General features: G+C 55.6%; 3 protein-coding genes and 2 long non-coding RNA genes across 20 annotated transcripts in view; 1 reads left to right on the top strand and 4 right to left on the bottom strand.

The window, feature by feature from the left end:
• Positions 1-28,146: 28,146 nt before the first annotated feature.
• MBNL1 (muscleblind like splicing regulator 1) lies at positions 28,147-114,812 on the bottom strand. Of its 16 annotated transcripts, none has more exons than XM_082056254.1 (11): positions 114,648-114,782; positions 87,806-88,738; positions 55,932-56,102; positions 51,265-51,465; positions 43,968-44,225; positions 43,086-43,139; positions 42,095-42,248; positions 36,612-36,647; positions 35,828-35,922; positions 32,671-32,745; positions 28,147-31,516 (listed from the first exon to the last, which is right to left on the bottom strand). In XM_082056254.1, exons 2-10 carry the CDS (start codon positions 87,977-87,979, stop codon positions 32,689-32,691), a joined length of 1,200 nt encoding a protein of 399 aa, XP_081912380.1. In that variant the 5' UTR covers positions 87,980-88,738; positions 114,648-114,782; the 3' UTR covers positions 28,147-31,516; positions 32,671-32,688. The 16 variants fall into 16 exon arrangements, with proteins under 16 accessions (XP_081912380.1, XP_081912388.1, XP_081912389.1 ...); XM_082056262.1 differs by lacking the exon at positions 114,648-114,782 and adding an exon at positions 108,183-108,350; XM_082056263.1 differs by lacking the exon at positions 114,648-114,782 and adding an exon at positions 107,936-108,077.
• LOC309441155 lies at positions 94,631-95,306 on the bottom strand. Its single transcript, XR_014184320.1, has 2 exons — positions 95,250-95,306; positions 94,631-95,054 (listed from the first exon to the last, which is right to left on the bottom strand). It is a non-coding gene; the product is annotated as an uncharacterized lncRNA (long non-coding RNA).
• Positions 111,992-114,800, top strand: LOC309441519. The gene is made up of 3 exons (XR_014184402.1): positions 111,992-114,064; positions 114,196-114,270; positions 114,666-114,800. It is a non-coding gene; the product is annotated as an uncharacterized lncRNA (long non-coding RNA).
• Positions 114,813-133,595: 18,783 nt separating the features above from the next.
• Positions 133,596-137,959, bottom strand: SUCNR1 (succinate receptor 1). The gene is made up of 2 exons (XM_082055443.1): positions 137,506-137,959; positions 133,596-135,611 (listed from the first exon to the last, which is right to left on the bottom strand). Exons 1-2 carry the CDS (start codon positions 137,623-137,625, stop codon positions 134,661-134,663), a joined length of 1,071 nt encoding a protein of 356 aa, XP_081911569.1. The 5' UTR covers positions 137,626-137,959; the 3' UTR covers positions 133,596-134,660.
• A 198-nt stretch (positions 137,960-138,157) lies between these two features.
• AADAC (arylacetamide deacetylase) overlaps positions 138,158-142,165 on the bottom strand; it is a 7,615-nt gene continuing 3,607 nt past the window's right edge. Inside the window, exons 2-5 of the mRNA XM_082056164.1 lie at positions 141,485-141,707; positions 141,207-141,276; positions 140,682-140,853; positions 138,158-139,565 (exon numbers count right to left, since the gene is read on the bottom strand). Coding sequence (XP_081912290.1) covers positions 138,957-139,565; positions 140,682-140,853; positions 141,207-141,276; positions 141,485-141,707 — 1,074 coding nt within the window. The 3' untranslated portion in view covers positions 138,158-138,956. The remainder of the gene's footprint in view (positions 139,566-140,681; positions 140,854-141,206; positions 141,277-141,484; positions 141,708-142,165) is intronic.

The raw sequence follows: 142,165 nt of genomic DNA, 5'->3' as shown, positions 1-142,165 counted from the left end.
AGCTTAATTGGGAAATCAGCTGCATATTGTACCCCTGTAGGAATATGCAAGTGGATGCAGATGGAGTTGCCAGCCTGGCATCTCTTTTGGGGCAAGTTACAGAGCCTACAACTTCGAAGCCGCAGCTTAAATTTTGTCAATGTCAGACCTTTTCTCCTTGTGTATTAGCTTGTCTTTCTTTGTGTACTTGTCCACTACCTACAAATTTACTACTTCGAAGATTCTTTTAATTCAAATTGCATGTGAAGAGAAAGGAAAGCGAAATTTGAGAAAAGAACACCTGTAAAATCTGTGTTGTATAGCAAGGCCAGTTTAAAAACTGTTCAGTGGTGCCCTCTAGGATTTTGAAGTGCTAGAAAAAATGATTCCTTAGCCGCTCCGTTCCCACAAGAGAAAACATCCAACCCACAAGCCAGACGTGCGGTGGATACAGTATGATAATATCAAGCCCACCATACTGGTTTATGAAAAAGCCGTCTTGCTTGCCGGAGAATCAGCTGCATGGCCCAAAAGCAGAGTTCCTTTTAATACGGGACTTGGATTATTGTGTAAAAAAAATAATTAAAAAACCCCGTGATGCTATTAGCATTTGAAAAGACTTTAGTTTATCTTTCCCTTTAAAATTGTTATTTCATGAGTGATTTTCTCAGTCCCATTGCTAACACGTAGCTTCTCTTGGCAGCGTCCCTTTCTTGAGCAAATCTTGAGTCATACCGAAGCAGCGTTAGATAGCATCAGTAAATATGCACCATGAACTACCGCCTGTTTTCCTCGGTTACCTAAGCAGTGCCATAAATCCAAACGGTGGAGACAAAAGGTTGGAGCAGTAATTCCAGGAGCCTGGGGCAGGAGACATTGCTCAGGCTCCGTGTGCAGGCAGCGGGGCAGGCAGAGGGTCCAGTGCAGGGACAGCTTTGGAATGGGGCTGCGGTTCAGCCATACGGGACACAGGGAAGCACGAGATCCCCAGCGCAAGTGCAGGCAGGAGCCGGCAGCTGCCTGCGCCAGGTTTGCCCAGCAGCCGTGCAGCGTTCGCACGCAGCGCAGGCTCCGTGCTGATGTGACGCTGGCAGGGACAGGCATCCAGCAGGACCCAGTGTGACACCGTGGCTGCACGGGGAGGTGACACCTCACCTGGCGTCACGTTCTTGTGGGACCCATGTGCATACTCAAGCTTGAGTAGAAATGTACCATCATCCCAAGGCAGAATTGGATCTGCACCGCTCCCTGCTTGCCATCCTGCAGCTGCAGCACTGTTGATGTCTTACTGAAGTTTCCAAGCTCAGATTTATAACCTGGTCTTAGAGGCTTCAATTTATTTAGTCTCCTGTGCCAGGGCAGGATTTTCCAAGATACCTGACTCATGCCTGTAACATTTTTCTGAGTCTCCTCTGATTTTTCAGTGGCTTTTGGGGAGGGTGGGCACCCACAGCAGACACGGCTGTGACAGTGTTGCTGCCATTGATAGGAGCACCGCGCTGCCACCTGCCCCAGCAGTTTGCAATGGGAACATCGCACTTTCACATCGTCTCCCGGCTTCTCCTGGGGACGAACCTCCACTGCCAAGTGCTGCCAACAGCAGCATCGCTCCAGAACCACACGCACCTTTCCTCACAAGAGCGGAAAATAGTGTTTCCCTTTTTATGCCCATTTTCTAAATCACTGGTATTCTTGCCTCCTTCTTCCTCCTGCCTCACAAACCTAATTTTGTCCAGGTGTCCCTTTTCCTTTTTTATACCCCAATTACTGTGACTACAGTGCTTTGTCTGCTAGAGGTCCAAACACGTATATTGATAAAGAACGAGGCATATTTTTTAGCAGCCGCACTGTTTCATGCCTTCATACACAGCCGGCACATTAGTGTCTTTCTGCTTGTATCACTGATCTCTTCTTATTTTGGACCACAACCATAAAGCATGTTGCATTAGCACCTTTTCTTCCCTAGCTCTAGCATATGCCTTGTAGCTGAATAGGTTTCTGCCTGGTAGAGCTGAAACTGAATCTGTTCCAGCTTTGCCTCTTAATGCACTTTCTGCAAAATCTGGGATTTTATACCACTGATTTCCATTAAACTGAATGTTTTGTTCTGTTAACAGCTGATTTAACTCAAATGGATGATATATCCCTAACGAGAAAAGAAAGCATGCTCGAGAGCAAATGGAAATTCCCAGTCAGTCCAATTAGTGCTGAACTATCGCAGTGTGTGGGTGTGCAAAGGGAACGGGCTGGACAGACATCCAGCTGTTCCTACCTGTTGGGTGTAGGTACGAGAAGTAGATGCAGGCTTCAGTATTTCAAAGTGTGCTGATACGAACAACGGGCAGACAGAGGGGCTGGTAGACAGGACCCCCATAAACAATCATTGCAATGCCGCCTCATAGGGAGGGTAAATATATATATACATATACACACACACACACACGTATATAAGGCCCTTTGTGTCTTGCTCGGGAGTGCTGCGGGAAGGCGTGTGTGAGCTGCTCTCGACTCCCCGCTGCAGGACATCATGTCTCCTGCAAAACTGCCTGTTCCACATTTCACCTGAATTGGCTTGTGACCTTCCTGTTGGCTTCTGAGCTTCCTTCCCCTCTTCATCAGGAAACTCCTTAGGCCAAAGGATGCTTCATCACGCTCTGTTTTCTTTCTCCAGTCTCTGCAGTTTCACAACTTCCTTTTTCATTTGTCACGGAAGATGGTATCTCTTCCCAACACCCCTTAGATGGTGTACAGACTTGCCATGGTAAGCCTGAAGTATGGATTTGTTTTACAGTACTTCTGCCTGCAGTATTTAAAAGACTGCACCTTCGAAGCCCTAAGAGGTGTCTCAGCTGGACTTCAACAGCACCTGCATGCAGGTGAGAACGGAGGTAATTCTGGTTTGAAGGATTCAAGCAAACATCTATGCAAAAAAAGCAAAGCCTGTCCTTGTCCACCTAAAAATACTTACAAATACATAGTAGACAGACTGTTAGCAATGGCTATTTACCCTGGTTTTGTTTCCTTCCAGCCTTAGCTTCACATGCTTGACATGTGAATTCAGCTATGTGGGAAATTTGGGGTTGAGCAGCCAGGTACGTGGAAAGTTGCTTTTGTGCAATAAGCAATTTCTGTCGCCGTCCTGCAAGAAGTTGTGGCCCTTAGCAACTGAGACGAAGGCTGAACACTGGCAAGGAAAGGATGTGCAAGGCAGAAGATGTCTGTAGTGATAAAGAAAACCAGGAAGACATAAAATCTCCCACAGGAGATGCCCGGTATTGCCTTTTCCCCCTTAGGATGGGCTGACAGGGTGAGTTTCTGGTCTGCGGTCCTGCATCGGCCCCAGGGATGTCCCTGGGAAGGGCGGGGGGACAGCGGCAGGGACCCCGCGTGCGGCACAGCGCCGCACCGGCCCGCGCAGCGCGGGGCCCACGCCCTGCCGCGGGACACACACCCGGGGAAGGGCCGTCCCAGAGCTCATAAGAACGATGAGACGTGTCTGTGGCAGCTCCGACATGCGCTGCTGGGTGAGAGCAAGTCTGGGCCGAGCTGCCAGGCTGCTCAGGATCGCTGCCAGCAGAACCCTGCCCGGCACGCTGCGGTGCTGCTGCCGCAGCGCCCCGCTCAGCACCGCCCGCCCGCCGCTGCTGTCCCCAGAGCCGCTCCTGCCGTACTGCGGGTCTTGGAGATCATCCACCTGCTGTTCAGGAGGCAGCAAAGTCCTGCTGCGTGACGTGCTGGAGACACCGCTGCTGCTGCTCGGGCACCCGGAGCCGCTCTCCCGCCCGGCGCGAGCGCCTGTGCGCGCTGGGAATGTCTGAGCTGACATTTTGCTGTCTTGAAAACAAAAGCTGTTCGTGGGCTAATTAAATAGATCTGCACGCAGCAGAACATGAGCCCCAAGGAGCGACAGAGTCCCAACAGGGTGCGAACTTTGGGAGACAGGATGACACAGCATTGTGCCTGCAAAAGATTATAATTTTAGAATCAAGAGTGGGTAATGTGGTGAATAGATAGCACAAGAACTCAGAGCACTTGGTCCATAAGGCCCTGGTATATATCCGATATGACTGTCATGTGCTCCCACAGAGATGAATACTGTCTTTCCTTCTCCTTCTTTGCCTTTATTAATATTATAAACCAATGAAAATAACAGAAGTGTTTCAGAATGCCTTCTGTATTCCAGAATATGCAAATGGTTTCTGATCAGCACTGCTGCTATGATGCCCCTGTGATTCCAGCACAGCGAGAGAGCTAATGGAGGTGACTTATTAATCCTAGTAGAGCAACTACACTTCCAGAGTCTAAAGATAACCCAGAATACTGGAAAACTTGTTCTAATTACAGCAGGGAGCATCTTGCCTACTTCCTATGTTGCCATTTTAAATTGAAATTACTATTCTCAGTAGAAAAGATCTTTTGTTCAGCTACCAGCCAAGAAAGACAATTCTACTGAGAAGGTTTAATAGTGCACTAATACTCATATTACACAGTTTCCTCAAATGGCCAAGAAGACAAACAGGCAGGAAACACTGAAGGTCGTGTACCAAGGGAGAAAAAATGGAGTATTTCAATGAAGTGCGTGGTACCTGCTGCATGGCGGGAGGTGCAGACCGCGCTCCCTCGAGGCTGCTGTGCCCACAGCGTCCCCCAGCGCGTCTCGGTGGCAGGGGCAGACGCTCCTGCTTGCAGGGTCGTGTCTCCACGTGGCCGCCCTGCTGGCAGGGAAGCCGGGGGGGCTGGGGGCCCCGCGGGTGCCTGGTGCCTCTTTCCAGCCCTGCTGGCCTCCTCCTGCTCCCCCAAAGCCTCCTGCACCCCAGTCCCCTGCTGCTGCTGCAGCACAGCTGGGTTTCCCTGACCAGTCGAGCCCGCAACAGCAGCACCATGTCTCACCCTAATCCCGTTTCAACACCCAACTCTGACTTTTCACTGGAGCTTGCACGCAGATGTCCAGTTGTGTGCATGTGGGTGATGGTTTGGCTGTGGTCTTTTTCAGGCCTCTCTGTCTTTTTCTCTGTTACGTGGAGCAAAGGCAGCAGCAGGAAGGCAGCTGGGTGCTCCCAGCCCAGCGGGGGCGGCGAGGATGCGGCCGTGGATGGAGCGGAGGGACCCTGCGCTCGGGGAGCTGCACAGCCCCGCTCGTACACAGGTTTGTTACCTCTGCACTCCATGTTAGCGATCCCAGTGATGATCTTGTTCGAGGTGATGGAAATGGGTGTGAGAGCCATGTTTCCTGAGACCAGCTCTTCACGAGTCCTGTGGGTGCCCCCGCTCCATGCCTCCGGGCGCCTCTCGGCTCTGTCTTCCCTCCTGCAGGTACGGGCAAAGCGGGGAAATTACTGGAAAGCCCAAGCTCAGCGGGTGCCGAGAGCACAGCCCCGGCCCAGCAGACACAGCCCGGGCAGTGTCTGGCTCTGGAACACAGAAATTCACATAGTATTTAGTAAATACCTGCAATTGCATCACCAGCAAATCATATCAACAAACATCATCTGCTTGCGTTCAGCAAGCATTAGAAAATATGGTAAGATTGGAAAATGTGGCAAGATTGAACCATCAAATCTACATTTTGATACTTCTTTATAAACATATATAAATGTAGGCAACATTTTTTCTTGACATTTTATTATAGTATTTGATCAGGTCAGCTATTTGGTTAAAACAAATTTTGTCAACACTAAAGATACAGGACAGCTACAATTAGTATTTTCAGGTGCTGAACTTTCCTACTGTGTATTGATCACCGGAAAGAAGATGTTAAAACTGATCTGGAACAGTTTTTTTAAAACTCAAGATGAAGGAATCAGAGAACAGTAATGTAATAAGAGGTGAGAGGCTGGCATATTGCCTTTCTCTCAATGGAAGGCAGCAACAAGCACAATTTAAAATTTGTGGAGGTAACCTCTGGTGGCTGTTGGCAAAAACCACTTACTGGTGCCCTTCTGAGCTTTTCTCCTTTGCTTTGCTTTATTCTGCACCCACGTTTCCTTTCCCGATCAGTTCTACAGGAGCCGAGCTCCAGCCCAGGCTGCTGCTCCGGGAGCCGCAGCTCCTGCCTGGCTCTGCGTGGAACTGCTGCCCCGGGTTCACTGGAAGGTACAGAACTTGCGAATTCTGACAGATGTTTCTTCCTACATGGATAAAGCCCAATATCCATGTGCCCTTTTGCTTTGCTGTACAGCAGTTACATGCTTCTGCACACAAACATGGAAATACTGCATATCTAACCCTAGGACTGCATTTCAAAGGCCATTACTTTAACTCAGTGTTATTCACCAGGTCCTGCTGACGGCACAGGCTCGGTTTACCGCCTGTTACAGCCTCGCTAAGTTTTATCAGTTCTGGAATTCAAGGGTCCAAAGGTACCAGTAACGACCAGTGAGCGGTTTTTCTAATGGCCCATAAGGATCTACCTTGGCCCTGGTTTTACCAGAACAAGCAAGGTGCAGCCCTTGTGCACGTCCCGCTGTTGGTAACAAAACCCCAGCGGCCTTGGGGAGCGGTGCTGCCCCTGCCCTGCCTGCCCCCGCCTCCCGGCACTGCGCCGTTTGCAAACCGCTCTCCTTCACGTTCCTCCCCGAAGGGCTGAATTTGGGGAATGAATGGCCTCGAAAATACCAGGAACTGAAACAGAAACTAAATTATTCAGTTTAGTGCCGCCACATAATGAATCCTGGATTTTCAGTGGTCCTGATGCCAGCACTCTATTCTGTTTTATTTTGGGAATATCTGATAACATGGTTATTACAAGGAGGTGATAGGCATTCCAAATAAGTATCAGAAGTCTCTTTTTTTGGGACTCTCTTCTGAGGGGTTTGCAGCTGATTTGGGTTGGAGCTCCCTGAGCAACCTCTGCAGCCAGAGGTTCATTGTTCCTCCAGCCCGTGCTCCCGTCCTCGCTGTCCCCGCTCTGCCCCGTCGCTCCCGCTGCGGCGTGGTCGCGGTCCCGGCTGCCCGCGGTGCTCCCGGCTGCTCCCCGCCCGCCCTGGGCTCACACCCAGCGCCCTGAGCGTCTCAGGGCACCGCGGCACCCGCGGCTCCTCTGTAACTCCGTGCAACTCCAACACGCATCTGACAATTAAGGTAGAATTGGACAGCTCCCATTGAGAATTAGGAAGGAAGTGATGCTGAGGAATAAACAAAGAGATACATCAGTACCTGAAATAAAAAAGCTTAATCAAACCTAATCATGTAGTACAAAGAAATACCAGCTCAGCTCTTACTGGAAACAAATACCCCGGTGATCATTACTGAGGCCATTTCTAATTTAATGTGCAGTTGCTGAAGCAACAGCTTCAGTTTAAGCTGCAGCAGCTGAAGCGCTGAGTGCTGCTCGGAAGCGGCACTGCTGCAGGGACCTTCCTCTCCCCACGTCCCTTATTGAAATTCCAAATACAAACAGACTCTCCTGGTTTGTATCCGAGTATTATAAAACAAATCTGGTAGGGTAGGCATGATGACTGAAGAAAAACCATAAAAGCATCACTATAAATCTGTCCTGTGATGCTGTAAAGCCGAGTGAGCCCACGGCTCAGGCGAGGCGTGTACGTGGCCGGGGGACAGAGGCTCTGGAGGAGCCGGCCATGGCGCAGGGCGATGGGAAGTCCTGGCCGAACCTGACAAGGTTCCACGTGCCCTCAGGAAACCGAGTCCCAGTTCCAGAGCAGCTGTTAGCAGCTGCACCGATCCCTGCAGCGTGATGGGACAGAGCCCATCATGTTCAGTGGAACACACCAGGATCGGGTCTCTCATACATCTGATTTATCTGAGCTTCCATACCTTATGTACCTGATTTTATCTCCTGTTTCATACCAAACCGGTCACTTTTCTGCTGCGGGCACATCTTTCCCTCCCTGCTTGCCCCGCACCAGTGCTATCCCTCCCCTTAATTACTGGTTATTGAGCTTTTAGGGGATTAACTTTTGGCTTTGAAAATTGGAGCCTCAGGAGCTTACTTCAGGAGCCTAATCTAAAAATGTACTGGGAAAAAAAGTAGTCACTGACATATATCATCTTTTTCATAATCTCTAGTTATTTATCTAAAATAACCCACTGTTAAGGAAAAAATACCTCCGTTAATGTTCAAACATAACTATGTTTGTTGCTGTACAAACCTTTTAAAGCTATTAATGATTGATTTTAATGCCTTGTGTTTAATGGAGGGGCAAGATCAGCACTGACTTAAAACCATAATGAACTTGTGTGAAGAAAAGCAAAAAGTCCCCTGTGAGTTTCTATTTGTCACTCTAATATAAGTAAAATCAAGAGCAAAAATGAGGTAGGTAGAAAAGCTGTACTCCCAGAACTGCAGAGATCTCTCAGATAAGGATCGATACAAAAACATATCGGTATTTAATCCGGGGTTTCTGAAGAGAAATGTGTCCTTCGTGGGCAGGACCAGCACCACCATGCAGAGGTTGCTGGGGAGTGCTGGTGTTGCAGCTGCGGTGGATCCCATGCAGCGGATCCCATGGAATCAACTGGCACCTGGCAAAAGCTGGTTCTTAAAGGTTCCTTTAAGAGTTCCTTCAAGATCCTTTTTGTAAAGCACTGAGATAGCCGGTGTGACGTCCAGCCGAACCGCCTGAACCCGTTCCTGGGGTTGCACCAACACAGGATTTGCCACTGAGCGTGTAACAGCACAAAGATAAATCACGCTGCTGCGGAGCCCCAACCCGAGTGTCTGGAGCCGCCTCTGCAGCCTCCTGGAGCCGTTCAGCTCATTCTTCAAATAATTAAACATAACTCTTTTTTAAGACGTACCTTGTTAAATGGTTTTCAGTTGTTCTTACAGTGTCTCTGGGATTTTTTCCATGTTGATAGTTATTTTACTGCAATCTACCTTTATTTTTCTCCTTTCTGTGCCCCTGACCTTTAAGAAAGGCCATAACCACACATAACAGTAAATGGTAAAAATCCCGATTTGACACAGTTGCAAACGTTAAGGAAGGGAAGGGAAGGAGGTCTGTCCCACGGCTCCGCACAGTTTGCAGGAAGCAAGGGAGATGTGACCATGGGCAGTAAACACCGGGTGCCCTTTATGTGTGATCCTATTGCTACTGTACGAGCACAGAGAGCACGATTTGCTGAATTCCCAGTGTCTGGAAGAGCAAACCCCAGTGAGAGACGTCCTGTGATCATTCCCTTCCTCTGAGCCAGCTGGGTGTTGCTACTGCCCGGTTTTCCCCTTATCTCTACACGAGGAGAGACAAGGGCAGCAAGAGGGAAAACATTCCTTCAGCCTGAGTCACTGCAGAAGAAAAAGCTACAGCAGGAGACCGAGGGACTAACCCAGCCGTGTTTGTAAGTAGATTTCTGTAGTCCTGGTGCAAAGACTCGGAACCAAGTAGTGACTTGTCCCACCAAAGCTGCCGCCCTGCCCGAGCCACGTCCAGGCAGGGCCCCGCGCAGCCCGACCCTCACCCGCCTTTCCCCGCGCTGCTGCCTCCTGCCCGACAGCCCCGCTGCCAAATGCAGACCGAGGTTCTTCTCCCCCTGTGCTGGCTGCAAAACTGATGGGACGGGTTGTACAGGAATTAAGCTCTAACTGGGCAAAAAAACTGGGCACGGGCAGGAGGAACAGGGACCAACACCGCCTCTGCAGCAGCACCCCGGGGAACAGCTTCCTAAAGAGCCCCGAAGCTGTAAATTCATTGCTGTGAGCCCCGGCAGCCTGCCTGTGGGGATGGCCGAGCCCCTGTCCCTGCCTGCACCCTGCCCGCATCCTGCCTGCACCCTGCCTGCACCCTGCCCGCATCCTGCCTGCACCCTGCCTGCATCTCCCTGGGGTTCAGCGTCCCCGCCCTGACCCGTCCCAGCGCAGGGCGCTGCTCTGGCCAGTGGGATCTGTTTGGGTGTAGAAGAAAGGCAAAGCCTGTGCCTTCTTTCTCCAGCATATTAAAAACTGCACCTGGAGACCCATGGGGCTTGTGTTTGCTGGTGGCAGGATCCCCCCGCACCCCTCTGGGCATGACCCCAGAGCAGAGCTCCATTCCCAGCCTGTCTCTGTCCCTGGCCCACCCATGCTGTGTGATGCAGTGTCTGTGCACCCAGCTCAGAGCAAAGCCCCCCCTGCGCCCCCCAGCCCTTTTGCAGGGACGGGGTGTGCTGAGCATCCCAGGGATGCTGGCAGGTCCCCCAGCCCCGTCCCCGGTACCGCAGCCACCCCGTGTCCCTGCTCACCGGGGCACCCATGGGTGCCAGCGCTGGCCAAGGGGAGAGCAGAGCCGCAGACAAGATGGTTTGTGGCTCCATCTGGTTTTGGCAGACAAGTTAAATAGATGCTAAGTGATGAGGAGCTCTCGAGGAAAGGAGAGCCGGACTTTCATCTCCTGCTGTGTTTGTGCCTTGCCCAGCAGGAAGGCACCTTCAACGCTGTCTTAATGGCAATAAAAACCTCCCTGGTACTGGTGCTAATGAGGCTACATCCGTTTGGCGCAGGCAGCGCCGCAGGAACCCTGCCAAACCCCCCGGGTCCCGGCTGCAGCAGAGCAAACAGCAGCCAGGGCGAAGGTTCAGTACTTCTGAGACGTAATGAGAGAAGAGGGATCATCCTGCCAAGCTCACTGGCCGAGTAATGAGATTTAATCTCTGAAGTCACAATTTTGTCATTAAGTGAGCAGGTGTCCAGCAGCCGCTGCAGAGCCGGGGTGGTTTGTGGGTCCTGCAGCACCCACAGTCCCGACCCCCTTTGCCCAGTGGTTGCCATGGTCTCACTGGGGTACGGCAAGGGGGGGGTCACACACAAACGTCCGGGGTGACGGGACTCCCCTGCAGACACATCTGCAGCCGAAGGCCACATGAGGAACTTCTCAAGCACTTTGCAGGAGAACGTTCAACTGCTGAGTGTCCCTCATACAGCCCCATCAGCCCTGAGCAGCTCGCGGTCCCTGTCTCACTGGGCAGAAGTCAGTCATTGCTTACAGGGTGCAGCCCGATAACTCTCAGTGTGCTCCCCAAAATACTGCCCTGCTGTAGCCACTGCACCCTGGGAGACAGCGGGAGGACGAGGGGGGACAAACCCATCCTTTCGTGGATGCTGCAAAGGCAAGAAGCCGCACTGTTGCTGGGGGAGCTGCTTCCTGTCTGAGTTATCTGGGTCAGTTATTTTAAGGCCCCAACATTTTCCTCTCCCTGCATGAAGGTAAGGCTCGGCAGGGCTGCGCACAGCTTGTGTCACCCCTCACACCACTGTCCCACAGCCTGGGGATGCAGGGGCAGAGGTACCAACCCTGGGGATGCAGGAACAGAGGTACCAACCCTGGGGATGCAGGAACAGAGGTACCAACCCTGGGGATGCAGGGGCAGAGGTACCAACCCTGGGGATGCAGGAACAGAGGTACCAACCCTGGGGATGCAGGGGCAGAGGTACCAACCCTGGGGATGCAGGAACAGAGGTACCAACCCTGGGGATGCAGGAACAGAGGTACCAACCCTGGGGATGCAGGGGCAGAGGTACCAACCCTGGGGATGCAGGGGCAGAGGTACCAACCCTGGGGATGCAGGAACAGAGGTACCAACCCTGGGGATGCAGGAACAGAGGTACCAACCCTGGGGATGCAGGAACAGAGGTACCGACCCTGGGGATGCAGGAACAGAGGTACCGACCCCGGGGATGCAGGAACAGAGGTACCAACCCTGGGGATGCAGGAACAGAGGTACCAACCCTGGGGATGCAGGAACAGAGGTACCGACCCCGGGGATGCAGGAACAGAGGTACCGACCCCGGGGATGCAGGAACAGAGGTACCAACCCTGGAGATGCCAGAGCAGAGGTACCAACCCTGGAGATGCCAGAGCAGAGGTATCAGCCCCCATCCCTGCTCCCTTCACTCCCTGCTGTGGTGCAGAAACACCGTCTGCAGCCCCAGCTGAAAGAGTTCATGTGTCAGTGACACAAATACCAAACGACCCAATTTTGAAAACAGGAGTTTCTCTTTCATGAGAAAATAGTGTGTCTGGTAAACATTGATAAGCGGGGAGAAAGGAAAAAGGCCAAATACAGAGACTTCCTTCTCATCTCCCAGGAAACGCATAGAAACCATAAAACCCACTTTGTACAGTGCTCGCGCAGGCAGCAGCTCCCTGCGGAGCCCTGTGCCATCGGGGACACACGGAGCAGCCCCAGCTCACACCACTCACCGACTGCGAACCCTCCCTTTTATTTCCAGACGGGATTCGCATTCACTGTGTACTTGACCCAGACGGGCACACGCAAGGCAGGCACGGCCACCCACCCCTGCACCCCTGCACCGAGTCACAGAACCGGGTCACGGTTTGCGTGGAAAAGACCTGTGAGCTGCACGTGGGTCTTTCCCAGCTCTCCTGGAGCTCTGTCCCGAATGCACACATGCAAACTTCACCTCCTTTCTGTGCGTTTCTCTAGTGGATAAAAATGGATTCTTAAAATTAGTTTTTCTTGGCACTGATGAATATTAAAGTGCGTCTCCTTCGGGGTTGTTTAAAAAAAGGCAGAGCCTTTGAAGGGGGTGAACACTGAACAGCACCAAACCACACGATTTAATTTATATTATCTTGTTTAAATTAATGCTGGGTTTTAAAAGGCTGTTTAAAATCAGGACAAAGAAATCCCTGGCAGTGTTAACTGTGCCACTTAGACTAAATAGGCTTTTGCAGAGAAATGTAAAAATAAATATGCTGTTCTTCTAGCGGCCCCAGTGATCATTTTATAATGAAAGCAGGCAGGCAGATAGATTTCCTTTCAGTGAAAACACACAGAAAAAATGACAGGCTCATGGTTATTTACTTTAGGTTTTGAAATGAAATTACGGCAATTATTTTGCTCTTCAGAACACGAAGTGCAGAATTAATAGAATTCACAGAAGATGAATATTCAATTATCTGGGTTTAGGGTTTTTTCGGCTGTTGCCGAAGCAATAAACAAACATTCCGTTGGAGCTGCGGCCGCGGGGCCGCGCGCTGGGGCAGCCCCAGGGATCCCACGCTCGGGGCGGGCTCGGGCTCCTCGTTATTTCATTGTTCATGGCTGCCCCGTGTGATGCTTCTCCCCGGAGCCACAGCCAAGCGCCCCACTCCAGGGGCTCCTTTCTCTCACACGTGTTTGTGTTCCACAGACTGAGGCTCGGAATCACAGAAACATTTTGGTTGGAAGAGACCCTCAAGACTGAGTCCAACCGTTACCCTACCCCCATCACTGCCCCATGTCCTGAGAACATCATCTAAACGCCTTTCCAACCCCTCCAGGGCTGGTGACTCCAGCACTGCCCTGGGCAGCCTGTTCCAAAGCCCCACCGCCCTTTGGGGAAGAAATTGTTCCCCAGATCCAACCTCAACCTCCCCTGGCGCAACTTGAGGCCGTTTCCTCTGCTCCTGGCGCTTGTTCCTGGGGAGCAGAGCCCGACCCCCCTGGCTCCAAGCTCCTTTCAGGCAGTTCAGAGATCAGAAGGTCTCCCCTCAGCTCCTGTTCTCCAGCTGAACCCCCCAGGTCCCTCAGCCGCTCCATCACACTTGTGCTCCAGCCCCTCACCAGCTCCGTTGCCCCCTTCAGAAATCACGGCTTAAACAGCAGAAAGAGTTACAATTACAATCTACTTCTCAAAGCCAACCCACGCTGGTGGCTTCGCCTCAGGTTCCCATAGGCCCACGTGCAGTGGGGACGGCCGCCCAGCCCCACACACGAGGACCAGATCAGCATCCCTGGTGCTGGTGCTGTTAACAGCTGATGAGCCCCACATCTGGCTTTGGCTGTCATCTGGATCTAATGCTGGACAGTGCTGCCCATGGGGTCCTGTGCTTGACCTTGACCCTGCACAGGGTCGGTGGCTTTGCCCCAGACGCCGGCACGGGAGCAGCGGGGGCTGTCCTGCCCCACGGGGGCCCCGGCCGCAGCACCTCCCTTCAGGGAGCACTGGGGGCAAGACTTATTTTCCCAGCTCACAACCAGACATTAGAAAACACACAGGTGAAGATCTTTGAAAGTATTTTTCTGCTCACAATGGCAAGGTCATTTTTAGTTTGTTTTTCAAAGCAACAAACTACCATATGGCAGTTATTAAAATAAATGGACCGGGAAAGAAATAACTTTGAAACAGTGAAATGCATCGCAACTGGCTTGTTCTACTGCTTGCAAGAATGCAGGTCCTTCTGCAGCGCTGGCCTCGAGCAGCCTGCCTGCGTTTTGCCCTGGGGACCACAGGGGCCCTCAACACATCTGCATGTGCCCAGATGTTGCCCAAGGCAAGCACGGAGCCAGGCAGACCCGCTGGCTGCGGCTTCCCAGCCTGCCTGGCACCAGAGCCACGACAACCCCTTTCCTGCAGACCCAAACCTCTGGAAGCACGTTTCCACCCCGCAGCTCTGCCCGTGGGTGTCAGACAGCGCAGCCCCCTGGGGCACTGTCTCCTCACCCCACTGTGTCGCTCCTCTCCTGGCCCCATGTCCCATTGCTCCTGCATGAGCTGTGTCTCTGCAGGGAGGTTCAATCTCCCTGAGGAGACAAGGTAAACCCCTAACGCCACCCACCAGCCCCTCCAGGGCCCTGCTGGCACCACCCCGAGCCACCCCCAGTCCCGTGGGGACCTGCTCGGGGACTGGTTCCACCAGTTCCCCAGTTTGGAGCATTACAGAAGATTTCCTTCTCTTTTACAGGGTAATTCTCTGAAGTTCATGCAGCCTTACAGAAGGAGGTATCAGAACAGCACAAGCTAACATGTTTACAGCTTCACGTTTAAATTTGAAAATGTGCTTTCTACACTGACGGCTGTATATTTCAGACCTTTCCAAAGTGCTTGTTTTTCTTTGTATAGCTTCTGCTTCATTATTCTAATTTAATAAAACCATAGCTAAGGCAGAGAGCCGACTCTTTCTGGCTAATGACAGACTTTGATTTGTTTGTACTTCTTGTTATAGACTTTTCCTAATTACAAACATTTTTCAGAGGCAGTTGAAAAAATAAATGAGCAGCTGGTTTGAATGTGCAACCTATTATTGCATTTCCTAGAGCTGTGGAAAAAGTATTGCTTTCCCAGTGGGATGGCTTTCACCAGAGCAGGGCAGAGAGGGCGGATTGCAGCTGGGAGCCCATCAGCCCCGTCCCCCTCCCCAGTGTTACGGGCAGGGAAAAGCTGGTTTTCCAGCCCTCTCTGGTACCTGTGAGGAGCAGCAGCGCAGACCCCGCCCGGCCAGGGGCGCAGGATCAGCCCCCAGAGCAGACGCCTTGCAGAGAGTCTCAGAGCTCAGTGCAGCATGACCCAATTCAACACAACCATTTCCCATCAAACACCCGTGGGAATGTCTCCCGGGGTATAGACAGACTTTTTTTTCCAAACAGATGTTGTTATTTACTGCACAAACATACCCATTTTAAAGCCACATGTAAGCCCTTGCAATAGCAAGCGTGTTTCTGGCTGCGGGCAGGACGGGGCCCGACACCGCAGCTGAGCTGCCTCACCAAACACCATCCTGCTGCTGCCACTTGTAGGTTTGGCCACTTCTTGTCATGCAGTTCGTTATAAATCACGCACATGTTATAAAACTGGATTGCTAAACGCCTGGTTAACTCATCCAAGTCAAAGTCCCTGCATGTTTGGTTCACCCTCTGAACAAAGACTGATTTTCCTATGAAAACAAACCACTACATGCTTCTCTTCGCCCCTTAGGCAGGAGGATTTCTGGAGGTGTGGTGGGTTTTGTTTGGTTGGTTTTTTTCCTCCTTAACATAGTCACCCATAGATTCTGAGCAGAACTCCCACATGTCTATTCTCCCAACACCCATAGATTCTAAGCAGAGCGCCCACCTGTCCATCCTCCCAACACCTATAGATTCTGAGCAGAATGCCTGCCTGTCCATCCTCCCAACACCTATAGATTCTGAGCAGAATGCCTGCCTGTCCATCCTCCCAACACCTATAGATTCTGAGCAGAACGCCCACCTGTCCATCCTCCCAACACCTATAGATTCTGAGCAGAACACCCATCCATCCCCCCACCACCTATGGATCCTGAGCAGAGTGCCCACCTGTCCATCCTCCCAACACCTATAGATTCTGAGCAGAACACCCGTCCATCCTCCCAGCACCTATGGATCCTGAGCAGAACTCCCACCCGTCCATCCTCGCAGCACCTATGGATCCTGAGCCGAGGGGTCTCTCGGGAGGAGGGCAGTTCATTACTCCGGGTTCTGCGCGCTGCAGGAAGCCGGGCTGATCTCGGGTTCCTCACTGGGTTCCAAGCCTCCTGCAGGCAACACTTCTTCCAAAAAATACTCCTTCTGCTCCCGAGCCATGAATTTTGTAGTGTGATTCATTTAAAAGAAGAATTAAATCCAGCGTGGCTGACCACACAGAGCTTTTCTAATAGCAAAGGGGATGCAGGAGGCTGCTCCAGGGGAGCCTGGAGTTTCCTCAGGCTGGGACCTGCTCTGACAGAACAAGTCCTGTCACTTGCCCCAGCTTCAGTTTCTCGGTAGTAAATGAGAATAATCAGAATTAACCATACTGGTAAAACACTCAGAAATCTAGACATGCTGTAAAAAAGCTAAATCTATTGTAGAGGGATGCTAGAACTTTAACGTGCAATAGTTGTTATTGGTTACCCAAGAGCTGCAGACAGACTGGGCTTTGGGGGGGGTCGCAGCCACGGCCCGTGCAGTGTTGGGGGGTGGGCTGTCGGGCCACAGGGCATGAGCAGAGGGCGATGCTCACCGCTCCCCAAACCGGAGCCTACGGACGAGGCAAACAGAAGCAGCCGCTGCCTCTCACATCTGTTTTCTGTTCAAGCTGGCACCAAACAAAACCCCCCTTGGGAAAAACTCCCCAAAATCATTATAGTGGAGACCTTCAACACAGGAGCAAAATAAGTCCTTGGCAGCGCGTTACAGCGGTAAGCAGCACGAACCCAAGTGCGCAGTTGCTGGACTGTGCCTGTGACAGCAGGATCCAGCTCGGCTGAAGCAGCGCAGAGCCTGAGCCGGCACACGAGCGCCGCGGCACCCAGCCCGCTGCAAATGGGCTTTCCACAGCGCTAATTAGACCCCAGCCACCCCACCTCCCCCCAAATGCCAGAGCCTGATGCTTTCAGCCCAGTTTGTGCCCAGCAGGAGCAGCGGAGCAGCGCAGCCCAGGGCCCCCGTGGCCCAGGGGTCTGCTCCAGCACCACCGGGTTAACCTGGCTAACGAGCTCATTTGCAGCTACCAGTGCAGCGTTCAAACAGCCCGGACTCGCTGCTCAGGCCACCCCAGGGTCCCTCCTGCATCGCCCTCGCATCACCCCAGGGTCCCGACCACTTGTCTGCCAAACATGCCAGTTCTGACAATGCATAATTAACGCTGGAAACTGCATTGCATTAGGCATATGAGCTCAATCTGACCTGTAATTACAGCCAGTGGAGAAACCACCAGTTCTTGCTGCAGAAGAGACGGGTCCCTCCCAGCAACCTGAAGTCAGCGCCAAGCAAAACCAGAGCCTTTGTGCTTCTCTGCTCTTTGATCTCCATATTATCCCAGGTGAAGGATTCTAATGGCATCCGTTTCAGGTTGTGGTTTGCTTTTGTTTTTATAAGCACATAGTTTTTATTATTTATTATTTGAACAATAATTAAAACAAAAACGCTTTCACTCTTCACACAACTGACAGCCACACCTGCAAAGGCCCGTCCTCGCAGTGCTGTGGGAACGGCACTCGAACTGTATGATGTGCGGTTCCCACAGCCCGGGAGCACGTTGCTGACTCCCTTCACGCCACAGCCCTTTCGTTTTCCCTCTAGAAGCTGCTGTTGTGCTGTGGGCCGGGGCTCCCTGTGCCGGGGGGGCTGAGCGGGGCCGCGCGGACCCCAGCGCATGGCTGCCGCCCCCCACTCGTCCAGCAGAGCCGGGGGGAACACGGCGTGTCCACTGCACCGGGAGCAGGGACACGGGCGAGGGTCGGAGCGGGGACGCCGGGGCACAGGAAGGTCTCCCATGGCCACAGGCAGCTTTTCCATTCCCTGCAGCCCTCTCCTCCCGCCAGCCTGCGCCTCTGCCAGATAACATGGGGCTTAATTGCTGCATTAGGAGCAAAGAACTGAAGAGCGCAGGCTTTCCCAGGAAAGCTAATTTGGCACGAGCTATTAGGGGTTTAAGTGCTGGCAGCTGGTAACAGGAGCAGAGGACGCAGGGAGCAGCTGCTGCTCCCCCTGCCCGGGATGGGGCCTGGGGGTGGTGGCCGGGCACTGATCCTGCCCGGGGGCTGGGGGGACAGGACCAGCGCCCCGCTCCCAGGCAGCTCCTGGTCCCCGCTGCAGGGCAGGGGTTTGGTCCCCCCAGAGGGCAGAGCCGGGGCCGGTGGGCTCCAGGGCTGGGGTCGCCCCGGGGCTTCCCCAGGGGTCCAACACTCTCACTGCTGGGAAACGCCCGTTGGTTCTCCAGAGCGTCTGCAAAGGCTGCGCTGGCAGCTGAACCGCTGGCTATTCCCGCCAGAGCCTTTCCTGACATTTGATGCCTTTTTTAATGTATACATTTTCTTCACACAGATGTTCCGCAAACAGAGTTATCTCTTCGGTTGAGTTATCTCACTGACCCCAGATACACGCCTGCTCAGTCATTAATTACTTTTAAAAAATTACTGGAACACTGCACAGATTCCTCTGGTGCACTGGAGGAAAGCGGAGCCGCGACTGGCGTTTGAACGAGGCGATGGAGCAGCGAGGCGGGAGGACCTCCCCGAGCGCTCCCGCTAGCGGGGCAGCACCCCAGCACCTCATGCCTTTGGAGTGTTTAAAGTTTGCCACTTCCACAGGTCTGGGGACAGTTTTCCACCATGGAAAACCCACGGGCTGTTTAAATCAGCCACCAGTTCTCAGAGACGCCAAAAGATGCGGTTTCCCAGCGGCGGCTCCCGTGGAGGCAGCCAGCGTCCCGTGCCTGACGATGGCCACACAGCTACTGAAAAGCCGAACACCGAAAGCGAGATGCACCTGACGCTGCTTCCTCACGCAGCAAAATGAAGGTGTTTTTGCCCTGGGCAAAGGTTTGACGCGTCCACGGGCACTGCCCTGCAAAACCGTTCGCCGGTTCTGCTTCAGAGACCCATCGCAGTTCATTGGCAAGATTAGAACCAGTCCCAAAACCAAATAAATCAGTATTTCTGTTCCCTGGGAAGTTTTGACATATTTTGAAATGAGCTGCGAATTTTTAACATCCATAGCTGCTATTCAGTATTTTGAGTCAAAATATTAATTTTTTCACATTGAATAGTGTTAAAACAAAAAAATGCTAGAGCATGGCAGAACTTCAAGCTGCTAACAACATTTTACTCTGAAATGTTCCCATAAATAGCAAAGACTAGATAAAATACACCATGTGATTTCATAAAACTAACATAAACTCAAGAACAAAACCAACAGGAAATGAAGCTGCCCCTCACCAAAGCTTAATTGCACACTTTAAGTCTCACGTCCAAAGGTTCCCCTGGTTAACCCCATTTTCAGAAGATCATTGAACATTTTCAAGTTTAATTTCCTTTTTAAAAAAACTAGCTGTGCAGTTTTGCAGAGAGAGTTACAAGGAGTTTTTTCCCGTCTCGTTGCACTTACTCCCCTGCCAGTTGCAATCCCTGGCAAGTAATGGAAAACCCGGGACTAAGTCTGGGTGTGGGAAAAACCAGCCAGTAAGTCCGAGCCCAGGCAGGAGCTGCCAGGCTGCTGTCCCAGTGGAGGGACCGTCCTTGAGCTCGAGTCAAAACCTCCACTAAGCAGCAAAGCGCAAGCTGACTGCTCTGGCACGGTGGCCGGGGTGCTCCCTTGTCCCTGCCGACAAACGTGTTGCATATTTTGGTGTTATCGCAGTAATTTCCGCATCGTTTTTATGCCAAATGCTGCAGGACTGTGGCTCTCAGCAGCACGTGGTACCCATTGTGCAGCTCTGGGAGCATCGCTGCCCCGTACCCGCCACTCCGGGTGCTGGCCCGTCACCTGTGGGGACAGGGGGACCGTCCTGCCCCAGGGTCCCCTGGACACAGGAGGGCACAAGAGCGGTGAGGCTGGTTGGTCTGGTATTTTCCTGATGTGAACTTCGTTTGCCCACAGCTGCAGTACATGAAGCTCCTGCACCCACAAAACCCCAGCCACGGATGTGTCTGTCCCAGCCATGGATGCGTCTGTCCCCCCGTGTCCTGAGCCACTGCCGCCTCCTCAGGCCTGGGAAGCTGCTCGGCTAACGAGGAGGGAGACTCGGCTCCCACAGCCCCACTAAGCCAGCGAGTGTCTGACAAGGCCACGCTTAATTAAAACAAATCCCCGCATGGTTTGAAAACAGTGGTGTGTTCTGTTTGCTTTCTTTAATTACAGTGCATTGCCCGTCAGAATAATATTTGTAATGAACTGTACAATACCATGGGCACCCCGGGGGAATCCATCTCGTTCCCTGCATAACCCTGCACGTGTGTGAAGGACCAGAACCTGCCCAGAAAAACAAGCAGCACCCACACACTGCGGTGATGCCTGTGGAGGGTTCAGGTGTCGTGGGGCTGGCAGCACCCGTGGGACCTGGTCTGGCAGCGTGTGTCCCCGCTGTGGCCAGGGGACTGAGGACACAGCTCCACCAGGGGGTCTGGGCAGGGATCCCTGGCTCCATCCCAGCCCCAGCGCTGCAGCCAAATTCCTGCTGCTGCAACTATGTACGGAAGATAAAACCAGCAGCTTCCCCATGGCCGGGGAGCCCTGTGGGGTCACCGTTCTGCATTTCACACGTGAGCTGCGCCCACAGCAGAGCTGGGGCTGCCGGCAGCCCCGGGCACGGCCCCAGGCGCTGGGTGGGGTTGGGAGCAGGACACGCTCCCCTCGGCACAACACCTCCACCCACCCGTGGACGCAAGCCTGGGAAGGGGCGCCTGAAGCCAACACGCCTCAACTGCGGCAAGTCCATAGCACAAAATACAAGCTCCATCACGGTTTTAATGCTCATTTCCTCCCTAGAGAGAAGGTGTGAACGCAGCCATATTTTAGCCCTAATTAAGCCAATCCAGCATATGCAGCAACAATGGTGACCTGGGGGACGGGGCGGTGGGCGCCGGCACACGCTGTTCCGCAGGAACAATGACATTCAGGATGGAGTGGGAAGCACCGCGCTCGCGCGGGGGCTGGAACCGCGCGGCACAGACGCTCCACGCCTGGCGGGGAGACAGCTGGGCCTCCCCCGGCTCCAGCACCGCGGGATGACTCAGCCGCCCCCGCGCAGAGCGGCGGCAGCGGCACGGGGGGCGAACCCTGCGGCGGGGAGGGGGCCGTGTCCCCGTCACACACCCCGCTGCTCGGCCGGGGAGGAGCGCTGGCCCTGGGGCTCCCGCAGCGCCCGGGGCGCAGGGACGCGCTTGGCAGGCGGTGCCACCAGGCGCCGCCGCTTGGCAGGGGACGCCGCTTCCCCGGCAAGAAGAGACACGACGTTGTTGACACATTTCTTCCTGTTCCCATTCAAAACTACATCGCAAGTGGTGCTGCGAGAAAGTCACGTGCTGGATTTAACAGATTTCTTCCCAGAATGAGTCTTCAGCCCAGAAGGGTAAGACATGAGGGATTAAAAAATTAGTACAAAATTCTGCGAGGACTGTTGCAGCATGCTCGAAATAGGGTGCCAAACTCTTCTCTGATTTCTGCCCTGTAGTGCTCTGAACTGATGCCACTCGGAAAGCAAACAGCTTAAGTAGCAGTTTTTGTTCATATAATTATTAATATCCACTCTATTGGGAAAGAATTTACAAATAAAGTACCAGAAAATGTTGCCCATCCATGGCAAGCGAGCTCCTTCCCACCACAGCATCACAAACCATCACCCAGGGCTGGAGGGGGAAGATGAAAAAAGGAGGATAAAAAAAGAGGGGGGAGCAGGACGGGAGGTGCGTCCCTGCCCCGCTGTCCGTCCGTCTGTCCGGCAGCAGGCTGGGGGCACCAGCTGCCGGCAGAGAGGGGTGCGGGGCTGGGGCAGCGCGGAGGGGAGCGCTGCCAGCCACCAAACCCGGGGAAACGCAGAATGCCAGAAAACAAACCGGGAAGCAGCGAGGCCCACAGTTTAGCGCTGAATGCGAAATGACACGGGAGAGACGTGACAGAGCCGGGTTCTGGCAGGTGCTGGGGCTGCCCGTGGGACATCACCTGCGCCTGTACATTGGGGCATCTCGGGGCACAGGGCCAGTCCTGTCCCGGCCCATCCTGCCCTGCCCTGTCCCATCTCGTCCCATCCCATCCTGCCCTGTGCTGTGCCATCCCTGTGGCAGCCCCAGCTCATGGGGAGCGGTTGCGGGGGGGCAGGAGCCCGGACGCAGCCCAGGTTGCAGGACAGGACCCCAGGGTCCGCGGGGTGGGCAGGGGGACACCAGCCACCAGGCACAGCCCCGTGTCCCTTCTTGCGAGCAACGAGGCTTTTGCCTGCGCCTGCGGAGCCGGGAGAGACGCGTGTGGGAACCAGCAGCCGGGCTCGGTTCTGCTGCCCTGAGAGCAAAGCCAAGGATGAATTCCTGAGAAAACAGATGGGGAAACAGCAGATTGCCCAATTTACCTGCTGGTGAGTCAGAGCAGCAGAGCTGGCAGGTCTGCTCCGGGCAGCCAGCACTGCGCGTGGCTGGGGAGCCCGAGAGCAGCCGGGAGTGACCGGGGGACACAAAGCCCTCGCTTTGCGGGCAGCGCTGGCCATCGATGAGACGCTGCTCTCTGACCAGCTTGCACAGCAAGGCGGGTTGTGGCCGCGGTGCTGCCGGCTTCAAAGTACACAGCGGTCTCCTGGTCATTTTGTGTTACAGACAACCACAGAATCACAGGCTGGTTTGGGTTGAAGGGACCTTAAAGCTTCCCCAGTGCCCCCCCTGCCATGACAGGGACATCTTCACCAGCCCAGGGTGCTCAGAGCCCCGTCCAGCCTGGCCTGGGGTGTCTCAGGGATGGTTCATCCACCACCTCTCTGGGAACCTGGGCCAGGCTCTCACCACCCTCAGGGCAACAATTCCTTCCTCATATCTAATCTCAACCCACCTTCTTTCAGTTTAAAGCCATCACCCCTTGTCCTGTTGCTACGCACCCTTGTAAAAAGGCATAATAAATAAAAATTAAACACAAAAAAGGCAAAACAGGCCCAAGACTTGTACCACACCACGTAGGTGCATGTTCTCCAGACAGCATGGAGTTGTTTTAGAGAAAGAACACAGTTAAAGCGACTATGAAACCTGCTATTAGGAGACATCAATAGAGCAAAGCAGCAGTAAGGAGGTCAGGAAGGAACGCGGAGGGACGCTCAGATACTCCAGAGCAAGTTAGATTCTTGTTAATTCACTCAAACTCTCTTCCTTAAGTTGCTCCTTTTCACTCCGTATCTGTGTGTCTATTTTGGGATGAAATTTTCAGTTCGGCACAGATGTTCAGAACTGGATTGCAAGCAGTAACAACCTTCGCACATCATTTCCCGTTTTGCACCAGAAATGATGAGCAGGGGCCGGATCCGGAGCCGGCAGCAGCTGTGGGAGGGTTGAACCGGGTTCAACCACACACTGGGGACGTTTCCCCGGGCTGCCTGTGCCACGGCAGCGCAGCCACAGACCCTTCGCCATCCCGTGTCGGCACATCCTTTGTCCCCTACCCCGAACCCCGTGGTGGGGCACGGCACGGCATGGCAAGGCAGGCACTGCAAGGGATGCACACATGTATGTAATAGTTATGAAGGTGGTGTGTTAAATACAGGTGTAATTTCGCCAGCGGCTCAGTTCTGCTGCAGGACACGGGTACGGTCGTGGCAGCCCCATGAGGAGCCGTGACCAGCCCTGTGCGTGGCAGCAGGACATGAGGTGCCTGGTGACAGAAATACCGCGCGGAACCAGAACCAGCGTGTCTGACAGACCCGGAGCACAGCGGCTCTGGGTGCCTCGTGCTGCTCTTATCCCCTGCTGAGGAACACTCAAGGACCAAGGCAGCTCCGGGCTGCTCTTCGTGCTGCTTGGTCAGGATTGCAGCTGTTCGGCTCCCGCCGCAGCGGGTCCACACACACGGTCCAGGAGAGCCCGGGGTGTGAGAGCGCTCAGCACCCAACGCACCAGCGCCAAACACGCCCCTGCCAAACAGCGGCGAGCGGCAGAGCAGCTCTGCCCAGCAGAGCCACGGGCACAGCCCGCTCAGAGCCGGCCGGGTCTGTGCCCGACACTGCAGGACGGGACAATCCCGGGCAGATCCACCTGGATTTGCCAAACGCAAACACCAAGACAGACTCCACGGTCAAATGAGCACCAGGAGAAGCTTTTCTTCTGCACGGTGACGGCCAGATGCGGTGTCTGGCCCGCGGTGAGCACGCTATCAGCAGGACACACATGTCTGTTTTCAGCCTCACCAAGACAAGCAGCTGGGCTGAGACTTGACAATTCAGCAGAGGTCACTTTGTCACCACAGGAGTTTCCCCCATGGCACTGCACCCTACTAATGCCAGCAATAAGACACACAGTTCACTTTGTGTCAGGGGTGGTTTAGGGCTTTGAAACCCAGCAGTATTTGAGAGGAAGGTAGAAAACAGCACCTTCCACTGCTTGAGCTTTCCTGGACAAGAGGCATACGCTTAGGAGAGAAAAATGAGACACGGGTGGAAAAGACAATTAGCAACGCTGCTGTACAGAAGGGCTGGTTCTGCTGTCCCGGCAGAGCGTTCTGCCGTGTCCCCGCAGCCACAGCCACCGTCCAGCCCGGCCCTGGGCGTCACCGTGTGCTCCCCAAACACTGTGCTCCACGCACGGCTGGGGCTGGAGCTCCAGCACGTCCAGGCAGGTACGGCTTGGGATTAACAACAGCACCAAAGGAGGAGCAGAGAAAAACCATTTCCTTTGTAACTGGATGTTATCTATGTCAGCTGGAGATGCTGTTCTCCAGTGTGATCGTCCCACCTCCCTCCTGGCCAAACCCATCTGGGTGTCTCACCAGCACCGCACAGCTCAGGCGCTCGCACTCAGCCCTGCGATGTCATTCCTGTTGCCCCAGCCTGGGCAACTGGTGGGCTCATTGTCCCGAGCACTCGGATACACCCCCCAACATTGGGAAGTGCCACAAGCACCTCCCACCGCTGCAGGAACTTGGAGATGAGGGCACAACAAAACAGCCCCAGTGGTTTGTCCTCTGCCGCCTGGAAGCCGAGGGTGTCACCGTCCCCCCCCCGCCCAGGAAGGGACCCCACTCCTGTCACCCCCAGGGACACTGAACACACAGCCCTGGGCCACGTGCTGTTTGCTCACAGAGCAGCATAACCTGTCTTTGCCCATCCCATAACTGTCACACTTCTCTTGCCGTTATTTAAATGAATGTTTCCCTGCTGGTGCCAGGTAATTGCCAATATGTGCCACAACAAGCTTGCTGAATTCCTGTGACGGGTAACAGACTCCAAACTGGCTGTTCTTAGACACCGACAACATCTATGTGATGAGTGCTGTTCGGCTGAACCCTCCATGTGCTTTTGGGGTGCTAAGAATTAACTGCACTTTTATTTCAAGTGCATTCCTGCGATATCACCGCGATTTGTTTCCTCCTGTGGTTTATTAGCACAGGGATAACGCAACTTTCGTAACAACATTTTCACCAACTCGCATGAAAAACACAGCATAGCCACTTCTTACACGCCTTCCGTTTGTTCCCTGAGCCTGGATCTACAAGGGACTTTCCCAGCTCCGTGGCAGCCCAGCCCCGGGGCGCCCGGCGCAGGGCACCCGCTGCGAACCCCCGCCCTCGGCCCTGCCCGGCGCAGCGCGCAGCCCCCTCACCCACCGCGCTTTTGCAGAAGCCCCCCCAGGCAGGACGGGGCACCGCTGCTCTCCCCAGCCGTGCCGCCCCGCGCTCCCCCGCACCCCCAGCCGGCACCACCAACACCAGTGGAACAGCTGCACGGGAGCTGCTTTGGGGCTTGGGAGCTGCACCTTTCGGCCCCGGCAGCTCCGCCGGGCACGGAGCCGGGCGGCGCTGTGCGAGGGGTGCAGCCCCCCCGCGGGCAGCTCAGCTGCGGGAGCTCCAGCGCCCCCGCACTCCTTGGAGCGGCGCCAGGGCCCGTCACATCCCGCACTTCAGTCGCTCTCAGAGCCGCAACCCGGGAGCCCCGCGGCACCGCAGCCCCAGCACCGCTCCGCACCGTCGGCCAGAACCTGCCCAGGACACCCCGGCCAGCGCCAGCGGCACCGGGCAAAGCCCCCCCCCCCAAAACTCCTCCAGGGCTGCAGCACCTCCCCTGGAGCCCCAGCCCACCCCGCCCAGCAGCGCGCAGCTCCTACCTGCACAGCCACAGACCGCAGCTGTCCCTCCTGCGGGCCCGGCCCCTCGCCCCCAGCTGATCGCCATTCGCCCCCCGCCCCGCTCAGCACCACCGCAGCACCTGTGCGATTCTCCAGGCCCTTTCCGGGAGCTCGGGCGCTGCAGGAGCCGCTGCTGCTGCAGGTTCTGTGTCCCCCGCGCCGCGGGGGCTCGGGTGGCCGTGTCGCTGTCCCCGGCCCCGCGTGTCGCTGCGTGTCCCGGTGCTACCGAGGGCAGAGCCGAGCCCGACGCGGGACCATCCGCAGCACAGGGCACCGAGGTGCTGTGCGGTGCTGCTGCCGGCACCGCAGAAACTGTGTGATCGGCTCGGTTTGGGCAAGCAACAGGTTTTTTTAATTACACCTAATAAATGTGTGCACAAAGACCCTCAGAATTATTGTTTCTCTCCTCCCGATGCCGTTCCCTGCTCTCATCACAAATCGAAGGCAATTAAAACTCCCTCTCAGGTTTCTGCTCCTCCTTCCTTTCCAAAGGCTGCGGATCCTCTCGTTTCAGAAAGCGCCTCAGCTGCAGACAAACGTGGGTCCCTCTGAACAAAGTTCTTTTATTTTGGCTTTAACAGCCGCCACAGTTGTCACTGTTCCCACAGCTGTCACTGCTCCCGAGGTTGTCTTGTCACTGCTCCCGCGGCTGTCACACCCAGCGCGGCCGGCGAGGTGTCCCCGCCTTCCCGCTTGGCAGCGGCTCCTTCTCGTGGTTCCCGCAGCACCGGAGGGTTCGATGCTCTCAGCTCCCGGCGGGAGCCGCGGGGCCGGCGGAGCCGCAGCTCCGCACCCGAGCTCCGCACCGCCCGGCCCGGCCCGGCCCGGCCCGACCCGACCCGACCCGACCCGCTGCGGCGGAGGGGCCGGGGACACCGACCTCCCGTGGGGACACGGACCATGGCGGGACACGGACCTGTGGGGACACGGACCTCCCGTGGGGACACCGACTTGCGGGGACACGGAACTCCCGTGGGGACACGGACCTGCGGGGACACCGACCTGTGGGGTCACGGACCTCCCGTGGGGACACCGACCTCCCGCGGGGACACTGACCTCCCTTGAGGACACGGACCTGTGGGGACACGGACCTCCTGTGGGGACACCGACCTGCGGGGACACGGACCTGCAGGGACACCGACCTCCCATGGGGACACGGACCTGCAGGGACACCGACCTCCCGTAGGACCCCCAGTGCCAGCAGCAGCCTCTGCCCGGCTCGGAGCAGCTGTGAGAGCTCTGCTCAACTGCAGAACCTCCACGGCCTTCTTCACAGGCCAGAGAGGAAGATAAAGTCATGTTATTTTTGCTAATTTAGAACATTTGTGCTGCTTGACACTCTTTTCCTGCACTTAGCAGCTAACGTGACGGTGAATTAAAACGCCGGTGCCGTTGCGAGCACTGATGCAGGCGTGGTGCAAACGAGCTGGGCGCTGGGCGGGCAGGACGGGGCGTCCCGACGGGCTGACAAAGGGGGGGAACCCAACAAAAGCGGCCTCTGAACCGCAGCTCTTGGGCTCTCGGGCTGCGCTAACGAGCGCGGGACACCCCGAGTCCTGCTGGCAAACGCCTTTGCATGGTCCCTTTTCCACACCCGGCCTGAGATGCGCTGGGCAGTAACCGCGATTATGGGAGCGACGCGGCCGGGCGCTCCCGTTCCCAGGGGTGCTGGAGCTGCTGCCACAGCCGCTCTGTGGTTTGTATTTATCCTCCCGGTTTAACAATAACATCATATCCACGTAGCATGCTCAGAATACATCCTGTATATTTAACATACCACGCACTGTTGAAGAAAAAACCCCAATACCAGGGTTTTTTCCGCAAACAAATGATGTCCCTTCAGTCAAACAAACACGCAGATAAAATGAAAAATGTGTATAAAAGCGGTGCCATTTTTATCCTGAAACAGAAAAAACGTAACTAAGAGAATTTTTATTAGGGCATTTTCACTTTATTTTTTCCATACAGCAAGGTCAACTATAGCAGTAATAATAAAATAAGCATAAAAACAAATGGCAGCCCAGGACAGAGTACATAATTTGGAGCAACTACAAGCAAAAGTAAGTCTGTGATTACATAAGAGTAAACCCAAGCACGTCTGTCCTTTGAGCAGATGAAAGTCGCGGTTGCGCCGAGCGCAGCGTCGCCGGAGCTCGGTGCGGGCGCTGGGGACGGGTCACGCCGGGGTCCCCACGGCCTCCCGCGCCGCCGGTCGCTTCGGCATCGACCGCAACAGGGGTTCTCCAACTTGCCATTGACATGGTAAAACGAGCCAGGTTTTCTGGTTTTCACCTGCTAAAAGAACAGGCCCACTACGGCGGTAAAAAGAACCACAACACGAGCACAGCGACGGTGTGCCGTCTGTTTGCCTGTCCATGATTCAACTCTCTTGTGAAAGTCAGCATTGGTTTTGAAGAATCTTTTTTGTGAACAATAAACCACTGAAATGGTCAGAAACTGGTTTGAATAGCATATATCTTTAATATATTTTTGATACTTTAAACATGCAGTAGTTTTTGAGTAATGTAGGAATACCTGACCATGGTTTCACCTCCATGCTCTGAAGTACCTGCGAGGATTTTTCCTTGTTTTTGTCTCTTTGTCCTTTTTGGATGGTTCCAGGCAGACCGAGCGGTGCAGCTCCTGTCGGCCACGCGCTCTCGGAGGACGGTGCCTCTTCGGCTGAGGGATCCTGGCAAACTACAAGCTGTCCACGGAAAGCAAAGCAACCTCTGGAGGGGATGGAGTGCTAACTCTGTGCCACTTTTGCAAGCAATTTTGTTCAGCCTGTCATTTATTAGCCTTAACAAAACTCCTTGTAATTATAGACATTTTTATTCAAAATAAGATCTTACTATTATACAGGTTTCTCTCTTTTTTGACTATATACAGAAGTGCAAAAAGTCAACCTTCTCTCTATACGTTCCCACATGCTCAACTGCAGCATAATCAACCCCCAAGAGTTTGCACACACACACTACAATTCTGGTTACGTAAACTTTGAGTATTTGGATTATCAACAAAAAGTCCCTTGATCTATTGATTATGCAGCTTATTTATAACAAGGCCTGATATTCAGGGATCTCAAAAAATATTTAAACAATATTTTAACATTTGAAATGGATACAGTAGAAAATAAATTTTATTCTAATATCTAGGAACTAGATTTTCTCATAATAACTAATTACAAACAAAATAAATCATCAAAATATTACTCAATTGTCTGCCAGGATTGTTGCGATAGCAACAACTTAACTTCTTACTTAGCAATGATTATATAATTATAAGATATCCATATAAAAGATCTTTGTTCTTTGAATGAAAACTAGACAAGAACTAACAATGACTGACATTCTTACATTGTCATATTAAATCAGTAAAATAGAAATCATTTCGGTAACAATAATACGAATATTCATACGACACTACATGTAAATTCAAAACTGAGTATGTTATGAAGAAAACTACTCTTTTGATTTTGAAAAAGTCATCAGTAAACTCTAATAAACAAAGTTCTATGAACCGAAATGGTGTTCATCCGGTAACAGAAAACGAACACGAGCTAATAAATGTACGAAAGAAAAGCTACACTTTTAAAAAGAAAAAGTAAGTAATATCCTATAATGTTAAGTAACTACGATAACATGTGAAGTCACCTATACTTTCTTAACACGATTGAAATTACATTGGTGTGGGTTTTAACCCGTAATGTAATAATCTAAGGCTTCACTAGATGTACAGTACAATCAGTAAGACCCCACGGCCCCCTGGCAGCCGGTCCGGCGCGGCGGCGCAGGGAGGGGGAGCGCGGCGGGGCCAACACCCCCCGAGCCGCCCGCCCCCACCTCAATGCACATCTATTGTCTGGTTTAGTTTGTAAAGGCTTTCTAAGGCTATAAGCAGTTAATCTGAACAAAAAAAATCACATATAAAACTCACCCAAGTATTTAACCCACCCGATTTCTATGCTAATTAACATCTCCGTTTTTCACGTTTTGGTTTGTCATGCATCTGGTGTCAGTGCTTCGTTCGTCTTTGTTTAGAGTCACCACGTAACGCGGGACTGATGAAGTAAAAGCGAAACCCATCTCTGCTAAACATTTATAGTCCTTTTGACTTTGACAGAGGCCATAAATAGAAGCAAAAGAAGTTCCTCAAACATTAGTTACTGTGTCTCAGAAATGGCTTTTCCCTTTCGTCTATCGCGTTATACAGTAAAATATGCATAAATATTACACTACAATGCCTTAAGACAGCGGATCGCCAGGCGCGGGCCGGGGGGCCCGTCCTGCGCCGGGGGGCCCGTCCTGCGCCGGGGGGCCCGTCCTGCGCCGGGGGGCCCATCCTGCGCCGGAGGGCCCGTCCTGCGCCGGGGGGCCCGTCCTGCGCCGGGGGGCCCGTCTTGCGCCGGGGGGCCCATCCTGCGCCGGGGGGCCCGTCCTGCGCCGCGGGGCCCGTCCTGCGCCGGAGGGCCCGTCCTGCGCCGCGGGGCCGCCCGAGCCGCGGCCATTTCTGAGACAGCTTTGGTTTGGAACAGAACGGTGCCCTTTGACTGCTCGGTACTACTAAAGCAAGTGAAAACGTGGTTCTGAAAGTAACACTGCAGAAATAATACTCTAACGGGATGTACAGTCTATGGCACTTCATGAGAATCCTTAACAACGTGGTACTTAAAGCCATTGATGTGCTTTAAAATATACACAGTTGTGGTTTTGCTTGGCACATTCATCTCTGTCAGATACCTCTCTTACCACTTCTTACAATCTAGTACATTAAAAATATTACTTTTAAACAAAAATTACTGTGCATGCACGCTCTCATCTATAATGGCAATTTTAAATACAAGGTGCACCTTTGTTATTTGTAAACCTTGAAAGAAATAAACTTACTTTAAAAAATTATATCTTGGTCTACAGACGTACCAATACATAATAGATTTATGGTTACATCATCGTCTGTCTTTCCAACGTGACATACATGATTATGTAGCAAACACACTACATATGCATATTCGAATCCATATGCATACTGCTGTGCTAGAAAAGATAGACCATGGTGTAGGTTTTAGACGATAAGATCACCTCAGCACAAATATCAATTAAATGTACAAAGTATATAGGCAACAGTGTGCAGTGGATTTCCGAGTTCTCGTTTCGTCTCGTTAACATGCAATGTGTGACGTCTTACTGCTGAGGGAGTTCCGAGTGTTGCGGGACGATATATACATTATGGCTAATGAGCTTGTCCTCTTCTCCAGCCAAACACACTGTCCTGTTCTCGTTAGTTATGATCTGGAAAGGAAAGGAGAGAAAGCATTTCCAACACAGCCATAACCTCCGGTCAGCGCCACGTCAGCCCCAAGTTCGCGCCGTGCAGGGGGGAGGGGGCAGCTGCACCCACCCCGCGGGGTTTCCCCCCGGGACGTCCCCAAAGCACAGCACACCGGCACCCTGGCTCAGGCTCTGGGGACCCCGCGCGCTGTGAGCGCCGCCCTGGGCCCCGCGCTCTGCCCGAAACCCTGGGAGCCCGACCCAGACCCGAGGGGCTCCTGCACATCCCTGGAAACCCGGCACCCGCGTCCCGAGGCCACTTTCCTCCCGAACTGCCCACCTAGCGCAGCTGTTTCTCTGGTCCCTATCGCCTGTCACAGCTCTAGAGAGCGATTCCTCCCCCCCGCTCGGGTGTCCCCAGCTCGGGGACAGCCCTGTCCCTGCACCCTGCGCAGTGTCACCGCAGCCGTGTCACCGCAGCCGTGTCACCGCAGCCGTGTCACCGCAGCCGCATCCAAGTGTCTGTCATCACAAACCCACAGCGGCACACCAGCTAATCCTGGCCCTAAGCACTAGTTCATTACGGCCCGGGCGCTCCATACAAAACACAGCCCAAGCGCAGGCGGGAGCGAGCGGGACACCAGTGACACTGTCCCAGGGCACTGATGTGGCCTTAACCACAGCAGGCACAGCGCGGGCGGGACCTCTCCCGGCCCCGTCACCCGCGCCAGGAAAACACATCACACATCGGAACGTGCCAGCCTGTGCTCCACAGAATCAGGCTGAACCTGTGTTTTCAGAGATGCTGGCTTTGCAAACGTGGGGCTTTAAAAGGAGTTCTTTCTAAAGACAGTTCTTTGTAAAACCACCCCCCGGTGGAGCGGGCTCACATCAGTGCTGGGGCCATCACCCTTCACAAACAAAACCTAAAACTCTACTGTGAGCCTCTCTGACTTTGCTCTCCAGCAGTTTATCCGTACGTGTAATACGTTCCTTCTGTCTGTACGAACTAACAGGCCCCTGGTCCAACAGGTGGGCTGCGGGATCCCTGGCCAGGGGGTCGGACCCCCCCAGCTCATCGGTTTGCTTAGAAAATAACATTCAGTCCCCGCCAAAGACAAATCTGCACACATACAGGTAAGAAAGCCGCAAGCAACAACACGTTGGGAACTTACTGTTTGATGACAAAATGTCTACATCTGTGTAACATACTTGTGGCTAGTCAGATGTTCGGCAGATATTATGGGTATCTATAGGTAAGAAATGTAAACAATGAATAACATGTGCAATGAGCCGACCCAGAGACACAGCATTTTGCTACAGAACACCAGTTTGGAAAAGGGAGGATCAGCTGTGAGTTGGTGGATTTTATATTGTAACTATAAGTTAAAGTCAACTGAAGTGCTACAATAGCAATTTAAAAATGGGAAACATTGAGTTAAGTACTACCCGACAAATATAAATAAGTATTATTGGTTGTTTAGGAAGTAAGAGAAGTTAAAATCTACAAAAGTCATGCAGTGCAGTAATTGAAAATAGCCCTTTTTGTTGGCCTACACAAAATTCTGTGCTTTCAGCATATCATTTGAAATGCTACAGCTCTAGGGTGGCCTTGTTTCAGTGTGCTGCGGTGGAGCGTTCGCTGCTCTCGCTGCCCTGCTTTTAAATGCCAAACCTAAGGTGCCCTGAGCTCGGCTTGCAGGGCTGGTGAAACCTGCGGTGGAGCTGCGCTGAGCCGAGCTGAGCCGAGCCAGGCTTAGCCGAGCCGAGCTGAGCCAGGTTTAGCCAAGCTGAGCAGAGCCTCCTGCTCTCTCCCCGGCCCCTGCGGGCATCGCGCTCGTCACTTCACAGCTCAGGCTCCCCAGGGCAGTGGAACAGCGGAACAGTCCTCAAATGTTCACCTGCCCAAACAGGATTTCCTCCGGGGTTCTCTCAGTGTGCCCCATCAACTCCATTTCCCATTGGAAAAAGACTAAAAGCAGAGTATCTGAGCAGCAGCACAAGTGACAAAGTGCTGCCCTTCCCCAGCGTGGCTGGGTCTGCCCTCGAGGGACAGCGCTGGGGACAGCGCTGGGGACAGCAGGTGTTGGGGGAACCACGAGGGACCTTGTGCTACAGACAGGACCACAAGTCCAGCTGGAGGGAGCAAAGAGATGCGCCCACGTACAGGGACACCCGACACAAAGCCGATTTGTTCCACCACGAATGGGGTTGCGCTTGCAAAGCCTGGTGCTCCTGGCAGGTCCTGAGGCTGAGCTGCCCTGGCGGTGTGCGGAGAGGGGACGGGGACGGTTCTTCTGAACTAAGTCCCTCACAGGTGCTGGTGTCGGTTCCTCCACCCTCGTGCCCTCTCCTCCCCGGCAGCTCCGCACAGCCACAGCATCGCCAGCCGGCACAGAAAGGGGCTCCAAGCAGAACGAAGCTCTCGTCCCATGTTGTTCTGCAGGACAGGCTGCTGCACCCGCCGCGGGGACGCGCCAGGGACCTTCAGCACCAGCCAGTGAGGATGAAGGGCCAGACCTCCAGACTTGGGGCATGCACGCACATCGCATCATGCGGCATTGAATACTTCCAGCATTGCTCACATACTATATACATATATTTGTAATATATGTATATATTAAGGTTTGGCTGCAGTACTTCACTGCGTTATGAGGCTCCAGGGAGGATATGCATGAAATGATCAGATTCTACAACAGAAAGTTTCCCTGTAAACTATTTGGGAAAGTGCAAGGTTATTTAGACAGAGACGACTTTAAAGAATAATGATGCTTCCTGTGGCTTGTTCTCACAACTCTCTGCACTTATAGAGGATACAGAGACAGTACAATTAACTGTATGGTGCAATAAATGACAATATTAAGACAGTTTGGGCACAGAGCTTGTTGCTGGCTTAGGTGACACATATGCAGAGGCAGTCCTAGCTTTCCAAAAGACAAAGGAGTTCTCACACTTGTTTAAATCTGCGAGTGACATGGTCATTAGGCAAACACCAAGAGCAGAAAGCACTACTTGCTAAGTACACTAACCTGCCTATTTTTTGGAATGGTAAAATATCCAGGTCACTTTTGAGACCCAGGATGCGCACACCTGTCTATCACTGCAATGGTGTCATTTTTGGGATACTGTTGAGAGAAGGGTGAGCAGACAGGTTAACTGCGAAGGCACGGCCGGGCGCAGCACAACAGGCAGAGGGGCGCGGGCTGGGAGCTGGAGCCCCAGGAGCGGCACCGCGGCACCACGGGCGCTGGCTCCAGCGCCGCCTGCCTGCACCCCCGGCGCTGAGCAGGGCCTCGGAAACGGCTTCGGGAGCCGCTCTAGCGCCTTCGGGAGCTGACTGTGTCCGGCCAGCCTCAACACTGACGTTCATCCCCAGAACGTGTCTGGTTCTCTGCTCTAAAAGGCACGTGTGCTTCCCACTGAGCTGAGAGTAACACCTGTGTCTCGCACCAGGACCGGCAGTTTCACGACTCAGGCAATTTTAACTTCCTAGGAAATCTAATTGTTTAATTTTCTCTTTTTAATAAGAACAAGAGGGTATTTAGGAAGTTTTTGTTTGTTGCATTTTCAACCAGACACACTATGGAAATCGGCGTTTTTGACAACCCACAGGATGAAAAGGCCGCGTCCTGGGGCGCGCTCCAGCTGTGCTGCAGCTCTGCGGGCGCTGGGCTGCACAGCACCCTCTCGCCTTTTCTGGGGGGGCTTTTTCATCATTTACTAGCAAAGCATTACCCTTTTCTTCTTGTAATACATCCAAAGGTGGCAACAATGAGGGCAGCTATTTAGAAACAGGGTCTAACGGACATTTTCTTAAGTCTGTCAACGGCGGCAAGTAACGAGCCCTTTCCTAGCGAAGCACAACCTGAAACAAAGCTTTACAAGAATTTCAGAGTGGCTGTTTTTCGTTTTGCTCTTGGAAGAGGAGTCGGAACATGTTCAGACTGTTAAATTCTGCTCCTGCAGCCCCTCCGCACAAGGTTTTTCTGCCTTTCACCGCAGTTCTGCACTAAAAGAACTGTCGGCTTCACAGGAATAGAAATAAAAAATGGGCTCTGTGTATTATCCCTTTCTCTGTACATCTCTGAGAGCAGAAATAAGCAGCGTGGCCCATAAATGCTAAGACTGAATCAGAAACGCTATTACTAGCTATTTTTAGCACCAGAAATGGAACTGCAGCACCTTTCGAGCACGGATAAAGGCTTATTAAGCTGTGCTGCCGGTCCTGGAGAGAATGTGTAGGCCAACAAGAGGTAAAATCAAAACCCCCATGCTCATTAAAAGCACCGATTTCAAGTTGTCTGTAAGGAACAAAGCTGTAAATTAGCAAACCTGGTTGGCTGTGGCTGTTGCAGCGAAGGGAACACTTGTGGCAGATGTTGTTGCTGCAGACACAGTGGCTGGCGTAGCACCGTGCACCATGGGAACTTTCGGAAGGAAAATCATATAAGCAAACACACGGAAGAGTGGAGCAGAATGGGAACCAGAGCGAGACGTGGCGGGATCACCGAGCATGGGATTGACCGCAGCAAGAAGCCCGAGACACATTGCCAGCGCGTGACATGCAACCACAGTGCAAAGCGGGACAACATTCCGGGAGAAAGGGGGGACGGAGGAGAAAAAAAGAGGAAAATGCTTGTTACCATCAATCAAGAAAATCAACACAAACAAGCTTAACCATTTCAATACAAAAACCAACAGAAGAATCTTTAAATGCCCTTATATTTACAAAGTTTTGCCTTTAAAAAATTCAACCCAAATATTTACTGCAAACAGAAATTAACGTTGTTGAAGGACACTATACGTCTACGTGGCTATAGTAAGATACAGTCTTTATTTAACACAAGATAGTTTCTACACACTGGAACTCATAGTCCAATCAAAATCCACCAAGGAGCAATGTGCAATTCAAACGACTGCTATACAAAATTAACGACGTCTACGTGTCCTTGTCAATTAAATCAAACGGCTGCATTTAATTGACAGGTGTTAGTGCAGGAGGCTGAGGGAGATGGATTGGCACGAGAGCTATACGTTAAAGTCTAGCAGTGGATTTTGAGGGTCCGTGAGCTGCACCACAGGTTTAAGATAATCAAGAAACAAAGCTGGCACCTACCAACACTTGTAGCGGGTGTCATGCACAATATTGAGCCTGCCCATCATGCATTGCAACAGGAAGGTGGATTTGGAGAGGGAAAAGAATTAAAACAACCCATCACACGTGTCATTAGAAATTTCATTTGAACAAAGAAGAAAAATAGTTATTACGGGAACAGTGGCATGTAACTGTCAGCACAATCAAACCACACAATAGCACAGTGATCCATGAGAACCAGTGGGAGTGCGGGGGAAGCGCTGAGAGCGGTGTGCTGCGCCACGGGTGCGCTGTGTGCGCCAGGAAAGCCTCCTGAGCTCTGCTTCCCAACTCCCTGCCTTTTGACACGAGCTTTGTCACGGTCCTGACCCTGGATTGGAGCTGCACCTGCCTGCAGGTACCTGAGGCCCAGCCCTGCTCTGACACGGGGACACAGGGCACAGCAGAGGGACCGGCACACGGGGACAGGGGATGACAAGGGACCAGCCGGGCTCTCCCTCCAGCCAGAGCTGCCTCCTCGTCCGGGGCTTCCCCGACGGCCCGATGGACGCTGGTTCATTGGCCGCATCTGGCTGCTCCGATGTGTAGGTAACACACAGGCAACCCCCGGTGAATTTGGCGTGTGGTTCTTTTGTCATATCTGCAACCCCTGTGAGCTATTGGTGAAGTGACGGTGACCTGCCTGTGCCTGGTGAGGTGACAGTGACCTGCCTGTCCCTGGTGAGGTGGTGGTGACCTGCCTGTCTCTGGTGAAGTGACAGTGACCTGCCTGTGCCTGCTGAGGTGACGGTGACCTGCCTGTCCCTGGTGAGGTGGTGGTGACCTGCCTGTCACCGGTGAGGTGACGGTGACCTGCCTGTGCCTGCTGAGGTGACGGTGACCTGCCTGTCCCTGGTGAGGTGACGGTGACCTGCCTGTGCCTGCTGAGGTGACGGTGACCTGCCTGTCCCTGGTGAGGTGACGGTGACCTGCCTGTGCCTGCTGACGTGACGGTGACCTGCCTGTCCCTGGTGAGGTGACGGTGACCTGCCTGTCGCCGGTGAGGTGACAGTGACCTGCCTGTCCCCGGTGAGGTGGTGGTGACCTGCCTGTCCCCGGTGAGGTGACAATGACCTGCCTGTCCCTGGTGAGGTGACGGTGACCTGCCTGTCCCTGCTGAGGTGACGGTGACCTGCCTGTCCCTGGTGAGGTGGTGGTGACCTGCCTGTCCCCGGTGAGGTGACGGTGACCTGCCTGTCCCTGGTGAGGTGACGGTGACCTGCCTGTCCCTGCTGAGGTGGTGGTGACCTGCCTGTGCCTGCTGAGGTGACGGTGACCTGCCTGTCCCTGGTGAGGTGACGGTGACCTGCCTGTGCCTGCTGAGGTGACAGTGACCTGCCTGTCCTCTGGGCTGTTTGCTGAACGCGCATGTCAGGGAGTGACTGAGCAGCTCAGGGCAGCACCCAGCACCACTGCTCAGCATGTTCCTCCATTATGGGATGTACTTTAAGCCGCTGGTGTCTGGCCTCACTACCTGCAACTCTCTTTAGGCTGCACAAGAACAACTGAAGCAGCAGCTGGTGGGTCCTGCCCTGCAGCTGGCGAGCCCGCAGCAGCCGCGTGTTCTCAGAACATTTCAGTGTCATTTTCTCAATATCACTAAGCTGGTAGCTCTATTTACTTTACATAGCAAAATGCCTTCCACCAGACTGAACTCAGGATCTTCCGCTTTTGCTTCCCATATGATGAAGACACACTGATATTTCAGAATATCCACTTTAAATAAACAATTTACTTTTTAATTTAACAAGTGACATTTATCAATGCCGCTAATTATGCCTGACACAGCAGAAACAAAACTGAACTCGAGTGTGGGGACAGACTGCGGTGGGAATGGAAAGGTTCGGCGGGCGGGCGCTGTGGCCGCGGCGATGCCGGTGCCACCACCGCACCGGGGCGGGAACGGCCCCCGCTGCCCCGCGCCCGGCGCCGTCCCACTGCGCTTCAGTAAGCAGGGAAAACGTCAGCCGGTATAATTACTGCTGGGGACAAGGTTATTCTCTGTCATCTCTGTATCTGTAAGGCTACAAAGGAAAGGGCATAATCATGTTTCCTAATTACTCTTCTATTTCTGTGCTGTGGAAGAGACTGAAAACATTCACCAAGAAAGGTTAACAGAAGGGTGGCTGTTCCGACTTCCCCACGCGCAAATCGATGGGACCACTTGCAAGACTAAAAAATGGAGCAAAATTTGGCTATGAAGTGCAAACATCAGTAAAACTGCTTTCTCGGTTCCTCTCGGGACATCTCTGTGGTGCTAATGAGGTTACAGAGAAGGACCTTTGAGTTCTGTCTGTGCAGAAGGGCCCTATTTGTAAGGCTACAGACACTTCATTAGATCTGGAATATTACGTCATTCCATGCATAAATAGGTCTACATGCTAAAGACCAGTTACATCTTCATAATGACTCTGAAATGTCACTGTAAAGCTTTTCAGCTCAAAATCTGAGTCTGAGTTATCATCGTCAACATTAGACGCAGCACACACAGCTTTGAAAGGGAATCGAAGCAAATGAACATAAGGCAGAAATGAAAACACTAGCTAGGGTGCAATCACTTGCAAACATGAAGACGTAATGCTGTATGACCCTCTTCCCAGTCATAAAAATCATTTTTGCTATGACCTTAATATGCATCTTGACTTAGAAGCTCTGGCTGACTAATGGGAACGCATGAATAATGAACGTTCCATTCCAAACGTTCCCTAGCTTTCGGCACGAGGCAGAATTGCAATTCAAGGATGTGCTCGGTTAACTGATCATAACTTCACAACCAGGTGGAATAAAGTGGAATAAAGCTATTTTTATTAATGTTCTAAGTTTACTGGTGTTCTAAGCATTTGTTTCTCTTCTCTCCCTTGTATTATTCCACTCAATCTATTTGATCTGTCCAGTCCACTAATCCTAATCAGAAACAGACGCAGAGAGCACAAGCGCCCTGTGGAGCTGAGCGGGTGCGCCTGATCTCTCCTCCCTCCCGTCCGGAGGCAGCGATGCGCGGCGCCCGCCGCAGGGAGGAGGGTGCTCGCGCAGAGGGTGCGGGGGGGGATCTGCACCCACCGCGTCCAGCGCCAGCAGGAGCTCCCCGGCGTCCCTGCGCCCCGCGGCTGCCGCAGCACAGCAGCTCCTGGCAGGGTCCTACACCTGAGCCTGTGTTCCGCAGGACTGCGCTTCTCCAAGAGCGCCCGGTGCCCCGGCTGACACACGGAACACAACAGCTGTTCCGGCACGGCCGCGGGCCGGCGAGCTGAGGCACGGGACGGGAACGAGCACCAGGGCAGGAATTGCACCTGGCTGGACAGACAAACCCCGCCGGGCAGCTCACGGCTCCTGGGGACAGGAGGCTGAGAGAAGGGGGAGCGGCAGGAGCTGCTGCTCCGCCAGCCCACAGCCCCACGCTCGCCCCGTGTCTGCCCAGCCAGGACCAGAGCCCCAACTCGCTGGAACAGCCGCCAGGACCTGCAGAGCCCCCTCGGTCGCAGACTAACTCCACCTGTTCCAAGCAGCCAACAGCACAGGTGTTCCCAGCTCTCCCTTGTGGCGCCTCGGACCCCCCGTGGGTCTGGGGACAGCTGCCAGCCCCGAGGGGTGCGGGAGAGCTCGCGAGAGGAGCTGTGCACACAGGGAGCTCTGTTTGAGTGCTGAGCTGAGTCTCTAACTGCAATTCATCGCTCCATGTGCGCTGAGTGCCAGTGTCCATCCCCTGCTGTGGACCATCACTTTATGTGTTTCCATGTGCCCTGGCAGACAGGCAACCACAATAAAGCCTTATGGTTTAGAAGAGGTATCTGGGTGTGTCAGGAACAGGAGTGGAAAACTCCAGGGCGAAGCTCCCTGCAGAGGAGGGTCCTGCCGAGATCCTCCACCTGGAGCTGTGGGTTCTGCAGGTGCCCTGCCCTCCTGACCTGCTGCACTGTCACCAATGCGAGTGTCTGGACCTGACAAGTGTCACTGTAATTCAGACCCACTGAATGAATGTGCCTCTGCTCGCGGCGCTGGCGCTGAGGGCACCCGGGCTCTGCGCTCTCCCATCACTTCTTGGGACTGACAGATAAACTCTATTTACAGATGACTGTGCACACAGGACTGGTGCTGGTTCATTTGAAGTGGGGAACTAAGAAAGGCACGGTGGCAAATAACATTTTCAAACTTTTGGAAACGTACTGGATTACTGGAAAGCCCAAACTGCTGCTATCTGAAAAATACAAAAAGATAACTTATAGTAGCTCATGCTAAAAAATCCTTTACTCTTCTTGTTTAAAATATACTAAACCTCACTGCTCCAGATCAAAGGGAGCATCAAGAACCTCCACCCAGGCTCCTGTGGGTCTCGCTATGGATGTGCCAGAGGAGCAGAGGGGGCTGAGTGGAGGCGCCGATGCGAAGGATGCGCTCAGGGATGCGCTCAGGGATGCGCTCAGGGATGCGCTCAGGGATGCGCTCAGGGATGCGCTCAGGGATGCACAACACCCTTGCTGATTAATGGATTTAACTGTGTGCTTTACTAACTACATTAGTTATACTTTGCCAAAACTAATCTGTGAAGCTGTTTAATATCTACAGGAAGGACTGAGATTGCACAAGCATTTTTAAATGAATTTTAGCATGTAGACTAAGCTTACTCAATCAGAGTCTTTCTGTTGACTCCAACAAACTTTTCAACAAGATTTTACTAATATATTTTTAGTGGTTGCAGTGCATTTTTTGGAACCTAAATCAGTTATTACAACGTACTACATCAAGCAACTGATTTTTGTGCCACTTAAATGACGTATGTTGGTTGCAAGCCAGATTGTATTATGTAAATAGCACAGGCATCAACTCTTCTGCAATTCCGCTAGGGTAAGTGTAGCTTTGGTCACTTGCGAATAAAAGCAAGTGCACCTCAGTTCTGCTTAGACCAAAATCAGCTCTGAGGCTTTAGTGGTGGAGGCCGAACGCTGCTTTCTTATTCATGATTAGCCTGCCTGTGCCTTTATGATCACTGCACCCTAATTAAAATCAAAACCTTCAGGTGTGTGACTCGGAACAACCCTCACTAAGCACACAAAGGCAAAGGGTCTTACAGCACAGAGAGACAAATACAAGAGCTGAAGAGATGTGTAACGAAGAGAAGCTCATTGAGGGAAAGAGGAACGAGACAGAGGATTGCGATTTCTGATTTGGGATGACAGGGCATGACGCTGGTTTTTATGTTAGGCTGGAAAACACCCACCCAGCTTCCAGGAGCAGCAGAGGGAAGGCAGCGCTCCCGCAGCAGCACGGCTGTGCCGCAGCCGGCACCGCAGCGTCCCTGGCACACACCGCGGGCACCACGGTGTCCCCGGCACACACCGCGGGCACCACAGCATCCCCGGCACACACCGCGGGCACCGGGCAGCAGGAACCAAGGGCTGAACGCAGCGCAGCTCTGCTGTGGTTCCCCCTGCTCCCTCCCATGACAAAGGCGAATGAGCAGCACTTACCTGGTGGGAGAAAGGCTGTATGCTGCTGTAACTGCATGTTGGCAAGAGCCTGCTGGTACTGGAAAATACCAGTGTTAAAGACTGCGGTGGCACCATTGGTTTTTTCAAGCGCAGGCCTCTTTGGTAAAGGGGGAAGTACAGCTTGAGGAATTCCCTGAATGGTGGGTGGGCATAAAAATAAAGTCCAGTAAAAAAAAGAAAAAACAAAACAAAACAAAACAAATAAAAAAAAGGGGGTGGGGGGTGGAGGGGAATGGGAGGTGGGGGGAGGGAGAAGAAAAAGAGAGAGAAAGGAAAAAAAGAAAAATCAGTAGAAGGCAAACCAACCAGGCAGCACCATGTTTATCCATGAGCAAGCAAGCAGCGTAGCAGACTTAACTACCAAATAAAAGGCGAGGTCAAAGCTTTACAGGGGAGCGCTACTTTAGCCTACCATTACAGCGCACAGGGCACGCGTGGAGCCGTACGTTATGGGGACCGGCGTCAACGTTACGCTACGGTAAAGCTGGAGGGTTTGGATCAGGAGCGAGGCCCTCGGGGCGGGGAAGCAGCACTGCTGGCTCCACGAGGACCAACACGCAGCAGCGGTGTTAACAGTCACCGTCCGGAGCGCATGGCGGGGCCGCTGGCGCCAACCCTCTCCCCGGCCCCAGCGCTGCCCGGCATGCAGAGCGCGCCCATGCCGGCACCCCGGCCGCTCCGCGCCACAAGCCATGCCAACGCACCCTGCGCCGCGGCCGCCCTGCGCCGCGCTCCCGGGGAGGGACGGGACGGGGTCAGGGGGAGGGATGGGACGGGACAGGACGGGACGGGACAGGATGGGCCGGGGCCGGCAGGGCCCTGCTCTGAGCCCTGCTCTGAGCCTGGCCCAGCCACCCCACGCCGGGGGATGAGCTGCGGGAACCGGGATATTCCATCGCTCCACATTAACCCCAAACTCGACTCTACCATACAGCTACATGCCAAGCTAAAAGGTGAAAGGTCATAGTACCAGGTCAAAGGTTGCCTCGAGGGGTCGCTTCAGTGATTTGACAGCCGACTGAGTCTTAATTAGCAGGCAGCGAGCACATGATGGCAATGGCCAGTGGGGTCAAGCGCATTAACATAAACAGCAAGCAGAGGTGCATCATGGGGGCAGCAGTGCATTGGGTAGGTGAGAAAAAACAAATAAAAACAAATCACCGGATGCCGTGTACAACGGTAACAAGACTGTGCATGCACGGGGGCCGGCGGGCAGGGCAGACGCGGGTGCGGGAGTGGGAACGGGGCTCCCGCCACCTGCCGCTGGCCACCAGCTCCCCGCCCGCGCCGGCCCCGCGCCGGCCGCCCCGCTGGCCTGGCCCCGCTGGCCTGGCCCCGCGGCTCCTCCGCCCACAGCCCCCGGGTCAGGCCAGCGTGGCAGCGCGCCCCCGGCGGGCCGCCCTCCCCTGGCCGCACAGCCGCGGGTTGCTCAGCGCCCGGCCAGGGCTGCGCCGGCCTCGCTGGGCACGGGCTGCGAGCAGCGTCACAGCCAGATCGACTTCAACTGAGTGTCTACAAACATGGACTTACGGGAACTGAATACAGGTTTATCTATCTGTGAAACTAGATAGATACACATCTACCCACACACAAACGTACAATAAACTATTTATACATATATGCACACACACACACACATATACGTACACATAGATACTCTGTACCTCAGCAAGCAAAATCAGTGAAACACCTTAACGGTCTGAAACTACTTAAGAGCAGATCTGGCACCACATGCTGAGAGAGCTCATGTAGTGACCGGGATCCCTGAGCACACCCTCCCCCAGCAACAACAGTTAACACACCCGTTATTTCCTCAACACACTTGTGTTCCAGAGGTGGCTTCCCAACTCACCATGGCAGCTGCAGTCGCTGCTGCCTGGGCAGCTGCAGCTTGGTTAACCTGGTACTGGGCAGCCTTGATCTTGGCTTGCAGGTGTGCAGGAGGGTGAAAATATTTGCACTTTTCCCGTGAGCATCTCCCTTTGATGTAATCCATGCAGACGGTGACCGTGTTGTCGTTGGTGTCGATCATGGCGCTGTCGGCGGGGTGAGCGAACCGGCAGTCGTTCTCTCCCCTGTTGCAGTTGCCACGCTGGTACTCTCGACATACCTGTGACACCAGGAGAAGAGAATCGCTCAGTTTGGGGGACGGGTGCTGCAGACACGGCTCAGAACAGTCGGGATTTCTGCGGCACTGCAGGACGGGCGCCCGGCCCAGGAGGAGCAGAGCGGCGGTGGGAGGGTGGCTGCACCCCCCGGCAGCGGGGACCTGGCTCCTCTATGGCCACTGCTGATGTCAAAGAGCATCAAACCCCAGCAGCATCAGGAGCCAAGAGCACAGCAGGTTTCATTCTGGCTCCTGCTCAGCCACCCACAAGGCTTTTTCTGCCTTCTGAACAAAGTTGCTGTGGCTGGCTCTCCGAGACCACCCCGAGCACCGCGGGGCCTGGACACACTCGTGCCACGCTGTGACCCGGCTGCCCAGCCAGCCCCGCCGGCTGCGCCGAGCGGCACGACGGCCTGAGCAGCCCCGCTGGCCGGCGCTCTGCGCCTGCGCCAGGGAGCGCGCTGCACCCGGGGGCCGTGCCGCTGCACCCGTGGGCCGTGCCACTGCACCCGGGGGCCGTGCCGCTGCACCCGGGGGCCGTGCCGCTGCACCCGGGGGCCGTGCCGCTGCACCCGGGGGCCGTGCCGCTGCACCCGGGGGCCGGGCCGCTGCACCCGGGGGCCGGGCCGCTGCACCTGGGGGCTGGGCCGTGCTGCACCCGGGGGCTGGGCCGTGCTGCACCCGGGGGCCGGGCCGTGCTGCACCCGGGGGCCGGGCCGCTGCACCCGTGGGCCGTGCCGCGCTGCACCCGTGGGCTGTGCTGCGCTGCACCCGTGGGCCGGGCCGCTGCACCCGTGGGCAGTGCCACGCTGCACCCGTGGGCTGGGCCACTGCACCCGTGGGCCGGGCCGTGCTGCACCCGTGGGCCGGGCCGCTGCACTGGCTGCCACAATCCAGGCTCTGCCACGAGAGGGCAATCCACGACCCGCAGCGGCGGCACCTCCTTCCCGGGCTGCCTCGGGTGAGGGGACCTGCAGCCAGAGCTGGCACCGGTCCCACTGTCATGCCACCACACAACATCACCAGTCCCACTGCGACATCACCGGTCCCATCACCGCCACACAATGTCACCGGTCCCACTGCCACACCACTGCCACACAACGGCAGCCGAAGGAAGCTGGAGGAATGAGAAGCCGCCGGCACGGTCCCCGCAGCACCCCCGCACACCCCCGCAGCCGGGGCGCAGCCCCCACCCGGCACAGCCCACGGACGGCACCGACACCAGCAGCAGCGCCGCAGCACCGGCTCCCTCCTCACACACCTCAAACCCCACCTGTAAAACTGACACGCGTTCTTTTCACAGGCAGCTCTTCAGAATCCGCAAACAAAAATGCATTCTGTCATTTTAGTTTTCCAAAGGCTACGGGAACCAGAAAGGGACAAAAGCAATCAAGTTTGTACAAAAATAAAACCACTTTAGTAGCCAGAATTTCCTTTTAAAGGTGGGTGCCGGTGTGCTTGGATCATCAGTGCTTCCTCAAGGACCTTGGCTCTGGTCCCTGCAACAAACCAAATTAGGCTGTTGTTTGGTTCCACCCATGCTGGTGCTCTGGCTGCCTTTTAACCCCTGTGCTGCTCCAAGCACCAGCTGCTCATCATCTAAGACCTAAGGAGTGTCATGTCGAAGGACGAGAGCAAGGCAGGAAACGTCCATTTGTCCAGCATGATCTGATTTAGAGTCTTTTCCAGGTGGGGACAAAGACTCCGGAGGTACGTTTGCAGCGACGAGCGAGCCGCTGCTCTGCTCACAGTGCGGAGCCCGCAGAACGGCTCCTGCAGCACAGGTGAACGGACCGGGCAAACCCCTCAGCCGGAAAACACCCACTGGCCATGCGGGTAATCCCCGCCGCTGGGCCATCCCCGCACAGCGACAGGCTCCCAAACAGGCAGAAGCGGGTCATTGCCTTTGATGACTTGTCTGCAGTCTAGAAGTGAACCGCATTCTTCTGCTCTGAATATAAAGAAAAGGATGCGACTACTGTCAGCTGTCTGTGCTCCTGTCTTGTGTTGATGCTCCACAAAGCCATTCCACATGTAAGCGAGAACTACTCTATTAGTAACATAAAGATGAGATACACAAATCCCTGTATAAGTGTGTATATACACTAAAGTATCTGTAAACACAGAGAAAGAAAAAGCATCCACAGATAAGCTAATTTTGTCACAGTTAAAATCCAGAAGAGAATGACCTTCCTTATGAAGAAAGGCTGAGGGAGCTGGGTCTCTTTAGTTTGGAGAAGAGGAGACTAAGGGGGGACCTTTTAATGTTTATAAATATATAAAGGGTGAGTGCCATGGGGATGGAGCCAGGCTCTTCTCGGTGACAAACAATGACAGGACAAGGGGTAATGGGATCAAGCTGGAACACAAGAGGTTCCACTTAAATTTGAGAAAAAACTTCTTCTCAGTGAGGGTGGCAGAGCCTGGCCCAGGCTGCCCAGGGGGTTGTGGAGTCTCCTTCTGTGCAGACATTCCAACCCGCCTGGACATGTTCCTGTGCGACCTCACCCGGGCGTTCCTGCTCCATGGGCGGATTGGACTGGATGAGCTTTTGAGGTCCCTTCCAATCCCAAACATACTGTGATACTGTGATACTGTGACTGGGAAACGGACACAGCTGGGCAGAGAGAGAGAACGTCTGGCATGGCCAGGAAGTCCCAGGGCCGTGGCGCAGCGGCTGCGATGAGGCACGGCGGCTCCCGGTCCCTCCCAGGCCTCCGAACAACGGTCACCGCGGGCGAACCGTCACCGTGCCAGTCCGCCCAACAGCACCACCAGCCACGGCTTCCCAGCCACCGCCGCGCAGCCGAGAGCGCTTCCAACCCTCGTTTATTTAACAACAAGCACTGAAAATGGCAGTAACATACCACTCACCTGCCTGAGTAAAGAGAGACACAGAAGCATGATACATTGCCTGGTCTTTCCAATCTGGAGACCTTTTATTTAGTTATTTATTACTAGCCCTGTGATTAGTATCATAATTGTCAGCTCAGTGTGTAAGAACCATAAACGCAAGAGGCACCTGTCCACCTGTCCCTTTCTGCCTGGGTGCAGAAATGCCGAGTTAGTGCTGCGATGTTACTGATTCGCTGTCATCCATTAACTTGTCCTGACTCTGGGCCGGGCTCATTGCGACTGCCCGGCCGGGGACACGGGCAGCGCAGCCAGGTCCCCGTCCACAGGTCCGCGTCCACCCCGCGTCCTCCACGCACAGACCTGATCCAAGCGGGCACTGTGCTACCAGGACATTCTGAGCATTCGAACAGCACTGCCAGCTCACAGTTCCTCATTACCCAACACCTCAAAATCTCCAAAACCTTCTAAGCTGCTTCTTTCTGGCAAAAAGGGTCTATATGAAGCAAGCAGGAAACAGCCGCTTGGTTGAGGTCATTCTTGATTCTTGAATACTTCGAATAGAAAATGATGGCATTCAAACGGAAACACACGCGTTTTAAATAAAACAGTTGGGCAATTCCTTTCTCTCTCACTTCCCTGCCTGTCTCTCTTGTAGTTCACTCAACAGCCACACTTTTGTTCGAGATATTTCTGGCAGGAGAGGAGCCTGAAAGAACCTGCTGAAAAGCCTCAACCTGTGAAATTTCCAGCCCGAGATGCAGATTCCCTGTGGGAGCGGCCGAGGCAGACACCCAAACACCTGCACGCTATCCGTACGGGTGACACGCTCCAGATGTGGAGAGAATCCATCCCACTGCTGGTTACCGTCACCAACCTGCCGTTCTGAGGATCCATCTGAATTCGGGAGCCCGGGCACACAGCCCGGCGGGCCGCGGGCCCTGCCCGCTCCCCTGGACACCCCAGGTAGATGTGCTGAGAGCTTTCAGCTGTGGAACCGTCTGATGCAGGAGCCCAGAACACGAGTCCTAACTTAATCAACGCCAGAGCACAGCATTCCTGAAATAAGTATTTAAAATTCTAAGTAGAACAAATCATATCCCAAGATTAGATGCTAACATCATAGCAGTTATTTTTCCCAAGGACAGTTCATTCCAAGGGAGAGTGAGCTCAGCCATATAAAGCTCTCGAATCATGTCCTAACAAATGACAATACCGACAGCAATTAGCTCGCTTAAAGAGCAGGCAGATGCATGGCAGCTTCTCCGAGAGGTAACAACCAGACCGTGCGAAACCCTTCCAATCAGTTCTGCATTGCTGTAGTCTATAAAGTACATTAAAATGTTTTGCTGTTCATACGCTTATTTGGAATTTGCATACTAAATTTGGATACTGCAGATTAAATGACCAATACACTGGGAAACACTGGCAGATTTTCTTCTCACCTACTTATTTCACTATTTAAACTGCATTTGCTGAAGGGAAAAAGGAGGAGGAAAAGACACCCCCCACCAGACAGTAATTTTGTAAGACAGCAGAGTGGGCAGGTCAACCTGGATGTGCTCCGGACCCCAGAGAGCTCAGAGAGCGCAAAGGGCGGCAGCAGCTGGATGCGTTCCAGCGGTGCCCGCGGTGCCACGGCCGGAGCGGAGCCGGGAAGGCCTGGGGGACATGGACACGTCGGAGCGCGGGGCCCGGGGGCAGCACAGGGACCGCTCACGGACACGTCGGAGCGCGGGGCCCGGGGGCAGTGCAGGGACCGCTCACGGACACGTCGGAGCGCGGGGCCCGGGGGCAGCGCAGGGACCGCTCACGGACACGTTGGAGCGCGGGGCCCGGGGGCAGCGCAGGGACCGCTCACGGACACGTCGGAGCGCGGGGCCCGGGGGCAGCGCAGGGACCGCTCACGGACACGTCGGAGCGTGGGGCCTGGGGGGAGCGCAGGGACCGCTCACGGACACGTCGGAGCACGGGGCCCGGGGGCAGCGCAGGGACCGCTGCTGAGACACCAGCCACTGGGACAGCAGCCGCTGGGACAGCAGCCGCCGGGGACTTGGCTCCTGCTCCCGGAGGATCCCGCGCGGAGCCCCCGCCCCAGAACAGGGCCAGCAGAGCCGCTCCTCTGAGCCTCCGCACTCATTTCCAGGAGTTCCCAACTTGGCCACCATCTCCCTTTCCACTCCAGTATGACACTAAACCACTTGGCCTTTTTAAAACATTTTACTGATTTCGGATGTTCTTTTCTGGCTTTTCCTGATTGACAAAAATGTTTTTTACTGCAGAGTGTGCCCCTGGGTGTTTTGTGAGATTAACACTCTCGCAACTCCCCTCTTGTGCGGAGGAGTCTGGCTCAGCAGCGTAGCACTTCTCTAAATAGCTTTATAAAGAGAACACAAGCGTCCAGAGGACCAAATCCTGCACGCTGCCGTCCCATATTCCACCTGCTCCCGTGCGCTTTGCTCCCAGCCCTCTGGCCAGCAGCAGCTCAGCGCCAGAGGCTCCGCACGCAGAGGTGCCCCCGCAGCCCCCTCGCGCTCCCCCAGCCACAGGCAGAGCTGGAACTTGGGGACCCCAGGTACATCCTCCTCCTGCCCTGAGCAGCAGCCTCTGAGCCCTCATGTCCCCAGTGCCACTGAGCAGCGCCGGTGGAAGCACCATCAACACAGCAACCGACCTGGCGCTGCGACCCAAAGGGCTCCCCGCCATCCGCATCCTCCTCTCAGTACTCATTTCCGAATCTAACATGATTTATTTATGAATTTATCTAATTGCATTTTGCCTTTACTCCACATCTGGCAGGTTTCCACCATGAAACAGAGTCCTCAAAGCAAAAACACCCCTTGGCCATTCCGCACAGCCGCCCGTGCGCCAGCGCTCAGCTCGGCTGCCTCCTGTAACCTGAGCGTGCCGGGGGAGCGCTCTCCTCGGAGAAAACATCTCTAAAAAGGGAAACGATGTGATCCTGCAGAAGGGGAACCTGTGGTGACGCCAGCTCTGAGAATAGTGACAGCGGCAGCGGGAAACACTCGCGCCAGCTGACCCTGCGCGCTCCTCGCCTCGCAGTGTGCTGAGCGGCAGCTCCGCGGGCAGAGGCGCAACCAAGAGAAAGGAACTAATGCTCCTTGTCAGGAGAGTTAATCCCTGTTAATGCAGATGCACGGAAAGAAAAGCGTTACAATTACAACTGGCTGCATTTTAAGAGAGAGATCCTTCTTTCTCCTCCCATTGTGCCCCCTGACTTCAGGGACTGTATTTGCAGCCCTGAGCCCCCCACACCAAGGGGACACTGCAGGACCACGATCCGCGCGACCTGCGGCTGCGCTGAGCCTGCACACAGCGGGCTGGGGCTGCAGGGACAGTGACGGCACAGCTCGCTGTCCCCAGGCCGCTCCCGGCTGCCGCCGGCTGCTGCGCGGTGCCGGGGAGCACAACAGCCGTGCTGCAGGGAGAGCCGGTTGTGCCCTAACGCTGCCACACACAATCGGAGTGACAGCGGGTCGCTCATCCTCTCCCATCGCCGCCTTTTGATCAGCAGGCGTGAGCGGGGCTGCGAGCGCCTGCACGCAGGCTGTGCTCCCCGGCTGTGCTCCCCGGCCCAGCGCCGCCGGCGCACGTCGCTGGCTCAGCGCCTGTGCTGCTGCCGCGCCGATAAGGTGCCGAAAACACTGTCAGGCCTTTCAGATAAGAAAGATTCAAGGCAAGTCAGAGGCGCAGCTAGAGAGCAGCAACACTTGTCAGGGCTGTAGCGGGGATGATAAGGGCGCGGGAGGCCGGCGGGGGAGTGCCAGCAGCAGCTGGGACAGGGAAAGGACGAGAGCGGCGGAGCCAGTGACAGCCAGGGTGCTGGAGCTGCCCCGACAGCCGTCCCTGGTGCCTGGTACCCGTGCCTGTGCCACCCGCATGCCAGCACCTTCTGGGCACACACGGTCCAGCTCTAGGGTGCTCTGGTGTTGCCACCGTCATTCCTAAAGGGCTCAATATTTCCATCACCTTCTGTAACGGAGGGTCAGAAGCAGAACCACAGCATGAACTCACTGTGTGATCGCTCAGTCACTCCCCATCCTTACCTGTCACCATCACACAACACGATCAGCTGAAGCGAAACCTGCATTATTTTCTTTCACAAAAAGATTACTTTCTATCTAGGAGAGATAACAAATAAGAGCGAGTTGCACATATTGGCTCCTACCTCCAGCCTGTCCGTCCTCATGAGCTTCTGGGCAGCGGCGGCGGCGGCGGCAGGAACGGGGACGCCGGGGTTCCCCGTCACCAGCATGGGGGCGGTGGGCAGGATCTCCGCCGGGACCAGGCCGGGGGACACGGGCCCCAGGTAGGGGTTGAAGGCGGCCGAGGCGTTGGTGGCCAAGCTCGGTGCGACGGAGAACATCGGCTGCAACCACACAAGAGAACAGGAACAACACTTCAAATAGGTATACTCGCCACGCCGCCAGCGTCATGACTGTTTGGCTATCATCTGGAGCACGATGTCAGGGAATTTCTGTTACTAACGGGAAAAGGCATCTGGCATGTTGGTTTTTCGTTTGTTTGCTTGCTTGTTCCAAAGCAAGAGGCAGATGCCCTTGTAGGCTCCACATGTGGTGGAGATAATTTGATCTGGAAGACCAAACAACACTGTGAGACCAAATGCGAAGCTGCTACACTGCAATAAGGATTCAATAACTCTCCTGCCCCCCTGAATGCCAAGGCACCGTGGTACCCATGTAATTGCCAAATAAAATCAGTCTGGAGTGCTTCTCTTTAGCATCTAAATAAAGTAGCTACTCAAGCCATTTCGATTTTTCTTCCAAACTAAATTTTAGAGTGAAAAACAAGCAGAGTTAAGGCAACACTTTTGCTCTGCTCCATATCTGGTGAAGCCAGCCAGCGTCTAACAGCACATGTTTCTGTATTTCTGAGGAAATGGCTGCAGAGCCTGGCAGCAGGAGCGACGCATCTGAAACGCTGGGCAACACACGCAGGGGACGCTGCAAAAATGACTTCAAGTGGTGTAAATGGGAATAACTTCTTCAGCGTCTCTGGTTGTTCATGCATGTGAATGAAAAACAAACAGGCAAATTTTACAGGAAATAAAGTATTACTTCTAACTGCACTATTAATTAACTGCACTTTTTGTTACTGGGTGATTAGCTATGTACTAATGAACACCGAAAATAAAACTATGACCCAGTCTGTTAATGTGTAACTGAAGAGATACCAATGTTTGATTTCTGCCCAGTATACTCACTATACAGTAAATAAAAGACTGTCCCATTTATTTTCTACCGAGATTGCTTAATACTGACCACAGAACCCCAGAGTGTCAGGGGTTGAAGGGCCCTGGAAAGCTCATCCAGCGCAATCCCCCCATGGAGCAGGAACACCCAGATGAGGTTACACAGGAATATTGGTATTTAGAATATAAATATCCTGTGGACTTCAGACCACTGCGAAATACCAGCAGATCTGAGCAGAGCTACTGCACGTTACCCCGAGAGCGGCAGGAGCTGTGCGATGCACAGTGCCATGCGGTGCCCCGGGCTGGGCAGCCCGGCGCTGGCCCCGCTCTGCCGCAGCGTGCAAACAGTGAACAACCAAAAGAGCACAGAGCAGCTCGGGGGGGTCTGCAGGGAGAACGGAGCGGAAGGAGGACACAGGTTGGGCTCGTCCAACGCAGCTTTAACAGCCACGCAGCGAGCACCGGCCACGCCAAGGACCGCGCAGGCAGGTACCACGCACGCCAAGAGAAACACCCGCACGGGCGGCTCCTGCCAACAACAGACACCCAGGAAGGGCTGGGACCCGCAGACGAGACCCCAGCCCGGGCTGCTCCGCTCCTCTGCTCCCACAGCCGCGCCGGCCTCTGTGGGGCTGCGGTTTCACTCCAAACACACCCCCCGCATGGGGAAGGCAGATGCAGAGCCTGACAGTGCTGCTGCAGAGCCGCACCGCACCGCCGCCGCTGCTCTGGGACCCAGCGACGCGCTGGTACCAACCCACGCTGTGTACCGATCCACACTGTGTACCGATCCACGCTGTGTACCGATCCACGCTGTGTACCGATCCACGCTGTGTACCGATCCACGCTGTGTACCAATCCATACTGTGTACCGATCCACGCTGTGTACCGATCCATACTGTGTACCGATCCACGCTGTGTACCGATCCACGCTGTGTACCGATCCATACTGTGCTACCAATCCATACTGTGTACCGATCCACGCTGTGTACCGATCCACGCTGTGTACCGATCCATACTGTGCTACCAATCCATACTGTGTACCGATCCACGCTGTGTACCGATCCATACTGTGCTACCAATCCATACTCTGTACCAATCCATACTGTGGACCAATCCATACTGTGGACCAATCCATACTGTGCTACCAATCCATACTGTGTACCGATCCATACTGTGTACTGATGCATACTGTGTACCAATCCATACTGTGTACCAATCCATACTGTGGACCAATCCATACTGTGCTACCAATCCATACTGTGTACCGATCCATACTGTGCTACCGATCCATACTGTGCTACCAATGCATACTGTGCTACCAATGCATACTGTGTACCAATCCATACTGTGGTACCAATCCATACTGTGGACCAATCCATACTGTGGTACCAATCCATACTGTGGACCAATCCATACTGTGCTACCAATCCATACTGTGGACCAATCCATACTGTGGTACCAATCCATACTGTGTACCAATCCATACTCTGGTACCAACCCATACTGTGTACCAATCCCTACTGTGGTACCAATCCATACTGTGGTACCAATCCATACTGTGTACCAATCCCTACTGTGGTACCAATCCATACTGTGGTACCAATCCATACTGTGTACCAATCCCTACTGTGGTACCAATCCATACTGGGTACCAACCCATACTGTGGTAGCAAAGCCCGGCTCTGGCTGAGCCCAGCTCCGCTAAGCCAGCCCCAGCCGCAGAGCCCTCCCCGCTGGCGGGGCGCAGCCAGCAGCACGCACCACCCGCGCCCCCGCCCCAAATCCCCCCACAACACAGATAAAGGAGTGAACTGAAAAAGAAGGATGGGGAACATCCACAGACACTACGTGCAACTAAGAAAATTAAACCATTTATCAAACAGAAATATGCGTGGAAGGACCCTATTGCTTTGCTTACCAAATTAGAGTTTCTCATTAAGTTAGTTCACTTACTTTTATTAAAGCATATGGTATTGATTTCTGTACACCAAAACAAGCTGTCTGAAGCATGTTAGATAGGATGATATAAATCACTTCCTACAACACTCTAACTAATATCTGCTTCAACTGTGCTGAAAAAATAAAGTAATTTTAAGGCCAAATTACGAGGATGGCATCCGTTTGCAAACTCTGTTACTGGGACAGCCACTGGGACAGCTATGAATCCTTGTATTGAACGAGACTAAATTCTGAACATTCTAGCTCCACAACGTCTGAACTGGGGCGACGTGCAGAGAAATCACCAGGAGCGGGTGGAGGTTTGTGCTGCACTTTGAAATCCACTGACTCGGATTTTGCTTGTAAGGCACATTTGAGCAGAGCACAAAGGAAACTTAAACACCATTTAATGTTATCCTCACACTAGTGCGTCTTTATATTAAACCCGAACATTAATCCAACGGACTGCATTAATATTGTTTTAATGTTTACCCAAATGTTGATGCGTGCCTACACACTGCTCTGCATAAACCCCACAGACATATTTGGTTCCAATTCATGAACCGAACACACGCAGAGGTTAATAGAGAAGAACACTTCAAGCACCAGTTCCCGCTGTGTTTGCTGCCCGCGCGCTGCTGCCCCAGCCCCTTCCTGGTGCCACAGGTGACTCTGTTCATGGAGCGGGCAATCGAAAGAGAGAAAACACAAAGCGGCCCCTCCGCGCTGCGCTAACAGGGACCGAGGTCACTGCGCTGCGCTAACAGGGACCGAGGTCACTGCGCTGCGCTAACAGGGACCGAGGTCACTGCGCTGCAACAGCCCCGCCACGAGAGCTCCTGCTCCGCTCCCCACGTGCGCTTCTCCCGAAACAGCCCGGCACAAGCTCCGCGGGGCAGTAACAGCTCTATGAACTGAGTCCAATGAGCTACAATCCACTGACCGGTGTTCTGTAGACCCAGAAAACCTGGCGCCAAATAACCATCTGGCGCAAGTCTGAGAGTCCTGTCTGCTGAGACGCTCTGTCCTGAGGATCTAGCTGTATTTTCAGGAGTATCAGTTGTCACTATGGTTTTGGAAATGGAAGTTGAAGAACTCATCTAAGAGTGAACACATGTTTCCTAAGGGCAGGTATCTAAAGGTAAATTAAATTCCCTGAATTCTACCTTTGCCAGCACAAAAAGAATAAAGGAACTGTCAGAGAAGTGCTAATGCGGATATATTTATTTTATATATATTTTTCAATTTACGTTTTCCTTCGCTGCCATTTTACGTGTTTTAAGAGAGAGCTTCAGCCAGGGCAGCACTGGGTGCTTTCTATGTTGAATACACCAGTGAATGGAACACGCAGGGGGAAGCAGCTCAAACCCAGGAATCAAACCCAGCACACAGAACTGCAACAGAACCGCCTGTCCACAAAACCCCATGCAGATCACTCTCCTCATTTTAAGAAATAAGTTGCAAAAAAATGATGAAATTAACAATGTTAATTAAATTCATAATATTACTCCGAGCAAGGGAGAATACCCAGTACAAAGACATCCAGGGCAGCTTTTTGCCCTGTGTGAGTTCTCCATGGGTTACTGGTGCTCGTGGGGTTTTCCAGCCTGCAGGCACAGCCGGTACCCAGCGCGGCTGCACCTCGCGCTACTCGGCATGGGAGCGATATGTGCACGTACCACGGGCTGCAAGGGGGCTCCAGGCATCATGGCGTTGGCGAGCTGCATCTGCTGGGCCAGCATGGCCATGTTCTTCTGCTGGATCAGGTTATTGCGCCCATTGATCTCCAGCTGCGTTTTTAAGTGCGGTGGCGGGTGAAGATATTTGCAGTTTTCCCTCGAGCATCGACCCTGAAGAAGAGAATTGACACGACTGGGTTAGAAGCTATGGGTGTATCTTTGTTCCTTACGGCATCAGCTAAAGCAAACCCCACACCCGCTGCAGACAGCAGGGAAGCCCTGGCACTTCCCTGGGCTGCCCCGCACTGACCAGAGCAACACAACAACTCCACCACCCCCTGCTTGCCGTGTCTGCCCAAACCGCGCGTCTCCGCAGAGCAGCTCTGACAAACGCTCCAAAGGCGCTGGAGGCCCAGGCAGCAGTTCTGCAGGCACAGCGTGTCCCTCCTCTCTGGGCACAGGTTTTGGCCCCAGGGAGCACCGAGCACACAGCAAGAGGGGTGGGAAAACCACCTTATTACCAGGAGAACAGCACCCAGCCCGTGTCCTCGCTGCCCCCGGCCCGTGTCCTCGCTGCCCAGAGCCCGTGTCCTCGCTGCCCCCAGCCCGTGTCCTCGCTGCCCCTGGCCCGTGTCCTCGCTGCCCCCAGCCCGTGTCCGCGCTGCCCCCGGCCCGTGTCCTCGCTGCCCCCGGCCCGTGTCCTCGCTGCCCCCAGCCCGTGTCCTCGCTGCCCCCAGCCCGTGTCCTCGCTGCCCCCGGCCCGTGTCCTCGCTGCCCCCAGCCCGTGTCCTCGCTGCCCCCAGCCCGTGTCCGCGCTGCCCCCGGCCCGTGTCCTCGCTGCCCCCAGCCCATGTCTTTACTGCCCCCGGCCCGTGTCCTCGCTGCCCCCGGCCCGTGTCCTCGCTGCCCCCGGCCCGTGTCCGCGCTGCCCCCAGCCCGTGTCCGCGCTGCCCCCGGCCCGTGTCCGCGCTGCCCCCGGCCCGTGTCCTCGCTGCCCCCAGCCCGTGTCCTCGCTGCCCCCGGCCCGTGTCCTCGCTGCCCCCGGCCCGTGTCCGCGCTGCCCCCGGCCCTGGCAGGACGCGCAGGGTCCCCAGCCCCGGCGTGGGGCCGTCACTCCACTCGCACCCCCGTGCCAGGTCCCACAGGGGCCACCCCATGGACCGAGGGGGGACACGCGGAAGGGACGCTGAGGTCACTTGTGAGAAAACCTCCCCAAAAACACAGCTCCAAGCGCTGGAAAGGGACCAAGACGGGTGCCAGACAATGCACAAAAGCTGAAAGCACAACATCGATACCACAGATAAGACAGGAGAAAAAACATGTGCAGGCTGAGAAAATATTATTACAGGGGAATGGAGTTTCCTACTGCAGACAAGGACTGGGGTACTTCAGTAACAAACACGAACGATTCCTATTCAGTAACAAACACGAATGATTCCTAAGCAGAAAGGACAAACCGACGGCGGCAACAGGAATCGGCGTTTGCGGAGTGTGAGTTGCACAGGTGTGCGTGTACACAGAGGTACGTGCCGTACGTGCACCTGCGCTGCTGCTCCCCGGGGGCCTCCTGGACACACGCTGACCGACAACACGCTCAGCACCATCAACCAGCCCCATTTCAGCGCCCCAAAGCCTTTCCCAGCTGGATGAAACGGCAGGCACAGGGCAAGCAAGGCGCAACAGTGGCTCATGGCCATTATTCTCCCGACCCTAAACCCCATGTTAATTGTTGCTACCACTAAGTAACATGGGGCAAAATTCCACATTCACTAGCTGCCTGGAAGACAATACCTTACATTAGCAGAGTGTAAAAATCAGACTTAATTACTGCTAAATGAGTAACACGAAACTCTAACATGTTGCTGGAACTGGAGATGAGCAGTTAACAAACCTGATTGCGACCGGCGAACGCAGCTCGGTGTCTGCTCAGTGGCGGGGCCGAGCCTGGGCGGGCTGTACATCACAACCACAATGCACTTCACACCCTCAGAGCTCTAAAGCCCCAGGAACCCGTTCCAGTGACCTAATGCCGTGCCCTCCGGCTCCTGGGAAACAGGGACCCCCGGTGTGACCCTGGCAATGCCGTTGTTTCTCTTCGTTCAGCAGCTGATCTCTCAGGGAGGCAGTTTACTCCAAGCTAGAGCCTACAAGAACACACCACCTCCCGGTACCCTGCGCCCATGCTCAGCGTCACCCGCGGCTCTCGCCTGCACGGTGCCCTGGAGCCTGTGCAGCAGTTCTCCTGCAACCTGGCTGCATTTTCAGATCGCAGCAAATCTTCCAAAAGAAGTGCAGACTTCTCTGTCTGAGAAACAGCCCTCTTGTCCTACTTATATTCCATGGACCTTCAGAAATGGTCCAGAGAGTGCCCGGGAATCAGAAAACACAGGCTGACAACCACTGTCAGAAATCTCCACCAAGAGCACTGGCTGCACTGATCTTCATACTGTGAGCAAGTAGTTTCCTAATTACTTTTTCACTAGATTCTGGTAACCTCAATCAACAGAGCTTAAGGCAGGTTTTTTGTCTCTTTGAACCTTTTCTGAACCCTTTGCTGTTTTTTCCAACCATTACAAAATGAATACTATAAGCAAATACATGCAGAGAAGCAGACGCTGAGCGACTGGCGGTGACCCGGCACGCTGTCCCAGCACTCTGCGGGTTCCAGCACAAAACCGCTGGGCTGACACTTCTTGACCGCGCTGCCGAGGCTGCCGAGCCGCGCCAGCCGGGCGGAACGGCGGGTGGGCGGCCGCGCCGCGCTCACATGATGTTTTTGTCCAGCCCTCGCACCCCGGTGGCAGGGAGCCCGCAGCACCCGCGCAGGGCCCTGCCTGATGGATTTTGAGCTGCCTGGCCTTGGCCAGGGCGGGTGACGGGGACAGGGTGACTGCGGAGCGGGCGGCACTCACCAGGCGTGGGTCTGGCATCAGCCGCTGGCAGGGCAGGGACAGCTGGTGTCACTGCGCTGGGACTCCTGCCAGCGCTCCCCACGGCCACCAAGGGGTCCTGGCTGCAGGGACGCACTGCACCAGGCCCCAAAAACACCCACGGGTCCCATCTGCCACTGCTCCCCGTGCCCACCACGCTGGCAGAGCCGCCACAGGATCCACGGCACCGGCACCGCTCCAGGGACACCACGTCTGCATCCCGGCCACAACAGCCACCTAAGGGAGAAAAGCCCAAGCGGGAGCCGCTGCGGAGGGGACGTGCGGAGGGGACGTGCGGAGGGGACGGCGCTTGAGGGAATATTTAGTTCCTTGAGGGAATATTGAATGGCAATATCGGCAGTCAGTACCTATTAACAGGGATGATCTGAGCTGAGCGCGCCGCCCGCGGGGTCCCCGGCACGCTGCGGAGCGTGGGAACCCCCACTCACGTTCGCGCAATATCTGCACTGAGATCCGAAAAGCAGGTCCCTGACATTGAGTAGTTGCTACGAGGCCTTCAGAGCTGTTTTGCGAACGTGCAAACATCCAGGGCTTTCAGTAACCACGTTATTCAAAAGAACTACTCTCCAGCACCTCTCCCTAGAAGCGCCATCCCGTCACCAGAGGAAGAACAACCGGCTCATGCCCGTCGTGGAGTTGGCTCCAGCCTAAAACTTCCTTGGGAAGCACAGCCCGGTGACGCAATAAATAAGGTCTAATTAGCAAACTGCTCTCTGAAGGTCATTAATCCTCCAGGCACAACCCGTCGGGACACGCCAGCGGGAGGGCCCGCAGGACCCCGAGTGGTCCCCACGCAGGGGCACCGCCAAGCCCAGACGCCCTGTCCTCGGAAACTCCCACCCGATGGGTTCTGGGCTGTGACAGACACGCAGCCATGGGGACAGCGCTCGGCACTGCGGCTGCCACCGAACCCGCGTGACCGGGGACCGCGGCAGAGAGGTGACAGTGCCCCCGCGTTCACATTGGCAGCGCTCCTGGCGATCGGAGCGCTGGGCACGGCAGCTCCGGAGGGGCCGTCCTGCGCACAGCTGGCTGGTGGGGGATCGGCAAACACCAGCCTGGGCACGGCCAAAGCAGAACTGGGCACAGCCAGGGACTAAATGAAGCTCCCCCTTGGTGAATGCCGGCGCGAGCACGCTGAGCACAGCCGGCCGGCCTGTGCACGGCTGCCCCTCTGCAGCTCTCTAAACCAGAGCAGGCAGGCAGAGCCCCCGCCGTGTGTGCCACGGGCTCCGCAGCCGCCCAGCGCCGCACCCAGCTCTGCTCCAGCTCCGAACACCACCGCCCTCCGTGCACCTCAGCTAAACACATCTGTACGGACAAGTTTCACAAATGCAGCCGGTCTGGGAAACTCGTAACACCGAGCTGCACCAGCCTGCTGGGTCTGTTTATTTGTGCTATTTTTATACCACTGCGGTAGCACAACCCGAGTTACCGAGCACTCGCTACACTGCTCTGCGTGTGTTTATACAAGAACTACTGCTCACAAAAGCGAACGGTAAAGCTTCTTGGTTTTCATCAGTCCATCAACACTTTGCCACTAAAATATCACCATAGAAGTCCAGGGGCAGAGGAGAACTGAGAGCACCAACGTGCTACTCGCTGCGTGTTCAGATGTCCCCGGAATAAACCCTGGCTCTCCCCAGAGGTCCCTGGAATAAAGCCTGGCTCTACCCTGAGGCCTCTGGAATAAACCCTGGCTCTACCCTGAGGTCCCTGGAATAAAGCCTGGCTCTACCGTGAGGCCTCTGGAATAAAGCCTGGCTCTACCCTGAGGTCCCTGGAATAAACCCGGTACCTCCCCGCGGTCCCAGTGCCAGCGCCGGCGCTGCAGGCCGTGCCATGACACCCCCGTTGCGGTGCAAGGGGGAGCGCTGAGCCCTGCGTGTCACGGCGTGACGGGGACACCGTCACCAGCCACCCCGCTGGTCCCAATGGTGGGCCGGCTGCTCTCCTCAGAGCCAAGACGCTCACCTGCATCCCCGCAGCGCGGCCCCGCCGGGACCACGGCCCCTCACGCCCCCCTCAGCTCACAAAATAATAAGAATAAAAAAGGGACTGTTGCCTATAGGCACAGCATAAGTACAAGACTGATGAAACAATCTTTCAGTTGAAATTTTTAGCATAAATTGCTGCTTGGGATGTCCTGGAGCCAAATTAATTCTCCCACTAAAAAGCGTTGCTTAGCAACGGGGTTTGAGATGCAGGAGAGACAAGCGGGGTGCTGGTGACGGGCACGGGCGGGCGCAGCGCCGGACCCCCCTCGATGCAGGTGTCTGGGGGCAAACAGCCCCCCGAGCGCAGCGGAACGCGGGCTGCGGCCAAACCGCGCTCCTGCTTGGCAGAACAACACCCGAGCGACGGGAACGCCAGCCAGGGGGCTGTTTTGGGCAAACACTGTTTCCTCAGGTGGTTTTTGAAGTTACAGTTGAATGTACCACCCTGCCTGCAGCGCTGCTGCCGTTGTTGCCACCACTAAATCAGTGAGACAACCTCCCTGCCACAGCATGCGCAGAACTCGGCTTTTAAACATAAAAGCGTCTGCCAGGGACAGGCTTTAATCTCTGCCGATGGCCTTCGGCAGCTGCCGTGGCATTTAACCACCCGCAATGTTCCGATGGGCTCCCCAAAGCGTTCCTGTGCCATTAAAGTTACCAAGTCCTGCTTTTCAAGATCAGACATAAAACCCTCTGATACTTGACAGGCTATCTCCCAAAACAAACCAAAAAGCTTCCTGTGGCCAGCAGACACTCCTGTGACCGCTGCACACGCCATCCGCACTGCGTGAGCATCTACCACCCCATCGCTGTTTAACCATCATTAGTGACTGAGATCAAACCAATCACTTCCGCTGGGGATACCTGATCTGTTCGCATCTGGGCGACCCTGAGCCGGCAAACCAGCGCCACGCCGAACGGCTCAGCTGTGACACGTTAAGAGTTTGACCCCATAAACACACAAACACCCCCCTCCTTCAGGAGTATGGATTCCTTCCGACAGCAGCACGCTCAGAGCGTTAAAACCCAAGCGGGAAGACGGCTGTTACGTAAAATCTGAATATTGCCTGTAAATGGTAAAACTATTTATACCAATGCCCACGTGTTTTACTGGAAAACATTCAACGACACATAAGCTATGGTTTGCTTTTTAAAGATAAACTGTTTGCATCTGCTTTGTTGTAGTAGCTGGCCCATCAAGCATATACTCAGATAAACTCCTTAAATATTAAAGGAAAAGTGTTCCTGGAGCTATTTTCCTGACTGGAAGTGCAACCAGCAGCCACACTCCCGCTGCCAGGACGGGCAGCGATGGGGCAGGACCGAGACGGGGCAGGACAACGATGGGGCAGGACCGCGATGGGGCAGGACCGCGATGGGGGCAGGACAACGATGGGGCAGGACAGCGATGGGGCAGGACCGCGATGGGGCAGGACCGCGATGGGGCAGGACCGAGACGGGGCAGGACTGAGACGGGGCAGGACAACGATGGGGCAGGACTGCGATGGGGCAGGACTGCGATGGGGCAGGACCGCGATGGGGCAGGACCGCGATGGGGCAGGACAATGATGGGGGCAGGACAACGATGGGGCGGGACCGCGATGGGGCAGGACAACGATGGGGCAGGACAACGATGGGGCAGGACAACGATGGGGCAGGACCGCGATGGGGCAGGACAACGATGGGGGCAGGACAACGATGGGGCAGGACCGCGATGGGGCAGGACAACGATGGGGCAGGACAACGATGGGGCAGGACAACGATGGGGCAGGACCGCGATGGGGCAGGACCGCGATGGGGCAGGACTGAGACGGGGCAGGACTGAGACGGGGCAGGACAACGATGGGGAAGGACAACGATGGGGCAGGACAACGATGGGGCAGGACAACGATGGGGCAGGACAACGATGGGGCAGGACAACGATGGGGAAGGACAACGATGGGGCAGGACAACGATGGGGCAGGACAACGATGGGGCAGGACCGCACAGCACCGAGGTACGGCCCGTTCCCACCATCGCCTGCCTCCGACAAACACGGGGAGCATCGGGGAGACAAGCGTCCCCTCTCCCCGCAGGCGGCCGGCGCAGTGCCCGGGCCGGCAGCGGGACGCGGCAGCTCAGGCGGCCCTTCCGACCACATCTGCTTCCCCAGTCACCCCGCCAGGCCCCGATCCGCCCCAGCACACGTCTCTGCTCGAGAAACCCATCCCGAACTGTCCCGCTGCGGGACAGCCCAGTTCCACCTCCCCCCAGTCCCTCCTCCTGCTTCCAGCGGCTGCGGAGGCGAGCGGCGGCAGCGGCCCCGGCTTCGCAATGCCAGCCTCGGCATAACTACAGAGACTTCTGAGTACGGCACAATCCTCCCTAAGGAGCAAAGCGCAGGCTGGGGGGTCAGTAAAGCCCCCCTGGCTGGCGGGACAGCGCAGGCTGGGGGTCAGTAAAGCCCCCCCGCGGTGGCGGGACAGCGCAGGCTGGGGGTCAGTAAAGCCCCCCAGCGGGGACAGCGCAGGCTGGGGGTCAGTAAAGCCCCCCAGCGGGGACAGCGCAGGCTGGGGGTCAGTGAAGCCCCCCTGGCTGGCGGGACAGCGCAGGCTGGGGGTCAGTGAAGCCCCCCTGGCTGGCGGGACAGCGCAGGCTGGGGGTCAGTAAAGCCCCCCTGGCTGGCGGGACAGCGCAGGCTGGGGGTCAGTAAAGCCCCCCTGGCTGGCGGGACAGCGCAGGCTGGGGGTCAGTAAAGCCCCCCAGCGGGGACAGCGCAGGCTGGGGGTCAGTGAAGCCCCCCTGGCTGGCGGGACAGCGCAGGCTGGGGGTCAGTGAAGCCCCCCAGTGGGGACAGCGCAGGCTGGGGGTCAGTGAAGCCCCCCTGGCTGGCGGGACAGCACAGGCTGGGGGTCAGTGAAGCCCCCCTGGCTGGCGGGCCGGGCACAAGGAAGCGCGGCGCAGCGCCTGCTCGCCGGGCAGCGCCGTGGCCACCGCGATAAGCGTTGGTTAATCAGCAGCGCAGGAGAATAAATATTGACATCAACCGCTGAATGTCTATTAAACAAAGGATTTCACATAAACTCGCCCCGGGCAGCCCCAGCTGAACGTTCCCGTCCCAGCACAGCGAGGGCTCCCTGCACGGCCACGGCAGCGGGTGACAGCAGGAGCGGCGCCGTGTCCCCCACGCGCCTGCTGGGTGAGCGGGGGCACAGCCAGCACCCCCACGGTACAGCCGGAACGCCGGGGTCCAACCACACCTCACCAGCCAGAGTCACTGACATCGGTCACTGAGGAATTTAGATTGCTGAAGTTAATCACAGGCGAACCCCTGGAAGGTGCCACTCACAGCCCTGCTCTCCTTCCCAATTAACTGCAGCATTTTTGCTTCATTAATATTCCTACAAACTTCGATTTCTTTTTACACCTGCATTATGTATCCCACTAGTTTACATGTCACCACTGAATAATAAACAGGATAATGAGTTCCTTAGCATTTGGATAAATCACCCCTTCAAAATAGCGCCACGTTACGGACCACGCTGCTCCTTCCAGCTCCACCGCCCATCGCGGCCCAGGCACCGCTCCACTCGGCTCCCACGAGCCCAGCTGCGATGGGTGTGCTGCGTGCAGCTATCGCACAGCATTGCTTTCATTTACTCAGCTAAATTAAGTCATCAGTGCCTAAGCAGAATTATTTGCAAATACCTTGCACTGATTTGTGTCTTTATCATGTACTTCTTTCTATGGTTTTGTGGCTATTACTGCAGAAAGGAGGAAAAAAAACCAAGAGGAGGCCTTTTTCAGTGATTCCTGGTCACTTTGGGAGTTCTTTGCCAAAACCTGCACTACCAGAGTAGGTACAAACCAAGTGTTTCCCAGCTCAGCCCCACAGACAGAGACAGGAGCTGCCGGGAGACGGTGGCCGGGATGCGTCCAATGTCCCGTGTCCTGCCCAGAGCCGGTGGCCGGGCTGCAGCAGTGCCCCTGGAGCTGGGGACATGTCCCATGTCCCATGTCCTGTGTCCTGCTCAGAGCCGGTGGCCGGGCTGCAGCAGTGCCCCTGGAGCTGGGGACATGTCCCATGTCCCGTGTCCTGCCCAGAGCCGGTGGCCGGGCTGCAGCAGTGCCCCTGGAGCTGGGGACATGTCCCATGTCCCGTGTCCCATGTCCTGCCCAGAGCCGGTGGCCGGGCTGCAGCAGTGCCCCTGGAGCTGGGGACATGTCCCATGTCCCATGTCCCGTGTCCTGCCCAGAGCCGGTGGCCGGGCTGCAGCAGTGCCCCTGGAGCTGGGGACATGTCCCATGTCCCGTGTCCCATGTCCTGCCCAGAGCCGGTGGCCGGGCTGCAGCAGTGCCCCTGGAGCTGGGGACATGTCCCATGTGCCGTGTCCCGTGTCCTGCCCAGAGCCGGTGGCCGGGCTGCAGCAGTGCCCCTGGAGCTGGGGACATGTCCCATGTCCCATGTCCTGCCCAGAGCCGGTGGCCGGGCTGCAGCAGTGCCCCTGGAGCTGGGGACATGTCCCATGTCCCATGTCCTGCCCAGAGCCGGTGGCCGGGCTGCAGCAGTGCCCCTGGAGCTGGGGACATGTCCCATGTCCTGTGTCCCATGTCCTGCCCAGAGCCGGTGGCCGGGCTGCAGCAGTGCCCCTGGAGCTGGGGACATGTCCCATGTCCCATGTCCCGTGTCCTGCCCAGAGCCGGTGGCCGGGCTGCAGCAGTGCCCCTGGAGCTGGGGACATGTCCCATGTCCCGTGTCCCATGTCCTGCCCAGAGCCGGTGGCCGGGCTGCAGCAGTGCCCCTGGAGCTGGGGACATGTCCCATGTCCCATGTCCTGCCCAGAGCCGGTGGCCGGGCTGCAGCAGTGCCCCTGGAGCTGGGGACATGTCCCATGTCCCATGTCCCGTGTCCTGCCCAGAGCCGGTGGCTGGGCTGCAGCAGTGCCCCTGGAGCTGGGGACATGTCCCATGTCCTGTGTCCCATGTCCTGCCCAGAGCCGGTGGCCGGGCTGCAGCAGTGCCCCTGGAGCTGGGGACATGTCCCATGTCCCATGTCCTGCCCAGAGCCGGTGGCCGGGCTGCAGCAGTGCCCCTGGAGCTGGGGACATGTCCCATGTCCCATGTCCTGCCCAGCTGCCCCGTGCTGTCCCCTCCCCGCTGTCCCTGGCCTCCTGCAGCCACCTGCTCTGCCCTTACAAAAGGAGAAATCGCACTCACTTGAACTTGCTAAGATGCTCTGTCTCACTTTTTTGGCAAGATGTGATCTTGGTTATAATAATTAAATTGATTTGGCTACAGGTTTTATCCTTTTTAATTATCTTTGTGCATCTTTTCATGTCCAGTGCAGCCATAAAACACACTGAAGTGACCACTTAATGACGTCTTTGCGTGTCTACCTTGTAGATAAAAGTCTCAAACCCTTTCATTTATCACTTTTGCTTATACTGCTAATGGCACTTGTACAGGAGGAAACACGGAGGAGCCGTCTAATTGCCATGAAATTCAACAGGTTTAGAAAAAACAAAGAAAGAAGAGAACAGAGTACGTGGACTCCTGGCATGACCGCAGGAGGGAAGAACACAGTGCAGGGGGAACCCGGCCCCGCGGTCCCTGCTCCCAGCGCCGCCGCCGCCCGCGCGCGGGACCGGGGCACGACCGGCACAGGGACCGGCACAGGGACCGGCACAGGGCTCGCCGGGCCGCCCGCCACCCACAGCGTGGGACAGACGCGCCCTCTGCTCCGGTCCAGCCCTTGTCCTGTCGGCACCAGCGATTCAAACCGCACAGCCCCGAGCAGGGACGGGAGAAACGAGGGGGAGCGCAGAATGATCCCCGGCTCCAGGAACCGGGGATGCTCACGCCTGCCCCACTTTGTTCGCACCGTCCTCCTGCTGTGCAGCACCCAAACAGGGTCACCAAAGCCCGTGTCCAGCTCCAGTCAGCCTGTCCCCCCCTGGAGACTCCACCAACCGCCGGATCCCTGCTTCCCAACAGCCATCGGCAAACGCATCAGTAACTTACGGAAATACAAATATGTTTCTCATCCTTTAACACGTTTCAGTATTGATATTCATGTTATTACAAATATTGGTATATCCACGTGTCTGTATATATACGTTACACGTCAATTTATCAGTATTCATGTTTCCAGCAGTCACAAGCTCTGCCGACGGGCACAGGTGACCCCGGATTTCTGCCCGGTCACCCCCCCAGCCAGGGCCCAGCGCGGGGACAGCGGGAGTCACGTCCTTCCAGCCCCGCGCAGGAAAACCAAACACCCCAAGAGGCCGTTATCCCAGGGCCGCCGTGGATAACAACAGCATTAGAATCCACAAGACACTTCTAGCACGGACTTCAGACACTGCGCTCTCCAAACTCCTAAAGCCATAAAATCCTGTTAGAGCAATCTCCAGTAATCCGCATGATCCTTACTCGAGCACATAATAGCTAACATTTTAAGAGCAAAATGAATTACTTTATGTCAAGATCAAGTGTAACACATGCGAGATTCAATCTATTTATCGCTCCAGCTTCCCGCGGTGCCCGGCAGCGGCGCGGGCGCAGCAGCACGGCACAGAGCCCCGGCAGCCGCGGGACCGGCGTCGCTGCCACCGCGTCGCTGCCACCGCGTCGCTGCCACCGCTCCTGCTCCTGCCGTCCCCTCCTGTGTGACAACAGCCCCTCTGCCGCTGCTCCTCACATCTCGGCGCTGCCAAGGGAACGGCGAACGTGAGCGGTGAGCTCAACATCCAGCAGGTTCCACTGCAACTATTAATGGATTTACTGCAGCATATTTAATATTTAATAATATTTTCAGGCTTCCGATTTGTTTTGGCGCGGTACGACAGAAACCAGGCAGGCTGTCAAACCTGCGTCCGAACTGGGGACAAATAAAAAGGACACAGCCTTGGCTCAGCAGAGCCGCTGAGACAGGCCGCTGCTCTTTACTGCACGTTTAAAGGGGAATGCCGCAAGAGGGATGACACTGTGTACGTTATATACTCTTCACATGGGTGATGGATTTCAAGAGAGTTTAGACGGCGGCCCGGCCGTCTGCGGGGTGTTCCCAGCACCCCAGCCCCGCTCCAGCGCCGCCTGCCCCGCTGATTCAAGCGGAGTTTTTGTATCAGAAATCAAATGTAACTCTAATGTAGCTATATGCATGTGTAAAAAATATATAATAAAAAAACAAACAAAAAAAACCCACAACCACAGATGTAACTATTTCCATTTGCTTTCGCAGAGCACTGGCATTTTCAGTCTCTTCTACCTGGTGGGAAAGGGGAGGTGGTTGGCATGGTGATCTAAATGGGATAATTAGTGTCCTCATCCAAGTGTAAACAGGAGAATTCTCCATTACAGTTGCTATATTTAAAACTGAATTGCTGGAGTTTAAAAATAAAATCTGGCTTTTGTGATTTCAAGCAAGAGAAATTGCCATCACCTGTTGCTGTGTCTGCAGAGGGAGCGAGGGCAACGCGGGAGCTGGGGCCACGGCCTGCGGCTGGAGCTCCGCTCCGGGGCTGTGCGCACGGCCTGTCCCAAACAGCGCTCCGGGGCTGTGCGCACGGCCTGTCCCAAACAGCGCTCCGGGGCTGTGCGCACAGCCTGTCCCCAACACCGCTCCGGGGCTGTGCGCACGGCCTGTCCCAAACAGCGCTCCGGGGCTGTGCGCACGGCCTGTCCCAAACACCGCTCCAGGGCTGTGCGCACAGCCTGTCCCAAACACCGCTCCGGGGCTGTGCGCACAGCCTGTCCCAAACACCGCTCCGGGGCTGTGCGCACAGCCTGTCCCAAACACCGCTCCGGGGCTGTGCGCACAGCCTGTCCCAAACAGCGCTCCTGCACAGCCCTGTCCCCAACACCGCTCTGGGGCTGTGCGCACAGCCTGTCCCCAACACCGCTCCGGGGCTGTGCGCACAGCCTGTCCCCAACACTGCTCCGGGGCTGTGCGCACAGCCTGTCCCAAACACCGCTCCGGGGCTGTGCGCACAGCCTGTCCCAAACAGCGCTCCGGGGCTGTGCGCACAGCCTGTCCCAAACAGCGCTCCGGGGCTGTGCGCACGGCCTGTCCCCAACACCGCTCCTGCACAGCCCTGTCCCCAACACCGCTCCGGGGCTGTGCGCACAGCCTGTCCCAAACACCGCTCCGGGGCTATGCGCACAGCCTGTCCCAAACACCGCTCCGGGGCTGTGCACACAGCCTGTCCCCAACACCGCTCCGGGGCTGTGCGCACAGCCCTGTCCCAAACACCGCTCCTGCACAGCCCTGTCCCCAACACCGCTCCGGGGCTGTGCGCACGGCCTGTCCCAAACAGCGCTCCGGGGCTGTGCGCACAGCCTGTCCCAAACAGCGCTCCGGGGCTGTGTGCACAGCCTGTCCCAAACAGCGCTCCTGCACAGCCCTGTCCCCAACACCGCTCCGGGGCTGTGTGCACAGCCTGTCCCAAACAGCGCTCCGGGGCTGTGTGTGTACAGCCCTGTCCCAAACAGCGCTCCTGCACAGCCCTGTCCCCAACACCGCCCCTGTACAGCCCTGTCCCCAACACCACTCCGGGGCTGTGTGTACAGCCCTGTCCCAAACAGCGCTGCTGTACAGCCCTGTCCCCAACACCGCTCCAGGGCTGTGTGTGTACAGCCCTGTCCCGACCTGCGCAGAGCGACACGGAGCATGACTGTGGCACCTCTGTCACAAACCAACCCGGACACACAAGCAACAAGCGGCACGAGAGGGGCCGAGGACATCGCTGAGCGGAGCCTGGGACGAGCCCGCCGGGGCACCCGCGGCCGGAGGGACCCCAGCTCAGCACCCTCCTCCTCTACATCACTGTCTGTAGAAAGGGGAAATGCACTTTTCCCTCCTCCCAGCTCCGCCGAGCTCTATGGCAGCGCCACACCATCGCATCGCAGTTACGGTGTCAGACACGTGAGCGATGGTAACAGACTACAGCTGCAAACTGCTGTGCTGCTTTCTAAACAGGAGTGATTTGATAACCAATTCACAATATACCCACTGCGAAACCAAAAATATCCTTTAAAAAAAGATATAAAATATTTTCAGACAACTTAGCGTTAATTATACATCTGATTAATTTCCCTCTTGAAGCTCTGCATGTCATTTCCAGCACGTTGCTCCGCCAGCTTTGCGCGGCGCTGGAGCTGCAGCCACAGCTGCGCCCGCCGGCTCCTCCACCGCCCGGCGCAGCGCCCGCCTGGGTGCAGCAGCCATCCCTGGGATTCCGAGGCAGCCCCCACACCCCGGGAAACAGCAGCCGCCGCGACCCCACGGCACCGCAGCGCCGGGAGCTGCCGCAGCCCAGCCAGCACCGCGCCCCGGCCGAGCCCCGGCGGCCACGGCACAAAACCGGCAGAGCGCTGTGCAACCGTGGGACTCATCCAAACCAAAGCTCAAACTGAGAGCTGCTAACGGCAGCTACAACACGCAAACACGCTGTGGAGATGCGCGGGGAGAGGGACCATGAAGACAATGCCAAGGAGAGCTGGGCCGAGCCAGTCAGTGATGAAAAGGCTGTTCCCCAGGCTCCCTGTCCCAAGTTGAAGCAATCTCACCAGTTTTGTTTGCATATCCTAAATCTTCATTGCTATAAAGCTCTTCTGCAACTTCCTACAGCCACCAGGCTTATTCGGAAAGCTCAGTCTGTATTTACTCCACCAAGAGCAGTGATTCCTACAAACCTGCCAGCAGCATTACCCGCTACGACACACGCTACTTTTGCAGCGCTGCTGTTTAATCCACTCGCGCTGCATCCCTTACGTTAAGCAAACCGGCCCAGCGTATTCCGCAGGCAGCGAGAGCGGGGGCTGTCTGCTCTGCCCCCCGGTGACCCGGGGACGCGGGTGTGACGCTCTGCGCCGCCCACGCTCGGAGCTGCGCTCACTGCTAACAACACAGAAATCACCGTCAGCTGTCATGCGCCCTCCCCAGCCACCTGAAGTCAATCGCTGCCGTCATTTTTTGTCTGGATTTTCATCGAAGAGGCGATGATTTAAAAGCACAGGTGAAAACTGCAGCCCCACACCATCGACACTGGGAATCACTGCCGGGATGCTAACCTGAAAATGCCAATGTGTGGACATATTTGGGGTTTTTATTGACATGGTTTACATAACTGTTATATATTTCTCTATTTTCTTGCCTTGCAGATGGAGTTTCAGGCCTTGCTAGCCCTTTCACAGTGTTTTCCCTTGTTCTTAGCAAATACGGTATCTCAAGACAAGGAACGGGATCTCTGATTTGCAGAACTCACGCTGTACTTGACACCAACACACAGACTCGCACAACCAGGCGCAGCACTAAGCACTTTTTCTCCCAAGGTTACAAAGGACAATAATTTAGAATTACCGGCATGAGAAACGATCCAGAATCTCCTGCAGTAAAGCCGCACTGGAACCTGGGCCGAGCAGCGAGCTCTGCCGTCCGGGCAGCTCTGTGCGAGCGGCCGGCACCTCTCGTCAGACCAGCCAAGTTCCATCCAGCGCGTTTCGCCCGCGGGGCCGCCCCACGGGCTGGCGGCGCTCGGCGGCGCTGCCGCCGGCACGGGCTGCGCCCCGATCCTCAGCACCGCAAACAGCGCCGCGCCCTGTCCCCACGCCGACACACTTCACGGTACAGCAAGCTTTCTTAGATGGAAGCATATTGCTCCAATAACACCCAAACCTTTCTACTTAATTACTGCACATACCCATTCTGCCAAAATAAACGGAGAGCAGCAGCCATGGGGAGGAAGTGGGGGAGATGTCATTGCAACAGGTTTTCTGGGCTTTTCAGCACGTGACAGCACTTCTGTGGCTGCGGGGACACATGCACAGGGGCTACTTGGGCAGAGGGGGGGATGGCACGGATGGGGGTGGCACAGAGGGGGTGACAGCTGCCGAAGGTCCAGCCAGTGCCAGCGCCAGGCCCGAGACAGCGTCCAGCAAGGCCGCGCAGGACAATGACACAGCACAAGGGAGACTTCACTTGCACAGATGTTTGAAGGGAGACACAAAGAAAAACTTCCCAATACACAGAAAAGGAAGGAAAGACGCTTAGCGCTTCCAGTAAGGAGACACGTCAGGCCAGCGCACACCCCGCTCCCCGCCCGCAGCTGCTGCGAGCGAGAGGACAGAGCCACAAACGTACTTGAGTGAAGAACAAATGCTTGCGCTGTTCAGCAATCCCCAGCTGCAGCACTGCTGTCCTGGTGCCCCGTGCAGCCGGCGGCCCCGGGGCCGTGCCGCGGTGGCGGGTACGCCTGCCGCGAGGAAACACGGCTCTCATTTACCGCATTCCTAGGACGGGAGCGAGAAAATGAACAGTTGGTCTGCATACCCGACCAAGCCAAGAAGTGTCAGCATCTGATCATTATTTATTGCACCGATGGAGCCGGAGCTGTCAGAAGCTGCTGTAAGCACAAGCACACCAAAGCAAGCGGTAATTAACGGGCGATCAGGCAGCAGTGCGGTCCGAGGCCAGCTGTCCGAGGGGCAGTGTGAAACACAGCTCCTCGCCGCATCCCACCGCGCTGCCCGGGCTGCAATTACACAACGACAGAGTCTCCTGGAGCTCCACACTGTTACACTTATCAAGCTATCAATGGCAATGAAATTTCGCAGGACTTAATCAGTGGCTGAGCAGGAATTAAGGACCGCGGCAGCACGCGCCCCTGAGCCAGGACACGGCGGGGACCTCGAGCCCGAGAGCAGCACTTCCAATATTACTAGTTAAAGAACTTAGGCATAAATTTCAAATTTTTTATAAACTGGCTGATTTTCAGGCAGGCTGAGTGTTTTGTGTCCCTTGTAGTTTGCTGAAACACCAGTGTAATTAATAGTACCCGGGCAGTGTAATTAATGGTACCCAGGGCACAAATGCCCCCAGAAGCAGCGGCAGCTCCGGCAGGACGAGCCCATGTTGCTGCAGCTCCTCCAGACCTGCCCCCGGGGCACCAACACCCCCGGGGCACCAACACCCCGCACCCCACAGGCCCCCGGCCCCTTCCCAAAACCAGGGGAAACGCCTCGAGCTGTTTCTAAGTGCTCGGGATGCCCGGGTAAGCCCTGGGTGGCACAGCAAGGCAAGGCCCTGAGTCACTTACGCATGGCCACCCCTACTGCACCAAAATAACTTGTTTGTTCCTCCTGCTGGGTTATTTTTACATGCACAGCCCCGGGTAGCCGTGCCGGTTTGCTGCCACTGGTCCCAGCAAAAGCAGGTGGCGGGGCCGGGCATGGGGTTCACATGGACACGGGATGGGGAATGTCCCCGTCTGTCTCGCCCCAGCGCACAGGACTGGGCTGCAGGGCGGGGGGAGGCACCTGCACCTGGGGGGTACGAGAAATACCTTCCACACCTTTGCCCGGCGCCCGCCCCGTGAGCCGTGCCGTCCTGCTCATCCCGGCACCGCTGCCGAGGCACGGGCAGCTCCCCATACACACTCACAGCTCGGCACCGCGGAGCAGAACCGGCGGCGCCCACCCTGTCCGCACCCCCGCATCGCTTACAGGGACAACCAACGCACGCCTCTCCCTCCCGCACACCGAACGCTGCTTGCTCCCGGACGCTGCCTCGCGCTTCACAGCGCCCTCCTGGAGCAACCCAATAAAGCTCTTTTGGGGTTGACTTCTCTTTTTAAATACTGGTTTTGGTGCATGCAAGTCCAGCTGAGTGAACCCAAAAATCCATCAGGCTGCTAATAAGGAAGCGTGGCTGTGACAGGTACGTGGGAGGACAACGGCGCCGGAGCGGGACAGAGGCAGAGGAAGCTGCTGGCAAACAAATATTGCTCAACATGACACCAGTATTGGGGAAAAACTGACAGTGTGGAATAACAGGAAGCTTAGTCACTTCTGGACAAAAAAAGCAAAGCGTGTGAGAGCAAGGCTGGGCTGTGCCGTGGGGCTGTGCCGTGGGGCTGTGCCGTGGGGCCAGGCTGTGCCGTGGGGCTGTGCCGTGGGGCCGGGCTGTGCCGCGGGGCCAGGCCGTGCCGTGGGGCTGGGCTGTGTGGCAGGGCTGGGCTGTGCCGTGGGGCTGTGCCATGGGGCTGTGCCATGGGGCTGTGCCGTGGGGCTGTGCCGTGGGGCCAGGCCGTGCCGTGGGGCCGGGCTGTGTGGCAGGGTTGGGCTGTGCCGTGGGGCTGTGCCATGGGGCTGTGCCGTGGGGCCAGGCCGTGCCGTGGGGCCAGGCTGTGTGGCAGGGCTGGGCTGTGCCGCGGGGCCAGGCTGTGCCGTGGGGCCAGGCTGTGCCGTGGGGCCAGGCTGTGTGGCAGGGCTGGGCTGTGCCGTGGGGCCAGGCTGTGCCGTGGGGCCAGGCTGTGCCGCGGGGCCAGGCTGTGCCGCGGGGCCAGGCTGTGTGGCAGGGCCAGGCTGTGCCGTGGAGCCGGGCCGTGCCACAGGGCTGGGCCGCTGGACAGCAGGTCCACGGGGACCCGTGGAGGTCACGCAGGGTGCTGGGCAGCCCGCCACAGCAAACCCTCCCCACACGGCACAACCGGCTGCACAGGCTCCTCTCATCCCCGCGACCCCGGCTCCTGACTTGTGACAATGAGTGAAGTTACACTCTGACCTGACCACAGCACCCGGCAGCTGCTCCTCTGCCGCATGCAGCACCGCAGCCCCGCAGCCGCGCAGAGCACGCGAGGGCGGCCTGGAGCACAGCGCTCACAACCGCAGGCTGTACTTCATTTTGAACAACCACCACTGTCACTCCAACCTACGGCAGAACAGCTCGAGGAGGTGAGTCCGGTGTGACGGGAGCACCCCTGCACAGACAGGGATCTCCTGCTCCCATCGGTGGCTGCAGGGAGCGTGTGCATGGCCAAGGAACATGGACAGCGCACCCACGTTTTAAAAACCCAAGCAGACACAGCCCTGAAGAGGCAGAACAGCTCCCAGGGCCAAGGCGAGGCCCTGCGAGGTGCGGGTGAGGCCGCGGGGGTGCAGCGGGACGGCCGAGCGCTGTGTGCCAGCCCCGCTGCCTCTGCCCAGCTCCCGGGGGCCAGCACACGCCACGACGTGGCCTTGGCTTCATTTCGCATTGGTGGTGGCCAGCTGTGCCTTGTCTTCACCACAGCGCAACGAAACAGTCCCGGGCACGCGCTCGGCCCGCGTCCCGTCACCACAGACAGTCAGCGTCCGGCTCCACCGGCACACCGAGACACATCCAGCCATCGCCAGCACTGCCACACCGAAACACTGACAAAAATAGCAAGTTTCAAGCCACATCGATGAAGAATTTCTAGCTCAGAGCTCTGAACTGTGCTGCCTGAAGCAGAGGGAACGGCAGGACGCTGCCAACCCAGCGGCAAAGCTGGACCAAACAGCAAAGCTGGACCCAGCAGCTAAGCTGGACCCAGCAGCTAAGCTGGACCCAGCAGCTAAGCTGGACCCAGCAGGCCCTGGATCGGTCACAGAGCTTTTTTTCATAGAGCTTGGGAACGACTTCCTGCACTAAGTGCTTTCAAGGCCTCATAACACTGATATTGTAGATCAATATTTTACAAAGACAAAGCTGCATGACGGATGTATGTGCTAATTAAGCCGTATCCAACACGCAGAGCTGCTGTAATCACACTCTGTAACCCTTTTAGCTTTTACAGCGGAGGGCTGACCTTGCTCACTTTCTCCGTAAACTAAAATGACAATAAAACAACAGAACAAAAGATCCACTGTAAGTCAGCAGGTGCAAATAAAGATAGGATCTACCTTGTTCGGACCAGTGCAGTGCAAATATAATTAAGGCTACGAGAAAACATCACTTGCTCACCGGAGCTCTCTGCCTTCTCTCCCTTAAAAGCCCTGTATAGGCTTTACTTTACAAACTGTAACTCTTTGTTAGAGCGAATACTTACATCGTTTTTATTGCATTCACAGATGTGTGCATGTGCTCAGAAATGTGGCTGCACACTCAGTATCAAAGCCCTGGAAAGCTGAACTCTGTTCAGGTCATGTACTGGGGAAAAAAAGGCAATGATAGCTCAGAAAAGCTTATGAAATACGTGACAAGGACATTAGAGGACGAGAAAGCGCAAACGAACAGCAGAAACTGTTTTCCAGCATCTGTAAGGCCTCACAGAGCATCGGGGCTCTGAAGGAACGAGGAGGTGAAGGCTGCTCTGCCCGGGCTGTTTCACTCCAGCTGTTGAACAGAGAAGGTCAATGGACATGAATGAGTGGGAAACACAAGGTTTGTTTTTGTAAAGCTAAATAATCACGGAATGTGCCAAAACACGGCGCTGTGGTCAGGATTCCCCTTCATTGTTTATGTTACCAGGGGCACTGACAATTGGAAGGGCCTGCCACCCCCCGGCTGTGCGGCCGGAGCAGCTCGGCTCCCAGCGCCGGCTGTCCCCGCGTCCCCAGCGCCCGACGGACGGACACAACCCCCACGCAACGGGGAGGGCCGGACAGAACCTCCCTGCAATAAAACAAGACACAGGAGGAGGCTGGGGAGGGAGAGGGAGAAGGAGAGCGGGGACAGGAGCCCAGATGAGGAGGGAGGAGGAAGGAGTCGGAGTCAGAGCCGGCACGGCTGCCCGAGGTCGCTCCATCCTCCTCGGGCTCCGCGGCAACCAGCGCAGAGAGCACGGAGCAGCTCAAACACAGTCAAGGGGCAGAGCTGAGCTGAGCTGAGCTGAGTAATTTGTCAGGTGATGAAAACAGAGCTCAAGCAGTCAGTAACTACTGGTCATCTAAACAGAACGCAGAGGAAAGGATAACGCAGCTCTGCAAGGTGCTGGACAAGCGACCTTCTGCTGCACTCCAGACAGCAGCAAAACCCAGCAGTGCTTTCCCAATTTTAAAAATTAAATATGGGTGTATTTTTAGCAACTGCTATTTTCAATTTGTTTAAGCACAAAGCAGTTCCTTAAGGCCTTTCCAGCTGCTCAAGGCTCCTTTTTACATATAAAGTCGATGCACAAAACACAACAGTGTGAAAGGAACATGGAGGAGCCACCTGGCACCAGCCGCTGCCATTGCTGGAATAATCCAGAGCAAGGCCAAGGACTCCAGAGAAACGGGACCAAACTGCTGGTGTCCAAGGATGCCGCCCAGGGATCCGCGGCCGCTTTATCTCCCCGCGACAGGCAGGGTCGCAGGGTGTATCACAGAGATAACAACTCTGCCGTCCCAAAGTGTCCCCATGGGCGTCCCCAGGAGAGCAGCAGCCTGTCCCCGCCTGCCCACGGCCACGCGGAGCGGCGACACGTCCCCCAGTGGAGCAGTGACATGTCCCCCCGTGGAGAGGCGACACGTCCCCCAATGGAGCAGTGACATGTCCCCCCGTGGAGAGGCAACACTTCCCCCAGTGGAGCAGTGACATGTCCCCCCGTGGAGAGGCGACACGTCCCCCAGTGGAGCAGTGACATGTCCCCCCGTGGAGAGGCGACACGTCTCCCAATGGAGCAGTGACATGTCCCCCCGTGGAGAGGCGACACGTCCCCCAGTGGAGCAGTGACATGTCCCCTTGTGGAGAGGCGACACGTCTCCCAATGGAGCAGTGACATGTCCCCCCGTGGAGAGGCGACACGTCCCCCAATGGAGCAGTGACATGTCCCCCCGTGGAGAGGCGGCACGTCCCCCAATGGAGCAGTGACATGTCCCCCCGTGGAGAGGCGACACGTCCCCCAATGGAGCAGTGACATGTCCCCCCGTGGAGAGGCGACACGTCCCCCCAGGCCGTGTTTCGGAGGCCACGGGCAGCCCTCCCCACCTCACCCCTCTGCTCTGGGTTCCTGCGCACTAGTCAACCAACACCAAAGAGAAAGCAAGTGCAAAAGAACATTTAAAACCAGCCTGCCTTCAAAACCTATACATGAGATGGATAGATAGATATAGATAGATATAAAGCCAGAAGAAAGCAATGCATGAGCATATGTGTATACACAAATAGTATACAGTGTGTATATATACATATATGGATAGCACAGAGTAAAACACTTAGTTGAAAGCTTTGTAACAAGTAACTTCAAACTTCCACTGCAACCACTTTTTTAGTGTCTAACCACCTGGGTACTTACACATCTGAAATCACCAGATACATCAAAACCATAAAGGTGTGACAAACACCATGTGAAAACACATACATTGTTACAGACATGAAAAACCTCTTCAGCTCATGGTCTGAGCATTAGGAGCTGGCCTCTGCTTCCCTTCCTATTTTCAGTCCCTTACTTGATGAACCCAAATGTTTCCAAGAAGGCAAAATTAGGTTCACTTTCTTCCATGTTAAAAAAAATCCACCAACATGCATTAGTTTTCTCTTCAGATATGTTTATACTTAGAACTGGGTACAAAAACTGCCTTTCGAAGAGCTGGCAGAAGCGGAGAATAAATGCATTTTCTCCAGGCACTGAGGGGCCCCCCGGCCGCTGCACCCAGCTCACGCATTGCCGGAAGAGCCGGGTTCTCCACAGCCCGCGCCTTCCTCCTTCTCCCCCTTCCACCTGCTCGCACTTCTAAAACCGGCCCTTTCTCCTTCAGAATCTCACATCCCCTCCATCACCTGCACGTCCTGTGCAAGGGGAACATCTTCCTCAGCTCCATCAAACACCAGCTGCAGCCTCGGTGTTCAATGAACAACATCATAAATACAAAAACCTGACTGCTCTGTTTCCTCCAAGGAGCATTAGGTTGGGTGTGAAATCTTTAATCGCTCAGTTTACCCAGCCCAGGCTTTCCCGAACCTTCCTGCATCTCTATTCAGCTGCAGTCACTGCACAAACCCGAGCCATCCCTCAACGCAGCTCAGTGCAGGTTCCACCAGGGCACTGGACAAGCAAGATACGCTAATGCCAGTGACCTTCTGAACATGCCCGATGAGCAAAAAGCTGAATTCCAGACACCATGTCCACGGGAAGCTGGCTCCGGCTGTGCTGCAGAAGGTGGGTGAGCTCATGCTGCCCCAGGGCTGCCTGCTGCCCTCTGCCCCAGCGCTGCCTGCTGTCCTCTGCCCCAGCGCTGCCCTCTGCCCCAGCGCTGCCTGCTGCCCTCTGCCCCAGCGCTGCCTGCTGCCCTCTGCCCCAGTGCTGCCTGCTGCCCTCTGCCCCAGCGCTGCCTGCTGCCCTCTGCCCCAGCGCTGCCTGCTGCCCTCTGCCCCAGCGCTGCCTGCTGCCCTCTGCCCCAGCGCTGCCCTCTGCCCCAGCGCTGCCCTCTGCCCCAGCGCTGCCTGCTGCCCTCTGCCCCAGCGCTGCCTGCTGCCCTCTGCCCCAGTGCTGCCCTCTGCCCCAGCGCTGCCTGCTGCCCCAGCGCTGCCCTCTGCCCCAGCGCTGCCCGCTGCCCTCTGCCCCAGCGCTCCCTGCTGCCCTCTGCCCCAGTGCTGCCTGCTGCCCCAGTGCTGCCTGCTGCCCCAGTGCTGCCTGCTGCCCTCTGCTCCAGTGCTGCCTGCTGCCCTCTGCTCCAGTGCTGCCTGCTGCCCTCTGCCCCAGTGCTGCCTGCTGCCCTCTGCCCCAGCGCTGCCTGCTGCCCTCTGCCCCAGCGCTGCCTGCTGCCCTCTGCCCCAGTGCTGCCTGCTGCCCTCTGCCCCAGCGCTGCCTGCTGCCCTCTGCCCCAGCGCTGCCTGCTGCCCTCTGCCCCAGCGCTGCCCTCTGCCCCAGCGCTGCCTGCTGCCCTCTGCTCCAGTGCTGCCTGCTGCCCTCTGCTCCAGCGCTGCCTGCTGCCCTCTGCCCCAGCGCTGCCTGCTGCCCTCTGCCCCAGCGCTGCCCTCTGCCCCAGCGCTGCCTGCTGCCCTCTGCTCCAGTGCTGCCTGCTGCCCTCTGCCCCAGCGCTGCCTGCTGCCCCAGCGCTGCCTGCTGCCCTCTGCCCCAGCGCTGCCTGCTGCCCTCTGCCCCAGCGCTGCCTGCTGCCCTCTGCCCCAGCGCTGCCCTCTGCCCCAGCGCTGCCTGCTGCCCTCTGCTCCAGTGCTGCCTGCTGCCCTCTGCCCCAGTGCTGCCTGCTGCCCTCTGCCCCAGCGCTGCCTGCTGCCCCAGCGCTGCCTGCTGCCCTCTGCCCCAGCGCTGCCTGCTGCCCTCTGCCCCAGCGCTGCCTGCTGCCCTCTGCCCCAGCGCTGCCTGCTCCCCTCTGCCCCAGCACTGCCTGCTGCCCTCTGCCCCAGCGCTGCCCTCTGCCCCAGCGCTGCCTGCTGCCCTCTGCCCCAGTGCTGCCTGCTGCCCTCTGCCCCAGCGCTGCCCTCTGCCCCAGCGCTGCCTGCTGCCCTCTGCCCCAGCACTGCCTGCTGCCCTCTGCCCCAGCGCTGCCCTCTGCCCCAGCGCTGCCCTCTGCCCCAGCGCTGCCTGCTGCCCTCTGCCCCAGTGCTGCCTGCTGCCCTCTGCTCCAGCGCTGCCTGCTGCCCTCTGCCCCAGCGCTGCCTGCTGCCCTCTGCCCCAGCGCTGCCCTCTGCCCCAGCGCTGCCTGCTGCCCTCTGCTCCAGTGCTGCCTGCTGCCCTCTGCCCCAGTGCTGCCTGCTGCCCTCTGCCCCAGTGCTGCCTGCTGCCCTCTGCCCCAGCGCTGCCTGCTGCCCTCTGCCCCAGCGCTGCCTGCTCCCCTCTGCCCCAGCACTGCCTGCTGCCCTCTGCCCCAGCGCTGCCCTCTGCCCCAGCGCTGCCCTCTGCCCCAGCGCTGCCTGCTCCCCTCTGCCCCAGCACTGTCTGCTGCCCTCTGCCCCAGCGCTGCCCTCTGCCCCAGCGCTGCCTGCTGCCCTCTGCCCCAGCGCTGCCTGCTGTCCTCTGCCCCAGCACTGCCTGCTGTCCTCTGCCCCAGCGCTGCCTGCTGCCCCAGTGCTGCCTGCTGCCCCAAGCACGTGAGCACGCATACACTGGGGTTCTGTCCAACTATTCGCTTCAATGATGCCAATTTATAGCGAGACCCAAGGTCCCAGAAAACATTTCATTCTGTCTGCTTTTTTTGAAAAGACTCTGGTTAAGCGTGCAAACTCTTTTTTCCCATATTACCAAAGCCAAACCGTGCTAGCTACCACCCACAGCTAGAACCTGCCAGCGGGGTGCAGGGGAAACCTGCCCATGGACCAGGCAAGGCTGGGAAGAGCTCTCTCCCAAAAAACCACGCAGCCTCCCCTGGCCCAGTATGGAAGAGCAGCACCAAAGTCACACAGGATTTTCGACTGAATCCCATCAGGATGGAGAAGCGTACCAGGGTACAAAATGCCGCTGAGTTCGGCACTTTTATCAACTGTGAAGTTTATGCAGTGGCTGGGATATAAAGAAATGCAACGTGAGGAAACGGATCCCGCCTGTCACACCGGTATCTCTGCCATACGCAGCGATGCCTCTCCCGCTCCAAAGCAGGGACTGCACCCCTCGGGCAGCGCCACGAGCGCAGCTCTGCTCTCTGGAACAGCCGTCAATGTGTTCCTCTATTTGATCCGAACGCTGCGGTTGCTTCCAACCACCTCAGCGGGTATTCCGTATGAGTTAAATAATTAGATGTTCCCTAATGAAGGGGATAAGCCATAAGTACTGAAAGAAATTCAAACATGAACCCAAAAAAGGTTTTCTTATTTGCATAATCCCGTACCTGACAATTCAGTGCTTACTTAAATCCTGTCTCAATAGCAGTAATCCTTCCAGCGGCACCCTACAGATGAACCAGAAAGGCAGGACTCTGGATCAGAACAAAAGCATCTCTTTTGGTGTTTTGTACAGGAATGACTTTCAGCGGTGCTGTGCAGCCCTGGATGAAGGAACGAAAAGCCGGGATCCCCAGCACGGCGCGGGGCGAGCAGGGAGCAGCTGCCACCGCGCTGCTCGCCCGCAGCCTCACCGGGGCGAGCCCAGTCCCTCGCAATTAAGGCTGCCAGCAAGCACTCCAATTAGCACAGCGAGACAGAGGCTGCTGAGTTGGCTTCACATCCTTTAAAGACTAGAAAGATCACCCTCTTATTTCCCCCAGGCATCGTAACACACGGCCAGCGGGAGGAAACACACAGCCAGGCAAGTGGTGGACAAAAATCAAGCACCGAGTGTCACTGACACTGCGTGTCCTCTGCCTGCAGGTCCCGGGGAGGGAGAGCGGCAAAGGCGCCCCAGCCGCACCGGGCTGCGCGTCCCCCTCGGCTCCTTCACGGGGAGCAGAGACAGGGGTGCACGGAGGAGCAGAGACAGGGAGGCACAGAGGAGCAGAGACAGGGATGCACGAGGAGCAGAGACAGGGATGCACAGAGGAGCAGAGACAGGGAGGCACAGAGGAGCAGAGACAGGGGTGCACAGAGGAGCAGAGACAGGGATGCACAGAGGAGCAGAGACAGGGAGGCACAGAGGAGCAGAGACAGGGGTGCACAGCGGCACTCGCACCTGCCCTCGGCAAAGCCTCCCGGACCCGCGGGCTGTGCTGCCGCGGGCACCGCTGCCCCGGCCCCGAGCGCGGAGCCGCTGCTCCCCGGACACCCCGACCCCGCCGAGAAGCACCCGTGCTGCTGTACGGCACAAACCAGATGCGCCCATTCCGTCCTGAACACTACTCCTCGCCTCCAACAAATTCCAGAGTGAGCCTTGGCAACAAGGCACCTGTGCTGAGCAAAACAGAGCAAGGGAGCCCTGGGGTCAGGGGGGCGCGGAGCCACGCGGCTGCTCCGAGGAGTCGGGACAAATCACTGAGGACTCTTGATGTGAGGTTTTCATATTTTATGCCTCTTTAGATATTCCCCCAGATCAGTTCAGAACTACAGTGATTGTGGCTGCACGCAGCAGAGCTCCTGACCCGTGTTGGTTTCTATTATGCGCAGCCTCTGAAAGAACAAGAGTGCAAACGCTGCAATGCAATGTTTTAATTTGTTTTCAATTTCTTCCTGCAGCTGTAGAGCTGAAACTGTAACATGAACTCTGAGCACTGCAGTGAGCCACAACTCTTTTGTCTGAATATGCGATAAGATTTAAAAATGCCATTTATGTTCCCACAGAGGAACACACATGGTTTGGATTGACTGGGGTTTTTTAATGGACTATTTGCCGCTCAGCCCAACAATGGCACCACTCTCACAACGTCCCTGCCACTCTCCTGTGCGTCCCCTCGGGAGCTCGGCCCCTGGCAGGACAAGCGCACATCAGATCTTAGGAACTGGAGCCCTGTGTGTGTTTTCCTCTTTTCCAGGGGTTACTGCTCCGTGGAGTCAGAGGGGTGTCCGTGTGCCCCCCGCGGGACCTCAGTCTGCACCGCGATGCCGTTACCGCCCCGCGCCCCGGCACGCTCAACACCCCACAACCAGGATGAGCCACCTGCTCAAGTGTTCCACAACTATGCTTCCGCATTATTTTCTTCTGCCTTAATCTAAGCAAACGATCTGCCATTCTCATGCTATTAGTGAAACACACTTACCATGGTTTTCTTTTCTTGGTATTAAAATAAAGAAGGTCCTTATCAAGCACCCTTAGGTAAGTGTAACACGATGGGGAATGACAAGTCAAAACCAAATTGTTTTGAAGCAGCAACAAAGGGCAGAGATTTGAACACTTAACTCTTCCACTTCTGAAGGGGCTCACCAAGATCATTAGAAGTAATAACAGTAATAATGCATTTATCTATTTGAAGACCCCTCACTAAAAGGTGACACGTTGCTATTACAGAGTGCGAGAGTTTCATTTTCAAAAAGTAAGCTCTTGCACAACAGCGAATCAAACACTGAGCCCCGTGTACTGGTGGATACCAGACAGGGCACCAGAGCTTCCGACCCGGCCGCCAGCAGTGCCGAGACTGGAACCTCCAGTCGCTGGCTTTTTCCTACAATTTCAAAAAAGCAGAGAAAGGTGAACATTCCAGACTGTTCAGCTGTGGAAGGAAGGGTAGGAAAAAGCGCTCGCACTTCCCCGGACACCCAAGCGCAGCGTGAAGCAGCTGCCTCGGCAGGAGCAGCAGGGGAAGAGCAAAGGTGCTCTGAAGTTGCAGTGCTCAGCGAGCACCAGCTCCCAGGGTAACGGCGATTTCTACCTAAATCCCGCCCTGTTCTCCGAGCCCAGTGAGCCCACGGGACGATGGAGACCAGGTGGAACGGGCGCTTTGGGAACCACCACCCCTCACGCCCACGGAAAACCAGCGATGGCAGCGCTGCCGAACGGCGGCCTGAGCACACACGGCCCTTTCCCCGCGGGTCTGTCTGCTGCCCCAAGTTCGGGGCAGCCCAGGCCGTGGGGCACACGGGCTGGGGGTGTCCCCAGAGCCTCCCCACACCCAACCCCACACCGGCTCCCCACTGGTGAAACAGCCTCTCTCCGCTTCATGGAACGGCCCGGGACTCACCATCGGAACTCCTGAGGTTAACCTGCCTTCAAAACTGATCCTACTCCCCATGGGAACTCCTGAACAAGTTAACCTGCCTTCAAAACTGATCCTGCTCCCCATGGGAACTCCTGAACAAGTTAACCTGCCTTCAAAACTGATCCTGCTCCCCATGGGAACTCCTGAACAAGTTAACCTGCCTTCAAAACTGATCCTGCTTCCCATGGGAACACCTGAAGTTAACCTGCCTTCAAAACTGATCCCACTCAGGCATAGTTTTCCAAGAAAAAAAAAAGAAGAATGTTTCAAAATTATGCTAAAAATCCAATTTCTGTTGCAAACTGGTTTCCTGATTTAGGAACTCAAGAGCTTATTTTTGCTGTAGACAGTTTAACAGGCTTTTAGGCACCCAAATTTAGGAAAAACAAATCCTACGGCACTTAAATAACACAGAGCCAGCGCTGGAGCTGATTCAGCCACTCAAGCACACAATCTGAATACACTACATAATTGTTCTTGTTTTAAAGTTATCCTCCTGATAGCTAAGGGGCAGATTAGGGCAGGCGCGTTCACCTGGATGGGCGCACTGCCCTGCGCTGGCGCTGGCGCTGGGGACCAGCGGGCGCTGGGTGACAGAGCTGCGGCCCCGCACCTTGGGCCTCGTACCCCGCGTTTTCCAACACGCTCACTCATTCACGGGAGCACGGGCAGCAAGAGATGCATTCGCAGTCCATAAAGAAGAATTCAGTGACTAAACACCCGTCTTGGCAGCTGGCTAGGCAGTACTGATTTTACACACGTTTATAAGAAATCAAGTATTTTAATAAAAAGGTCAATTTTTAGGTGTACTGCTGTTTTAGTAAAGAGCAAGGACACCGCATCCACACTGAGTTATGGCAATATTAAACATAATATGTTAATGTCCTGATCAAAAATCTTTTTTTTTCTTTAGTAGACTATTAACTGACCTTACAGGGTCAAGGCAAAAATGGTGTAACATCCCTAAATCGCTTTTGCATAACATCTGAAGTTTATTATATTGCAGAAAAAGTAACAAAGTAACTAGTGCTTGTTTAGCTTAGTACACCCCAAATTTACAAACAGCTGAAACAAAACCAAAACTGAGCAACTGCTCTTCTGCTGGGTGGCGTGGCCAGGGAATTCGGGGAAGGGGCACATTCCATCTTCTGCTTATCAACGGTATTTTCATGCATTATAGAAGCCATTTAACTAGGAAAAAATAAAGAAGTGCCCAGGAGAGAGCAGCCGTCCTTGCTCTGCTCCCGGCCCGCAGGACGGGGATCCCCTGGGTCCCGGGGGCCCCCAGCACTGGGGAGGGACCTGAGCCCCCGGGACTCCCCAGCACCTCACCTGAGCACCTGAGCACCTCACCTGAGCCCCAGGGACACCCCAGCACCTCACCTGAGCCCCCGAGCCACCAGATCCCTGCCCAGCGCAGCACTGGGCTCCGGCGCTGGCTCCACACGGGCACCAGCAGACTCTGCACGGAGCATCTGGAGCAATGTCAGAATGCTGTAACGCTACCTACGGTTATTGGCCAAGGACCTTGCAGCTCTTTACAAAGGTGGCAATTATCTCCTTCATCACAAAAAGCGAACGGCAGAGCCAGCCGCATGCCGGGCACACCTGGCCAGTGCCCACGTGTCCCGCAGCAGACACAGCCCTCGCTGCTGCCCCAGCGCCCGTTTTCCAGCCCTTCCAGTGACCGCGGACAACAGAGGATGCTGATCCCCAGCAAACTCGGGTGGTGCCTCCTGCAGCGCAGGAGATTCACACCCAGCTCCCTCTGGCCTCTCGTTCCAGCCCTTTGGTTAATCCTCGCTCGGAAGCGCAAGGCCGGCGGGTCCAGCCGCTGCCCCGCAGTGTGCCCGGGCACCACGGCAGTGCGGACCAACCGGGATCCCGCGGGCGCTGGCTCACCAGGCAGCACCTCTTCGCTCTCACACCTTCTCACACAGAGGCAGGTTTCAGCCTCCAAGGCCAGGCCTGTGTTTCCATCAGGTGTGACAGCGACACACTGGCAGGATGGCCGCGGGGACACCCGTGGTGCAGCGTCCTTGCAGCGGTGGCCGGCCTGTGCCGTGCCACAACGCGCCGTGCCACACGGCATCGCACCGTGCCACACGGCATCACACCGTGCCACAACGCGCCGTGCCACACGGCGTCACACCGTGCCACACGGCACCGCGCCGTGCCACACGGCACCGCGCCGTGCCACACGGCACCGCGCCGTGCCACACGGCGTCACACCGTGCCACACGGCGTCACACCGTGCCACACGGCGTCACACCGTGCCACACGGCACCGCGCCGTGCCACACGGCGTCACACCGTGCCACACGGCGTCACACCGTGCCACACGGCACCGCGCCGTGCCACACGGCACCGCGCCGTGCCACACGGCATCACACCGTGCCAGGGAAGCGCCAGGCGGGCTCGCCGCTGCCCAGGGCAGTGGCCACAGTGGCCGCTCGGGTCTGGAACTCCCCATTGGTGTTGGTGGCTCTGGCGCTGCTCCCAACTCCAATGCTTTTTTAATGCATACAAACATTTTATTTCCACATTCTCCGATGAACTCCCCATCCATGCATTATAATTACTGTAAGTTCAAAATAAACACAGTGACAAAAATATTTCAATATCCATAAGCTGAAGCATGGCTGGGGGTGATGGGGTTGGGTATCTCAGGCCTGAAGGTTCAGCCTCTACCCTGATCTAAGAGAAGACACATTTTAAACTCAGGATTTATGTGAAACCGCGGCGTCCCGCGCGGCCGCACGGGCGACCTGCGGCAGCTCCAGCCCCCTCCCGCAGCCCGGCCGCGCCACCGGCCACCCCACGCTGCGCTCGCTGCCCAGGACTCGGGCCCGAGGAGAGAGAATTACACTGTAGAAAACCGGACAGATTTCCATTTCCCAGCTTTTGATTTCTTTTTAACTCTACTGAATTAATTCTGTACTATTTGTGGGATGAGTATTTTAAATGTTAAGACTATTTAATTCATAAAAAGTGAAGGGAAGGTGCTGAGATCTACATGCTTAACACCTATTACTGCAAGTACTGCTACAGTAAGAGAGCAGCTACACACTTCCAGTGCCTTACTTGGATATGGCTCCTGGAAGCCCCGGTGAGGCCATGTGCGAGAGCCCTGCCTCACGGGCAGAGCACCGGGCCCTGCTCGCGCTGCCCATGTGTCAAAGCGACAGGATCGCCCCCGCAGTCCCAACACAGAAACCCAAGCAGGGTGCTCACAGACACCCAAATAACCCAGGGAGGAAAACACTCTTCTAGGATTCACCATCAGCTGTCCAGAGACACCAACAGCCCGCTGCTCGTTATGAGATGGAAACTAATCATCATATTGCTTACGTGGTCGGTGCTATTAAAAACAAAGAATCCTTACAGTGACTTTGCTGTTTCTGCGAGAAGTGCCCTTTATGGCAGCTACAGGCAGAGAATAACTTAGAGGCAAAGAACGAGTCACTGTAGCCATACCGGAGGATCTGAGCCCTGCCAAGCTTATTTTCCCTTCATTTCCCCTGTCCTTCCCCTTCCCCTGAGGAAAACAGCAACACAAACCAACAAGCATCAATGAAATACAAGCAGCAAAACATCCCACCGCAGGCAGCCAGCACTCGCTCCCTTTCGGATCCCAGGGTTTCTCTGGCTACAGCTGCGTCTGTCATTAACTGTATATCCTTGAAAATAATATAACATTTACTCACTTTCAATGAATCAAAGCAGGCGATTACGCGTCCGTTCTCAACTTGGCAGCTTTTCGATGGGTGTGCAAATTTACATTCCGTGTCTGGTCGTGAGCAAGTCCCCCTTTGGAATTCCCTACACACTTCCAGCGTTAGCCATTTTGTGTCCCGAATCGGCGTGACACTAACAGCCATCTTTAGATTTTACAGGTAGTTAAAATTTCCAATAAAACGGACAAATAAGTAGCTGAACTGATAAACTGGAAATGATGGAAGTGCCACCTCCAGAATACTTCTTTTCCCCCGCTCCCTATTTTAAAAGTACGTGTAAAACTGGGTGGCTGCAACCTCAAGGAAAAGATGTGCCAGCCTGAGTTCAGAGAGTGACACTGTTAATCGACAGAGGTCTCGTACTTAGAGCACGGCCAGGGTTACCAGTACGGTGAACGGTAACGGTGTGGCCCGGACTAGCCCTGTGGGCTCAGCAACCCATCCTGAGCGCCCGCCGGAGCCCACAACGCAACCATGAAAACGTGGCAGACCCTCTGGCACGGGATTTCCGAGCTGCTTTCTGTAAAGTTGTCTGAAAGGTAATCTCCAGGCAGCTGAATTTGCAACGGGGTTTTGTGGTGCAATCGGTATCGATTAGTTTGGCATAGACAGATGCAGCAGTTTAGAGCAACAATCGAGACTGGATTTTTTTTTTCCTCCTCTCCTTGATTTTCGGGCAGCAGGTATCTGACCTTCTCAGCACACTTTTATTGTACAGTAAAGCAGCTACGCGAGGCCGGCAGCGCCCTTCTCCCGGTTGGGTGCAGCGGGTGTCTGGCTAGAGGTGGCGGCGGATGCTGTCGTCGCAGTCTAGCTGGCAGCAAGCAAGGCAAAAAGCAGCGGCTGCTCTAGAAGCGGTCCCAAGCAGCAGAGACGTCAGGAAAGGCACTTCTGAGTACCAACCTGCAGAGAGAAGAGACACGTTACAATGGAGCGGGCGGCCCGGGAGCCCCGCGGAGCCGCCGCCGCGCCGGGCACTCACGCCAGCCGCCGCCGGGCTGCGGGGAGAGGGGCCGCGGCCCCGTGCCGAGCCAGCATGATCGGGAGCGAGCCAATCGCAGGGAGCCTTGCAGCGATACTCCGGGCAGCAAGCCAATGGCGGGGGCCGTCTTATGAAAGGTCGCGCCTGTCAGCCGCTGGCTGCGCTGCCCCGAGCGCCCGGCGGGGCTGGCACGGCCGCCGCAGGACCGGCGCGTGGGCCCGGCCGCTGCCCGGCGTGCGGCGGGGGGGACGGGCCATGGCGGCGCCGGAGCGCCCACGCGGGAATGGTACCGTCCGCTGACCCGCCCGCTCGCTGCGCGCCGCCGCCGCCCCGCCCCGCCAACCCCCCCGGGCCGGGCTCCCCGCACGGAAGCGGAACGCGGGGGTCCTCGGTACGGGCACCCCCCACGGAAGCGGAACGCGGGGACCCCCGGTCCGGGCTCCCCCCACGGAAGCGGAACGCGGGGGTCCCCGGTACGGGCTTCCCCCACGGAAGCGGAACGCGGGGGTCCCCGGTACGGGCACCCCCCACGGAAGCGGAACGCGGGGACCCCCGGTCCGGGCTCCCCGCACGGAAGCGGAACGCCGCCCGGCCGGGAGCCCGTTCCGGCGCTGCGGCTGTTCCGGCCGGGTCAGGCAGCGGCACGGCCGGGACCGGCCCCGCTCCCCGGGACCTGCCCACGGACAGACCACAGCAGCGGTTACTCACCGGACCGGCCAGCGGCCGTGCACAGCCGGTCACTCACGCACATACACACACACAGCCGGTCACGCACACACACACAGCCGGTCACTCACGCACACACAGCCGGTCACTCACGCACACACACACACAGCCGGTCACTCACGCACACACAGCCGGTCACTCACGCACACACACACACAGCCGGTCACTCGCACACACACACACACACAGCCGGTCACTCGCACACACACACACACACAGCAGGTCACTCGCACACACACACACAGCAGGTCACTCGCGCACACACACACAGCAGGTCACTCGCGCACACACACACAGCAGGTCACTCGCGCACACACACACACACACACACACACACACAGCCGGTCACTCGCACACACACAGCAGGTCACTCGCACACACACACACACACAGCCGGTCACTCGCACGCACACACACACACAGCAGGTCACTCGCACGCACACACACACACAGCCGGTCACTCGCACGCACACACACACACAGCCGGTCACTCGCACGCACACACACAGCCGGTCACTCGCACGCACACACACACACAGCAGGTCACTCGCACACACACACACACAGCCGGTCACTCGCGCACACACACACACAGCCGGTCACTCGCACGCACACACACACACAGCAGGTCACTCGCACACACACACACACAGCCGGTCACTCGCACACACACACACAGCCGGTCACTCGCACGCACACACACATAGCCGGTCACTCGCACGCACACACACACAGCCGGTCACTCGCACACACACACACAGCTGGTCACTCGCACACACACACACAGCTGGTCACTCACGCACACACACACAGCCGGTCACTCACGCACACACACACACACACAGCCGGTCACTCGCACACACACACACACAGCCGGTCACTCGCACACACACACACACAGCCGGTCACTCGCACGCACACACACACACAGAGCCGGTCACTCGCACGCACACACACACACACACACACAGCCGGTCACTCGCACACGCACACACACAGCCGGTCACTCGCACACGCACACACACAGCCGGTCACTCGCACACACACACACACAGCCGGTCACTCGCACACACACACAGCCGGTCACTCGCGCACACACACACACAGCCGGTCACTCGCACACACACACACACAGCCGGTCACTCGCGCACACACACACACACAGCCGGTCACTCGCACACACACACACACACAGCCGGTCACTCGCACACACACACACACACAGCCGGTCACTCGCACACACACACACACACAGCCGGTCACTCGCACACACACACACAGCCGGTCACTCGCACACACACACACAGCCGGTCACTCGCACACACACAGCCGTCGCGGGCACTGCGAACCTGCCCTGCTCTGCTCCCACCCAGGACCGCAGGAGATCACACCCTGCACACGGGTGACAGCCCTGCCAGGCGACCACGATCCCCCAGAACCGTGTGTTCCCTCCCTGTGACACACTGCAGGTGAGCCACCAGCTCCGTGATAAACACCATTCACTTAAAAAAAACCCACACAGATGTTCAACATGTAGAACCGAGCGGGTAAACCTTGCCCCTCAGATGCGGAGGTGAACGAGCGCTTCTCGGAGACAAGTTCCATATGCCCGACTTTGCCATGTGTAAATATAACTGTAATACACGGTAATTCGTGTCCCAGGCTGGAGATGTGGGAAGAGCAGCCTGGAGCAGAGGGCACCCCCCGCGTGCCACATGCTGCAGGACAACACCGGAGCCTGGGGTGACACCAGCCGTGGGAACTGCCAGCACCGCAACCCCGGCACCGTCCTGCCCACCTGCCTTTAGGGAGAAGGTTGTTCCCAGCACATCTTTCTAAAGACACTGCTCCCTAATCTTCGTATGTCCCACCACCACCCCCCAGAGCAGCATCACTGCCGCTGTCAGCAGAGACACGTCTTGCAAAGTGGTGCCGGTCAGCACGGATGTGAACCAACAGACAAGGAAAATCTACAAGGCGTCTTTTTCCACGGACTAAGTGATCAGAACAGCAAACTACAGAAGTAAAGTACACCTAATACAGCTAATAAGATTATAACAGGTATCAGGGGTTGTTTGCCAGGACGCTTCTCATCTCTTCCAGCAGGAGATAAACAACTGGGCATAATCACACAAGTTCACACCTAGGTAGGTGTCTTCTGGGAAAACACAGGTGTTCACAGGCTTCAATTACCACACACTCAGGAGTCGGGGTCGTCCCGCGCCAGCGGCCACTGCTGGTCAGCACCTGGGCACACAGCGGATACGTGCATCTGGAAAACCTGTTCTGTGAGGGAAGAAGCCAGCGCGGCTCTCCCTGCCACGCCAACGCCACCAGCCGCGCGGGGGAGCGCCCAGAGAGCGCGGAACACGACGCAGGAGCCCAAGGTGCCACCCGCCCCTGCCACGGGCCATCCCTTCACCTCGGAGAGCCCAGCACCCGGCCTGCAGCCACGCTGTGCCGGGACTCACCCTGCCCTCCAGACACCTGACGCGGCCCCGCTGCCGCCCGCATCGCTCCTGCACCAAACACCACCTGCCGAGTGTTGTTCTGTTGTGAGCGTCCACTCCCGTGTGCCCCCCGGACAGGGGGTGCCCACACAGGCAGTGAGAGCTCGACAACGAACCTGTGGAACAGGGATTTTCTCCTGTTCATCAGCTGGGTATACAATCCATACCAAACATCGATTTTTCCAAACAGCAAGAAGAGTTAGAGCAGCAAGTGATACATTTTACGTGCTGAAGCCAAAGCAAGTTAAAGGCCACATTTTCAAAACAAGATATTTAATTTCACTTTCATTACAAGAGTAGTTGCCCCTAATGAGGAAAGAAAGATAGCGTGAAGGCAACATGCAAGCTGAAAAGAGATGACAGCCGTCTTCTGTGCTCACATGTAGTGAAAGGAGTCACCTTGCTGGTAGAACTCACAAAACTACGTTTTATTCCCAGTGTTGTAATAGGTTTTCTATTTAGAGTGGGCCCAGCCCCCCCCCGCAGTGAAACCCGCTCGCCTGAGGCCAGCGCCGTGTCTGCCGCGCTAACCCGGCTGCGCTAACCCGCCGTTCCAAGGGCTGCTGGCTACGGGAAGCACGAGCGGGGAGCTATGATGCCTGAACGTGAAGACGTGCTGGATGCAGACATGTACGTTTTGTCTGCACAGCCACTTAGAGAAAAATTGTTTTGTCAGAACGTGTTATCTACCTGAAAACAGAGCCAGAAATGTCAGCTTTAAAAATAGCCTTCTAGCAAAAATAAAGCCTGACTTCAGAGCAGAGGTCTATCTTCAATATCTCCACTAAATAAAGGAAGACGTTGGCACAGAATTATATTTTAGCTGCATAAACTATTCTCCTCTCACTTTGAAGTTCTCCTGTGAGTCCCTAAGTCACTAAGGAGTCCCCAGTAAGCGTCAAACGCTGCCGGGTCTCCCTGGCTGCAAACAGCCCCAGCAGATGCAGGGATGTCTGATAAGCAACAAATGCAGACAGAGGAACCACAGGGAGAGGACAGAAAGGATGGAGGTGATTTTCTTTTCCTTTTCAGTTCAATTACAATGTATTGGGGGCTGACAGTTTCCAGGCTCTACCCAGTAGGCCGCTCAGTACTGAGGGCTGTTCTTAATCCACAGCTGGTTTTTGAAGTTAACCTTTTGAAATTTGCAAGTATTTGCTCTTGTTTTGGGAACGTTGCAACATAGGTTTCGCAAATTCATCACCTTGACTTCACTGATTAGTGGGAATAGGAGGGAAATGAAGCTAAAATATTGAAAACAAATTAAAAAATCATTATCAGAAAAGACAAAAGAGAGAAATAACACTGAGAAGTCACTCCTTAAGAGGGTAAGATGACTCCGTTGTCTGCTGAGCTGCGTCAATGAAAGCGATGAAGAAGCCGGACAGGCAAAAAGCACAACGCCAAAGGAGAACGCGGCAGTGCAGAACACTATTCGTATGCTCAGAGAAAGGAGAAGCTGGAAAAAATAGTCTCGGTGACATGAGAACTGTCAGCAAGACCAGATAATTACACAACGCGAATTCATCCTCATGACAATGACTCTAATGAGACAGGAAATGGAATAAAATCAATATTCTATTTACACTGACAGTACAGTCTCAAAGTTCAAAATTGCCAAACGCCTGTCTTGTAAATAAAGAAATACAGCAATGACTGACTGCCCTACAGGATTGTCAAACACCTCTGCCAAATTCTAAGTTTACCAACAACATAGCTCAACATAAAATTTGGAAAAGACACGGCAATTACTTCATGGCACAATTGAGGGATATAATTAGAGCGCTGTCACAAAATTAAGCAGAAACAATGAGCTAATTAACATCTTGGCCACATAACAGTGAAGGATTGATTAAAGAAAAACATTCTTTAGTAAACTACTGCCGAACAAACCAAATTGCTCTTATACTCTAGCTCTGCAGGAATTGCACCCGCTGCACCAGTACGACAGCACGGCAAGCAGACCCCCCCCAGTCTGTACAGCTGCTGGGGGAAAGCAGCACAAAGGCAGCGGCACGGAGCGGCCCCCTCTAAACGGGAACACCCGACCCCACGCCACGGAGGGGTGTCACAGCCCCACCTGGGTACCAGGGACACCCACATGGGAACATGGACCCCGCACCATGGAGGGGTGTCACAGCCCCACCTGGGTACCAGGGACACCCACATGGGAACATGGACCCCGCACCATGGAGGGGTGTCACAGCCCCACCTGGGTACCAGGGACACCCGCACGGGAACACAGACCCCGCACCAAGGAGGGGTGTCACAGCCCCACCTGGGTACCAGGGACACCCGCACGGGAACACAGACCCCGCGCCATGGAGGGGTGTCACAGCCCCACCTGGGTACCAGGGACACCCGCACGGGAACATGGACCCCGCACCATGGAGGGGTGTCACAGCCCCACCTGGGTACCAGGGACACCCGCACGGGAACACCGGACCCCGCACCATGGAGGGGTGTCACAGCCCCACCTGGGTACCAGGGACACCCGCACGGGAACATGGACCCCGCACCATGGAGGGGTGTCACAGCCCCACCTGGGTACCAGGGACACCCGCACGGGAACACCGGACCCCGCACCATGGAGGGGTGTCACAGCCCCACCTGGGTACCAGGGACACCCGCACGGGAACACGGACCCCGCACCATGGAGGGGTGTCACAGCCCCGGCCCCGCAGCCGGACACCCGCACGGCACATCAGCACTGCCAGCACCAAACCGAGCACGTCCCACACCACGTTTGTAAAAAACCTGCCAACGCTACTTCTGTGACCCAAATATTTTGCATAATACACATAGTTTCAGCAGCAGTAGTACCCCTGGCTGTGCTCTAAGGGCGCTCCCGCTGACGGCAGGGGCTTCCCAGGCAGGTCCGCAGCATACGCAGCTTTATCTTCAGTGTATTTCACAGCTTCTGAAACCGCTTTAGCAGAAACACCGAACTGTGACATTACAGCTGAATTTAACACAGCCAAGTGCACTTGCTTCACAAAAACTGGAGAAATAATGAAAAAAGAGGCAACAAGTCATAAAGTGCGTGTCCCCAACCGCACACACATTCCCACACTGTGCAGAAACGAGATCTCCTTGGGATCGGCTGCAAGACGTACGTCCCTGAGCAAACCGAGTCCCAACAGCGGTGTCACAGCACTGCCGCACAGACCCCACAGCCAATCCCGTCCTGCTTTACCTTAGAGTAACGCTGCTCGCAACTCAGAAAGCTATACTGCAAAATCCACAAACCCTCTCTCCTTTAAAAGGCAGTTACAAAGTAACCACCGTTACTGTAATTAAGAAAAACCCTTGAAAAATCAAGAAAAATGTCTGTTGACATTTTTGGGTTTTAGAGCGTATGGTATGTGTCAGTCTCCTTTACAAAATCTGGGACTGCACAGCCGTGCAGGATCCGCATGATCTGACGGCATCAGCTGGCTGTGTATTTATAACCGAGGCAGGGAAAGGTCAGTGTGTGCCCGCCGAGGAAACACGCGGCCTGGCCGCTGCTCTGCCCTGCGAGCAGCGCGGCGCAGGGACGGCGCAGGGACGGCGCGGCGCAGGGACGGCGCGGCGCAGGGACGGCGCAGGGACGGCGCAGGGACGGCGCAGGGACGGCGCAGGGACGGCGCGGCGCAGGGACGGCGCAGGGACGGCGCGGCGCAGGGACGGCGCGGCGCAGGGACGGCGCGGCGCAGGGACGGCGCAGGGACGGCGCGGCGTAGGGACGGCGCGGCGCAGGGACGGCGCGGCGCAGGGACGGCGCAGGGACGGCGCAGGGACGGCGCAGGGACGGCGCAGGGACCATTCTGTGTCCCACTGCCCTGCGTCCCACCGCCCTGCCCTTCATTTACACACCACAAAGCATTCACACATCCATCCTCACCACTGAAGTGGCGAGTATTGTTTCTGGCACCAAAAACACATCCATCCCATAATCCATTTACCATAATGTTTACATAATATATTTTAGAACTAGAAGTTCTATATTATCCTGGCATAAGGGAATTTCAACCGTAAAAGAAGTGACATTTCCCATGCATCTAAAAAGAAGTTGTTTATCTCTAAAAATAACAATAATCTAGTGATCTCACTTAAAACTCCAAGAACTGGGTTTGGTTTTTTTTTAAGAAAACCAAACAACTGAATCAAACCAACTAAAAGCTCTGTAAGTATAATCAGTCTTATATGCCTGTTACAATTAATATTAATTTTAAACATTGGATTTCTATACAAAGACATTTAAGAGCCCATAACAAAATAACTATGCGCTCTTCCAAAGAGTAAAAAACTCTTTATTATTCAGACTCTTGCGCATTAAGGCCACGCTGTGTGATGAACTGCAAACACGCAGCCCAAGCAGCGCAGGAACAGCGCGAGGTGACCCCGGCAGCGGCACCACACCAGGGCCACCCGCCGGCCCCCGCTGTCCCTGTCACCAGAGAAGCACATTTCACATGGAAAACGCTTCCTCCTGTCCCCTGCACCGTGCACGCCTGTGACTTTACGGGACGTGCTGCTGCCTGTGCCGGTGGGAGCAGGCTGGGTGCTGCTCGTCTGCAGCAGCTTCTGGTGGTTTCCTCAAGGACACGGCCACCCGCCAAACCTCAGGGCACGTCCCACAGCTGAGACTCCAAACCGGGAGGTGCGTGTACCAGTGGCAAAAAGGAGAGTACACATCACTGCAAAACACTCCTGTGCTGGCAGGGGGTTTCTAACTGTGCGTGTGTATATACATAACATGTTAGATATATATAGATATCTCAACATATAAGACGTGACAACAAGAATAGCAACTACTACAGGAAGAAGCGCTGTCCGTGACTCAGCAGGGAAGCACCAGCTGCCCTCTGACATGGAGCGCAGCTGACGCCACGGGCTCGGGGAGGAGCGGTGACCGGGAGGAGCGGTGACCGGGAGCGCTGGGCTCGGGGAGGAGCGGTGACCGGGAACGCTGGGCTCGGGGAGGAGCAGTGACCGGGAGAGGCGGTGACCGGGAGCTCCCTTTCCCTCCCTGCAGCAGCCACAGCCTCACTCCTGCAGCTCGGCTGTCCCCTGCACAGCCAGGGAAAACACGCCCGCACCTCACATTACCTCTAGAAAGGCTCCCACTTTTTACAGTCAGCTCTATCGCCTTTCACTTCCCCTTCCAAAGCACTGGCCCCATGGCCCTGGTTGCACAGGGTGGCTTTCTCCTTCCTCCAATTGGGTCCCAGCCGCGGGTAACACGAGGCTTGTGAGAGCACTCTGGTGAGCGCCCGATGGATCCCGGCACATACACGGTCAGTACTAACCTTATCCATTTATTACTAATAGCACTTGCTCCTGCTAACAAGCTCCTCCACTCAGCTTTGCTGACCTGCCCCATCACCAAACTACCTTTCCAAGTTCTTGCCCACTCGCATGATGGTCACTTTGTTATGTGAATAATGACGAATTAGGAGCCTGCACGTCCTTGCACACTTAAAATTAATCACCGAGATTAAATCTGAACTTAACTACCAGCACCACAAGAGGCTGCTGCTGTCGGGTGCTCCGGAGCGGTGCGCTGTCCCACCCGCAGAGTGCCGGCCACCACCGGGGACCGGCCGGGGGACGCGGCGGCTGCAGCAACGTTCAGCGAGGGACACCTCCCCACGAGCCGCCTGCCACACGGGCCTGCTCATCCTGCATCCGAGTCGAGGGCAAACAAAAAGGGACACGAACACACACCATGAGGAACACGTTACACAGAGCTCTGCTTCCGGCGGCAACTCAGAACTTGGGTTTCGATGGCCTGGTCACTTCAGCTCAGTCATAGCGAGCTGTGGCAATGCTGTGACAATCACATGCTGCTCTCCAAGGACAAGAAAATTATGTGGGAATGGGTGAAAAGGGGGTGGCCGATGTGGTAGGGACTGAAGGAGGGCAGCACACCCGGCCAGGCCCACAGCAGCGCCGAGATGGCACCGGCACCGCGGAGCAGCGCCCAGGACAGCACCTCCACAATGCCCCCGGTCCCATCAGCCGCGGCAGCACCGCACCGGGACACCCCGAGCAGAGCAGTGAGGCAGCGCCAGCATCACCGGCTCTGCGGAGCAGCACCCAGGACAGCACCTCCACAATCCCCCAGCAGCACCGCGCCGGGACACCCCGAGCAGAGCAGTGAGGCAGCGCTGGCACTGCCAGCTCTGCAGAGCAGCACCCAGGACACCTCCACAATCCCCCAGCAGCACCGCGCCGGGACACCCCGAGCAGAGCAGTGAGGCAGCGCCAGCACTGCCAGCTCTGCAGAGCAGTGCCCAGGACAGCACCTCCACAATCCCCCAGCAGCACTGCGCCGGGACACCCCGAGCAGAGCAGTGAGGCAGCGCCAGCATCGCCGGCTCTGCGGAGCAGCGCCCAGGACAGCACCTCCACAATCCCCCAGCAGCACTGCGCCGGGACACCCCGAGCAGAGCAGTGAGGCAGCGCCAGCATCGCCGGCTCCGCGCAGGGACGACGGCCCCACTCCTGCTGGCCTGAAGAGCAAGGCAGCCACAGGGCTGCAAAACTGCTCCAGCATCTGCTGCAAGAGAGGAGACAAAGTCACCTGCGCTCCAGTTCAAAGCTTTCTGTTTCTCAAAGAATCCAAACCCCAAAGTACAGTATTTTCTGTGTTTTAATACATTCTGGCCTTACATTTAGTTCATACTTATAAGTTGTATCCTTCCAGGACAGTAAAAACTTTTATAACTTTTAAAAAAATACAATGAGTTTAAGTTAATTTATTTTTATTACTTATGTAAGAATCTAACTCCTGAAGAACAGGGTTTTCCACTCTCTCTGCTCCGTCACCACCCGAGGTACCAGAGGTAACTGTTACGCACTAACGTAAGAGAGAAATAATTCTTCTGATGACAGCAAAACCAATCGAGTCTGAGAGCCCATCGCCGGCTTTACCGCTTCCCAAAGGGTCTCCCACGGGGAGGGTCCTCTCCTCTCCATCCTCGAGTTCTCCTCCACGCGTCCCCTCTTCCACTAACGTCCCTGCGCAACCCACCCGAGTGGAACAAGACAGCGAAGGAAGCTGGGAAAGGCTCAAGAGATTACAGTTTTACTTGTATTTGCACTCCTACCTCTAAAAGCCATTTAAAAATACCTAATAGGGAAGTTTAACTGTCTAGTCTTATACAAAAACACGGACCATTTGGAAAAGAATTTCTGAAAAGATTTAAGAAAAAGCAGTTTTTATAAAAATGCTGAGTAAAGACAGGATGCTTAGAAGTTGTAGAAAACAAACCAACCAAACGCAAAGCAATCGTTTTGTCAGTCATGCAGAAGAATGAGTGGAACAAGTTCAAATTTGTGTATTTTAGTTCCCACCATTAGCTGTGTTTAATTAGAAGAACTGACCAGAGTTGTGTCTACTTCCACCAAAAAAAATCACGTCATTAAAGATTTATTTATGGAGTATATTTCCACATAAATCCAGGAGCTCCATCAAACGCTGATAAGCAGCAAGATATTTTCCCAGGGACTCTCTTCTAAGCAGCTTTCAAAGCTCAGTCATAGCAGTAAGTGCCTGCACTCCCACAACACTTTTAACTATTATACATCAAAAAGCTGGAAAGCACATAATTACATTAGCGCTTCCACGGACTCGCTACCTTTGATGTTGCACTGCTTCTGAAAGAACTATCAAAGGCAGCCCAAGTTCTGCCTACGTATCGAGCACCGCAGGATTCCCGTATAACATCACACATGGAAAGGATGCCGCTGACAACCAAAGGTGACCACGTGAAGTCGGAACTGCTGCCCAAGCTCTAACAAAGTCTTCCCAACACTGGAAGAAACATTTTTTGTTCGGCACTTTTTTATTCCCCAGCCACAGAGTGTCAGAGAACAAACAGTAGGGTTTATTTCTCACAAGTAAATCATGCTGTGTTTATCAGTCTGCGCAGCCGGCACGACCTTTCTGCCATGGAAACCAAATGGCACAAGCAACACCAAAATAGCCGGTGTCAGCTGGGACAGTGAGCACCGACCCCGGGGACGGGCGAGGAGGAGGAGGAGGAAGGGCCGGCGGTTCGCAGCGCCCGTCCCAGCCGCCGTCCCGCTGCGCCTCCCCCAGCAGAGCGGGGCAGATGGCGCGGCGGCTCCGGGCGCCTGCGCACACGGACACGCGTGCTGGCCACGGCGAACCCAGGCCCGGCCACCGCCGCCGCCAGCCTGGCAACCTGCTCGGAAAACCTGACACGAGCGCGGCTGAGCCAGCTCCCGAGCAGCACGCTCAGAGCCTCCAGGCTTCGGGTTCAGCCAGACCAAATCGACACAGCAAACTCCACCTTCCTCTACAGCAATTTACTTACATGTGAAAGAAAAGCTTATCTCCGAGAACAGCGGGTAGGTGTCACCGCAACAGCAGAGGCGCAGTTAAAGGACTCCCGAGAGGAGCACCGGGGGCCTGGCAGAGCCCAGCTGACCAGCTCTGCCCGCTCTCCCTTTTTTAGAAGGAAAAATTCCCATTAAGTTCTCTGGAAGCAGGATTGGGCCCAGCGCCCGAGCATGCTCCGGGTTCCCGAGCCCTTACTCACTGCTGGCGGCCAGATCCAGCGGCACAGCAGGGACGTGCGGAGCTGCTCCCCGCTCCTGCGCCGCTGCCACGGGCACCCCGGCCCCCCCAGCCCCACACCACAACCCTACAAATCCTGTCTCTACCGCGGGCACGTATAAAGCGTGAACGCGGATGCTGTCGAGCAAGCCTCCCATGCAGGCTTCTTCAAGTGAACTTGAACTTCCAGCCACCCAAGTCAGGACACGTTATTTATAATGCTTTTGACATTCTACTTTTCTCTCCAAATAATAGCTGCTCCAAGTTCGAGCCCAAGGCATATTTTGCCTTGCCAGATGATCTGCGACTGTCTCATGACTTATTACATTGTTATCATCACTAAGCTTAGCAAACAGGGCTGCTAAGTCTATTAATCTTCTGAAACACGAAGTCTGAAACCGTAGAAACAAAACAACTCACTACAAGATACATAAAATGTGGTATAGGGAGATAAGGGGAAAATTCGGTGCATGCTCTGTTAATTTTTTTCTGTGCCACTGCAAGCAAGACTGACACACGTTTGTAAGGACCAGCCCTGAACGTGACATTGATGACAAGAATGTCGAACGAAAAGGCTCCTTTCCCGCGAGCAGCCCCCCCGGGCGGGCAGCAGGGTTCAGCAAGAGCCCGGACTATACGCGGGAGCGTAAACTGCCACCTGCAAACTCCAACAAAGAACTGATAAAGTGAGTCAAACACAGCCGGGCGGGCGCTGCAGAGCTCCGGGGAAGCTCACTGCTCCAAGTGTCAAATGACTGGAGATACTTTAACCCACCCAGCACTTCCTTCTTCTCATTGTGCTGAAATCCACTCCAACTGAGCCACCGACATACAGCTTGCATGTTTACATCCCAAAATAATTTTCTGTGAAAACGAGTATTTGGCGTATTTGCCAGAAGCACAAGCTGCAAAGTGCAACGCAGGCAGTTGCACAGCTCTGCTAGTGCTCAAACTGGGCTGCAAGTTGTTTCTGTCCCAGAACTCTCACCAGCAGCCAGCGGCAGCTCCCAGGGCTGCAGAAGGACTGACGGACGCGGGGCTGCAGAAGGACAGATGGACGTGGGGCTGCAGAAGGACAGATGGACGTGGGGCTGCAGAAGGACAGATGGACGTGGGGCTGCAGAAGGACAGATGGACGTGGGGCTGCAGAAGGACAGATGGACGTGGGGCTGCAGAAGGACTGACGGACGCGGGGCTGCAGAAGGACTGACGGACGCGGGGCTGCAGAAGGACTGACGGACGTGGGGCTGCAGAAGGACTGACGGACGCGGGGCTGCAGAAGGACAGATGGACGTGGGGCTGCAGAAGGACAGATGGACGTGGGGCTGCAGAAGGACTGACGGACGCGGGGCTGCAGAAGGACTGACGGACGCGGGGCTGCAGAAGGACTGACGGACGCGGGGTTGCAGAAGGACTGACGGACGTGGGGCTGCAGAAGGACTGACGGACGCGGGGCTGAGCAGCAGCGGGGCCAGCATGGCCCGTGCCCCTGCCCTGGGCTAGCGCTGGTTATGCACTTGGCTTATGGAAACCATCACCTGGCTACACAAAGTCCCAGCCAGTCGTGGTTCACGCAGTCCTGGCCTCCTGCCTTTTCCTTTGCAAGCTGCAGATTCCAACGAAACCGAACTCCAGGCACAATATTTAACATCCTCGTGACACTTTACCTTATAAGCTGCTGCTGATATTTCTAATTACTACCAAATAGCAATTATGCCATTAAAAATTCAAGCTGCACTTAGTGAGAATTTAAGTTAGACTTTAGGGAGGGCTAACGGATTATATCTACTGCACACTTGGACCTTTTTTGTTATGATACATTCAAAACCAAGTTCTCTCAGCTACCTCAAATTAAAATATTTTGGATAAAAATATTCTTTTATAACAGTGCAGCATATGTACATAATTTGAAACTATTTCACCTGACAGTTGCAGACATTTTAAAAAAGGACTGATGGCAGAGGAAAAGCTCTTCTCTGACACTGGGTGCCATCCTGAGCCCAGCACAACCAACCCTCACCCACCGTCACCAGCTCAGCACCGTGGGCACCGCGCCCCTGCTGCACCCATGGGTGCTGGGAGGAGCTCCCCATCAGCCTCCGAGCAGGAGAACTGGTCCTGAACGCCCAGAACAGCGGACACAACGTGTCACCAGCTGCACTCTCCAAATGGACGCGCACCCGCTGCTGAAGGCACAACGGGAAGGGTGACACGGGCTGCTCGCTGCGACAGCCCCGCCAGGACCCGGGCTCCAAGCCTGCACCTCCCAGCTTTTCATATTAGCGTGTGCTTTTCATCTTGTGATGTATTCAAGTTTCATCACAACTGTGATACGGTTTTAATGGTCCCTTCTCTTTGCTGGTTTAATTGCTGCGAACTCTCATTGACACTAATGGGAATTACAATTGCACATGCTCATGGCAGAACAGACTCCAAATGTCACCGAGGACAGCAATAAAAAACCACTCGTTCATCCTTTCGGTAAATCATTTGGGGGTAGTAGGAAGGAAATGTTGTTTACTTTGATGCATTACTTGGGAAACTAAGTTTACAATCTATAATTGTTAATAAAATAAAAAAGTAATAATCATAGGTAACCCCCCTGGCTCCGCACAGCACCCACCCCTGTCCCCTGTCCCCGCACAGCACCCACCCCTGTCCCCACTCCAACACATCCCCATTTTGTATATAAAAATATACCAAATAAAACCACAGTAGAATTCCTTCTGGACAGAAGCAGCTGCAGGAATCCTTTTGTAAGTATTCAGGTTACAGAAGTCATCCTCAGCATGGACAAAAATCATAAAACTATTACAACAGAAGGGAATAGAACTTTTTTCACAGTTTTATCTTAATGAGCTGACCTTTGTTATCAGCAAAATCACCTCTCCACAGCGTTTGCATTTAAAATGTGTATAACGCAAAGGAAAACACATATTAAGCCTTTAAGGATAATGAATAGTTACTGCAAGGCGCCTTTTATAATCCAACACGTGTGAGACAAATGATGTCCAATCACTTCTGGACATGGAGAGGTGCTAAGGCTCGTCCTCCTAATTACAGCCATTGCTGGGTCGTTACCACCTCTGCATTAAACCTGAAGCAGCAGAATAAAACACACTTAAAGGAAACAAAAACAGAGAGGAAAGTGCCTTCTTTAGTAGTATCTCCCCTGCTCAGGACATTGTGGAAAGCAGCGCTTGCAGGGCTCCTGAGACACGCAAACTGGGCGAGCACCAGAAACCTCCACGCACACAGGTTTTAGAAGAAAGCAGCAGCACCTGCTACTTTCAAATGCTCGTCAGCGTGTGGTATTTGTCATGGAGGTGTCTATAAACGTCAGTTTGTTCAATCCTCGGCATTGCTATGGGAAGCAGAATACAGATAAACTGTGTAATTCTTACCTATTAACGCTAAAAAATTATGAACAGCACCTGAGTCTTAGTGAAGCACCAAAGCAGTAGAATTCAAGAGGTGGAGTAATGCAAACGAAAATTAACCTTTCTCCAAAACCAAAAATGAATGGCTACGCTTAAGGCTTGAAGCAGCTTGATTCACACTTACTTATTCCTGATTATATTTTTGAACTTCCCAAAGCAGAATGAACTGACAGCATTTCCAGTCTAAAGTAAAATCAGCAAAAGCCCCTGACACTTTACAGTGGCCCCTGCCCCACAGCCCTCGCCGAGCGCAGCCAGCGCGGCCGGCACCGCAGCACGGCCCGCACCGCAGCACGGCCCGCACCGCAGCACGGCCCGCGCCCGCAGCACGGCCGGCACCGCAGCACGGCCCGCACCGCGGCACGGCCGGCACCGCAGCACGGCCCGCGCCCGCAGCACGGCCCGCACCCGCGGCACGGCCAGCACCGCAGCACGGCCGGCACCGCAGCACGGCTCGCACCGCAGCACGGCCCGCACCCGCAGCACGGCCCGCACCGCAGCACGGCCCGCACCGCAGCACGGCCCGCACCGCAGCACGGCCCGCACCGCAGCACGGCCCGCGCCCGCAGCACGGCCCGCACCCGCGGCACGGCCGGCACCGCGGCACGGCCGGCACCGCGGCACGGCCCGCACCGCGGCACGGCCCGCACCGCGGCACGGCCCGCACCCGCAGCACGGCCCGCACCGCAGCACGGCCCGCACCCGCAGCACGGCCCGCACCCGCAGCACGGCCCGCACCGCAGCACGGCTCGCACCCGCAGCACGGCCCGCACCCGCAGCACGGCCCGCACCGCAGCACGGCCCGCACCCGCAGCACGGCCCGCACCGCAGCACGGCCCGCACCGCAGCACGGCCCGCACCGCAGCACGGCCCGCACCCGCAGCACGGCCGGCACCGCAGCACGGCCCGCACCCGCAGCACGGCCCGCACCGCAGCACGGCCCGCACCCGCGGCACGGCCCGCACCCGCGGCACGGCCCGCACCCGCGGCACGGCCCGCACCCGCGGCACGGCCCGCACCGCAGCACGGCCCGCACCGCAGCACGGCCCGCACCGCAGCACGGCCCGCACCCGCAGCACGGCCGGCACCGCAGCATGGCCGGCACCGCAGCATGGCCCGCACCCGCAGCACGGCCCGCACCCGCGGCACGGCCCGCACCCGCGGCACGGCCCGCACCGCAGCACGGCCCGCACCGCAGCACGGCCCGCACCGCAGCACGGCCCGCACCGCAGCACGGCCCGCACTGCAGCACGACCTGCACCGCAGCACGGCCCGCACCCGCAGCACGGCCCGCACCCGCAGCACGGCCTCCCCAAGGGCTCCACCGCGCTGCTGCACCTCAGGCTCTCCAGGACCCCTTGGCACCCGCCGAACCCCCGCGCCCGGGTCTCGCTCAGGATCACGCTTCTGCCATCCCCCCAGTCCCACCAGGACGAACTGGACTGGGAACCCCCACGCCCCCCAACACCGACTGCAGCGAGTCAGCGACATCAACTGCTCGGCCGTCACTGCCGACAGACAAACCTGCGAGCACAGACTATGAATTATGCTAACTTCCGCAATTACATAACAACATAGCAGGGAAATTTCAAATGAAAATTATCTGCTTCCAGTAATTAAACTGTTTTGTTGATACTCCTCAATACACAAACTATCTATTACCTTGTTAATCTACCAGATCTCAAACTCTAAGATCATCTGCCTGGAGGGTGAGGGACACAGGTGAGACACCTGCCCAGGAGGGTGCGAGCTGCGCGTGGAGCCGGTGACCTCCCGAGTCTGCGGTGCAGCTTTGAGCCCAGAGCCACGCGAAGCGCGTGTGGACCTGGCACGCGGCACAGCTGCGCTTCACACCGCTCCTGACACAGCCGGCACAACGCAGGACTTTGTGGGGAAATGAAAAGAAATCACAAAGCCGGGCTGCTCCCAGCGCGGGGAACGCGGGCGCTGTGCCGTGGATGTATGGAAACCATACACGCCGCTGCAGCCAAGGGGAGTTCCCACACGACAGCTCTGACGCTGCTTCCTAACTCAAGTGAATTACAAATTGCTCACACAATGCCCCAGTTTTGCCTGATTCAACAGCTTCATACAACACAACACGATCTGGTCTCAGATCCTGGCCTGCCTTTAAAAATAAACTGAATCCCCTGATGGCTTTAAGGAAAGGAGACAGTAAATACGCTGTCACTTTCAGAGGCCAGACTAAGAAATCTGTTGCCGTGCGTCTTTCCGCAGTAGCCCCAGTAAATAACAGCTGCACAATCCTGTACCTTCAGGTGTTACTCCACAATTACTGTTAATTCATATATACAACATGGAGGGTAATAAATTTTCAAACTTTTCTCGAGTCTGGAGACTAACTGGTCATAAAACCCAGGATGTCCAGTCATCACCACCGCTCTTGTATTTCAACATCTCGTTTCAAATAAGCCTGAAGAACTTGTGTAGTTCAGAAGCCTGCACTTTAAATCCAGGGCAGTACAACTCGATTTTACACTGTTCTAGTCCACCCCCGATCCAACGCCAGCTGAGGAAAGCAGAGCGACACGGGCCTCACACAATGCACATGGCAAAAGCGGGTGCTGGAAGCACAGAGCCCAGCTCAGCGTCACCCAGCGCCCCGGCCGGTCCCCCACCCCCAGCCGCCTCCCCTCCTCTGCTCTCTGGTTAAGCCACCGCGGCGCTGGTGCTGGTGTGTGTCAGCGCCGGGAGGCTCGGCCCGGCAGGAGCCTGCGCTGCACCGCGGCTCCCCGCTGCCAACAGCCCGCGCTCACCCTCAAACCAACCCTGCAGTAATAAGCATCACCGGTTAATTATACATCATGCAAATTACTTCCTGTGTCACTTTGGAACGCGTTGTCATTTCATTCGAACCTTTTTCCCGTGGTGCTAAAGACATGGTCCAGTTATGTATTCAATGCTGTTATTCACTATTCACCCCGCTCCCTCCTGTGCTCACACCTCTCTGTAGAACCTGCTCTCGTGCAGTTTCACTGTCCCTACTCTGTCACCCGTGTCCTTCTGCTACTGCTGTGTTTTGCAGCGTATATTCCGTTCCTCAAAAAAAAATCATCAAAAGAAAGAATTCTAAAAAAAAAAAAATGATATATTTTTCTAAACCAAGCATTTAATACAGATGACATCCCTGCATTTTTCTCTCCCATTATGCTAACATCTTAACAAACTGATTTGTTTACAGTAAAGAGATGCAAAACAAAGTTCTGAATTCAGTAACTTTCACCAAAAGAAGCAAAAAAACACCCAAACCAAAACCAAAAAAACCCAACCTAAACCCCATAACCAAACACAACCCCCATTGGCACCCAGTCCGTGCAGAAGCTCCCGACGGGCCGGGCAGCCAGCGCGTCCGCAGACGGGATCGCGTCCGCAGACGGGATTCCGGCCGGCCGCGCCGCGCACACCCCGCGCCCCGCACACCCCGCACACCCCGCGCACCCCGCACACCCCGCGCCGCGCACACCCCGCACCCCCCGCGCCGCTGACGTCCCTCCCAAGTTACCGTCTGCTTTACAAATCTACCCCACAACCGGGTCTCGGAGCAGCCGCGGCGCCGGGCCCAGCGCAGGCCCGGCCCGGCCCTCCCGCCCGCGGGGCTGCCCCTGCCCGCGGCCCCGCGCCGCTCGCCCCCGCACCTGCCCCGCACGGCTCCCGGGGCTCCCGCCTGGCGAGCTCCCGCCGCCGGGCTGGGCCCCCCGGCCCCGCCGCCTGCACCGGGACACGGGCAGGCGGGGCCGCGCCCGCCCCGCTCCCCCGGCCCGCGTCCCCGCCGAGCCGAGCCCCCCGCTCCCCGGCCCCGCCAGGCCGCGGGCCCCGCCGCGCCGGGGAGGCCGCTGGGCCGGCACTCACCTCGGGCATGCTGGCGGGCGCGGCGCTGGCCGGGCGCGGCGGTGCGGGCGGCCCGGCCCAGTCAGGGGCACATGCTGACAGCGCCGCCGGCGCGGCGGGCGGGAGCGGCGGCAGCGGCCCGGGCTCCCCGCGCCGGCCCCGGCCCCGGCTTCCGCCGCCGCCCCCGCCCCACCCGGAAGCGCCCCGGCCTCGGCGCCGCGGGCCGCCCCGGGCCCGCCGCGGGGAGCCCCGGCCCAGCCCCGCTCACCTAGGCCCGGCGCAGGCTCCGGGATCCGGGCGACACGAGCCCGGGGACAAGGTGACGAGCGGAGGCGTCGCGGGCTGCCCTCCCCCGGGGACTCGCCGCCCTCATCCTCCCCGCGGCGGCGCGGCCCGGCGCCGCATGAGTCACGGTGCCCGGGCCCCAGCACACGTGCCCGGCCCCGCCGCCGCCTCCGGCTTCGGAGGAAAGGGAAAAAAAGGGCGGGGGGAGGGAAGCGAGTGGAAAATGTCTGCGCTCCGCCGCCCGGCCGGGCCGCTCGGCCTGCGGGCCCCCAGCCGCGCCCCGGCACAGCGCGCTGCCTCCGCAGCCCCGGAGCGCTTGTGCTCTAGCGCGGCCACGGGACCCATCTCTAGAGCAGGCGACAGACCCTGCGTGTGTGCAGTTCCCGCTCTCCCTTCATCTTCGGCAGATCCAGCCCATTGCACACTGGTGATTTTTGCCCATGTGGCCCCAGTGAGAGGAGCCTGGAGGTGACGCTGATGTGGGGTCTGCAGGGCTGCGCCGGCCAGCAGGGTGATCCCAGGGGCTCCCCGTGGGCCCGGGTGAACCCCATGGCGCCCAGGGTGATCCCACCCTTGTGGGCCCTGGGGTGACCCCCATGGCCCCCAGGGTGATCCCCATCGGCTCCCTATGGCCCCCAGGGTGATCCCCAGGGGCTCCCCATGGCCCCCAGGCGATCCCCATGGGCTCCCTATGGACCCCAGGGTGATCCCCAGGGGCTCCCTATGGCCCCCAGGGTGACCCCCATGGCCCCCAGGACAACCCGGGCACACTGGCCGGGGCAGATGGCCGGTGCCACCGCGACAGCCAAGCGCTGCTCTGAGCTCCCGTGCTCCAGAGAGCCCTCCGAGACCAGCACCCCCTCACCAACACACCGGTTGTGCTCCGGCAGTGTCACAGGGCAGGGGTCAGGCCTGCCACGCCAGTGACGCCGACGGGACCAGCGCAGAAAAAGGAGCTACAACAATACAGATCAGTCACAACGTAAATGTGTGCCATGCCAGATCGCCCACGTCTAGGGCCATGCGTGAAGGAGTCTCAACAAAACAACGTGGCACTAACCTAAGGGACAGCAAAAGAGAAGGGTGTACACCTAAACAGGCGGAGAGGCAGGCAGGCTGCTGGGGGTGTGCCAGGGCGTCGGGGCTGTTCCCACCCATGTCAGCCCACTGGGATGCGGGACAGGAGCTCTGGAGAGGGTGCTGGGGACAAAACGATGGAAAGAGGTGGAAACAGCCTGGCAGTGGCAAGGCCGGGGGAAGCACTGCAATGATCTTCCAAGATTTAAGGACACTATAAAGAGCAGGGAACAATCTTGTCTCTGTATTTATGGTGGAGAGGACAAGAAGATGGGCTTAAACTGCAGGGAGAGAGATTCAGGCTGGACTTAGAGGGAAAAACAGGCCTGACAAGGGTACAGAATCAGGGTTAGACACTCATCCGGAGGAGTGATTTAGGTCCACTCCACCCTGCCTGGGGCGAGGGAATGGATTAAGTGACCTTTCGTGGCCCCTCTTCCAGCTCCGTCCTCTGCCCCTGCGAGGTTTACTCCTTTTGATCTACACTTCTAGCGCACAGTCCGTTCCACCCCCGGGGCTCACAATATTCCTCTTATATGGGTAATTCATTTTCTTTTTTTCTGTTTGCCATAGAAGAGTCCCATGCCTTTGAAAACTAGAGCTTTCAGTTTTCTATATTTTGCCATTTTAGTAAAATCAGTGGCAGCATTCTCTGACTTTGACTTTTGATATCAAGGCAGCAGTCGTGTCTGAGCCAAACTCACACCCTACAAATATTTGCACTGATTCCAGGAGACATCTTGCTTAGTATTTTTTTCCAATTATTGTATCATATGAAGCAACTGTTTACTGCTAAGGCTGACTGCATTTCAATGCATATACACATAGGGTTTTTTAAAAAAGCTCAATTATTCCCTTTTCCATTAAACTTTTAATTTCTGTTTCCTCCCGTAGGGAACGTTCCAGAGAACCGTTACCTCATGGCGAGCGCTCCAGCAGTTTCTGTTCCTCCGGGTGCCTGTTGCTCAATGTAACGGTAGCCAATTAGTCAAGACGAGGAAATCCCCTGTCCCCCGGGCAGGCTCTGCCCCGGCAGCTCTGGCGCCGCAGCCCAGGCCGTGCCCGGCCCCAGCCACAGCCCGTGGGCACCTCGGCGTGGGTCACGGTGACCGGCGCGGCCGCCCCCGGTACCGGTACCGCGCTCCCGCCTCTCGGCACGGATGAGAGTTACTGCAGGAGCTTCTGCAGAGGCTTTAACCACCCTTAGGTTTGGAAAGCGTTATAAAACGGACATGTCAAACTACTGCAGCTCCACCTCCATAGAGCTTTCTCTTTGCTTTGGTTGTGAAAATTAAGAGCTATCGAATAAACGTGTGTTCACGGAGACGAAGAGTGTGAATCCTGTAAACAAGTTCTGCTGCCAGCATAATCTACGCTGTGCCAAAAAGACATCGTAATGTCTATAAGGAGTCAATTTTTTTCTGAAGTCTCACAGTTGTGATGCGTCAGTGCTTCACTGGCAGGGACCGCAGCACAGGGACATGCACGGTGACAGCAGGGCACAGCCAGGCCACTGCAAGGAGCTGGGTACCGCACACTTCAGAAGTTAAAACACAAAGAACTATAGGAGGCTTTTCCATGGTTAAGTTTTCCCATTTGGTCTGACCTCCCTTCTGTCTCCCTGAGGGCTCAGGCCAGTGCCCCAGCCCAGCACAGGCACTCAGCAAGGGGCTGGTTTGGTGCTCCCGTGCACGTGCTGCCCAGGCTGTCCTGCACCCCACAGCTCTCCTGCTCACCCCTGGTGTGCAAACAGCAGATACTCCTGCTCACCCCCCTGGTGTGCAAACAGCAGATACTCCTGCTCACCCCTGGTGTGCAAACAGCAGATACTCCTGCTCACCCCCTGGTGTGCAAACAGGAGATACTCCTTTACACCTGATGCTTCTTGCTGACTCTATTCTGAATGCCAACAGCCCTGCTCTGTGCTGCGTTCAGCGTCACTCCCGCAGCAGTGCTCCCGCCTGGCAGTCAGTACTCTGGGGACGCAGTGACAAGCTGTGGCTGCGTCTGGTGCCCTGGGGCTGGAACACAAACACAGGGACACGGGACCCCCCCACACAGGGTCCCCTTGTTGGACGTGCTCTAATTTCAGCCGCTCTGTGTTTCCACAGCCTGGGACTCCCATGCCGTGTATTTTTTCAGACCGTGAGGCTGGTGTTCATCCCACCAACACCAATAACAGGCTACAAGGAAACGACCAGGCACACAGACATCACAGAAGATGAGGAAAAAAACAGAGTTTCTCTCCAGTATCAGAAGCGTAACTCGCTTGTGTTAAACATCTCTGTCAACACAGACACCTTGTTCCAACTTCAGTTTTCCACCAAACACACTGGGGTTGTATTTCTGCTAGAACTTTGTCTTGCCATCTTCTCCCTCTCTTGCTTGTCTCTTACCCCCAAACCCTGTAACTTGTGTTCGTAATTCTCAGCATCACTTGCTACCTGTGCCCAGTTGTTCCAGAATGCATTCATTTTTACCGTACAAATGAAAAAGATCAGCACTAAAGTGGCATCCTCACTGCAATTGAATGCTACCTTTATTCATTTATAGATACTGAGCTTCTGTTGGCTTCTGATATTTCAAGTGATTGCTCAGAATTACATCCTCCACATCCTTCAATCCATAACAGAATAAGACAAAACGCTTTGCTGTTTGCTTTGAAATATATTAGGCTGGAGAATAGAAGAAATTTGCCAAGAAATTTGCCTTTTTTCTTGATCTGTACTCAGGGCTGAACTAAGCAAAGAGTTATGTTTTGTGAAATTAGGTGATAATGTGCTTTTCAGCTTTAATAATTTTCTGTTCATTTTTTTTGGCTTTATTATAGAAAGTGAAGACTGAAAAGGTATAAAGAAACATTCATTTTTCTTTCAAGAGAACATGCCGTGGATTTTCATTTTTGTTTCAAAGAAGTTTAATCCAGATCAGTAAAAAGTTCACGACAATTGGTATCCCGTGGTATTTTATATTTGCCTGCGTCGCAGGACTCTGCCTGTGCTCACACAAAGCAGCAGCGGCACAGATGCGCTGCTCAGATAGCGGCGCTGGGCCCACATGCCTCGGGAGTCCCAGGAACGAATACTGTAATGGGTCATTTGCTGCTCTTCCTGTTTCTGTTCTCTCACAAAGAACGACGCGAGGCCGTTTCCTCTCTGCACGCTGACATCAGTACGCTGGGCACTTCTGTGCCGCTCACAAAGTTTTCCCTACAAGCTCCTCAGCGCCCAGGCTGCTCTTCAATATCTTCAGTAGGCCGGTGTCTGCACAAGCAATCTTTTTTGCACTTAGAGCTCGCTTTACAAAAGAAGCGCAGGCTAAACCGGGCCTCCCGCTGCCCGGGACGCAGGCACCGAGGTGCCCTCAGCTGCACAGCGGGACGTCCGTGCCCTGTTCGTCTGGGGTGCCCTTTCTCCCTATAGCCTATACAGTGAACACATTCCATTTCGTGGGGTCCTGTTGGTCTCGGGGCTTTAGGCACAGATGCCGAGCGCCAGCTCTGCACTAACAAGGTGTCCAGGCAGGGCATGGCAAAGAGAGAACCGTGAGGAAGCCGCGGGCCCAGCGATCTTCCACACTGTCATCTGATAATGATCAGCTGGGATCCCAAACAAAACAATGGGCTAATCATCTTCCGGCAGAGAAAGATAAAGAAATATGTCATTGTACACTTAGCTTCGTATGTCGTTTAAACATAAAGGCATCAATTGGGAGACAAGGGAAAAGAGAAACACGCATACAGAGAAAGTATTTTGAGAGACATTTTATGGTTTAGAGTCGCTGCGCACCATTACAGCTGGAGCACGGAAAGAGGAACCCTCTAACGCGGCCCCGGCCCGAGGGAAGCAAGAGCCCGGCCCCAGAAAATTGAGCAAGGTTTCCTGCCCTTCCTCCAGCCCGGCCAGCCCGGGCAAACCCAGCCAGCGTGACACAGGTCCTGCGGCCTCGTCGCATCGTTCCGAACAGCCGGAATACAACAGCCGCAAACCAAACCTTGCACTCTAACTTTTCCTTTTGTTTGTTTCCCTGGCCTTTATTTAAAGGCAAGTACACAAGCTGCTGCAAACACCGACTAAACACAATTACGATCCTGAAGAAGCCGTTTGCTTCTTTAGGCTGTTATTTGTCCGACACTCATGAAACTCAAGTTCCGCGGAAAGGCCCGACATTAGAGTTCAGCGTCTCCGATAAAGAAAGCAATCGTTACATCTCTCCCAGCGCAGCGCAACTGGCGCAGTAACGAACTTCCGCTGCAGCGACACGCAGCGACACGCAGCCACCGCTGGCACGCCGCCGCGCTGAAAGCCCCTTTTTCTGCTGGAATGATGTTATCTGCGTGTGCACTTTAGTGAAGATAATGCACAAATTTCAGACTTGGCCCTCTGACTGTACTGTCCTTTCATTTTAAAGTCTCCTGCGCCTATTAAGTGATGATATTTTTGTTAAAAGTAATAAAGTATTTTAAATCTCTACTAGTCTACAAGCAAATAAATGAGCAAAATCCACACTGATAGTTTCACAGTGAATAATTATGACATGTGCTACATCCTCGTGTTCTCTGTAACGATGGCTGCGGCTGGAGCCCGGCTGGCAGTGCCGGCTCCACTTTAGCTCTGTGGGAGCACCACGGGTGCTGGGGACGGGTGGACCCTGCTCGTGATCCCACATCGCACGGAATCACGGAAACTGGTGGGACGCTCACCAGTGTGTCACGGCGGGAGGCCAAGGGTTCACTCGTAGGGGATTCATGTCATTTCAATTTCTCGTGGGCTTTACCGATGAGCACAAGTAGGGTGGTGGGGCCTCAGCACAAGCACCCTGCCCTGTCCCCCTCACCCGCAGCGCGGAGCAGACTGCTGAAGCACCTCCCGGGGCTCGGAAAGCGCGCGAAAAAACCTTTCTCCCAACTTTCCCTGCAGAGCAAACACCTCAGGAGACCAACAGACAGAACGACAGCAAAACCAGAAGAGAAGAGCAGGATGTACCCACGGTTTGTTCCCGTGGCCCTGGGAGCGGGTCGGTGCTTGCTCAGGGTCCCCAGACTGCGGGGGTCCCCCCGCACCCCCAGCTTTGGGATCTGGCTGCTGCCTTTGATACTCTCTGAACTGCAGGGGTTTATTACTTAAACTTTGCATGACAAAGTTGTATGTTTAGTGCTAATTTCTTTAACATATCACTTAAATCTTCCCTAACTTCGCTCAAGACAGCCAGAACTGTATGCCGAAGGAGGTACAATGAAATGCAGATGTAATAAAACAATCTAGCTTGCTGAACAACTTACCGTAACCCACTAAACAACCGTACGCTACTCTGCTGCAAATCCGCACAGCCGGCAAGGGCCACAAAGTGGGGTAAAAAGCAGAATTCTTACCTGGGGTCCGTCCTGCAGGGGAGCGTGGAGCTGCAGCCCCGCCAGCCGCCGCCTCCGCCCGCGCGCCGAGAGCTACAGCGTGCGCTCTGTGCGACCGCGGGACGGCGGCCTCGGGGGGAAACAGTGAAAGGCCACAAGAACCACGCTCTCCAAACTCTACAGGTCTAAGGACGTGAAACAGGCTATTTGCAGCAGCACACAGCAGTAACCATGGCGATGCGCTGGGGTTTGCATATATATTTTCTTAAAGCAGCAAAAATTACTTTCAGCTAATAAAAAAAAAAAAAGGAGATGCAAGGGGAAGTGCTTTTGCATCGCAGCTGCAGCCCGAGCTGCGGCGGGGCGGGTGCTGGCGACGCTCACGTCTTGGGCGCAGACGCGCGGTTTGAAATGCGCCGGTTGGAGACGCCGCCATTGCGACCCGTTAATCTGCCCGTCGGCATCTGGCAGGGCCGGGCTCAGGCGGCCCGACCTGGCCGTGCCCGCGGTGCCCGGCAGTGGGGCGATGGTGGGGTGGCGCCCTGGGCTCCCTGCCTGCTGCGAGCCGCAGATAACGGTTGCGGGGCCGGCCTCACCGCCCAGAGACACTTAGACCCGCTTTTGTTATTTCTGCTGCGACCGCCGCCATCTCGGGCTTCCTGCACAAGCGGCGGCCCTTCCGCCCGAGCCCTGCAGCGCGAGAGCTTGCCGCGTGGGGCACGGCTTGCTACAAACGTCCCTTGCTCAACCTGGGAGAGAAACGCTGTCCCCTGGCTCCACCGGGCACTGCCAGCCCTTGTTGAACCACAGCTGAGTGGCCCTGGCCGGGCAGCACCGGGACAGGAGCCGCTGCTGGGCCAGGGTGCGTGGGCGGCAGCCGGGAGCAGCAGCGCGGGCACCGCGGCAGAGGAAACGCCGTCGGCTTCCTCTGCCTGTTGAAGCTGCTTTCTGCACAGCACACGGGAGCTGAGCGTGCACAAGAGCTGAGCGTGCACAAGAGCTGAGCGTGCACAAGAGCTGAGCGTGCACGGGAGCTGCAGCCCCCAGCTGCACTGCCTGCAGGGGCTGGGGTGCAACTGCACTGCAAACCAGCGCAGGGAGACGCTGCGGGCAACGCCAGCAGGAATTACAGACAGGATTTCTTGTTGTTTCTTTCCCTCCCGTACCAGTGCCTCCCTCTGCTGCTGTGGTGCTGTCAGGAAGCCGGCGTCAAGCACAGAGGTTCAGTTCACCATCTCTTCACACTGGGTGTTGCACGAGTTACCAGAACAGTTTCACCGGAGTCGCTCAGCCCATCTCATGGCACGGCCTGTTTGACCCGGGGAGGTGCTGGCAGAGCCCCCGCCAGCCCACGGCTCGGCCGCAGCACATGCAGCAAAGGCGGCTGCACCGGGGCCGGGGGAGTGTCCATCGGCACAGTGCCCTCACCGCGGCTGCTGCCAGAGCTGCCCGTTGGTGACACGGAGTCTCTGCAGACCTGGGTGTGTATCGGCACCACCGAAGCGCGAGGTGGGGTGGGGAGGCAAATGCCAGCAATACCGGTGCTGGGGCACGGCCCGTCCGGCACACGGGGGAAGGAGTGGAAAAATGTATTTACCTTCTCCAGCAAAAAGTACTTCTCTTCTTTTGGTAACCAGCAACCTGTCCCAAACAGCCTTCAAATGTAAAGCAAGATCCAGGACACCGCAAAGACTCCAAATCTTGAGTCTTCATTTAGGTTCCTGATAAACAACAAAATACACATAAGTTGCAGGATGTAAATGACGAGCTGATTTGCTTTTACTAAGATTTTGGAGCAGTCATCTAAGAATATTTATTCCTGGTGTAGAACTTGGTGCATTTGTGCAAGGGAGCTCCACTTTTCCCACCCAGAAGCCTTTTTGCAGGCAGAACACAGGCAGCTGGTCATTTGCCAGGGCTTCCCGAGGCTCGGCAGCCTGGCCGGACTAAACCCGCGGTGGCAGCGGCAGGTGCTGGGAGTCGCAGCCGCAGCGGTTCGGCACAGCCAGTGCCCCGGGCTGGGCGGGGGGGCAGCCCCGGGACGGGTCCTGTTCTCGTCTGAGCATCATGGCTAAAGTGACACGGAGATGTTTCTCATTTGTCACGCAATTCTTGCACCGCTGGGCACAGCCTGTCAGCAAACAGCAGCCGTTCTTAACTCTTCGGGTAATTCACTTTCATGTGATATTCATACGCGAGCTGGGAAACGTTCAAAAGAGGGCGGCTGTGCTGTCCCTGCAGTGCCAGATATGCAGAAGTCTTCACACTCTGATGAATGAGAAAAACTGTTCATTAATTACTGATTAAAGACAAACTTGTTGGCACATTTTTGCTCAGAGTGTCGTTCGCTGCGCTGTGTTTCTTTTGCGTGGAGCTGAAGTGTCGTCAACACCAGGCTGCTGGGAGATTGATGGTGGCGGGTCAGATGACGGCACTCCGTCTAGCTTTTTCCTTTTCTGTTGCTATTGCTTCTACAAAGTTGTCCAAAGCCTGAGATCTTTCACAGGCCTTATTCCTTTGGAAGGGCTTTCTCCTCCCCAAAGCCAGATTTGCCTCCCGCAGGAGCTGGGCGGCATTGAGCCGCGGTCCCAGCCGGTGTCACCGTCTGCCCCGCGCTGAGCAGCATCTCGGCCGCTCCTCGGCGCGTTCCGCGTGCTCCCCGCTGAACCCGCAGCCCGGCGTGGGACCGGTGGCTGTGGCGATGCGGCATCGCCAACACGGGAACACGATGCCGGAGAGCAAACCACGAGGCAGCGGCAGAAGAGCTCAGCCAAACGCTTTCTTCCCCTGCAGATGTGATGAGCAGCAGCGAAGCCTGGGGAGGAGGGATCTCCAGAGCAGAGCGTGCGTGTGCCTGCGGGATCTCCAGAGCAGACCAGCGGGGCTGTAAAAGACCCTCTTGTAACCCAAACAACATTGACACAACATTGATAGCTACTAAAGGCCTTTCTGCTGCTTTTTTTTTTTCACTAAATGTGTCAAATAAGAGTTGGGAGGCAGGTGCGTTGGAGAGCAGGCTGACCGGCCCTCCGAGCAGCTCCTTCCCATCTGCTCCTGCTCAAACCCCTTTGCAGCCGGGGCGGCCGCCCGTGGTGTTCCCAAGGGATCCCGCGTGCTCCGCGCGTCCTGCCGAACCCCGCCAGAGCAACGCTCCGGTTTGCCGTCAAACTCGTGAATCTGGAACCACAACAACTCTCATTTCATAGCAGGAGCAATATACAGTGCTCCGCTAATGCTGAGTTATGGGCTGGTAATGACACCAGTTCATCCCCTACCCAACCTTCTGTTTGCTGAAATACCTTTTCTTTTCTCCAGTGTCACATTCTGCCATAGGAGCTCTAACCCGGTTAATTGTCACTAACAGCTTTTGCTGTTTGATGTTACTTCCAAAATCTCGTTCCACGCCATGGGAATAATGAAGATCTTCAGTCTGAGCATGTCACAGCCCTTCCAAACGCATTCACAACTCATTCCATTTCTCCTAAATCCCGAGGACCCCAAGGCGTGGATCACCAGGCTGAAGTGTTTATTATTGCCTGAGGAACGTGGGTTTGTTGCTGCAACCATTCCGCCAAACCGCCCTCTCAGAGGACAGACTCCTTGACAATAAAGTGGTTTAAGCCTCGCTCACACGAGGCAGATGCCAATGCCTCATGCAGCAGAGGCCTAACTTTTTAGGAATTGAGAAGGTTTCTCTTCATTTGCTAGAAGGAGGCGCGTGCTGTCCCGTTGGTGTTTCGGAGCCCCGAGCAGCCTCCCCAGCAGGTCCCAGCGCGCGGGGTCCCCCCATCTCCTTTCCCGGCCGCCCTCCCGCCGTGCGGCACACACCGCGGGTGCTCTGTGCACGTTCCCAGCATAGCGCTTTACTTCATTTGCTTTTGCAGCTCTACCTGTTCCCACCCCTGTGCCCGGCAAACAGCCAGCACAACTCCTTCCCTGCTCTTCGCGTTCCTGCCCGTACCAACTCAGCCAAATCAAATAGTAACTCCTGGAAACATTCCTCATTTTCTCGCTTATCTCCTGGGCGAGGCTCCCTGGGCCCTGGGGTTTGCCGGTACCGTGGTGCCGGCGACGCTGACGGCACATCCCCGGCACTGCGCAGCATCTGGCCAGAGGAAGGTTCTCCCCTCCCAGCACAGGGGTGCAGACAGGGACACCAGAGCATCCTCAGCTGTGTCACACACAGATACCCAACCGCGGAGCATCCTCGGCTGTGTCACACACAGATACCCAACCGCGGAGCATCCTCGGCTGTGTCACACATCCATACCCAACCGTGGAGCATCCTCGGCTGTGTCACACATCCATACCCAACCGCGGAGCATCCTCGGCTGTGTCACACATCCATACCCAACCCCAGAGCATCCTCGGCTGTGTCACACACAGATACCCAACCCCAGAGCATCCTCGGCTGTGTCACACACAGATACCCAACCGTGGAGCATCCTCAGCTGTGTCACACACAGATACCCAACCGCGGAGCATCCTCGGCTGTGTCACACACAGATACCCAACCCCAGAGCATCCTCGGCTGTGTCACACACAGATACCCAACCGCAGAGCATCCTCGGCTGTGTCACACATCCATACCCAACCGCGGAGCATCCTCGGCTGTGTCACACATCCATACCCAACCCCAGAGCATCCTCGGCTGTGTCACACATCCATACCCAACCCCAGAGCATCCTCGGCTGTGTCACACATCCATACCCAACCGCGGAGCATCCTCGGCTGTGTCACACATCCATACCCAACCCCAGAGCATCCTCGGCTGTGTCACACACAGATACCCAACCGCGGAGCGTCCTCGGCTGTGTCACACATCCATACCCAACCGCGGAGCATCCTCGGCTGTGTCACACATCCATACCCAACCCCAGAGCATCCTCGGCTGTGTCACACACAGATACCCAACCGCGGAGCATCCTCGGCTGTGTCACACATCCATACCCAACCCCAGAGCATCCTCGGCTGTGTCACACACAGATACCCAACCGCGGAGCATCCTCGGCTGTGTCACACATCCATACCCAACCCCAGAGCATCCTCGGCTGTGTCACACAGAGATACCCAACCCCAGAGCATCCTCGGCTGTGTCACACACAGATACCCAACCGCGGAGCATCCTCGGCTGTGTCACACATCCATACCGAACCGCGGAGCATCCTCGGCTGTGTCACACATCCATACCCAACCGCGAAGCATCCTCAGCTGTGTCACACATCCATACCCAACCACGGAGCATCCTCAGCTGTGTCACACATCCATACCCAACCCCAAAGCATCCTCGGCTGTGTCACACATCCATACCCAACCGCGGAGCATCCTCGGCTGTGTCACACATCCATACCCAACCCCAGAGCATCCTCGGCTGTGTCACACATCCATACCCAACCCCAGAGCATCCTCGGCTGTGTCACACATCCGTACCCAACCCCGGAGCATCCTCGGCTGTGTCACACACAGATACCCAACCGCGGAGCATCCTCGGCTGTGTCACACATCCATACCCAACCCCAGAGCATCCTCAGCTGTGTCACACATCCATACCCAACCCCAGAGCATCCTCAGCTGTGTCACACATCCGTACCCAACCGCGAAGCATCCTCAGCTGTGTCACACACAGATACCCAACCGCGGAGCATCCTCAGCTGTGTCACACACAGATACCCAACCCCAGAGCATCCTCGGCTGTGTCACACATCCATACCCAACCCCAAAGCATCCTCGGCTGTGTCACACATCCATACCCAACCCCAGAGCATCCTCGGCTGTGTCACACATCCATACCCAACCCCAGAGCATCCTCGGCTGTGTCACACATCCATACCCAACCCCGGAGCATCCTCGGCTGTGTCACACATGGATACCTGACCCCGGAGCATCCTCGGCTGTGTCACACAGAGATACCCAACCCCAGAGCATCCTCGGCTGTGTCACACATCCATACCCAACCGCGGAGCATCCTCGGCTGTGTCACACATCCATACCCAACCGCGGAGCATCCTCGGCTGTGTCACACACAGATACCCAACCCCAGAGCATCCTCGGCTGTGTCACACATCCATACCGAACCGCGGAGCATCCTCGGCTGTGTCACACACAGATACCCAACCGCGGAGCATCCTCGGCTGTGTCACACACAGATACCCAACCGCGGAGCATCCTCGGCTGTGTCACACACAGATACCCAACCCCAGAGCATCCTCGGCTGTGTCACACACAGATACCCAACCCCAGAGCATCCTCGGCTGTGTCACACATCCATACCCAACCCCGGAGCATCCTCGGCTGTGTCACACATGGATACCTGACCCCGGAGCATCCTCGGCTGTGTCACACATCCATACCCAACCGCGGAGCATCCTCAGCTAACCCTTCAATACCATTTTATAAGGCACATTATCAAAAGTTCTGTCAGTGCATAAAGGTAACTTCACCAGCACCACGCTCAAGGGTTTGCACTGATCCAGCCCAGGTCCCGCCAGCACCGCGCTCAAGGGTTTGCACTGATCCAGCCCAGGTCCCGCCAGCACCGCGCTCAAGGGTTTCCACTCATCCAGCCCAGGTCCCGCCAGCACCGCGCTCAAGGGTTTCCACCAGCTCCTGCAGCCTTGGGCAAACTCCAAACATCTTATCCACCCTCCTCAAGAACACTTTAATACTCTTGAATTTTAAATCTTAATTCCTAACAAAACTGCCTATGACAGTCCCTAAAAAGCACCTTAGAGCAGCATAAATAACACAGTTTCTAAACTGCTCTCAAATCTGTAACTGTTTTACGTGTTTACAGGCATTAGAAATACTTGGTGTTAGAAGACAACCAGAAGCAACTCTGATACCTCTGTCTAAGAGAGAAATATCCTCAAAAAGAAAGAAAATGACTAATTATTGATTTTTTTAAATACTGGTGCCCATTAATCTAACTTTACATTTCATGATCCCACACTGTCAGACAAAACATAAATTCCCAGGGCCTAGTGTAAATGATGCTTTTGGCAGCGCTGAACATCTCCTGTATGTCTCATTGCAAAGGGAAAAGCCCAGCAAATATCACAAACGTTTCTGTACTTACCTGTGACCAACTGTCATTTCTCTGTGCTGAACTCATCCCCCCAGGACTCTGAATTGGCCCTCACGGCCCAAACCCCAGCACCCTTCTTTTTTGACTAAATACAAAGTATTACACTTGTCTGCCATTTCTCAGTTGGAGGCCCACAGGACCTGCACAAGCGGCCAACAGTAGAAACCTGGTATTTTATCGCAGAAGCATTCCCTTCACCCTTATTTGCCCTGCCACCAACAGCCCAAGTGCCCAGTTCATACATTAGGAGCACACAACAGTATTTGTTGTAACAGCAGGAAATGTCCCGTACCCTATTTAACAAAGAATAAAATAGGCTTTGGGAACCGGTACCTGTAAGAAATGCGCTCTGTGGCAGCCTTGGGAAGCCGTGCTGGGGGAGGTCCGCCCCGCGCCCCCGCAGCGCCCGGCGCCAGCGCCCTGAGCCCCCACATCCCAGGTCAGTTTGGGGACAGCCCCCCACATCCCGGGTCAATTCGGGGATCCCCCCCCCACATCCCGGGTCAATTCAGGGATGGCCCCACACATCCCAGGGTCAATTTGGGGGTTGCCCTGCACATCCCGGGTCAATTCAGGGATCCCCAACACACATCCCAGGTCAATTCTGGGGTCACCCTGCACATCCCATGGTCAATTCGGGGATCATCCCGCACATCCCGGGTCAATTCGGGGACGGCCCCGTTGCTCTGGCTGCCCACCTGGGCACAGCCACTCCTCTGGCCCCTCCCAGCGATCTTTCCCTTTTCTTTTTTTTCCCAGGAAAACCACTATTTATGCCAAATTATTATAACAATGCATCAGCTTCCGTTTCTTATTTGTCTGAAGTATTCAATGACCCCAGCTCACTTGTTTGAAGTGAAGACCGAGCTCAGCAGAGACCTCGCAGGAATTTGGAAGCAGCCGGGAAGGGTTCGCTGCATCTCACCGCTGCCCCAGCCGCGGCTCAGCAGAGCAGCCCCCGCTGGAGCCGCCCCCCCAGCGCACCCACCAGCGCACCCCCCAGCGCACCCACCAGTGCACCCACCGGCGCACCCCCCGGCGCACCCCCCAGCGCACCCCCCAGCGCACCTGCGTGACACTCTGCCCACCTCCGTTGTTATTAGTGAACAAGCAAGATGCCGCCGTATGCTGCGCCATTAAACGGCATTTTGAACTGCAGCCCAGGTAGAGGCCTCAAACAGCTCACCAGCCACACTGAGAAACGAGGACATTCTTGACGGAAGGACACTGTGGCCAACTCCTTATTAGTTGCTCTTGCCATTTAACTAGAAGTATGTGCGCTGCTGCGCTGACAGAGGCAGCGAACTCTGATCTGTTTGAGAGCTCTGGCATTTTGGCTTTTTATCAAAGTATTTCCTTTGCTTTGCCAGAGAGTTTTCTGTATCTGCGATCCAAAGCAGTTTCATTTTCAAAGTATTTTGTTGCAAAATTGTCAATTGCACAAGTGGAGTTACACAGCAGCTCTTCCTTTACAGAAATCGCAGCGATTTCAGGAACAGAGAGGTTTCTGAAGGATCGCAGCAAGCAATCGGAAGGACAGCTATATTTCTTTCTCTGACATTAGCTACAGCAACATCAGCTGATTAACGTGGGCCGGTCAGAGCGCTCCTGGCTGGATCCACCGCGGCACTGCTGGGGTCTGGTAATACTGTCGGCTCACTTCACTGGCATGGGGACCCATGGCTCCCCCATAGCAGCCGGCCTGGCCCCTGCGGTCCCGGTGCTCGCAGGGTCCTGCGTGACGGGGACAGCGAGCACAGACCCTCCCGCCAGCGAGGGACACCAAGTGACGCTGCAAAGTCAGATTTCATTTGGGTGTGAACATGGAGAGTTATTGAAGGTTACCCTGCACGGACACCGAAATAACTGCATTAGAATGAGCACAGCACACGTGGCTTTCTGCGCCCCGCGTATTTGGAGCCAAATAAAGAGAATGCTATTTTTTTAGCACGGGAGCTCAGAGCTTTGGTGACAGCGGTGCCCCAGCCCCGGACCTCGTGAGCGTGACTTAGACATTCTTGTACGCTGCGGTTTACTCTCACACCTCCTGTGCCAGCTCTGGCCGGGCTAAGGGCTGTTTCACTCCCGCTTTCGGGTGCCAGCACCGCACGCCAAGAAGGGATGCTGCTCCGGGCCTTTTAAGGCTGCAGCACGCTGCTGTGCAAAGCTGAGCCCTGCCTGCAGCCTTGCCTGAAACCCTGCCTGCAGCCTCGCAGCCCTGCCTGCAGCCCTGTCTGCAGCCCCGCAGCCCTGCCTGCAGCCCTGCCTGCAGCCCCGCAGCCCTGCCTGCAGCCCCGCAGCCCTGCCTGCAGCCCTGCCTGCAGCCCTGCCTGCAGCCCCGCAGCCCTGCCTGCAGCCCCACAGCCCTGCCTGCAGCCCTGCCTGCAGCCCCACAGCCCTGCCTGCAGCCCTGCCTGCAGCCCTGCAGCCCTGCCTGCAGCCCTGCCAGCAGCCCTGCCTGCAGCCCCGCAGCCCTGCCTGCAGCCCCGCAGCCCTGCCTGCAGCCCTGCCTGCAGCCCCACAGCCCTGCCTGCAGCCCCACAGCCCTGCCTGCAGCCCTGCCTGCAGCCCTGCCTGCAGCCCCACAGCCCTGCCTGCAGCCCTGCCTGCAGTCCCACAGCCCTGCCTGCAGCCCTGCCTGCAGCCCCACAGCCCTGCCTGCAGCCCTGCCTGCAGCCCCGCAGCCCTGCCTGCAGCCCCACAGCCCTGCCTGCAGCCCCACAGCCCTGCCTCTACTTATTTCTGGCTTCCTCTCACCTGGGATCTGAGTCCAGCAACATAAAAGCAAAGACCAAAAGGACCAAGAGAGACCCCAGCCCCGCTGGACTCACTGTGGAGCACTCACTGTGGAGCACTCACGCACTCACTGTGGAGCACTCACGCACTGTGGAGCACTCACGCACTCACTGTGGAGCACTCACGCACTCACTGTGGAGCACTCACTGTGGAGCATGTGCTGGAGCTGCTGACTGCACGTGTTGGCGATGGAAGGTGCAGCAAAAACTGCCCAATTGAAGAGCTGCTTGTGAAGATCACTTTCACTGAGAAGTCTTGCTTGGAAGATGCCACACCTGGGCTCAGCTGAATCGCAGTAACGTTGGGGAGCCCGCTGCTGGGGCACAGAGAGCCGGGGGCACAGAGAGCTGGGCTCCAGCCCTCGTCCCCGGGGCGGCAGCCCTGCTCCCTCTGGTGACACCGCTGTCACCCTGCGCTCGCTGCGCACAGAGCTCCTTGCACCTAATCCACCAGCTGTCCGTTGCTTCTTCCCACCACAGTGGCCATGGTAGCTTTGAAGTGGATTTTCCAATCTGTTTCCAAGGTCAGAAATGACACAGAGGGAGAAACTCTGACTTAAAGAAGGGAAACAAACCAACAAGAAATCCATACAGACTGCTCACAGCCACCTCACGTTTTTGAGCAGCAGAAGCAGCGGTATTTCTTCCAGTTGTGAATTCCCATTTCAAAAGTGCTGCTGAGCTGCCGTGCCAGCCGTTGCCAGCCGGGCAGTTGGTGTCTGCACGCCAGCTCTGTGTGCACAGGGAATTATTCCCTGCTCACTTTACATTCCCATTCAAAGCCCCATGGAACTGGAGACACCTTTAAGCTTTCTTCATGCAAATTTCAGTAAAGTCACCCAAAACATCTTTGGGACTAACACGTCTGTCATAGTCAGCAGAGAACGTGGCCACTGCATGGTAATTAAACATCATACTGCATGGTAATTAAACATCATACATAAGCTTTTTTAAATTCAGGTCCTGGTAGCAATGCCCTATAACAGGACAGTGTTTGTTTTTGCTGGCTGCTGCTCACCCTGCAGAAATCAGCACCATTGTGCTCCCTGGGAGGAGGATTTCCGCTAGTGAACCTGCCGGTGCAAAACAATCAGGCATCCTGATAACTCTGTTTGGTTAGAAGAATGGTAAACTCGTAAAGTGCCATGAGCTATTCCATAGGAAAAGATTAGATGTCAGCAGCCCCAGGTTCAGTGTTTAAAGAAATGTCAATTTGAAACCTTCCATTAGCTGACCAGAGGAAATCAGACGCAGGGGTCGGTTGGTTTTTAGCTTAAGGAAAAGAGAGAAAGTCCACTTGTTTTTTTAAGCCGGCTCGCATCAGGTCCCGCTACAAGGCTGGAAACACACATTAAACAGTTCACACGTTTTGAGCCGTTGTCCCACCGGCGGGGCTGGAGCTGCAGCCCGGGGCCTGGGCCGGACTCTTCCTCCCTCCATTTACACCAGGTGCCCCGAGGACTTTGCCTTGGAAAGCAGCTCCATGAACAGCGTTTTCGCATGTTACCTCCGCTCTGCTGCAGCTGCAGCCACGCGTGCGCTGAGGAAAGCGGGACCTCGCCAGGTTACCGATCTGCACACACCGCTGCGGCCACACCAGCGACCGGCTGCTGGAGAGGCAGAAGGAAGGCACGTACCATATCCAAGCACTCTTATTTCCAATTTCACACTAAATTTAATACCAGCATGCTTATTAAGCAGTATTTTCTGCTGCAAGACATACAATGCATAATTTTGCACCAAAAAATTCTAAGCTTCTCTAAAAAGCCCCTAACAGCTTCCCGCACTGTGGAGTGATGTTCTGGCTGTCCTGTAGTGCTCCGAAACAAAGCTCTGAGCCCCCAGCTGCATTCCAGTGCATGACATGCATACTTTCCTTGTCCCACGCCATTCCCTTGCCATCTGCTCAGGGGTCTGCTCTGTCGCTGTCATGTTTTCTAAGTCACAAGGTGGCCTTGATGAAAGGTGCAAAGAGCGTACAGTGACCATCAGAGCCCACCGACGGCCTGTGACAGTCTCAGCTGCTCGCACCAGCAGGAATATCGCTCACACTCCTATGTCACCAGTGCACGTTCGCTCAGGGGGTTCTAGCCCGAGAACACAGTGAGATTCCCCCTATTCTGCACACGCTGTGCAACGCACGGGCGCTCAGGACGCCTCTGGCCTCAGGAGATGTGCCGCGGTCAGCAAAACCAGCGCTTTAAAATAAACAGATGACACACCACTAAAAAGAAAAGAACATCAGTAGCCAAGGATGTTCTTAATCAACGTCACATAATAAATCACGGAAGAGCCAATACGCTCATAGATCAATGCTTAATTCACTGATTTTGGTGTGTAAGCTCCGTTTTGATCATTTGAGGTCAGTTTTCCAGCAGAGACTTGCACCCTGTGCACAAACCCCGCGCCCGTGCCGGCTGCACCTGGGCACCCTTTTGCCAAGGACTCCTCTGACAGCGGCCGCTGTGACACCCGGACAGACAGACAGACTGACAGACAGCCTGCCAGCGGAGCGGCGTTAGCTTTCCTCTGCCATTTGCCTCTTGGAAGGAATAAAGCTCGAAAGTCTTAGTTTACATTAAATGCTACAGTAAAATGCTATAGAAAGAAATGTCAAATTTCAGCATCTTATTTTGTATGAAGGAAAAAAGCCCCAACTCTTCAATGAGTACTCAACTCTAACATTCTTTTCTTCCTAAATTGAGGGTGGAGAAATCCATACTGAACAAAAACTTACAATTGTAAGTCATCCTTACCCCTATTATAAAGGGTTATTATTTTCAAAGAAAAATTGTACTTCAGGCCCCCTTTCAGCATGACTCAATACTGCGCCTTTTACACCCCAAAAGCTGCCCTGTGCAGCCACGTCAGCTCCTCTGCACCCCAGAAGCAGCCAAGGAATCAGCACATAATCGATCTCTCTGCTGAACCTCAGTCGTTTTTTATTGGCAGCCCCTAGAACTCCAGCGCGGTTCCCAAGAACCGTGTCACAGTCTCAGCGGGGACCGGGTGCCCCTCACGCTGGTGCAAGAACAAGGAATATATTGCACACTTCCATTGCTGGACACACCAAACTAGGTCACCTCGCTTCTCTGCAGTAACTCCTGGTTCACCCCGCAGCCCAGCACCGCACAGAACGCCCGGGAGCTCCAGCAAGCCTGTCCCACGAAATGCCACGGTCAGCAGCATTTCCTGCTGCGGTTCATCGTTTAGTAGGAAAAAGACAACTGAGAAGTGTGATCTCCTCTTACCTTGGCAGCTGGCTTTTTCTCCCTTGTGCATGCCAGGTGCTGCCCCCCACAGCTGGTGGGCGGCGTGGGGCCAGGGTCCCCATGCCACCCATTTAACCCCCCAGCCACCGCCCGGGCGGGTGGGAGCCGTCCCCTTGTCACTCCCGCTGGTGGGTGTCCCTGGTCCCCGGGCCCCCTCATCCCCTGGGCAGAGCTGCTTGGTGAGCTGGGCTGTGCAGGTACCACCCTCGTCATCCCATCCCAGAGCCGCGGGTGGGACGTGCCGGCGGCTGCTCCACAGCACCCACCAAAACCACGTAGGTCTCTAGGAAGGAAAAGGATTCGTCAGACCAACCTCGCGGTAGCTGAGGGTGCAGAATTTATTTCCAAAGCCAGCTGCAAGCTGATGAATTGCTTTTGTTTATCCAGGGACTCAATTATTTCAACTGGGAGGTTATTCACGAGAGTTTCCATCCTGCGGTTCTTAGGTGGCTATGTCAGGAAGTGAAGTAAGAAATGGAATGGACAACATGGATCAAAAGGAGCAGTTAAATGTTTGGCTTCATTTCTGTGGATCTGGATCAAGATAAGACATGGAAAAATAAAGATAATTAAGAGAAGTCCAGCAGCCACCTTACCTGTGACATCAGACACCTGAGCTGTCCTGTCCTCGGGTGTTCATGTGTTCGGGCAGAGCCCTGTCCTGCTGATCACTCGCTATAAAGCTGCTTTGAACAAATATGTGAAAATGTAGGCACTTCAATATGTTTCACCACACCCTTCTGATGGTGTCCAGAGACACCGGGGTACTGCCGGGGCGATAGCATTCAAACAAACAAACGGCTGTGTTGGGCTGGCTCACAGACTCCTACAGAATTAAGGTCCTGCTGGGTTTCAGGAAGATTATTTAGCTTAAATAATTTTAGAAAGTGGAAACCGAACTGCAAACAAGCAAAAGTCAGTGGAATCAGTGTCTCTGTCATTACCACTGTCAGTATTTAAACAGCTGGAGCTGCCCAGCTGTACCAGTCCGCTTGGGAGCCACCGGTGGGACCGTCCCCGCAGGAGCCGCCGTGTGCCGCGGAGGAGCCGCCGTGTGCCGCGGAGGAGCCGCCGTGTGCCGCGGAGGAGCCGCCGTGTGCCGCGGAGGAGCCGCCGTGTGCCGCGGAGGAGCCGCCGTGTGCCGCGGAGGAGCCGCCGTGTGCCGCGGAGGAGCCGCCGCCGAGGCGGCAGAGCTCGCTGCAGGAGCCGGCGGCGGCGTCCATGGCACAGCACCAGCACCAGCCCACAGCCCCTGCGCCACCCCCCTCCTCTGGAAAGGTGTTCTCGCGGGTCATTGCTGAAACGCTGCGGGGCAGAAGCTGCTGTGGACGGGGCAATGATGGGGCGTGCAGCGGGTCCGGCCCCGGGGCAGGTCCCGTCCCGGGGCAGGTCCCGTCCCGTCCCGGGGCAGGTCCCGTCCCGTCCCGGGGCAGGCTGCCGGGAGCGGCACTGCTGGGCACTGGCAGGGCCAGAGGCAATGGGCACAAAAAGAAAAGCTGGAAGTTCCTGTGGGATGTAAGAAAACAAAACATTGCGGGACATTTGCCACTTTCCGAGCTGCAGAGCAGCTGAGGTTTGCTCGGCTTTTGAACGAAAGACACCATACATTTTTCAGCCTGCTGCTCTAGGTGAGTTCGGAGCCGAGCTCTGATTTCCCTCAAAAGGCGGCTCCTGCAGCTCCAGCTGCTACAACCAGGCGGCTCCTGGAAAGCAGCTCGCCCTCTGACAGACACCCCGGGCACCTCCGGACAGGGACGGAGCATCCCGGCGCCCGCCGTGGCGCTGCCCCCCGGCGGCGCTGCCCCCCCTCCCGCAGCGGGCCGGCCGCGGGGCCGGAGCCGGGCCGCGCCCCTCGCCGTGCCCGGCAGCGCTCAGCGCAAGGAACAGTTATTTTTAGATCACTTACCGCCACTGAAGCATTCTTGGCCTGTTTTCGGGCTGACTCACAACTGAATTCCTGTTCTTCTGGAGGTCGAGTTTGCTGTCCCCACCCCAAGCCAGGGAGCACAAACCAAAATGAAACTAACGATCCCCAGCTGGACCCCAACTGCAGCCCAGGCCTCATTCCCAGCTGGTGCTGGTGCTTAATATTTAGAATTGATTGTTTTCTTCCCTTCTGAACAGATTGGTTCTAAAACTTAATGACATAAGTAATATGGATTTGTATTTTGGGTGTATATATTTATATCAGTTTTCTATCTAATTCTTCTCGCAGAGTGAAACCCGACTTGCCGTTGGGTTCCTGTGGATGTTCTGGTCTGGCCTCGCAGCTGCCTGCTGTGAGCAGGAGGGGGGGTGGGATGTCTCCTGCGGTCCCTTCCACCCTGACTTATCCTGTGATCCTACATATTTTCATATTAATAAATAGAAAATACTTCCTGGGATTAAACAACAAGGTGGCCTTAGAAAAAATGGTCAATAAAATCTAAGTTCGTCTTCCTGCATCTTATGTGGCCCAGAAGCCCAGCCGCTGGAGTACAGCGCCTGCAGTGAAGACATTGAAAAGAAAGAAACATCGAAAATGAAAATACAAGACATATATCATGTGCCATGATATGATCAGTGCACATAGCAGAAAAATAATAGCATCACTACTATTAAAAATAGTTGCAATAATAGATGGGAGTTCTATTAAGCAGTGCTGGGCTCTCCAACGCACAGGCACCAGTTTAACTTTGCACCTTTTTAATGATGGATATTTGGCATGTATTACCAGAAGGAGCACGTATTAGGAGATGATGATCACTTACCGGGCACCCAGCCGACAGGGAACAGCCGCGTGGGTAACTGTGGCACCCGTGTGTACACAGGGAGGTTTCCGTGGTGACTCCGTGCACTTAAGGAGCAGATGCCCCTTCTCACCTCAACGGACACAGCAAAACAAATAAATGGACGCTTTCATCCAGAAGAACTGTCACTACATGTTGTTTATGAAGAAAAATCACCTCCTGGCCATCGATCACCCGGACATGGGATGCCACGTGCTGTGCAGATGTGTCTCTGGGGGGAGATGGCAGTGACATCTGGCGTGGCCGTGGGTCCAGCCCTGTCACGGGGCTTGGACTGGCCTGTCCCAGCATGGGGAGCTGGCCCCTGGCCAGACCTGGGCAGGGACAGCTGGATGGTGTTGGGCTGGCAGTACCTCCTCTTCCAGCAAACCCAGCCTGAGGAAAACATCTTAACCCTGACCTGCCACATGTCAGCACAATCTGAGCTTCTGCACACCTGTTTTCTGTGCTAAAAAACCCAAAGGCAAAACCGTAAGTTTCTTCCCGATTTGTATGAAGAGCCCAGAGTCACCTCCTTGTCAGTAACAGAATTGGTGCTGATGTGGGCTGACGGGAAAACCAGCCCTTGCCTTGATAACGCTGGGATGGGACCTTGTCCTTGTGCCTTGGCTGTGGCGGCTGTGCCTGCCTTGGGGCATCCCGTGTGTGTGCTTTGGACCATCCCACAGCCGTGCCTGCCTTGGGGCATCCCGTGTGCGTGCTTTGGACCATCCCACAGCCGTGCCTGCCTTGGGGCATCCCGTGTGCGTGCTTTGGACCATCCCACAGCCGTGCCTGCCTTGGGGCATCCCGTGTGTGTGCTTTGGACCATCCCACAGCCGTGCCTGCCTTGGGGCATCCCGTGTGTGTGCTTTGGACCATCCCACAGCCGTGCCTGCCTTGGAGCATCCCGTGTGCGTGCTTTGGACCATCCCACAGCCGTGCCTGCCTTGGGGCATCCCATGTGTGTGCTTTGGACCATCCCACAGCCGTGCCTGCCTTGGGGCATCCCGTGTGCGTGCTTTGGACCATCCCACAGCCGTGCCTGCCTTGGGGCATCCCATGTGTGTGCTTTGGACCATCCCACAGCCGTGCCTGCCTTGGGGCATCCCGTGTGCGTGCTTTGGACCATCCCACAGCCGTGCCTGCCTTGCAGCACCCTGTGCCTGCCTGGGAGCACCCCTAGCCCACCCTCAGGGAGGAACGAGCCGGGGTGAGCATCAGGCAGGGCCGGCTGCGCTCCCCCAGCAAGCCTTGCCATCCACGTGCACTCAGAAGGGGCAGAGATGTGTTAGCATTAGAAGCAGGCTGCAGTTTACCATTTCAGGTTCACACAGGCCTAATTAGATCCACTCACACTCCCCGTGCGGACACCCCAGCGCTCCCCGTGTTCCTCTGCCCCCTGCACAGCCGGCTGCGGGGGAGCCGAGCTGCCAGCACCACACGAGCCGAGTGTTGCACAAGCCGTTTGCTGGAAGCGGCTGGCAAGCGGAGGTTGATTTCTCTTCTCCCTTCTCCTTCCTTCCTTCCTGCCCTCAGCCCAGGGCCGAGTGAGCACCCAGCAGCCCTTTCCCTCCCCGTTTGCAGCGAGATGCGGATGCTAAATGAGCTGCGGATGCTGAACCGGCGCTTGCACAACCAGGGGTTGCTGCATCTCACTTCCCACACGTACAGCCGCCACGCGGGGGAAACAGGGCTGGCTGGGGTCAGGAAACTGCCCCGTGACACCAAAAGGTGAAGAAAGCTGCTTGCCTACCCTGTGACGATGATGGCAATCACCAGACGAGAAACGCTGCTACCGAGGAGGGTGGCACGTGGCGAACTGCCCGTGACGGCATCGCCTCGAGGGCCGGGGCAGTGGGGCCACTGAGCCCCTTACCCAGGAGCCACCCCCGGGCGCCCGGCACGCTGCGGGGATTGCAGACTGGCCCAGCGGCATTAGCGGCAATGAGCACCTCGCTGCGCTGACCCCTGCGCAGCCCCCCTCCCCGCGGCGAGCGGAGACCAGGACGCGCCATCAGCTGCCCTGGGTTCGGCAGATTCCGACCTGGGACACACGTAAGAAATCGGGCTGAACAGAAAGCAGGGGTGTTCTGAAAAATGCAGGATTTCTCTCTTCTTATTCTCCCTCAAGTGCAAGATAGATGGCAGCAGTGAAAGCAAATACAGATAGTCAGATGTAGGAGCTGGCCACCACAAATCTCTAATGCAGGAGAACAATTAAATACAAACAGCACATCCAGATAGAGTGTACATGGCCTTGCCACTCCTGCTATTAGATTATGTACATGTTAAAAAAACAAAACACACACACACAAAACCCCAAACCCAAAGAAAAGCAAACCCCACCAGCTCCTCTTGTGCCCCACATAAGCCCATTCACAAGAAGCCACTGAACTGATACAGGAAAGACCCAAATCGCTACAGTTTTAGAAAACAAACATTTCTTTGAAAACTCCTGTTCTGTCCACTGCAAAGAGCAGAGCTGAGTCTACTGAAGGTGTTTCAGCCTAATACTTATTGCTGAATGGTGCTTTACCCAGAAGAAAATTCCTCTTTAATGTGCTAAGACTCCAACTTTAAGAAGGGAATATTCACCTGGCATGTCACACCCAGCCGAACTACTGCCTCTGGGTGCCACGTGCAATGGTCCTTACCAGCCCAGGGGGACTGATAATGGACACTCAAGTGCAGCCTTATCTGCCCCAGGCCACGCTGCCACAACCCGTGATGGATCTGTTTTCCACCACCGCCAGAGCGCTTTAGCGATTTATGGGTAAAGATTTGTTACAAAGCAAACAGAAGGAAGAAAATATGGGTTACGCACATTTTGCTGGGGGTGCAGGACCAGCCCCCCGGGAGCCGCAGTGGACACTCGCGGAGGTGACAGCAGAGTGTCCCACAGCCCGCTTCACCCTCAGACTGAGCCCCGTGCCAGCTTCTGCTCACGGGCTCCTAGGGCCTGACTGTAACAGGAAAAACATTCAATAGCATCTAAAACAAAACATTCAACAAAAAAGGAGGTTTAAAAAAAACCCCAAACCCACACAAACAAGGATGCACAGTTTATTATAAGGCACGTATCAGCAAAACATCAAACTTATTGCAGCTGAACAGCAGGACAGAGCAGAACTGAAGCCCTCCCCTCACCCTGCCTGCAAGGATGTTAGGCACAGAACCGGCTCCTCGTTAGCTCCTGTTTCATTACCGGAACTCTTAATGAAGTTCTAACCGTGAGGTCCAAATCCTGCTTCGAGCTACACATTCTGCTCACGCTTACAGATAAGTAAATCCACTCTTTGCAAAGTGGAAACACCAGTACAAGCTTGTGCAGCTGTCCCGGGGATGTACAAGGGCAAATCTCAGCCAAGAACTAAACCGATAGGTTTTCTTGTTTTTACTTCTGCAAGCTGAATCCAGCTTTGCTATCAAAGTGTGAGACCTCGTGTGCTCGCACCCACACACCTTGCCCGGCTCAGGGCTTCCACGAAACACCTGCAGAGCAGCCAAACATCGCAGCTCTCTGCACCGCCCGCACTCGGGCACACAGCCCCAGCCCCGCCGGCCGTGCCCCCCCGTGCCGCAGCCCGGGCGCCAGCCCTCGCCAAGGCAGCTGCGAACGTCACTTGTCCCAGTTCCTCACTGCGAAAACCAAACCTCCCGGGAGACACAGGCTGCAAACGCTCCTACAAAGACAACTCAGCCTCCATCCCCGGACTGTGCTGACCACGCGAATTAGCGCCCCTGGCACACTGATCCCAGCCCAGGCCTGGCCCAGGATCAAGTTCAGGCTCACAAAGAAGAGCAGCACATTTTCCCTTTAAGAACTACCACGACGACCCTGTATTTACAAGGTGAAGAGGCTGCAGCACATCCTGCCACGAGAGCAGCGTTTCCTGCGGCACGGCGTGAGCAGCGCTGCTGCGGTGCTGGAGCCAGATTAGCAGGAGGCTTCCTGTGCGATAAGGAAAGCGCATTTAGAGGAACACAATCGGCTCACACACATGCTATAGCATAAGCAAGGTTATTTAAAAACTGGCACTGCACATGAGTGAATGCTCTCCCCGAGGGAGTTTCCTCCCCCCATCTCCACTACGAGAGGTCTCCTCGCTCCTTCACTCGCTGGTGGTCGTCACCCTGCTCCAGAGCTGCCTGACTTTTGCCATCAGCATCTCCCGGAAGTGGTCGCCCATTAAGAAATAAAAAACAGGGTTGATGGCACTATTGAGGAAGGCGATGGGTCTGGTGACGATGTAGACGGCGCTGACGACGTCCTGCGTGCACGCGGACACGTTCAGGGCTGGCACTCGGGAGGCGAGCCGCACGTTGCGCATGACGTGGTAGGGGGTGAAGAGCAAGGAGAAGATCGCCACGGTGAGGACGACTAAAGTCAGAGGCTTCTCGAGCGTCAGGAGGGAACTGTGCTGCTCACTCCTGTTTTTGAGAAAAAGAACCATCTTCACGTAGAAGCAGCACATGATCACAAGAGGGATGAGGAACCCGAAGACAGTCAGAAACATGCTATAGATGAGGCTTTTTGTGGGGTCTCCAGAGCTTGCGTAATCAAGGCACTTGTAGTTATTGGCAGGTGTTTTAGGCTCCAGGAAAAACACCAAGGGCAGGAGCTCCAGAATCACCCCAACCCATATGGCAGCAGACGCGATAAGGGCCGATTTCCTCTTCTGTAGGACGTGTTCTCTGAAAGGGTATTTGATGAGCATGTATCGGTCAATGCTGATGGCAGTGAGGAAAAGGATGCTGCTGTACAGGTTCGCATGCAGCAGGAACCTGTTGCTGTAACACCAGATGCTCTCTTTCACCCATTGTTCTCTGGAGTAGCTGTTCACAAGTATTGGAAGAGTACACAGAAATAATAAATCTGATAATGATAAATTGAACAGGTAGATATTGCCGCTTTTCCAGTTTTTCAGGCAGAAGATATAGCCAAACACAACAATGGTGTTTCCAATGAAGCCTAAAATGAACTCAAGGCTGTACATGGTGGAAAGATAATACTTCTCTAGGGCTCTGATCATGAGCGAACAGCCGCCTGTCTCATTCACAGCCTGGAAAGTAAACAACACGAACACCAGAAATCAGTAAAAGATCATTGCATGGCTGCTTCTATATCGTTGCTGTAACAGGTGAATATAGCATCCTGTTTCCTTACAGCTTCTATGGCAAGTGGAGACCTGAACTTGCAGAACGTCCCTTATCCACTCAAGATTTCTACTTTCAGCTATTGACCAGAGCTACGGAGCAGGATGAAAACGCGCACGAGCAAAAGCCCGTGTGAGGAGCTGGAAGTGAGAACGTCCCCTGCAGGCACCTGCCCTGGTGTGCCCGCTGCGCCCAGCGAAACCGCCTGTCACCGCCAAACCGCCTGTCACCGCCAAACCGCCTGTCACCGCCAAACCGCCTGTCACCGCCTCGGCACAGCCCTCGCCGGAGCCACCGCCCCCCGTCAGCCGAGCCACCCCTGCTCCCCCGCTCACCGCCAACGCAGAAGTCCCTGTCTGGACTGACAAAGGATGAGCTCATGAGCAGCAATACGGTCACGCTGTGACAGTGTTACACAGAATTCATCGTGAGGCCAGGAAATAAGGCATTTATTAACTTAACCGAAGCTCATCGTGCGCTTTGCGTGGTTTTTCTGGTAAGCCAGTACCAGAACTGCAGGGGAAGCACCGCGAGGAGGAAGCACACATGGGGCATTCCTGCTCCTGCACCGTCCAGCTCCTGCAAAAAGCCCTTTAAGAAGGAAGATTCAGCTATGACTGACTAGTCCTCTTTGATATAAAAGTGGCTGTAGTTAAGCGGACACACAGTCAAGTTCAAGATAAAACACCTTTGAAGCCAAATGCACAAACTTTAAGTCACTTTTCAGTTGCTGTGAAGTGGGACCCCTGTGTGATTTACTCACAGAGGGGGGACAATTCGGGGCTGTTTGCGGCCGGGAGAGCTGCCGGCACCACCGCACCCTCCTGCTCCGCTCTTGCCTTTGCTTTTGGCTCCAAAGACCTGCTTTCGGCTTGGAACGAAGTAGCACAACCACTATTCTTAAAGGAGCAAAGCTTTCTAGCAAGCTGAACCGAGTGTGAGCTTGCCTGAGGACAAATTCTTGCTTTCTTTCTAAAGGCGGGTTAACAAAAAATTGCTTTCATGTTACAGGGGAAGAAACAGGGAAGGATGTCAAGTGTTCCCTCCCGTCCCTCCTCAGCAAACACTCACATACCCACCTGCGGGGGAACCCAAGGACAGCAGCTCTCAGCAAGAGCCGCTGGGTGAAACATCAGCAGAACCATCAGAAAGCAGGGGAAAAGAAAACGTTAGAAAAATGGGACATGGATTAAAGCTGAAATCAAGCTAAGTCGAAGCTCTGAAAGAACAGCAACACGACGGCCGCAAAATCTACAGAAAACAGTCTTTGCAAATGATGTAATTGTTGTCAGTATTTTCAGAGTTGGTCTGGTGACTAGAATTCATCAAAAGGTCTCTGCTCTCAAAGAACTGCATTTTGTTTTAAAGGTAGATCACGAGGCAGAATAAAGTACCGCATATACCAAACTCTCTCCAGTTACATCCAGCAAATATCTGCACTGATACCGCGTCCTGCAGGAAACGTTACACAGCAGAGAACGGTCACCTGGCCAGAACAACCTCCCACGCAGCCCCCAACCCTGGCTGTCCAGGAGAACTCAACGCTCCGCTGAGACTTCAATTCTAGAAAACATTGCACTAACATTAGACCTTTAAATATGAAGAATAATTGAAAAATTACTGTCCTGGCAGATACATTGATTTAGGCAGCTGTTAGAAGAAGACTGAGTAATCGATTTTAAAGCAAGCAGCAAGGGTAAGACAACGTTCAGCAATGGTGTCACTAGAGGAAGAGCGGAGTGTCCTCGAGCAGTGGGGTCTGACAGCGGCTCTCGGGGGACAGGGACGGGGACACCTTACCATAGCCAGGGCCACACGCTGCTGCTTCGCACCGCTGGACCTCGCCGTGGGGACAGCGCGGGGACCCCGGTGAGCAGCACCACGTCCCCGTGCCGCCTCATTTGCATATGATTCAATCATTAACGAGTTGTTTGGCTGAGCAGGACTCGGGGGCAGTTTTCACAGGAGGAAGGTGCTGCAGAACATGTGCAGCCGGGGGGAGAAGCAAACAACCACTTCCCCTTTGCAGGAACCCGCCCAGCAGGATGGACGGACAGACGGGCTGCAGCTCTGCAGGACCCACGGCCGCCTCTGATGAGGGATTTTCCCCAAATGCTCCTCTCTGGAGTTGTGTCCGTCCCGGCGAGCCCGGGTCGGTCCCCGCTCCCCGCCTGGCAGCGCCGTGCACGGCGCTCGCAGGGGTCAGAGCTCTCCAGAGCACCGAGCGCAACCCTACAAGAGCGTCAGAAGGACGGAGGCGCCTTTGGAACGGCTGGATCTCCCGTGCGTGTCCCAGAGGAGCCCAGGTGGGCGGCCGGGCGCTCGGGCGCACCGGGCTGCGGGACAGCGCGTCCTGGGGAGCCGCGGAGCCCCAGCGCACCTCACCAGGAGTTTCAGTTTGAAAAATTCACATGTAAAACTGCTACACAACTTTAGGGATAATTAGAACACATGATACATAACTTATTTAATGAGTAGAGCATAAAACATACAGCAGTACCATTGTAAGGCTAGGACCTTCACAGCTGTCTGTTATCTGATCAATATCCAGTGCTGTTTTGTTACACTATTTCCTTCTAACACAGAGATTAAAGAAAGTGATAACCAAGTAAAACAGAAACCAAACCACACAGACACAAACAAAGCCAAACAAACCAACCACCAAAAAACCCAGAACAACAAAACAATGTTTGCACTGTGTTGCAGCATCCCATTTGGTTTTCAACCGCTTCCCTCCAACCATGCTCGAGAAACAACAGCTCAAGCCCAGCAGCCGATCGAAGTGTCACACAAGTCGCCTTTTGCTTCACGAGTGCGGGTCCCCGTGCCCCCGCGCCCCACGGCAGCGGCGGGGCCGTGCCGGTGTGTCCTGGGGGACAGGGAGCGCACCAAGGGGCACCGGGAGCGAGCGCCACCGAGCATGTGACAGCGACAGCGCTGCCCGTTTGCACAAGACAGGGAGAGGACATTGCGACAGGGAGAAACACGAAGTGACACCGGCCGTGGGGTCCCACGGGCTGTGCCAGCGGGGGCTCGGGGGGCCAGGGCAGCCCTGGTGGGGCTCCCAGCTCAGAGGACAGCACTGGGGGATTAGTGAGAGTCAGCCTGATTTTCCTGCCAGAGAAGAGAAGAAACGCTGCGATCCGGACACTGCAGAGCAGCACAATGAAGATGGCAATCACATAAAGCTCACGCGGCTCCTGCGCCCCCCACCTGGGGAGCATGAGCCCGGCCGGAGCAACATCCTCAGCTCACAAGTTCTCATTTAACCACTGGATGTAGTTGTTGGTCAGCCGGTGCCCGACAGCTAACTCAGCAAAACCCGAGACAAACATCATGGACCCGTGGAAGGCGTCCCGGGCGTGATAGTGCGTGACGGGCACGCCGGCGGCCCGCAGGCGCCCCACGTACATGAGCCCGTCGTCGCGCAGGACGTCGTGCTGGCAGGTGAGGACGTAGGTGCGGGGCAGGCGGCGCAGCCGCGCGTCGGGGACCAGCAGCGGGGCCGCCCGCGCGTCCAGGAACCCCGGGAAGCGCCGCGCCAGCTCCGGGCTGCCCGCGCGGGGCCCCGCGTACGCGTGGCCGCGCCGCATCTCCTCGGGCAGCAGGCTGCTCCAGTTCACCAGCTGGAACAAGTGGCCGGACTCGGGCGGGACGTGCCTGTTGGAGGCCATCGCCTCCCGCAGCGCCGGGTCCGACGTGAAGTACTCGCTCCAGAACCTGACCATCAGCGACTTGGGCAGGATGGGCTTCTCGGCGTTGTCTCGGTAAGACGGCAAATCCAGGTCGAGGGTTTGAAGAGCCGGGTAAATCAGTGCCTGAGCTTTGAGTTTAGTTTCGACTTCAGGGTCCTCTAACAGCTGCAACAGAAAATATAAATAATTACAGGAAGTCACTTAAAACGTGTTGGTTCTCTCGCACTGACAGAAGATCTTAAACGTAAGGAATTAACACACACATTTTTACAACATAAGCAAAATAAGATTATCAGTAAACCAGAACAGGTTAATTTAAAGAAATTCTAAAATTCATGCGCAGGTCACCTAAAACAGTACGTTACGTTAAAAATTCTCAAACATCAAATATAAGCTAATGTTATTTCTTATACTGAAGAATAAAAATGTTTGGGAAATATTCTTTTTGAAGCATCAGCGCTTTCCAAAGTAGTGAAAATGCTTTTCTGTAACTATAGAAAACTTCTGTCCTTATAGCTTCAAAATTGCAGGTTTCTGAGGCTCCTTTAGTATTTCCCACAATTTAAAGCTTACCAGTCTCTTTCGTTTTTCTAACCTTGAAGTGTTAGAACTCAAACAACTACAATTCTGTGCATTTCAGACATGTGAAAAACAAAACATGATGAGCTGAACACCAGTGTCTCCTGTATGTCGTCCTTTTTCCCTCTTCACTACTGAATTTCCACCTTCTCCCTCGTCGTCTGCCATCAGCGTCCACAGCAAGTTCACACCCTGTCCCAGTGACGTTCATGGCAACTCCAATGGCTCCTCGAGAGAGCCACGGCACACTGACTTCATTTAATAAACCTGGGAAGTGCCAAAGGCACCGAAACCGTGAGTGAGCAAATGACACTGGAGCACTTAACCTTGTTGGTTTTTTCCTCTCTTCTAGTTACATTATATGAGTCAAATTTCTAAAATTCCCTTTTCAAACAACACAACCTTAACCAGCCAAAATGTGCTTAAGGACAGAGTGATAAATGCCCTAATTACAGGGCAGAGAGCCTCTTTTTCAGGTGTAAAGGTTTGGAGGACATCGCAGCAAAGCTGCTCTGATGCCACCCAATGGCTCAAGTGAACGATTTCCCTGGGAACCCTGTGGACATCCCTCCTGCACCAGCAGAACTGGAAGGTGTATTGCTTTGAGCAGAGGTTTTTGTTCGTCTTTTGTAACTGCCCAAGAAATGACAACTTTTTCCTTGAGCTAGAACACCAGCTTTGTCTTGTTTTGTGTTTCCTCACCTGTTGCGCCACGGCTGCAGCCAGGTTGCCGCCCGCGCTGTCTCCCGCAACGCAGACCCGCGCGGGGTCCACCCCGTACTGCGACAGGACGCGGCTCTGCAGGAAGAACTTGGTCACCGAATACACATCTTCAAACTGAACAGGAAAGCGGTATTTGGGTGCCAGCCTGTAACTGTTAGAGCAGGCAGAAGCGTGTTACTTCTTGCTGTCAATAAAGAGAAAGGTTTGCTAACATCTGCCCTGGTTGGTGAATGTTTGTAATTTTCTGTGCCCAGAGAAACAGGAATTATCTGTCTATCCTGGAGGATCAAATACTTTACTATAATACCCACCCAACTTCATAAAGCAATTTCTGAAATAACCACCAACCACAATTCCCCACTGCAACCTTGACAGCTGTTGTTTACTAATACTGAGAGCCAGCAGGAAAGCACATAATAAAAAAATGATGTTTCAAAATCAGGTTAATTGAAATAGATTAATCTATTCCAAACCCTCGTCCCGTCTAGAAGGAGAATCTCTTACTTGACTGACACCACGACAGCATTTAAGACGGTGGAAGTCCACCTTGCCAGATGGTCATAGGGTTTCATGCCTGAAATGAGATGAGTCGCTCAGAACACGCTCAGGTGCGTTTGAGAACAGAGATGTGTGCAGCAGCACGGTCCTCTTTGAAGAAGCTTCCAGGTGACTTCCCCAAAGCCTCCCCCAGTTTGAACTGGTGAAATACCAGTTCCCGGACCCTCCCCGCCGCAGCTCCCAGGAGCACGAGGCAGCGCCGACCCGGGGCGGTGAGACCTCACCTGCCTGGCCCAGGCACCATCCTCCCCCGTGGAAGTAAACCACGGCCCTCCGCAGCCCCTCCGGCGCCCTCCTGGGCAGGTACAGACGGACGGACACGTTGCTGAACTCTGTGTCCATCACAGTGACGTTCTCATCGGACGTGGGTTCGACGTAGTTGGCAACTGTCATCAGCATCATGGCATCCATGAAGTGCATCAGCCCCAGCCAGTCGGCGACCTCCACCTACAGCCGGCGACACGGAGAGCAGCCTTTAAACACAGCCCGGCCCACCGACAGAGACCACACGGCCAACTAACGGAGCCGTTACACGTCAACCCGGAGAAATTAAACAGAGCTGGACTGTGGTAAAGTAGCACAAAGATACTTCTGCCTTTTTAATGTCTCAAAGTAAAGAAAATGTTTCCTTTTGATAATGTAAGCGTGCTCATCTCTAAACGATGCTCTTTGCCTACTAGGATGGAACTGATGATCAAACGCTATTGTGCAGTTGGAAGTCAAATTGCTTTGTTCTTGTCTTTGTGCCACTGGTGTCCTTGGCATCCTGAAAGTACTGACTGTATTTGCTTCTGGAGCTCCGACCCTGCTCCCTTTGCTTTTTGTATCTTTTATTTTAGGTCAACCATTCAATCATCTTCCACATATAGTGTATTTTTCCAGCAGTTAGAAGAAAATACAGCTGA

Source organism: Streptopelia decaocto, assembly GCF_964273445.1.
Source record: "Streptopelia decaocto genome assembly, chromosome: 6".
NCBI classification, from domain to species: Eukaryota; Metazoa; Chordata; class Aves; order Columbiformes; family Columbidae; genus Streptopelia; species Streptopelia decaocto.
Note: the sequence above shows the minus strand (reverse complement) of the source record. Positions and strands in the feature narration are given on the sequence as shown.

Coding starts and splice junctions, on each gene's coding strand:
- MBNL1 (XM_082056254.1), bottom strand. CDS start 87,979: ATGGCTGTTAGTGTCACGCCGATTCGGGACACAAAATGGCTAACGCTG. Junction 36,648..42,094: donor TACAGCCTTTCTCCCACCAG/GTAAGTGCTGCT, acceptor CATGATGGGCAG/GCTCAATATTGTGCATGACA. Junction 32,746..35,827: donor CAACAGCCACAGCCAACCAG/GTTTGCTAATTT, acceptor TCTTACCTATAG/ATACCCATAATATCTGCCGA.
- SUCNR1 (XM_082055443.1), bottom strand. CDS start 137,625: ATGATTGAATCATATGCAAATGAGGCGGCACGGGGACGTGGTGCTGCT. Junction 135,612..137,505: donor AGCGTGTGGCCCTGGCTATG/GTAAGGTGTCCC, acceptor TTTACTTTCCAG/GCTGTGAATGAGACAGGCGG.